This window comes from Micropterus salmoides, unplaced genomic scaffold (genome assembly GCF_014851395.1).
Source record: "Micropterus salmoides isolate LMB-PRFRI ecotype aquatic unplaced genomic scaffold, ASM1485139v1 Ms_hic_scaffold_3, whole genome shotgun sequence".
Taxonomy (NCBI): Eukaryota; Metazoa; Chordata; class Actinopteri; order Centrarchiformes; family Centrarchidae; genus Micropterus; species Micropterus salmoides.
The window spans coordinates 39014207-39142557 of NW_024042261.1; the positions used below are offsets into that span (position 1 = coordinate 39014207).

At 43.5% G+C, this 128351-nt stretch overlaps 5 protein-coding genes across 8 annotated transcripts; 3 read left to right on the forward strand and 2 right to left on the reverse strand.

Annotated features, from left to right (window-relative positions):
• Positions 1–9233: 9233 nt before the first annotated feature.
• Positions 9234–74047, reverse strand: LOC119883421 (fibroblast growth factor 12-like). 3 transcript variants are annotated; one of them, XM_038694062.1, is made up of 5 exons: positions 73469–74047; positions 24620–24730; positions 20712–20815; positions 11741–11939; positions 9234–9600 (listed from the first exon to the last, which is right to left on the reverse strand). In XM_038694062.1, the coding sequence occupies exons 1-5, from the start codon at positions 73494–73496 to the stop codon at positions 9446–9448; spliced, it is 597 nt and encodes a 198-aa protein (XP_038549990.1). In that variant the 5' UTR covers positions 73497–74047; the 3' UTR covers positions 9234–9445. The 3 variants fall into 3 exon arrangements, with proteins under 3 accessions (XP_038549990.1, XP_038549989.1, XP_038549988.1); XM_038694061.1 differs by lacking the exon at positions 73469–74047 and adding an exon at positions 51275–53538; XM_038694060.1 differs by lacking the exon at positions 73469–74047 and adding an exon at positions 29503–30659.
• A 3458-nt stretch (positions 74048–77505) lies between these two features.
• LOC119882853 (protein MB21D2) lies at positions 77506–94027 on the reverse strand. The gene is made up of 2 exons (XM_038693143.1): positions 93571–94027; positions 77506–83657 (listed from the first exon to the last, which is right to left on the reverse strand). Exons 1-2 carry the CDS (start codon positions 93809–93811, stop codon positions 82393–82395), a joined length of 1506 nt encoding a protein of 501 aa, XP_038549071.1. The 5' UTR covers positions 93812–94027; the 3' UTR covers positions 77506–82392.
• A 1474-nt stretch (positions 94028–95501) lies between these two features.
• On the forward strand, positions 95502–108322 carry LOC119882588 (presenilins-associated rhomboid-like protein, mitochondrial). Of its 2 annotated transcripts, none has more exons than XM_038692683.1 (10): positions 95502–95764; positions 100686–100905; positions 100977–101117; positions 101368–101416; positions 103002–103097; positions 105358–105507; positions 105640–105710; positions 106741–106842; positions 106912–107009; positions 107870–108322. In XM_038692683.1, the coding sequence occupies exons 1-10, from the start codon at positions 95517–95519 to the stop codon at positions 107991–107993; spliced, it is 1299 nt and encodes a 432-aa protein (XP_038548611.1). In that variant the 5' UTR covers positions 95502–95516; the 3' UTR covers positions 107994–108322. The 2 variants fall into 2 exon arrangements, with proteins under 2 accessions (XP_038548611.1, XP_038548612.1); XM_038692684.1 differs by having other exon boundaries at positions 100689–100905.
• A 3765-nt stretch (positions 108323–112087) lies between these two features.
• Positions 112088–116612, forward strand: LOC119882590 (claudin-19-like). The gene is made up of 6 exons (XM_038692687.1): positions 112088–112243; positions 114752–115001; positions 115111–115275; positions 115409–115490; positions 115571–115684; positions 116236–116612. Exons 2-6 carry the CDS (start codon positions 114785–114787, stop codon positions 116330–116332), a joined length of 675 nt encoding a protein of 224 aa, XP_038548615.1. The 5' UTR covers positions 112088–112243; positions 114752–114784; the 3' UTR covers positions 116333–116612.
• Positions 116613–118029: 1417 nt separating this feature from the next.
• Positions 118030–125723, forward strand: LOC119882589 (papilin-like). Its single transcript, XM_038692686.1, has 8 exons — positions 118030–118840; positions 120334–120372; positions 120733–120897; positions 121598–121768; positions 122322–122378; positions 122680–122709; positions 123445–123550; positions 124237–125723. The coding sequence occupies exons 1-8, from the start codon at positions 118513–118515 to the stop codon at positions 124256–124258; spliced, it is 918 nt and encodes a 305-aa protein (XP_038548614.1). The 5' UTR covers positions 118030–118512; the 3' UTR covers positions 124259–125723.
• The last annotated feature ends 2628 nt before the right edge of the window (positions 125724–128351 follow it).

The window sequence follows — 128351 nt, forward strand, 5'->3', positions numbered from 1 at the left end:
CTGCAGAACTTAACAGCACAGCTGAAAAGCAGGCTGGCCGGTAACACGTGAGGTTGATGAGGATAATAAAGAGGAAAGAGTACGAGTCCTTACAGAGTCTGGACGAGCGAGCAGTCAGGAACAAACTGACCCTCAACACCCTCTCTTATCTGCCATCAGGAGGGAGATTCCCTGTGCCAAGATGCAAATCAAACAAACTTATCGTTCATTCCAACCGCTTCCAAACTTTTGCTTCCGACAGTTAAAATTTTACAGTCACCTTTTAAGATGTCGTATTGTCTGTGCAGTCAAATATGTCTCTCTTGTCTGAAGATGTCTTGTTGCTCTTATGTTGATTTTAAAGGCGCAGTGTGTAGGTTTTAGTGGCCTCTAGTGGTGAGGGTTGTGAACTGCAATCGCCGCTCAGCCCTCCCTTTGCAAGTGCGCAGGAAAAGCTCGATTGTTCCAAATTTCTCCTCTCCTCTTGCTTCTAATAAACCACACAACTACTACTAACATTACTTCTTCTTTGTACGTATTCAACGCAGTGATGAAAGGCGCTCTGTGGCGCCGTTTACTGTAGAAACATGGCGGTGCGTGATGGCAACTTCCACGTAAGAGGCCCCGCGGTGTCTGTGGATAGAAATGTCTCATTCTAAGGTAATAAAAACATAACAGTTCATTATGTAAGGTCTTTACACACCGCTGAGATCATAGTTATGGATCTTATGTTGCTTTTCTGTCAATAGATCCTCAGAAATGTTACACACTGGAAATTTAGGCTGATTTTATGATGTTTTTTTTAGTACATGTTTGTGTTATGAAGCAACTGACTGTAGCATCGTGCGCAAGACAAATTTCCACTCGGGGACAATAAAGTGAATTCTATCTTATTCTGTTTAGGCACCAAAGCTACTTGGTTAGGTTTAAGAAAAGGTTCATGATGGTTCGGGTTAAAATAACTACGTCACTTAACTAAAAATAATCCATGTTGACTTTTTGTTGCCACCTCCTTCCTCTGACTCTTCTGTCTCTTCACGCCATGTGCGTTGGTACCAGACGGTGAAGGACGTGACAACGTAATTTGAATAAAAAAAAAACAGACAGACACTGAAGCTTTTATATCGCTGTTTTTATTGTTCAGTATTTATTTTTTCATCCTGCTGCGTATTTGCGATGAGTTCTTTCTAATATATGATGCGTTATATGAAGGTGTCTCAGGAAAGGTGCAAACAACAGCAAACACAAAGAAAGATCAGGAGATTTCAGGTGCCACAAAGACAACATGGCGACGGCTCGTCATCCTCCCGTCCGACCAACTGCCTGAGGGCCTCTGCTGCTTGGTAATGACATCATCATTTTGCGCCGGTGGATGTCGGAAGGGCAGCGAACTTCTCCAAGCAGCAGCGACAGGCCGGGTCTCTTATTGTTTTTGGATAAGGTTACAGTGAGAGTCAGCAGGCCGGCTCAGGCTTTAACAATCAGTTTAATGGAGAGAAAAATATACAGATGTTATCAGAAAGTATTTATGGAAATGTTTGATTTAAAGCCTCTGAGTCGACCTGCTGGTCTCTCTTACTCACAGACTTTCACTGCAGAGTGTTCTTTCCACTCTTTCTACTTCTGAGAAAGCTCCTCGCACCCCGCCGCTGCCGCCAGGCCACGTTCATGTCATGCCAACGCCTCTGTAACAACCAATAAATCAACATCCACGTGGTTATAGCGGCGGGAACCTCTCCCATCTGAGTTTTGTCCCACAGGATGTGAATGCAGCGTTGGGTGTGATCAACATGTCAAGAGTCAATAGCAGCCGTGAGGTGGTATTCAAAACTGCACTTTGCAAACATGTGAGACTCTCACGTTTGTGGACAAAAGACTTGAGTCTAAATAAAATCTGTGCTGAAGTGATTTAAACTTTAACACACATTTAAATTACAACTCCACCATTTTGGTAAAAACTTTCAGACATTTCAAACGTTTGGGTTCAAGGGCGAAGACAAATCTGACGCTCTCACTGTCAGACACTTTCTGTATTTTCATCAAATACTCAACACGTTCCCCCTCCCAACGCCTCACATATGGACGCTCGGTCAAGACCCCTTGGCGTCACTTTTTAACGCACTGTGCACCCTTTAGTGTTATATTTCATGACGTGTAGGTCTCTGCGGCCAAGTTAGCAAGAATAAATTTGCAACGTTGCGTTAAACTTTCAAAATAAAACTACAAGTTAACGTTGTGAAACGTTGCATTTTGGTTATTTTAAGGAAACGATCGCGGTTTCTTTTCAAATAGTTACCTATGAGACTTAACATACGTAAGTTAAGTCACATTGTTTGCGTAACTTTTACAACTTAGTGCGTAACTTAACTAAAAACATTCGCTGTTGACTTTTTGTTTCTCACGGGAAATGAACCGGTCTCGCGTGTGAAAATCCGGTTTATGACCCCCCCCAATAACGTCCTAACTCGGACTTTTGGGTTAAACATCCTTCACCTGCTTTTAGCGTTCATAACTGACGCTCCAGGGCTTCCCCCACTGCGTTGAACTATGACGCTAAGGGGCTCCCCACCGTGTTCCAAAGTGACGCCAACGGGTCTTGACCACGCGTCCGTACAGGTTGAAAAAGTTGGTATTTGCAAACTAAACTAATTAACTAATAAACTTACAAACATCTGTAGGAATACAACAAAACACAAAAATACAGAAAGAACAAAGTGAATAAAATGGCAAATAAACATTATTTGCTAAGAAATATTTTTAACGAATCACAGTGACTTTGAGACACAGCAAAAAATTATTTTATTTTCTAGAACCACCTTCGTATTAACGAGTTCCCACGGATAAACGGAGCCCGTGTGACATGACGTGAAGGCAGCGACCTCCTGCAGCTGGAGGAGCTCGAGAAGCAGACGTGACAGAAAGGACACTCGTGTTACAACATTCCTGTCGAGTGGTTTGGTTGTGCGGAAACATGAGCAGATCATTCACTCGTCACTAACATTTAACGTCCCTTTGGACCAGAAGAGAACAGTCGGTCTCTACGACCCTCGTGGTCCGACCACAAACCCCAACCTGGAAGACTTTCTCAGAGGCAGTACGGTGGATTGTGATTGGTTCATTCCTTTCCCTCCATCAGTCCATTCCTCCATTTGCAACCAACACAATACAAAAATGTATTCTATCCTAAAAAAGAAAAAAATCAGCCAATAAGATTCAGCCTCTATAACCCCGCCCACCTCTCTGAGTGACTTTCAACTTAAGTTAAAAATGGCAGCGTGTTTAAAGCGGCGCATGCAAAAGCTGATTATTTTTCTCCACATGCAAAAATGTTTTTATTCACACCCCGCCCACCTTCACACAGGTTTACATGTTGTATTATCGAAGTTTCCTGCGTCGGCTGATGGGAGGTGACCGAGTTTCCCAAAAATAATCTCTGCATGAACTGAATCTCATTCATATGACTAATAACGCGTCTGCAGTCAGACCTCATATTAATCTTTAAAACGCTTGAATAGTTTCCTGCTTCAGTGTTTGGCAGGAAGTCGTTTTCTTTTTGAGTTTCTTTTAAACTGTTTGCAGTAAATTCCAGTTTCAACATTTGGCCTTAAACAGTTGTTGGGATCCCTGATGCAAAATGAATCTTAGTTTATAAATCTTTCTTTTAATTCCCATTTGCTCACAACTGTATATCTGATTTAGACACGGACAGGTCATTTCAACTGTGAAGAACCCAAAGAGTCCAGAACGACGTCGACCGGAGTTTAACTCCTCTGAAAACCGAAACAACGTCACGTTTGCAAGAACTCTGCCATGATTGTTAGATGACGAATGTAAAATTTATATATATAAAAATGTTTCCAGAGAAAACAGCCGTTTCTGTAAAGAGATCTTCAAACCAGACTATGATCAATAACAACCTTTCACAGATTTGTAAAACCTGGAATTTAAAATCTGCGCAAAGGAAAAACGACTCGGGTTGGGTATCAAGAACCGGTTTCAAGTTGGAACCATTACCAAACTTCCAAGACCCGTGGACTCGTTAATTCCGGTGGACTCGTTAAGACCCGTGGACTCATTAAGACCCGTGTGTTTGGATCCTGCTCCTCGGTTCCTGACTTCCTGCAGTGAGCATTTTACCGTCTGTCAAAGTGTCTCTGATCTGCCTGCAGCCGCTACGCCGATCTAACGTCACCTCACGTGTTCCGTCAACAAAGCGTGAAGAAGAGAGTCCTTCTGGTTCCGGTCCTGGACCGTGGCGGACCGCAGCAAACGCTCCAAAGTTTGGCTCAGCTTCACTAACAAACTGCAGCAGCTGCAGTCAGGAGGTTCGGTGCGAGAGAGGAAGCAGCTCCGACGTGACGAAGCGTTTCCTTCAACACGGCGTGAATCTGAAGGAACGCTTCACCGTGTTCAACGTGTCGCGCTCTCCCAGATCCAGCTAACGCTAACAGCAGCGACGCCTCAGGTACAAAACACAGGTGAGCCGACGTTCACCTTTTATACTGAAGGGAAACCGACGATGGCTACAGATGAGACGAGACCCAGAGACGCCCCCTCTAGGACAGAGACTCCTTTCACTTTAGAGACATGAAGGGGACGAGGAGCGAGGAGGATCTGTGGCGAAGGAACCAGAGCAGAGAGTCCATAAGAACCGGATTCGATCAAATTTAAACGATACCCAACCCTAAAAAATGGCGGCACAGATGCTTTTCTATACATCCTGCTTCTCTCGTCGTCATCAGCTCTATAAAATGTTTTAAACACATTATTTTCTCCTGTTGAGGAAAGCGAAGGCAGTGACAGGAGGTCGTTGTTATAGCTCCGTGTGAAAGATGGGTTCTACTTGCGGATCTTTGTAAACCCGGAAATGGTGGCGATGCTTTTGGGAAACCCGGTCGGTAACTTCTGAGACGAGTAAAGGGTTCGAGTAAGAAGACGAAGAAGATGAAGGAAAGTAGTGACGGTTGGAGAGGGCAGTGCAGCGACTCGGTCTGAACGTCACTCTCTGGAACCAGAATTAATCGTGAGCGTGTTATTTTTGTTTCCACGCTCGTCTGTTTCCTGTTTCAGCGCAGTCAGTGCAAGTGGATTTCTGTGGCGGTGAAGTGACTGATGAAGGATTTAGAAAACAATCAGCAGAGATGTTGAAGTGATTTCAGGTGTGACGATCGTGGCGTTCAGACGAGGTCGGAGGAAAACAGCGTACAGTTGTCAGGGCAGTGCTTTTCGTCTAAACGAAGCAGGGCAGTGTTAAATCTGTTAGCAAAACCCTCCCATCAGCCGACACCTGAACACAACACTAGACCAGGGACTGCGTAACACTTTATCTTCAAAACTCCCTGAAATGTTTCAGTCAGATGTGGCGGACGTGTTGACTGACGGCCAAAACCTAAAACTAAAAACTAATTTGGAACAGAGGCCAATAATCAATAATTTAAAAAAGGATTATTAAACCCAGATCATGGCAGCCTAAGCAAGGAAAACATCTGATTCATGAGGAGATATGTTTGTCTTTGTGAGCCCAGGCGCCTTCCCAAAAACCATTAATTACTAATAATCAGCTGCGACGTGCCGCTGCTGCCCAAAGCTGGAGACACTGCTGGAAAGCTGATTGGGGGAGCCTGACATCATCAGGTTGCCTCTGATTGGCTCGTGAGGTGAACAAGCCGTGTTGTTTCACAAAGTTTGAAATCACCACGCCCCTTTTTTAAAACGTGCACCAATCAGAGCTCAGCGTGGCCCGACCGCTGAGCCGAAAACCAAACATACAGTCGTGCTCAGAACAGTGTGAACGTCTGAGGCTCTTGAATACATGCTGTGTCGTTCGTCAGCACATTCACATATGGTATCATACAGAGTTTGTGAACACGCCTGGACGGGACAGGTCCCTCAGTTCAGTCCTGTTCAGACCGGATCAGGGTTACACAACACAGCTGTTAGTATAAATCATTCAACACCCCCAACCCCCGGACGGCTGCGGGGGTTTCGGCACGCTTTTGGAAAATATATCATTAAATATTTCTGCCTGCATCTTCTCAACAACGAGAAATACAAGAGCTTTTGATCCGATGGGACCCTGAACGCAGCACGAACATCTGCGCCGTCCTTCTTGCTTCATGTTCCTGCTCGTCATCATCACTTTTCAGACTGAGCTGCTTCCTTCCAGGGTTCAGCCCGACCTCACAGAGCAACCCGTTCTCATCGCAGGCCGTCACGCATGGACGCTTTGTCAAGACCCTTTAGCGTCCTTTATGCACACGTAGCGCTCCGCAGTCAAGTAAAATCTGTGTATGGTTTGTTCTTGGATTATTTCGTTTCAAAACCAAAACGGCAAAAACGGTAAACAAAAAAACAGACATTGGTTTTTAAAACAAGACTGAGAAATACAGATTTAGATATTTAATGTGCCCGAGTGTACCTGATCTTTATTTTCTTCGTGAGATGGAAGAATTTAGAAAGTTGCGTGGCGCTGCAGAGAGCCCCCAGCTGCAGGTACACATGGATCACCCTAACCCCCAAAACAGGAGCATCGAACTTCATCCAGCCAGGGGGAACGACCGCTGAGCGTCCAGAGCTCCACACCAAAATCTGTGACCTATCAGATTCTGTGACTACACCCAAACGACGATGTTTTCCTAACCATAACAAAGTACTTTTAATACCTAAACCCAACCAAACTGCAACCGCTTCACATCGTCAACAAAGCCTCTGGCGCTTAACTTCCCATTTGGGTCACAGAATCTGATTGGTCACACATTTTAGTGTCACAGCAGTTCCACTGATCAACACAACCCTTAGTAGGAGGGGGAGCGGGGCGCTGGAGCCAACAGGACGAGGGAGGGGAGGTCACGGGAGCGGCCTGGTGCGCTGCGGCGGGTCGGCGATCGTCCCCTCTGGTTGGATGAAGCCCGACGCAGGGCACAGCTGTAAAGAGGCGCACGGGTAAAGCAGCCAGTTAGTTTGCAAACCAGCAGGGATACAACAGCAGCCACAGACAGAACAAAACGCAGCGACTTTCCATTTTGGTTTTAAAACAGAAAAAACAATAAACTACTTGTTTTGTTGTTTTCTCCGATTTGGTTTTGACATGAAATAATCAAAGAACGAACCGTACACGGATTAAGTAAGCAAGCATAAATGTCCGGTTAGACTTTCAAAATAAAACTAGTGGTCGATGATGTGAAATGTCGTAGTTTTTTAGGTTTAGCAAAAGATCAAGTAAGTAAGTTTCATAACATCACTATTCAGTCCCTCCAGGTTTTCACGATGTCGCCATCGCAACTATGAGCACAAATTCAACAAATCCCGGTGAATTCAGCGCGACTTTTGACCTCTCATCGCCGTTTCCTGCCAAACGTTGTCACATGTCAGCAAACTCACTTCCTTGTTCAGAAGACGCAGCAGACGTGTGCGATGCCAACGTCTCCCATTTACCTACAACAAGAACAGCAAAGGGGACCATGAAGACCAGGATCCAGATCTTCGTCACCAAAGCGGGGAAACTGTTCTGCAGAGCGTGCAGCGTCGTGGTCAAATATAAAGGAGATCGTCTCCTGACAAACGCTTTGAGAGAGAACGTCAGAAACACACGGAGGACGTCAGACGAGACGCTGAGACGCTGCGTCCCGCTCAGCTGCAGGACAGAATCAAGGTCAGCTGGTTTAAATACGCAGGGTCAGGCCCGCCGAGTCCTGGAGGGACTGTTTAATCACATCTACTTTTGCAGTTTTCACTTATTCCCTTAGTTCTTTTTAAAAAGCTGCTGTAAAATCAGGCATTTGGGGCCACAACAATCACAAAAATGAAATCCTGGAGGGACTGACTAAAAGGAACCACAAGTTTTTTTGTCCCACCTATCCACCTCCTTACTTTCTGTTATTTGTAGTTGAAGAATGGCGCTAAAGAGCTTCCCCCGGTGTGCTGAACTATGATGCGAAAGGCTGCCGTTTGGACCAGACGCCGAACGACGTGACCAGGCGTAGCTATTTGACGCTCTGGGAATGAGAACGGGCTGAAATTGGACCGGCCTTTAATTCCTCTAAGCAAAGATAAGAAATAGGTGACAGTATGACTATTACCTGTCTATCGGGTAACACGTTAATTCCAAATCCTTTGTTTGATCCAGCCCATCTGGGCCAACGTCAAAAACACACTGCTGCTCATTGTTTCTATAAAATTAACTCAGAGACTGACCTGTGGAGAAGCTGACCTTCCTAAGGTTGCGCAGCGCGTCCATATGGACAAAAGTTTAACGTTTATATTTGTATGCACAATTGAAGCAGCTCAGCTCGAGCGTGCAGCCAGATAACTTCTTTAAAAACCTGCGTTCTGTCAAAGCCAGTAAACGGGACAGATGTTTTCCAGTAAGTATCAGGTTGGAAGACTGAAAGCTGTCAGTGTCGGTGCATTCAAGGGCCCTCCGACATCAGAGCTCTCCCTCTTTGCTTTCTGTTTATCTCTCAGGTTTTCAACTTGGTTTCCTCTTTTACACCTTTAATCGTTACCTACATATTTGTTTGCACTGGGTTTTGCATCTCAGGCTGCCCTGACCATCTGATTAGTTGAGTTTGTTGTGGTTTTCTGCAGCCTAAGAACAAAGCCTGTAGACACTACTCAGGGCCGAAAGGCTCACTGCACCTGTAAATTCTCCTGTTTGATTACCAGTATTACGGCGGGAACAATTAACGTGTGCTTTTCTAGATTTACATAATTGATTTTCACAGAAATCTGTTTCTGTCTGAGAGGAAGGAAATCAATGTAAAAAGTGACGGATGGATTCGAATCTCAAACAGGAACCAGATCAGCTGACCTCCTCCGGTCTGAACAGGAAGTCTCTCAGCGTTCATTTCCCTCTGAGGCTTTTTATCGGCAGTGTCTGCAACCCCCCCCCCAAAAAAATAAATAAAACCCAGACAGAAACGAGAAGACGAAACAGAAAAACTCTTCTCTCTGATTGGACAGAACAGCACAGAGCAGTAGAAGAAGAAGCGCGTGTCGAAAGTGCGAAAGTCTTTGCATTCATTAAGAAATGAGGGGAAGTGAAGTTTCTACATGGCTTAAAGCTTCGGAGTTCTCGGCGCTCGCTCGACACGGAAAACATTTTGTCATCGTCGTGACAGTGATGATGATTACTATGTGGCGATGAAGAGTGTGCTAGCCTCCGGGCGCCGTCTCAGCAGGGCTTTTGCATAAAATGTAAATCATCATCATCAAGCCCCCCCGTCTGCCCCCCCCACCCCCCCCACCCCGTTAGATTTCAAACATTTCAACACAAGCAAGAAGACCTCCCCCCGTTTTTTTTTTTTAGCTTGATTTTTTCTTTGTTTTCGTTGTTGTTGCCTCGTCATCGTCGTGGCGGTTGTTTTGTCGTTGGTGTGGCTGTAGTTGCTTTTGTTGCTGAACAGAGGGAGTGTTAAAATGGGAGTTCGCCTCCTCCTCCTCCTCCGCCTGTGGGGGGCGCTGCAGGCTATGATCCGTCCTGCTGTGTGCAGTCCTGCTTCTCCTCCTGGTGACGCTCCCGGCTCCTCGCACGCTCCCCGATGTTCAGCGTCGGGCTCCGCGAGCTCGACTTCAGCAGCTTCTCCTCGAGCTCGTGCAGCGACGGCTCCTTATACATGCAGACTGCAGGGGGGAGGAGGGGGGAGAAAAACAACACTTTAATAACCCGGGTGAGACGTCTTTGCAGCAGCCACATCAACAACTATCAACATGGAATCAGACGTAAAAATATGCATGTACATGTGTGTAGGACGGAGAGAGAAGGGAAGGGAATGGGGGAGGTAAAAGGAAGAGAGAAGGAGGTGGAGTTTGACAAAGGCAATATAATAGGAAAGGGTGAGAAATGGGAAAATTGAGATGTGGAGAGGATGAAGAAGAAGGAGGAGGAGAGAAGATGGACAGAGAGGGAGGTGGCAGATATTTCTAAATGAAGATGGGGGAGAGAGGAGGAGAGAGGGGGGGGGAGACAGAGCAGCTGAAAGCAGAGACAGAGCCTCATGTTTCCTGTTAAACCTCCATCTGTGATATTAGAGCTTCACCTTGTCCTCCGCTCCAGCTGCTTCACCTTCAGCTCTTCACCTACGCAGCTCAGACCTCAAACGCACCACGAGCTCCGGACTTCAAGTGCGACTTTTATCCACAAAAACTCCCCAATCCGACCCCCCAAAACTGTCCCCGCAGACCTTATGTTTCTCCTCACAAAGAATTCTTTAGGAATCACACGAATAGCAGCTGTTTATTAATAATCTTTGGCTTTCATTCACTGAATGTAAGCTGAAAAAGAAACGTAAACCTAAATCAGTAAATCCAGACTCTGGCGGTCGTGCAGAATCATGGTTACACCTGTATTTTGAAAAGAAAGAAATACGATAGCCCTAATGCTGTTTTCACACTGAAAGCGAATCCAACGTTTTGCGCGGCTTGATTACACACAAGGTCAATGCAAAGATCTGGACGTCACCGACGGCTTCGGAGCTTTGTCTGGAGAGGGCCAGGCAGAGCTGGAGTGAAACGCTGCTGGCTGACGGGGAGCTGCTAAAGAACGGGGAAGTGGACGGGGAGCAGCACTGCAGCTTTCAGACAAATAAACCCCCGTAGTCTCAGCAGCTTCCATTCACATCCGGTTCCACCGTTGTTGTTGTTGTTAGCGTCGGAGCTCTGCTGGACTGCTACTTCATATTTATATAAAAACCGGACAAAACTGAACATTACTTGGAGAAAAGACAGTGAGGAGGTTGAACTACCTGGTGAGTTCAGAAAATATGTGTCTGTAACTTTATTCCAGCTGTCGTTGTACTTTCCTGTGAACAGGTTAGCGTAGCATAGCCCTGATCGAACCAAACTCCATTCAGAAAACAAACATTTTAGTTGTTGTCCTGCTGACAGACCTGACAAAGCATGAATTCATATGTTTAACAAATCTGCATCATGTTGCAGCTATTTCAGCATCAGTTTGATCTGTTTATTGGAATTAATACAGCAAAATGTTTACTTTGGGTTCATACAGCTGTAGGAATCGCGGGTTGTGTTTATTTGCGTTATTGCGTTATGTGTGAACACTCGGCAGTTGTCCAGCGAAAAACACCCCGCGAGGAAAGCGTAGCTAGGATTAAATTCACGTTGTATGTGAACACAGTATAAGAGGCCATCCATTCATACATTTATATTTACTCTGTTGTCCCATGATAACGTGCTAATTTAATTCGTTTTTTTGAGATCTCAAGTGATTTATGTCATTATTTTGAAATAACAAATGTTGTTTTCCGGAGATAAGAAACTTTGTTTCCCCCAACATAATAACATAATTAATTCAAGATCTTGAGAAAATAATAATAAGTCAGTAACATCGTTGTGTCTTGTGTTGCGCTTGCTTGATGTCTGGCTGTTGCTAGTTTTTGATAGTAATGTCATAACAAATGCACGTGTACAGATGTCATTATTTAGTGCAGTGGTGAATTGAAACGCTAGGGCCGCCAAATCACACAAAGAAACACATCTTACATAATGTTGCTTTGGTCTAAAAGGCCCCCATTGTTCACCAGGTCAAGACCCAGGTGATTTCTACACCTGTTCAGTCATGTGAATGACTCAGCTTTGAAGATACGGATTTTGTCTCTTTGGATGGAGCTAGGCTAACAGGTTTCCCCTGCTTCTAGTATTTGTGCTAAGCTAGGCTAAACACATCCATCGTTGCACTGGAGATGAAGCTCTGGGCTCTGGGGAAGACTGAGAAACCGCGTGTGCACAGGTGTGTTCGCCTCACCTTCGATGGGTCGGGGGACGAAATGTGAGCAGGGTTTGGTTTTCTTCACCCGGTTTCCCTTCATGATGACCCCGTCCTTGTTGAGGCCCAGGAACCAGGCCCGGCCCGACTCGTGCTGCCGGTACAGCGTGGACGAGTAGATGACGTAGTAGTTCTCAAACACAGACTCCTTAAACTTACACTCTCCTGTGAACACATCCTGACACACACATAGACACACACAGAGCGAAGGCATGAAACAGAGGTACAGAGTACATTTACTCAAGTCCACTTTTGAGGTACTCCATTTTCTGTTACTTTATACAACACCACGTTTATTTGACTTTAGTGAAATTCAGATTAACAACACAGAATACAATACACAATAAGTCATAGTTATATTTAAGTAATGATTTACTATTATGGCTGCAGATAAGACGTAACAGAGTTCTTCTTCCAACGCTGGATACAAGTATGGAACAAATCAATCAATGAACTTTATCTGTCAGGAACGTCGTAAACCTTTGACACCTGACCTATCATTAGAAAACTTTCACAGCTATGCAGATGATACAGAATTATACCTATCAACCTATAACGTCTCTTTTTGCTGTAAAGCATCTTGCATTGCATTCAAGCACAAACGGTGCTATGTAAATAAAGTTTGATTGATTGATATCCATGTTCTGCTACTTAAGAGAGATGTGGTTGAAGGCTCTGGAAAAAACTAGCATCAGGTTGAATCCACACAAACTGAACATTAACGGCCAAACCTCCACCCTAAACCCTGAATCCTCAAAGGCTTAGCTGACATCACCTGGTAAGTGCTTAAAAGAAACCTATTGTACTGGTTTTCCAGTCCTATATTGTAGTTCTGTGATGCCTGTATGATGATTAATGATTCAAAGTAAAAAAAAAAAAAAGTTTTTGTCTTATACTGGTTCTTCATGAAGGCCTTCATTTCAGCCTCTGTCTGAAACAAGCTGTAGATGCTCCTGTCTCTTTAAGGCCCCCCCTCTCAAAGCCCACTGTCTTCTGATTGGCCAAGACCTGAAACATGTTACCAGGCTGTTGTTGTCGCTGGGCGGAACAGGCAGACTGAGCGTTTCCGTGCTGTTGCTATGGGAGCAAATGACCATAAATGGAACAGCGTTTCCGTCTGGCTCTGTGTGTCGATGAACGAAGCCGTTGGTAGAAAAAGCAGTTGAAAACGTTCAGAACAGGAGGAAATCTGAGGTTTTTGCTCACAGAGATTTCTTTTAAATACTTTAACCTCATTATTTGAAGCTTTGGCCACGTTTAACATGAACATCCAACATTATAACATTACAGATAAGTCATAAAATGTGGAAAAGCATAACAGGTCTCCTTTAAGTGTCAGAGGCTGCAAGGGCCCGAAATACTTTCTTCACGGCCGAGGCGCTAGCTGCTCCTTCTATGTTTGTGTACCTTTTTTTTAATGCCAGCTTCCCCAGGTAACTTCGTGTTACCTGGGGAAGCTGTGTTTGTGTTTGTATTGTGTTCCCCAGGTAACCGTCACAACGCAATGAACCGTGGGTAATTCCCTCAGGCAAAGTCTGCAGAGATGCAGTCTTACCGGAAGTCTGCGGGAAAGCCCTCACGCACCTGACGAGTTGAGAGAGGAATGGCCGGTCACATGTCGACGCTTGGTCAGACCCCTTGAATTCACCATGGATACGCTTTGGTGACGTTTTTGTACGTATAGGGCTCCAAGAATATATATGCAACGTCCGGTTAGACTTTCAAAAGAAAACTAGTGGTTAGTGTTGTGAAAAGTCGTAATTTAGTCAGGTTCGGGCACCAACTAAAACGTAATTAGTAAATAATAACATTTAATGTTGACTGTTCGTGTCACATGGGAAACAATGGTTTCCTGGGTGAAAGTCTGGTTTTTGGCCCAATCATTCACCCCAACCACCTCTTTACTGTGACTTTTGTGTTAAACATCCCACAACTACCTTTAGCGTTCATAAACAATGCTACAGGGCGTTACAAACAGGTCTCCAAAGGGGAGAACGGGTTGACTTGCTGGGAATGCTCCTCAAATTCTGAGTGCTGAGATCAGGATTCAGCCATAACCTTCACCTTGTACTGAACTGTGATAAATTGAGCTAGATGGACCTTATAAAGTGGACACTGGGTGGATTCGTCTTACAGCCTCACTGTACGTTCACTGCTCTGCACTGACACTGTGTTCATGTCTCACAGATCCATGCTGTTAACTACGGACTGTTGAGGCCAAACTTCACTCTGCTGGGACGGATTAAAGTAAATTTAGCACACTGCAGTTTCCTCCAGGTATAACAGGTGTGTGTGTGTGTGTGTTGTGTGTGTGTGTGTGCTGTGTGTGTGTGCCCTCTGGATATAACAGGTGGTCAAAGAGGAGTAAGGAGTCAATCAGAGCAGAACAAACCCACACAATGCAGAAACCTGTTCTAACAGTCAACACTTGCTTTCAAAGAGTAGAAATAAGACTGTGGTTTGTTAGATATCGGATCTCTTCAGCTGCACACCTATGTGTCCTATTTTCAAAGTTATGTTATAATTAGAGCTGCGACTGATTATTTTTATTATCAATTAATCCAAGTCCAAGGTGACGTCTCGTTTTGTCCGACTGACAGTCCAAAACTCAAAGATCCAGTTTACTGCGACAGAGAAACCTCACAATGGAGCGACAGCACCAGAGAATGTTTGACCCATAAATCACTAAATACTCATTAATGATTCTGTTGATTGACTAATTAATTCATCATTTCAACATGTGTTATCGGGTGTTGCGACAGCTCAGACTGGAGGGAAGTGACAGCTTTGGAAATTCTTGTTGGTGTTAAAGTTAAAATTTCAGCAGCTGGACGGAAACCTTTTCAGTGTTCTTTCAGTCTCATCGGTTCTCAGCACTGCTTTTCCCTCTTAAATGATCAATATTTTTTTTTGCTAGTTAAGCAACAGACAGGTGTGGAGCTACAGAACAATGTTGTTTTGCTGAATTAGGATCAAGTTTAACATTATAATATAATATAACAATGCAATCGTCTCTGCACATGTAAATATCACTTCATTTCATACCATGCACGAACCTGGCACATTGCACATATCTGTTGTTAATTGTTAATCTTTGTTGTTTTATTGTCATTTTTATTTTTTTTATTGTCAATTTATATATTTATGCACACAACATCCTCTTCTGTTTCAATACGTCTGCACAACACAAACCAGAGTAATGCACATGTAAATATTTGCCACTTTGTTCTTTGTTCTGCAAATGATTTTTGATTATTCTTATATAACTTGCATTTGTTTATTCCATATTTATATATTTCTACATCTATTTATGTCATCTGTATGTTTGTCTGCGTGTAGCACCGAATCACCAAAGCAAATTCCTTTTATTTGTAAAACACTACTTGGCAAAAAAGCTCCTTCTGATTGTTCTTCTTCTGATTAAATCTAGTAATTTAGGGATCCTGCAAATTCAGTAAACATCACCGTACAATGTGAATAAAGGGCTGAGTTAATTAATTCCACATAAAATATCTATGACACAAAGAAAAAGAGGGAAAAGAAGACAGAGGAGGAGAAAAAAAGGGGCTTCAGCGGAGGATGAAGATGACGGAGAAGTGAGGAGGGTTGTGGAAACAGAGGGAGGCGCCTGCATCAAGATGTGATAATTCAGATAAGCAGTGTTTAGACAGCGGGGCCTTCGAGCACACACCACAACTTTATTTTCAACTGACTGTGTGAAGCAGCTCCGCTCTGTGAGGAGCTTTACCTTTACATTGCCACCTAGTAAGTGTGGTGAAAGCTGTTCCTGGGCAGGGAGAAGACCGTGGTGGAGGCGTGTCCTGGTCCCGATGTGCATGTTTGTATGTGCAGTTACAGAAGCAGAGACTAGAAGTGAAAACCCGTGGAGCGGTGTGAGATGCAAAGCATCTATTTAACTTCTATTTAAGTGTCTGCTGTCCCTCAATGCTCTCTCAAAGCAACTAACGCAAAGGGGAGGGGACGTTTAAAAAAAGACTTAATGCAACTGAGTGCAAAATTTACCTTGAAGCTCTGTGGTGATGTCTGCTGGCTGAAACACACTAAACACACACACTAGAGGATAAAGCTTAATTTATACTCCTGCGTAGGGTCTGCGTGCGTAGCTACGCCGTAGGCTACGCACATAGCGAGGCATTTATACTTGTGCGTCCGTGTGTCCGTCAATATGCAATTACACCCCCAAACGCCAGTCGGCAGTAGCGCTACAGCGTCCACTGTGTTGACTTTTACTGGGTGAGCAGTGAGCTAACTTCCGGTTTAGCCCTCCGCTAACGTGAATGGGGATAAAATTGTAAACGTGTGGCTGGTGTAGCCTTTACAAATGTTATCAACCGAATGGATCACATTCTGATAGTGAAATGAGTCATTTCGCTCGGGTTGTGATGGTCAAATATGTTGATCCACCGTGTTACGGCCGCTAGTAAATATTACTACAAAGCACGGGCACTTCCTGTCGGCACGGAGGCATTGCGAGGCTACCCAACCGACCAATCACAGAGCGTGGTCTCGACATGTAGTTACATTTTTGAGGAGGTGCACGTCAGGCTACTTTGATGCAGAAGTATAAATTGCACTTAACTGGACCGATGTTGGGTCCGATTCGCTCTCCTGGCAATCCGAGGCTAGTCGGAACAGATTATCGGCCCAAATGATCCTGGCTTTACAGAGAGAATCTGAAGGTTGCTGACTGGATCGGAAACCTACAACAGCCAAGGAGAGTAAGCTGATCTGCTCGCACTATAAAATGTATAAACCATTTGATTCTCATCTTTTGTTTTTCTGTGGAAAACACAGCACACACAAAGTCAACAAGCTGACAACGCCAGGCTGCCTCCATGTTTGTTGCTGTCTGAAGTCACATTTGATCACTTGAAATTCTGTAAGTTCCGAAGGCCCCGGAACCGCCTCACTGAAACCTTTTCGTATAAATGGCAAGTGTGTGGTCCTGCATCTGGACTGAAATTTCTGTAATTCTGTCATTTTGTCTGTGGCTAAAGTCTGTGTCTGAAAATCCTCCAGTGTGCAGCAGGCATTACCAAAACTGCAAAAGATGCAGTCGCGGGACAGGATATTTTGGACATAAAGCAAGACATTATCTGCGTACAGGGAGATATTGTTTTTTTGTGTCTTTATCTTGATATTGAACAAGCCCTTCAAATCGAATCAAATGCTAGTGGGAAGACATGTTCACATCAATTATATCAAATTGGACATATGTTAATATTCTAAGAACTACAGTCTTTCCCAAAAAGAGCCTCTATCAGTCGCAGTTACACCTAAATAAACTCTAACATTAACACTAAAACACTTCAGTTCATTAAAATTAGCTACAAACTTTATCTCGTTTCACTTGTTAGCTAACCAATACAAATCAGTCTCACAATAAAAGGCCAGTGAGCCGGTTACCACCCAAACATCAGATTTTCAGTTCCTGTGAGAATGTGACAATACGGCCACTGCTCGGGCTTGTGGGATATTTAGGCATTGGACTCATCACAAATTTACCTTTGTTAAATTGAAGCTTCCTGTCTGTCACAGAACCTCCAGCTTCATGATCACTCTCTTTCTCCATCACTCCATCTCATTTCTAATGCTGTGCACACAGCGACTGAAGAATATCCTTTTAAAGATTTATGGAAGGAGCAAACATGAATTATGGATGATGGATGGACTCACTGAGGCGAAGCAGCAATACAACTGTGGCTGTACTCTGTCCGCACTGCGGCCTAATCAGGGCTGTCCTTTAATCATTACCATTATCAGATTATTAGGGCCCGAGCACGGTGCACAAGTGCAAGGAACCTATTATTTTTGCTCAGATTATTATTACTATTTTTTTTCTCGCTTATTTGTTTAAAGTGTTCGCAAACCACATGTTATTGCACTTTTGTGTATTTAGCAGTACATTTAAATTAAAAGTGCGCAATACACTACTTCAGAATTCATTATTTAATTTTGTGCATAACAACAGCAGAAAATGCGAGTAATCGCAATTAAAAGGTTTAATCGTTGCCCTGCACTATTATTGTTAATATAATATACTGTTCTAAAATGGAGCTTTTTGTTCCACAGTTTTTCTTCAGATGGGAGGAACTTTATCGGTCAGATAATTTGACATTTTGATATAAATATCTTGAAATAAGATCACTGATCACACACAGTAAATGAGAAGGCCGGTGAAGAACTTTATCTTTTGGGCCGGATATTTTCAGTGTCCTTGAACAAGACAGTAAAGCTCCCTGATTTTTGCTTTTAAAGCAGCTCATGAACGCAGCAAAATACTGCAGTTTAATAAGAAACGGTCTGATAATTTAACCATATGATCCAGAATACCACTGAAATCAGGGACAAGTGTCCGGGGACATGAGTAAAAGGGCAAGAGCTCTAAGGTGGATCGCCCGATCGGAGCAGAGTAGGAGACCTCCGGAGGGTGGCCCGGAGGCAGGACACAAGGGCCAACAGATCTGGAGGACGACCAGGAGCTCAGCGGCAAAGAAGGAATCCCTCTAGATGCCGACGGCAAAGGTGGTACCCCTCTGGAGGTCGGCAACAAGACTGCAAACCAAAACTGGAGTCTGATGGCTTGAGTGCGAGACCAGAGACTGGCAACAGGGCAGCTGGACCTGAGGTTAGCTACAAGGTGGCTGCATGGGAAGCCGAAGACAGGGCAGCTGGACTGGAGGTCCAGCAGCAAGGACGAGAAGCTAGGCAGCCTCATAGTTGGTGGGTGACTCCAGGCAAAACTGTAAGTCCATTTTGAGTTGAGAAATAGCTTCTAACTGCTCCACCATCTGTGGTAAGTTCAGAAACTGGGTTCAACAGTCTGCGCTTTAAGTCATGGAATTCTTAATGGCAGTATGTAATCCCTCAGAAATGGAGCACCACTCTCTTAGATTCTCCGATAAAACATTTATGTCTGCTGGGTCCATAATGTAGTCAGATCATTTTGTTATAGTAGACACTCTGGCTGAGCAAGTTCAGTTGTTAGCATAAGCGGAGGCAGCGTGGGAGCATGGGTGCGGCCGCCCCAGGGCCCCGCCTGGTAGGGGGCCCCGTACGAGGGGGAGTTTAGCTCTATTGATGTCGACGCAGACGAACAATAGCGCTGCATACGCGTCTGCCGGCAACATTCAGCAAAAGCATGGTTTCAATAGCAAACCACCACAATAATTAAGAACTACCAACAAAAACACTGTATTCTAAGGAGACACATTTTAATAAACATAAATCATAAAGTAACATTTCTATTTGAAAGAAATGTTAACCTTATTAGCACATTTTAACAAAACTCCCTTCCGCCTCGTGCATCATAGGAATTCTGAGGGACGGACGTAGGCTGCGTAAGGGTTTATTTACGGCGTAAAGTCCACTGGAAGCCTCTCAGAAGTGTTTCAGCAGCGTAGCGTGCAGCTGCCCCACATTAAAACAACTTCTTTTTAATACGGTGTGTTCTTTTTGTGCTTTTGCTACGTTCTTCACGGCTCTCTGTGACCCGCTTTCATTCATCGTTATGATGGGTGCGTCAAACAACTACCACGGGGGGCATTTCAGAATAAGAGCTTTTTGCATGCCGGATTTTGCCAACACGTTTAGATTTTGTTGATTTGGTCTTGCTTGCTTTTTGTGCTTCTACTATGATTAAATAGCTACGTAGTTAAATTGTTTCTTTTTTGTCTGATTTAACTCTGTTTATTGTTAATAAACGATTGGAAGTCTGTACCGGGTATTTTATTTTGAAAATTGACCAGATTCTGTGCCGTTTCTGTGACTTCCTGCCCAATATATCTACTCTGTGCTGCTTGACGCTGGGACTGCTGGGCTTCTCGTGTGAGCACAAACATTTAGTAGAATGGTTGCGATCAGCTACGGCAGCAGCGACACAGATGGACTCAGTGGACTTTTGCAGTGAGTCTCTGGTCATGTAAATTTGGTTTAAATGACTTTGTGGCAGATGGGCCACATGATGAAGCTCCGCCCACACTGTGCTGAGAGGCTAGCTCCGCCCCCGTTTGTCAGTGTTTAATAACCAAAGTTAGAATAAGTAAAACAGGAAGCACAGAATTAATGAATGACAAAAACATAATCTAGAGACAGGAAGTGAAATACACCAAAAAGAAGAACCATAAAGAGACAGGTGCATCTGTATGAAATGAGGGCCTGCATGAAGGGCCAGTTTAAGATAATGATTTTTTTGAATCATGCAAAGCTGCAATACAGGAGTCACAGAACAACAATATAGGGCTGGAAATGCAGTATAATAGCTCTCCTTTAAAGTAAGGAACTTTGTTATCACCAGATCAGCAGGAAATGACTGAATGCGTATTGGATATTAAGCATGTGAATATTTTTAGCTGGTGTTAAGTAGAAAATTATTTGTGGTTTGGGGAACTTTTCACTTAAGCGAGCATTCATTGGGCAACTTCCAAAATACTGTTTTTAACTCAGACTGTACGTGTAAATCCTCTGTGACGTAAAACCAAAGCCAAGATATACGTCCGATGGTCATCCACGACCCGACTGCTCCATAAACTATCCCGTCGGTCCCTGTGGACCATTCTGGGTATCGAATATTCAACAAAGACTGCTTTGAAAGCTCAGAGGCAGGTAAGAGTTTAACCAATAATGCTAACAAGGCTAAAACATGAGGGATCGACTCAACTGTGCGACAACCTGACGTTGGACGACCAAAATTTCTGACATGTCAGAAATTCATCCGACCGTCCGACGACCGTTTGGTTGATTGGCCCTCGCTTCCCCCTGTACCCTGCATGAGCTCAGATCGTACAGTGTATGTTCAAATTTAAACGTTAGTTTTGTCACAAAATCGTGAAGCTCTGCTAGCAGCCTGAGATGCTTCAAGCTACAAAATCCTGAAGTGAAAGAGAGTAAACTGTCCTGCGTAGACAGACAGACAGACGGATGTTCTTACTGATGTGTAGAGGAATCCCTCTGCGTTCATGGCCACGTAGAGTCCAGCCTTCACTCCCTGGATGGCCACAACCCTCAAACCTACCGGGATCAGGTTAAACAGAGCTGGAGGGCGAGAGACACAGGCAGAGAGACAGAGAGAGAGAGGTCACACAAAATGAAACTGAAACCAAAAAAAGGCTTCTTGTTAAAATCTTTTCCTTCAAACTGAAAGTTGTCACATGAAGCCACTTTAAACTGCTCGCTGATAAATCTGCAGCCAGCTGGATGTGACGCCGGGTTTCCGGGTGATACACTGAGAAAGAGAGAGAGACTGTGGGGGGGGGGATTTAATCCTCGGGGACAGAGAGCTGCAGCGTGGGTGAGGAAGAGGAGGAGGAGGAGGTGGAGAAGGAAGAAGAGGCCTGTGGCGATGGCTGCTGTTAATCCTCCTTTATTTAACTCAGAGACAAGAGATGATGTGAGAGAGAGAGAGAGAGAGAGAGGGAAATCCAAAACATCTCCTCCTCCTCCTCCTCTTGTCCTCTTTCTCAGTTCCAAATCAAAGGAGAGGGTTTAAAAGCAGAGTCTGTAATCCTGAGCTGCTGGCATCAAATGTCTGCTCACACTCACAACCTTGTTGACTTCCTCCATGATCAGAAACCAATCATGTTGTTCTGCTGCACACAGAATCTGCTAAGGACTCGAGTTAGCAGCATTTCATGGTAATAATCCATCTTAAAAGTTAAAAAAAACGTTGCGGTGTGTGCATGTGCACGCTGTTAAATAAAGTTAGAGATGTTTATTAAAAACCAGCTTTCGGTTCGTGCTCCATGTGACTTGGAGGATGTCAGTTTCAGAGAAGTCAACTTTGATCAGTTCTGCAGCTCGAGCTTTATGAATATGGACATAATTCTTCCATCATCTTTTGTATTTTACATCCGTCTGTCAGAGAGGAAACGCATATGAAGAGGAGAACATATGGAAACTGACAACAGAACATCTCTTCAGCCAGACAAATGTAACAGGCCTATTGTGGGATTAAAGTGATGTTGATGGTGCCAGCAGCCTCCAGCACAACGCAATGCTGCAGTTCTCGCTGTGATCGCTGCTGTCTGAAGATGATGAAGAGGAGGAAGACCGGTCCGGGATTTCATGAAGCCTCCTCCTTGTGACTGTAGCTGCACAGCCTTTCTTGATACCGTTGTTCTTGGTTTATGTGAAGTTCATATGTCGTATCAAACACATGTGGTCATGATGAAAGTGCAAAGGGTTCTGGTTCTGCGGCTTCTTCAGATGCTCTCACCTCGTCGTTCGCAAATCTACCTCTAAAAGTCCTGATGCTTTAGGGGAACTACTCTTAAACCACTATGTTGTGACACCAGGAGGCCTACACCCTGTTGCAATATCGTAGACATCTGGGGCAAGTAGTGGACTGCTGTGTGTGTGTTTGTGCGTTGGCGTTCGTGTGAGAGGGAAATGTTGAATCACGTGGGCCTCATAAGCAACGATCTCTCTCTCCCTCCGAAGAGGTGGGCTCAGTCGGCTTTCAACCAACCAGCGGTGTGTTTGTGGTGAGAAAATGATCCGACCTCGAACAGACCCAACTGCTGGAAGAACTGCGCTTTGTTTTTTTTAAAGTAAACCAACTACTGAAGTCTGCTGCGCTGTGCATTATGGGATGATTGTTGCACTTGAGCAACATAGGGCCAGATTTACTAAAGGTTTGCGTGAGTAGAAACGTGTGCAAACTTGATATCACCAGCAAAGTAAGCTGATCTACTAACGGTGTGCAGCAGAATGACGAACAAGACAGCACGTGTTGTTCATTTAGTACTTTTGCCTTAATGAATATGCAATTTGGGGCGTTTCAGTTTTATTGTGCAAAGTAATGGGAGGGTAACATGCAAATACATTTATTTACTACACGCAGTGTGATCTAACAAACCTAAACGTTTGAAAGGAAGGTGCAAACCGGCAAGTGTTGTAGAGATGGCTGCTGTAAGTCCAGACCAAATAAACCAAACTACAGATGTGAAAGTAGGGCTGTGCAATATGGCAAAAAATTTACATCCCGATATCGATATTTATCCTGATATACAACCTTTTCAGGGACCTCTGTTTGTTCCTTTTGTATATATTTCCTCTTGGACAGATAATTAGTGAATTCAGTGACTTATCTCACCATCTGTATGCAGATGACATTCAACTGTGCTGCTCGTTTAAGGAAACTGAGTTCCATAAATTTTCTTCTTTAATTAACTGCTTGACCAGTATTAAACAGTGTTTAAGTGACAACTTGATTCTGCGATGTCCTTGGAATACCACACTAAATAATTGTTAATTGTTGTTGTTTCTTCCAACTAATGAATATTTCCAAATTAAGAACACTGGTGTCAAAGGGTGAGTCAGAGATGGTCATTCATGCTTTTATTTCCTCTCGTTTAGATTACTGTAACAGTCTTTTTACTTTACTTTTACTTTGAGCAAGAAGGCGCTTTACCGTCTCCAGGCTGTTCAGAACTCTGCTGCACGGCTTTTAAATAACATTAACAAAAGAGCGCACATCACACCTGTTTTAGCAGCACTTCACTGGTTACCAGTCCACTGTAGAATTAAATTTAAAACCCTGGTTCTTACTTTAGGAGCCCTGCACAGATACAGCAGTGTTTCCCCTATATGCATTCAACAGCAGGCTGCCTCTTTTGGCTGCTATGTAACTTGACATTAGCTCAATAGAAAGTTACTGGAAGCTGTATTATTTGTCATTATTACTGCCTACTTGTCCAGTGTTGAGAACATCAGGTACAAACTGAGACTAAACTGGTGCAGTCTGCAACTCTGTCCTGTACACACTGATTCAATTATTTTTCAGTTTTCAGTCTGAAAAAGTGTTTTGGAAAAGAAAGGACGGAGGTGACTGGAGGAGCTGAGGTTAGTAAAGCAAATTAGTGATGCAAACTCGTCCTTTTAAGCTCATGAGGAGACGTTTCTTTTTAGATGTTAATGTGCAAATAAAAAGCTCCTCAGAAGGGAGAAGGTTTCATATTTTGCACACAAAAGGCAAACATGAACAAGCGTATCTGTAACAATTCTGAGGTCATATTAACAGGGTTTTAGGGGTGATGCCCAAAACATTCTGTTCAATAAATGTTTAATCACTGTGGAGCATCAGAACCAACCAAATTATTTTCCCCAAATCTAAAGTTTGTAGTTCCTCCCCAGCAGACTGATGTTTTGCTGTTGGTTATTTATCATCTGCTCCAGCTTTTCCAACTCTTTGTTCAGACATATGGTGAAAATAATGGCCCAATGTGATGTGAAATTACATATTTGTCATTGGAAAACAAAAGATTTTCTTGGGGGAGGACCCCCAAACACCCACCACCCTGACCATGACCACAAACACCAAAACATTCAGCTAAAACTCACATTAAACTTGGAAAACACTGAAGTTTTAAACTATTCTGATGGACACAAGAGCAATACTGCTGAGACATGTTTGAGACAAAATTTTGCTTCACCTCCGCTGCTATAACTCCATCCTAGGGGAAACATTGTACACTGTAACTGCTGGATAGTGTCGTGTCACTTGATTTCTTCTCCGCAACATTAGTTTAGTTTTACGTTGGACTTTCAATAGATGTCAAATTCCAACATAAAGATAACTTCACTGCGGTGCAAAGTGCCGTCCCCTCACCAGAATATTACAGTAAAGTGTGAAATTTGCGACACAGCGATGTAAACGTTTTTCAAATTGTCCAACGACAGATATCGTCATATCGCACAGCCCTATGTGAAACCACCCTTAGGCTCGCCATAGGTCCCCTAAATCTTACGCACCTGGACCTTTGAGCTGAGATGATCGTGAATGATCATTTGGGGCTGGTGTGTTTGTGGCACAGCTGTGTTTAACATGTTAAAACTCACTGTAGTCGCTGTTCTCGTCCTTGTTCCCGCTGATGGATCCATCGGGCTGCATCTGCAGGAAGAACCCCTGCTCGCTGAAGAGGCGCGTCACGATGCCCTTCAGCTGCGGCTCTGAAACACAACAACACACACAGATGTAAGACTCAAACGCACACAGCTTGTACGTGGCAGCAGGTAGCTCGGTGATACAGAGCCTGAGTGCAGCGCAGCCGTCTTCGCTATCTGTCCACTCAGAACACACTTTGAGCACATGTATTATTCAGCTGCAGGACTGTAGTGGATGTTCCAGATGCTGCAGCTCGGGTCACTTTATCCTCATGTTTTTCATGTATATTGTACCACATACATGTTTGTTCTTGACCTCCTTTCGTGTCTCAAATCACCTCCTTTCTCCCTTTTATCTCACCTCATCTCTCTCCAATCTCTCGTCCTCTCATCTCTACGCACTTTCTGTCAGCTCATCATTTCTCAGTTTATCTCATGTCTTCTCTTACGTCGCGTCATTATCCCCCATCTCCTCTCGTCTGATCCCGTCTGTTCTAATCTGTTATCTCATCTGATTTTATCTCTCTCCTCCTCTCTTAAACCCATCTCCTCTCATCTCATCTGCTAATTTCTCATTTTATTCCTCTCAGTTTGTCACCTCTCTATCTGAACTCATCTCTTCCCACCTTACCTCACAAGGCACAGTTCTGCAGTACTTTGTGACAGCACTTCACATTGTTGTTCCATCTTTTGCCCTCTCCTGCAGGTGTGGCTCTGAACCGGCCTCCACCAACATCCTAAAAAACTAAATGCACTTATATGATATAAAATAATGAAACGGCATTAAAGGAAAAAGGAAACGACGTGTCACTGCAAGAGAGACTCAACGTGATTAAGGTTCTCCTTTTTACAGGGTGAAGTCGGCTTTTCATCTCGTCAGTGCCCTTAAGCAAAACACCTGAAGCCACAGGACGCCGGTGGCTGAATCCTTTCTGATTCAGCTGGAGGTCTGAGGGTGTAAACAGGATGAAGTGATGCTCCAGATGACAATGTGGGCCAGAAGGACTCATCTCCGGCAGAAATAGACCAGATACAGAGAGGCTAATGTGGAGCAGGCTGCTGTGCTACTTAACATTCAGACAGACAGGCGTCGTCACCTCAGAAATAAAAAACAAAAAACACAATTACTTCAGTTTCTCGTCCATCATTGATTCTCTCGATCTTTCTCTGGAGTTGTTGGACAGTGTCCAAGACCCGTGGACTCGTTAAGACCCATGCGTTTGGATCCTGCTCCTCGGTTCCTAACTTCCTGCATATACCAGCTAACGCTAACAGCAGCAACGCCTCAGGTCCAAAACACAGGTGAGCTGACGTTCACCTTTTATACTGAAGGGAAACCAACGATGGCTACAGACGAGACGAGTCCCAGAGACGCCGCTCTAGGACAGAGACTCCTCTCACTTTAGAGACATGAAGGGGAGGAGGAGCGAGGAGGAAGAGGAGGAAGGAGATCTGTGGCGAAGGAACCAGAGCAGAGAGTCCATAAAAACTGGATTTGATAAAACTGAAACGATACCAAACCCTATTATTGGAAGACTGGTGTGTTTTCTCTTTTCATGCAGCTCGGCTGCTTTACCCTGCTTCCGGCCTTTGTGCTAAGCTAGGCTAAACACATGCAGATGAAAGTGAACCTGTGACTCTGGACTAGACGACGAACAGCCGCAGACTGGAGACGTTTCGGTTCTACTCGATACCGGGCTGTTTCAGTCGATACCACGAAAGGTACCGAGTAGCGGTACTTATCCCGAGGTGCCAGTAAAAGGCACCCAATCTTCACCTAATTATGTTCTGCTGACAGAGATTAGCAGGCTGTCCAGAACAGGATCAGGTGACACATAGTGCCCAGAAAAGCCAATATGAAGAGGGAGGAAGAGTACGCCAAAGAGTAAAATGTAGAATTGAGTACCAGCCCACTTCTAGCACTGCCATGATCTTTATATGAGTGCAGTGTTAATGTAATATGGGAGTTACTGTAATTACTAGTTTCTGATTTGTAAAGAAATTCATGTCAACATAAAAGTCACAGAAGGGCGTGAAAACCAAACAAACATGGCGCTTCATGTCGTAACGTCACTGTATTTTCAACTCGACTTCCACGTCCAACAGACACAAAGCCACATGTTCACTACAGTTGTGATTGTGTCTAAATCTTTCCTTCTTTCTCTAGATCCAATGTTTTTGTTGGTGAGGGAAACCGGAGGAAACCCACAAAGACGCGGGGAGAACATAATTCATTGAATTAACTGCAAATATGGGTGAACCTCCATTACTGCCTGTAGTGTAGCTTTGTACATTATAATGTGTTTTTACCTTTTAAAACCCCCTCGGTCATGCAGGAAAGCCAATAAAAACCTGTTAATATTCAGTGAACCTGACACCTTGGTGTCACAGATCCATTGTTAACGTGTTTTTTTATTGGCGGCCGCTCAGAAAAGAGTCACATGGTTTGTTTAGGAAGGAAACTACATATTAAGTTTGAAATGCCTGGACATCTGAGCCCTGATCCAGAGGCTCAGTCTTTCTGAGGGAAGTTATATTTATAAGTGTGTGTCACACGGTTTGACGACGAGCTGAGAGCTTTATCACCTGCTGTTTCCTGAACTGAGACGTGACGATGACGTGTTAACACATCAGAGTTTCAACCAGAGGAGCAAAACAGCGTTTCTGCTGCACAGGCAGTTCTGCATTTAGGGATATTAATATCAGCTAATTTCTTCTTGTAAAAGTCAACCAGAGGAACCTTTTACAAAAGAAACGGGCCCCTGAATCGCCTGCTCGTCTCTTTGTAATGTTTGTTTCCAAAGTTCCTGCAAACGTAACGTGTTTCTATACGATTAAATGTTTCAGTTGTAAACATGTGGTGGTGAAAACAACAGATGAAGATGATAAATCCTCGTGGGAACCACAGGTTGGACCACCTTTCAGGCCTCAAGAGGGCGACTGATTGGATGTAAAGACTCGTGTGCTGCATGATTAGGGGTACGTGGATTCGTCCTGAACTTTTTAGTTCCGTATGCGGCTCAGTGCACCCTGTGACCCAAACATTTAACATGAAAATAGTCTATTTATTTGACGACTCGCTCACTTCTAGAGTTCGACTTTTACCCAGAATGTTTTGGCACCGGTTGCTGTAGCATGCTAGTCGGCTTATTCCAGTTAGCCAGGTTAGTCCAGCTCGTGTAGTGTCGTCGCCACAAAGGAGAGACCAGAGCTGAGGATCCTCCCGGGACTTTAAGATCCATTCCACGGGACCATTATGGCTCCCCGGTTAGTTACAGAGAAAATGATTAGTCAAACTTCGAGCACGTCGATTAGCAGAACGAGACAAACCCAGTCTGGAAGGAAGATTCAGACTGGGCCAAAGCAATAACTAATGCCACAGGGTGTTTATCCCTGCAGACTCGGTCATAGAGAATCCAGGATTGAAGCATTCAAAACTCCTTCAGCTGTACATGTTGGTCAGCCCGTGTGCTGCCTGTTTAAACCAGCAGCAGCTCAGTATTTGAGTCTTAACTCTTACAATAAGAATTAAGGCCAGTGCACCGAAAACGAAAACCAACAGTGACCCACAAACCGAAGTAGGTCCTGGACTGTGAATCTACCGTTAACACCCCACTTCCTCGTACATCCCATATTCCTAAATTTAAAAAAAGCATGTGTTTCTGCAGTCCCGTCCTGTTTGGAACAAACCTCATCACTACGGGGCTCAGTGATGGTAAAACTTCGCAAAGCGCTGACGCTGCAGTAAATGACTCAACTCTGTGGAGAAGTTAAAGACGCTGAAGCAGCTGATCGAGCAGCAGCTCCTCTAACAAGCTGTTTGTTGTACTGCCAAGAAAACATGAAGCGGCTCGCAGCAGCGACGTGTCGGCTGATGAGAGACGCAGCTCATGAATGTAGAAATGTTGAAATCCGCCCGGCGGTCCAAGATGCTCCTCCTAAACGTCCCCCCTCTGCTCGACCTCAGGTCAACTTTTAGCTGGTTATCCTGCAGGAGGGTCTCCACAGGGACACGTCCTCACTTTCTTTTTTTAACCCATTAAATATTTTAAAGCGTTGTTTAATGCCACTACAAGCTGTATTTCAGTTTATTTAGCGTTGATGAAACAACAGATGAGACTGAGGAATCTGCAGTGAACGGTTAAAGCGCCGCAGCTGAACTGAACGACGACTCAAACTACAAGCCAGGTGAGTGACGTCAGACCTTGTGTCCCGTTTACTGGCAGCATAATGCTGCGTTCTATTTACCTTGTAAGTTGGAGCTGGTAACGACGTCACACCCGAGTTGACGGCGCTCCAGTTAACAAGTCGGAAAACTGCGCTCTGCCAGCTGTTGTTTATTATATAGCACACTAAACGCTGTAGCTACACGTCCACAAACAGCAGCTGGACGGCACTTTGTGTACACAGAAGTGCTAATAAACAGTATAAACTGCAGCTTTCACTAACTGTTGAACGAAGTCGGGGCGGTGCGGTTCTCCCGGAAATCCGACTTAAGGGGGCGTTCCCTTTGAACTCAGAAATACCGACTTCCCAAACGGAACGCACCATAAATATCCCACAGGAACAGTGCGAGTCTGAGACGAAGTCGCGCATTTCTTCCGGGTGTTTTGCTTTTGTGCAGGAATGATAGCAGGCTAACATGCTAACAGGCTCTGAGTCCACTGTGTGACGGGTACATAAAGAGTCTCTGTGGTATTCTTCGATATGCGAGTACATTCAGAGCTGGTATCAGCGCTCCAGTGAGCCCCGAGGCTGCTCGAGGCTGAACTCGAGGTGTGAAATATATCAAGTATGAACGCTCAGCAGACGGTCGGTCTCAGAGTCTGCGAACCCACCTGGTTTCCGTCGTACAGGTCTTTTCTTTCCGCTGCAGAAGCGCACTTTGCTGAAGACGCTGAAGATGTGTCTGTCACAGAGAGACTTCTGCTCTTTAGTCGGACTCGAGCGTCTCTTGTTGGTGGTGACCTTGTCGCTGTTGGACTCGCGAGCCTGACGCTTCTGTCGGATCAGGGAGCTGGCGATGGCCGCCGCCATCTCCCCGAGAGGCGGACGGAGCCACCGAGGAAAAAGAGTCCTGCTCCGGCTCTGTTCTCCGAGTCTGAGGACGCTGTCTTAGTCCAAAACAGAGGACATGTCTGAGCGGTAGAATCCAGCGGGTGTCTGATGCGTGTTGTTCTTGCTTCCGGTCACTCCATGATTCAGAACACGGGAGAAGCAGCCTGATGTTTACATGTCCAAGTTTTTAAGAGAAACCTGAAGAACCATGTAAGAACATCCCGAGTGTTCGATGCACTTCATCACAGACGTCATTGCTTCTGGGGGATTTCAGATGAGTGAGCTCGGACGGATATTTTTCTTTCCTCTTAAATGAAAAGCAGTTCACGTGTCAGCCATCTGATATAAGTAGATTTCGTTTCACCAGAGAGCGTGACAAAGCTTCAGACGGAGCTAAGTTCTTTAAACAATCTGCATTTTGTTTGGACTGCTTTGAACTACGGTTATGAAAAATTAACACTCAATAATGACTGATACACACTAAATGAATCAGTTCTTGCCGTAAAGAGAGATGAAACCTTCATTTGAGCCATGACTCCTCGTTTTAATCACAAGAAACAGCGTCATAATGCATGCTGGGTAGTTTTTCTCTGCTCCATCTCAGGCGTTCAGACTCCACTGGAAGCACATGGCTGCAGGAGCTGCGGGGGTTTCTGGATTTACGCGGCGCTGATGCATCTATGAACTCAGCGATGCATCAAAGCACGGCCGCTGCCGCATCTTCACGTCTCTCAGGATGTTTTTTTTCAGCGGTGGCGTGACAGCGGCGCCCGTCCACACATCCGTCTTCAACATCAGTTTGTGGACAACTTTCAGAGACGTCTTCGGGTCTTTAGAGAATCAACAGCAGCAGAAATCAGACACCCAGAAAGAGGTGAAGAAAGACGACAAACACGACGTCCGACAAACCCAACAAAGTTCAAAGTAATCCCTGAGCTCAGCGAGAGACGATGCAGCTGCAGATCACACATCCACTCTGTCCTGCTCTGTTTTACTCTGCTGCTTCCTCCTCCTCCTCCTCCTCCTCCTCCTCCTCCTCACAGGCTGAGAGCTGCTGAATGTGACGAGAGGCTGAGAGAGACGAGAGAGCAGCCATCAGGGAGAGAGAGAGAGAGAAAGAGGGGAGAGAGTGACGGAGAGACAGGCGCTGGAGGTGTGGAAGAAGCTCCTAAAAATACTCTGCCTGATGTTTCATGTTGCTCCCACATCAGATCCCTCCACCTCCACTCCGTCCTCCTGAAACAAACACCGCAGGAGGACCTGGTTCTGACAGCTGCTTTCCTTCTGGATCCAGTTCAGCTGATGAAACGCCGTCAAGTCCCATTTCCTTTTACACTCATATCTGCGTCTCTGTTAGTCAGATCACAAAACTCGGTTTTCTGGGCTTCATGTAAACCAGAGTCGGTCCTCCTCCAGTCCAGAAGGAGGTGCAGATGCACCTGAAGCTGTTTGATAGAAGAAGAACTTCTGACCTTTAGCCGTTTAGTTTCAACCATAGACGGTATAATAACTGAATGGAGCCACTCCGCGGGTCTGAATGGAGCGCAGTGAAGCCAGTTTCAGTTTAATGACGCAGAGCAACAGCAGAAACACTGTAACGCTGCACCAACACAAAGTCTTCTGGCTCAGTGTGTTTGACTCTGTTTAATCAGACCGCCTACAGGGCTCACCGTCCACCGTTACAACAAAAACAGGTCGACGCGCTCTCACTACCGACTCTTCGCATGTTGAGGCTTGGTCGAGGCCCTTTGCCGTCGCTTTCTAACGCCCTGGGTTTATTGATGCACGTCATTAAAGTCATGAAACGTTGCAGTTTGGTTTGGTTTAGGCACAAAAACTACTTGGTTAAGGTTCAGAAAAGATCCTGGTTTGGGTTAAAATAATACGTAGGCCAGTTAACACGTAAGTTAACCAACGTCACTTGCGTAACTTACGCAATTTACGTAAGTTGCCATAAATAAGAATAATTAATGTTGACTTTTTGTTTCACACGGGTCACAAACCCCGGTCTCCTGGTTCAAAGTCCGGGTCCATCCACCTCCTTACTCAGTCCATCCATCCATCGCCAACCGCTTATCCAACCGGAAACAACCACTCACGTCCAAACCTAAGGACTATTTTAGAGACACCATCAGTCCTTTCTGTTAAACATCATATACCTGCCTGTACCGTACGGGGCTTCCCCCCCCCCCCGCGTTGAACTATGACGCTACAGGGATCCCCAGTGCGTTACAAACTGACGGCGATGGGTCTATTTGTGACGAGTTGGGGAGAGAGAACGGGTTGTTTAGGTAGCGCACAGTGGTGCACAGTTGAGGATTCGCAGATCTTGGGTCCCACAGACACGACAGACTGAAGCGATATTTAATATTTTAATCTAAAGAAGTCACACATCAGACGGTTCAGTCCGGACGCCCAGTTATCTTCTACTGTGCAATAACAACCGTCCAACTTTGCTCTTGTCATTGTAAAGTTTTTGGTTAGAAATCCCTCTGAGAACTGATCTCATACTAGTTTCCCCAGATTTAGGACAGACCTCATATTTAATGTAGCACGAGGCCGCCGACGCTACTGAATGTATGAAACTGGAACTGTATAATAAACTGAAGTGCGGTCACATCCCGACCAGTACTCAACCCTCTAAATACGGACAGAACATGCTGAAGAAGTAAACTGAACACTTGAATGTCCGGTCAAAAAACATAAATATACATCAGCCGATACGTCCTGAGTTCCTGTCAGTAGCAGCTCCTCTGGCCTCCAGTCATCTTTAAAATACACCAGCGTCCATCTTCTGCTGCACACGTGCTTCCTGTTGGAGGCTGAGACTGCAGGGTTACATAACACCGTCTTCATCCTCGCTGCATCTTTCCAGCAGCAGAGCAGCCTCGCGAACACGTCGTCGGGGCTGAATTACCATGAGATCTGCTCTGAGCCTGCAGGTATCAACACTACCTGCCACTCAGGCTGCAGCCGCTGATGATTCACGCTCACGAATCATCCACCAAGAACCGCAGCCTCAGGTGGGACGACAAAACCCGGAGAAAACCGACCCCAGTTCTGTGGACAGGCGGAGCGAGACTGTGTCTAATTACCGTAAAATAATCTAAAGATGGATTCTGACAGATTAGAACATCAGATTATTTTCAATAATAATGATTAGGGCTGCAACTAATGATTATTTTCATAGTCGACTAATCTGTTAATTATTATTTCAACCGACTAGTCACGAATTAACTGATTAAATATCTTTCAAGTGAATCACTGATCTCCAACACTCAGCCTAACTAGCTAACGTTCCCATTAAGTGAACGACTTTTATTATTCAGAATGAACACCAGTATCAACGGCAGGGAAGAAGACAAGACAGCGTAGGCTCCTCCTGTAATTCACTGATGACTCTACTGAAAAACAGCGTTCTCTCAGCCGGCGTCATCCAAGAGACCTCAAAACCAGGAATGCAAAGAGCTACGAGAGGCTGCTCCAAGAGAACAGCCAGGCTTTCTCACCCACAACAATGAGCTCACATTCTGATTTACTGCCAAGTAGGTTTTAACTTTAACACTTTTAACTGATTTTAGAACTATAGAAAATAAAAGCACATTAAAAGCAAGTATTATAACCACAACTGTCTATTTAGAATAATAAAGCGACCTTCAATCTACTGCTGTAGTTTATTTGTCAAAAGTGCGTATAAGTTTTATAAGTGGACCATTACTCAGCTGTCTTGAGACAAATACTAGAATCAGACGTTAAAATGTCCGTATCACAGTGATAAAAGCAGATCACAGCAGCAAATAACTTCTCAGTTCAGTGGTGAAATGAATCTCCCTGGACACTTTTTGAGTTTGAACCAAAACTCGGAGCTAAAAGAGGTGAGAAAGCTCCGTAACCGAGTGCTGTAACTGTGAGGAGTGAAGCGTGATTGGCTGCTGCTGGCGGTGGTGTGAGAGGCGACCTGATGAAGCAGAGTGAAGAGCTCGTTACACAATTATCCAATTATGAGCTGTAGAAAGGATGAGTCACTGACAACAAGCATCGTCACCCTCATCGCTGTGCGAGTGTGCTGGAGGTCAGCGGTGTGATAGTTATTTATTTGATGCCCACAGAAACACGTCTTTATCTTACTGGAGCTGCAGGACGCCAGCGACAGCTGACAGCGGACAGACCCACGTCAACGCCACCAGGCCGAGGAATCAGCTCCAAACTTAGTTTGAACCCACAAAACTGGAGATCCCAAAGTCTCCAGAATGTGTGAACCTTTTTTATTTTTAAACTAAAGCCCCATTGGACTGGAGATATGTCTGCAGGGCGGCCATGTTTTTGTGTCCATTAGCATATTAAACGTTGCTGAATTAGCTGTTAGCAGTTAGCTTAGATCAGGTCACTGTGATACTGAAGAAAACTTAAAGACATGAAGAAGTTCTGCAGCAAGGCAAGTTTGTTTGCTTTAAATAAACCATAAAAGCATCATAGGGAAAACGTTTAAATAGAGAATAAACTCCGGATAATATAGGAGAGTAGAAGTCACAGTGCGGTTTAAGATATGATAGATTTAATTAAAGGCAGCGATAAAAAGAGACCTGCAGGTTTCTGGGAGTTTGTTCCAGATATATGGAGCATAAAAACTGAACGCTGCTCCTCCTTGTTTAGGGACAGAAAGTAAACCTGACCCCAGACCAGTGTTGGGGGTAACGCGTTACTGTAATCAGATTACTTTTGTCTGTAACGCAGTAATGTAACCCATTACTGTTGATAACTTCAGTAATCACATTATAGTTACTAATAACAAAATCGTGGCGTTACTTGTAAACTGGTTCTTGAACTATCCAGGAGGAGAGAAAAATAAATCAAACATCCCTTTTAGTGCGTGTTTGCTTAACACTTTTCCAACCTCACTTTTGACTTCAGCGCCAGTTCATGAGGACGCAGAAATGACAGAGCTGCTAAAGACGTCTTTCCAGGGCCGGAGGTATTGTATTAGTTTAGTCTGGTATACATTACCCTCTGATTTGTGAAACATTGACAGCTGCTGTCATCATGGATCATGCGGAGCGTCAGACTTCATCCAGCTAGAGGGAACGATCACCTGACTGTCCCCAGCGGGCCGGACGCTCCACGATCTCCTGGCCCTGCTCCGCCCCGCTTCCTCTCCGGTACGGGTTGTGTCGCCACTACGACCGACGCGCTGTGAACGGTTGGTGATCGTTCCCTCTGGCTGGATGAATATTACGCACGATCCGTGCACTACTGCAACTGGGGGCAGCGCCACGCAACTTTCTAAAATCTTCCCTCTCACGGAGAAAAGAAAGGTCAGGTCGCAAACGTTGGGCTGATGTTCACAGCTTTGTGGTATTAAAGAGCATAAAGGAGAGATCCTGTGTTTGTCCTCATTATAACAAGGATTTGTGTTGATCTGAGCAGATATGAGGTGTAATTTTATTGTTATTGTGCATTGCAGGTGATGTTACGCAGTAATCCAAAAGTAATGTAACTAGTTACTGTCAGCAGTGAGTAATCTAGTAAAGTAAAGCATTACTTTAAAAAAAAGTAACTAGTTAATTAATTAATCGATTATCTTTTTTTGAGTATCTACCCCAACACTGCCCCAGACCAGCTGAAAGGTCTGGAGGGTTCAAAATGTAGAAGAAGGCCTTAAATCAGTATTTTAAAACCAGCGCCGTGACAGTCAGGGGGCCAGTGTAAAGACCTCAGAACTGGACTGGACTGGGTGAGGACTCGAGCAGCAGCGTTCTGGATCAGGTCTGATCCAGGTTTTAGGGAGACCTGTGAAGACAGCGTTACAGCGGCCGAGTGGACCGAAGAGCAGCGTCTCTGTCTGGCTTCTAAGTGGATCGACGGAGGTTTGTTCTGGACCGACATCAGAGATAACGAAGTTCTCGGGAAGTGAAAGTCTGGTTGACCCTAAATTGTCCTTAGGTGTTTGTCTCTGTGTGGCCCTGCGATGGACTGGCGACCTGTCCAGGTTGTACCCCGCCTTTCGCCCGATGTCAGCTGGGATTGGCTCCAGCCCCCCCGCGACCCTGAACGCAGGATAAGTGGCTGACGATGGAAATGTGCCCAAACGTTTTCAGGGTTGAGAAGTCGCGGTAAGCGGTGCCAGCCGGCCAGTCCCGCCCACAGAGCCCTCAGGTCCTAGTTAAGCCCTCTGGATATACTTGCTTTTAACTACACGTTTGGGTACGCAAGACGGCCGCCACGCGTATCCTGCGTTCCTTTGGAGCGTAGGTTGTGCACGACTCCAGAAATTAACGCTGCGCGTCCACGAGATGCAGTTCCGCACATGAACGTGGGGGCAGTGTGTCGATCTGACCGGCAGGTCAGCAGCAATCTACTGTTCCACACACTGGCCAGGTGGTGGCGGTGTGCTGATGGTTTGCCAAACGCCATTAAACGCAAAAGAAGAAGAAGGTCAGACTTAAAAAAGGAGATTCATGGCGGGATGTTCACAGTAAAACTCCAAGCAAGTCCGCGATTACAGAGATCGTTCTTACGTCTCATTAAAATCACAACCTGAGTGTCGCCGTGTTTGGTTTGTTTATGATGTGCAAATTTGGAGGTTGTCAAGGAAGATAATCCGGTGTCGGCGAGGGATGACCCGGTCCTGGTCTGCCCCCTAGTGGATCCACGTTTAATCCTCCAGGTACACGCAAAGTACGCAGGTTCCCCCGGGGGCGTTACAAACTTACGCCAAATGGTCTTGACCGTGCGTCCATATGTGACGACTTGGGAGTGCGAACGGGTTGTTGAATCCGTTCTTGAAGTTTGAGTTTATTAGTAATGTTAATTATATAATTATATTTTGTAATATTATTGCTGTTGCTTTTCACTTGGTGGAACTCGAGGCTGTACTCTGCTGGCGTCTATAGTTTATTTTGGTAACAGTCGGTGTCTGATGTGCATCTCGTGCTCGTTTCCTGTCTGCGCCGGTATTTATTGTCCCGCCAGCTGTTGTGGCGTCGTCATCGTGTTGGTCTTGTGTCTGGTGATCCGTGAATTCTCTGTTGGATGTTTTGTTTTGGATTTACGTCTTGAACTGCGGCCTCTGTTTGGACTCTCGCCCGCCGTCACTACATGTAAGCCAGCAGCGTCTGTCGTTGTTGAAGCAAACTCTGTGAACTGAATCAGCTGTGATCAGTGTCCTGCGTTTGGGCCCAAAACCTTTTCCGTCACGACACCCGGCGTTTCCTGACAGAGAAATAGAGATAAAATCCATCTATAAACCAGAACGTGTGATGACCCTGACCAGGAAATGTGTCGCTTCTCTTCATCAAATAAAAACTGTTTTGACGTTTTGACCTTTAATAGGGCAATGCATCCTGGGAGATACAACTCATATACAAACTATGATGTTTGGAAATGTTTTGCTGAGCTGCACATGAGGTAACTCGTGTTCCACTCCCGCCTGTCTGAGGGTTTTCAGCTCTGGAGTCAGGTGACGTGCGAACACTTTGATGCTATTAAAAACTAATCCCCCACATCTAATCAGTTTGTTTCCGGGCCCGAGGCGGGCGCGTCCGGCCGGAGCTAAACCGTAACTGAACAGGATTACCATCATCACATCGCTAACCAGGTCCTGTGTCTGTCTCCCTGTCAGAGCAGGCGGAGGACGTGTCAGTGAACGCACCGCCGGGCTGAATGTAGGCCTGCGCTCCCAGCAGCAGAACCAGGTCAGCGTCTTTAATTACTGACGTGTATTTGCGTCCTCGTAGCGGCACGCTGGGACCGAGAGCAGAGAGGAGCATCTTCATCACCCACTCTGATGTACAGTTCAGCTTTGGTGACCTTTGACACGTGGATTCATTGACCAATAGCAAGCAAATACACACATTTCTTTTATTAAGAGGTTTGATTTTGTTGAGGAAAAAGGACTTAATTTTCCTCCTGCATATTTGTTGACAAAGATTTCTTCATGATTGATTTGAATGTTCTGCCTCAGATCTGTTTGGCCTCAAGTGTTCTGACCATAAAGAAAAGTTTAAACCACAGTTAACCATCAGGTGTCTTCAACTTTCACTCAGGAGCAAAAATCAAAGAAATAACGATTTGATTCTTATCGTGATAATTATCGATATGGAAAGAAACTTTTTCATCTGTCCGTATCGTCCAGCTCTAGTTATAACGCACTGACATTTACCTCCTTTTCTCCTGCTGTCTTTTAAATCCAGAGCGACGTCTTTGTACTTTAAAGGGGATTTAAAGGGTAAATTTTGCTTCTGTGTGAACATGGAGGACGTCAATAATGTCTCTATATGATGGAGCTGCTGCTTGTCTCTTTTCAGCCATGGCTTTTTATTAACTAAGTACATTTACTCAGGTACTGTACTTAAGTACAAATTAGAGGTATTTGTACTTCTTTTCATGCCTCTTTCTCCTTCTACTCCTTCTCAGAGGGAGATATTGTACTTTTCTCTTCACTACATTTATCTGACAGCTTCTTACAAATATGGCGTGGACTGAGCGCGTGCAGTTTATGGTGCAGACACATCAGGGAAAATGAAAGGCTGCTCTTCTCTTTCTTCAGGTGTGTTGTTCGTGTGTTTGGCTGCAAGCAAAACTATACAAATAGTCATTTTTGTGGCGAGTGAAGTTCTGGTTTGACTGGAGACCTTTCGGTTCTACTCGATACCGGGCTGTTTTATACCATAAAGGTACCCGTCGCTAGTCTCTGGCCTCTAAGTGGATTTCTGGACGTTTCATGTCTGTGAGTTCAGATCCTCGTCCCGCTGACCTTCTGTTCCAAACCAGATCCTGTCGTTTCACCGGGGGTTCAGATGCAGACCAGCCCTTGTGAAGATGTGTCTAACGTTAGTCCTGTGGGACAGAACCGAGGAGGATCACGGGTGGAGACCCGTCCTGGTCTCTCAGACTTCAGAGAATATCTGCTGAGCAAACAAACACACACACCAACTCTGGCTGGGTGTCAATGAGCCACCAGATCAATTGTGGTGCCGCCACAGAGGATTTCCTGTCCTTCAGTGCTGGACTCTCCCAGTGTGTGTGTGTGTGTGTGTGTGTGTGTGTGTGTGTGTGTGTGTGTGTGTGTGTGTGTGTGTGTGTGTGTGTGTGTGTGTGGACAGTTCAGGTATGTTTCCTGATCGATAGACAAACTGCTTCATCAGAGGGCAGGACAACGTCAGCAGGACGCTTCAACGACCATGAAACTCTCAAACCACCTCAGACTGAAAACACAGTAAACTCAGAGTAAACTAAACTCAGAGTACACAGAGTAAACTCAGAGTAAACTCAGAGTACACAGAGTAAACTCAGAGTACACAGAGTAAACTCAGAGTACACAGAGTACTCAGAGTAAACTCAGAGTACACAGAGTAAACTCAGAGTACACAGAGTAAACTCAGAGTAAACTCAGAGTACACAGAGTAAACTCAGAGTAAACTCAGAGTAAACTCAGAGTACACTCAGAGTAAACTCAGAGTACACAGAGTAAACTCAGAGTACACAGGGTACTCAGAGTAAACTCAGAGTACACAGAGTAAACTCAGAGTAAACTCAGAGTAAACTCAGAGTAAACGCAGAGTAAACTCAGAGTACACAGAGTAAACTCAAAGTAAACTCAGAGTAAACTAAACTCAGAGTACACAGAGTAAACTCAGAGTAAACTCAGAGTACACAGGGTACTCAGAGTAAACTCAGAGTACACAGAGTAAACTCAGAGTAAACTCAGAGTAAACTCAGAGTACACAGAGTAAACTCAGAGTACACAGAGTAAACTCAGAGTAAACTCAGAGTACACAGAGTAAACTCAGAGTAAACTCAGAGTACACAGAGTACTTACAGTAAACTCAGAGTAAACTCAGAGTACACAGAGTAAACTCAGAGTACACAGAGTACTTACAGTAAACTCAGAGTAAACTCAGAGTACACAGAGTAAACTCAGAGTAAACTCAGAGTACACAGAGTACTTACAGTAAACTCAGAGTAAACTCAGAGTAAACTCAGAGTACACAGAGTACTTACAGTAAACTCAGAGTAAACTCAGAGTAAACTCAGAGTACACAGAGTACTTACAGTAAACTCAGAGTAAACTCAGAGTAAACTCAGAGTACACAGAGTACTTACAGTAAACTCAGAGTAAACTCAGAGTAAACTCAGAGTACACAGAGTACTTACAGTAAACTCAGAGTAAACTCAGAGTAAACTCAGAGTACACAGAGTACTTACAGTAAACTCAGAGTAAACTCAGAGTAAACTCAGAGTACACAGAGTACTTACAGTAAACTCAGAGTAAACTCAGAGTAAACTCAGAGTACACAGAGTAAACTCAGAGTACACAGAGTAAACTCAGAGTACACAGAGTACTTACAGTAAACTCAGAGTAAACTCTCTTCCAGTCGCCATCGTTTACACCAACGAAGAAGAAGAAGAAACCAACACGTCCTCATATATGAACGGCAGAATTGGTCGATAGTTGATGTCTCCAAAACGACCTTTATGAGCTTTTCAGTTCCCCGCAGCTTGCAGCTAGCTAAGGCTACAGGAAGCGTTACAAATAAAATCTACAACACGCAGGAACCAAACACCCTCCTAACTAGGAATGTTCTGGTATCTAAATCCTGCACCCGTCACATGCAGGTCGCTCATCACGAAGAACTGGGTCATTTAAAGCCCTTTAACCATCAACCAATGCTGGAAGAAACTCACTGCAACATAAAAACTCTTTTGGCGGTGTAACTTCAGAGCGGCGTGGAGTCGACGCAGAAATGTAAACTATCCCTTGGACCTGAAGAAGCCTTCAGATGAACAGAGATGCTTTGCACACTGCGCAGAGCCAAACCAACAGGAAGCAGCTGCAGCGAGACGTCGGTATAAATTCCCGCTGCGTCCTACAGAAGAGTCGTGGTCAGAAGTGAACCAGCCTCCATCGCAGCGAAGGCAAACGAAATGTGTCCAGCAGCTCCTGCAGAGCCGCTTCTGTGATGACACTAAAGTCATGAAATGGCCTTAAAGTAAAGATTTTAATCTATAAAACTTTGTGCTCTGCTCAGCTGCTCCGACAGCAAACTGAAAGCAAACGTCTCCATGAACTGCCGGTTTGCTCTCTGCAGACCGAGCGGTCTCTGACTCTGAGTCCTGTGTTTTTTATTAAACGGCGTGTTTCTTCAGCTGACGATGATTTAAATCAGGCCCCTTCTACACGAACACGGTATTTTTATAACCGTGACTGTTTTTGCGCGGCTCGGCCGTCCGTCCACACGGAAACGCGGCATCAGGTCACTGAACATTTTTGAAATGAGGATTTTCAGAAACTGCGGTTGCAGTGCCGTCTGTGAACAGTAAAACCGGGGTTTTTGCCTCGCGACGTCAGAGCGAGCGCCGCTGCCTGCTTTGTTTACAATTATGTTAGGCTCTGATTGGCCACCGTGGCTTCACGGTTCGCCGCCAGGTGGTTTGGCGTGCTATTGACAGCGCTTGATAGCGTGTGTTTGCATTTTCACGTGGACTGAGATTTGTTTTTAAATGAAGGAGGAAAAATACCCGTGTCCGTGTGGACTGGCCTCAGACTCCACATCCCCCGTCCTGCTGCCCCAAACACAAATCACCGAGCCTTTTTAAACAGGAAACGATATATGTGTGGCGTCTTTATGACTTCACTACTTCTCTGTCGCTGTCGCTCTGCACGTGAGATTTGTTGGCAATAAGAAACGTATAAAATACCACCAGACTTGTACTTTAAAAAAACATTTAAAGAGGATTCCTTCATCCAAACGCAGACGCCTTCCAGCGAGTTGTACCGAATCACACGAGTTGGCGTGTCGGTGATTCCAAACACACACACACACACTCGCTGCAGCTAAAAAAGAAGAGAAACGGTAAACAAACAGCGGCGTGGGCGGCGGAGAGGACGAACCAAACAAAGACGCTCGCCGCATGTTCGCTGAAAACACTCTGCATTGTTCCCCCGTCTATTGTTACACGCCAAACATATATTTTTATATCAGAGTCCCTCAGTTTCTCCTCCTGATGACTCACATCACAAATATAAAAACTAATCCCTCCATCACAGAGAACCTGCAGGAAGCACCAGCGGCTCTGTAATTTCCTGCAGCTCAATACCAATAAAACAGAACTCATTGTCTTCGGAGCCAAAGAGGAGAGACTCACCTCCAATCTCCTTCATTAACGACCACAACTCAAGTTAAAAATCTCGATTCTGAATTAAATTTTAACATGAAAACCATTACAAAATCAGCCTCCTGTCACCTTAAAAATATATCAGAAATCCTCGAGGAGCTCATACACGCGTTCATCTTCAGTGGATCGATAAAACGACTTCGGCACATCCAGAACGCCGCAGCTGGAGTTTTAACCAGGACTAGAAAATTTGATCACATCCCTCCAGTTCTGAGGTCACTTCACGGGCTCCCAGTGAGTGAAAGAGAGAGTTTAAGGTTTTTGTTGCTTATTTATAAGGCGCTCAGCCTAATTCAAATAAATTTCTCTTTTAATTTCACTGTTTTAATTGTGTTTTAATATCAATTGTTACTTTTATTTGGACAGATGGACTCAAGAATAAATATGTCCAGTTAGACTTTCAAAATAAAACACGTGATAGTCTCAGTTTGGTCAGGTTTAGGAAAAGATCGTGGCTTGGATCACTAAACGGAATCAACACTGACTTTTTGTTTGACAGGGGTCATAAACACCGTCTCTCAGTTCCTGAACCACCTGTCCACTCTTTTTTATAGTAATACTGTTTTTGCTGTTGCTTTTTTGTTGTTGCCAGCTTGTGTTGAACTATTACGCTGAAGGCCCCCCCCCCCCGGTGCGTTGAACTTTAGCCTCTTTTCCACCGCACGGTCCCGGCTCGACTCGCCTTTGTTTGGTTTTCCACTGTGGAAAAGTTGCACCTGTTCCTGCTTCCAGGTCCTTTTATTCGTATCACCTCCGTCGAGAACTAAAATGTGACGTGACAACATGACAGACTGCTGATCAACACCTGTCGAGCACTCTGCTCTTTAAACAGATCGTTCCAGATATTAATCATAATTTTAGTGTCATTTTGTCTTAAAGAGGTCATATTCTGAGTTTTGGCTTTTCCCCCTTTTACTTTATTGTGTTTTGAATTTTTCTGTGTGCCTGTAACAGGTTTGCAAAGTGAGAAACCCAAAGGGAGTCCCCATCTCCCACAGAAAACTCTGCTCCTGAACTGAACACAGCTGGATTGTAGTCCAGCCTTCACTTCCGTAACCTCTCTGCGTCACCGCACGGTCCCGGCTCGACTCGCCTTTGTTTGGTTTTCCACTGTGGAAAAGTTGCACCTGTTCCTGCTTCCAGGTACTTTTCTTCGTATCACCTCCGTCGAGGTTCCAGGCGAGGACACCGAAAGACGTGACACAGCGTGGCCACTGGACGCTCTGGGAATGAGAACGTGCTGCGTGTCCTTTAACGCTGCTGAGATGCTGCAGGAACTTCCTGTTTACACAGTGGGTTGCTCCTGATTGGACAGCGCTACAGAGCTTCAATAAAGTCTCTGAGAGAAGCCTCTCTGTCCAACAACACTCACCTGATTTAAAGTCTAAGGGTGAAATCTGTGCTGACCGGGGCCTCAGCTGAGTCTGGCTCTATGAAGGGGGTCTGAGTCAGCTGATGAACTAAATACTGTGAATATGGGATCCAGGTTAAAGCAGAGAGGAGAAGAAAAGACTCAAACGTTGTATTTATGAACAGTTTGCTTTCTTTTTCTAATAAAAGACACAAGCTTTAGTTCTTATTTCAAAGTCTCCTCATGACGAGAATCTAATCATCACGTGTTTACTTTTGTCCCTGCCAGGATCCCGTAGACATGATGAGCTGATTGGCAGGTTTGGATCTGAAGGCAGAGGGGATTGTGGGTAGACAGGATTGTAGTCCTTATTTCACACATGAATTACATTTATCTGGAGAAGAAATGCAAGAACTGTCATCTCTACAACTTGAACTGGATAAAATATATGAAGAAAAGGCCAGAGGTGAGAAGAAAGTATAGAACAAGGTGAAAAATGCACTAGATATTTTTTTTATCTAGAAAAGAGAAACTATGAACAATCATCACTTTGTAAACTTAGAATCACTAACATAGAATGTGAAGATGAAACAACAATTCAGACGTTATATGATACCGATTCTGACAATGAAGGCAATCTAGATTTGTTTCTTAAAGACATAGAAAAAAGCATTAAGGGGATTGATGACAGTTTTAAATAAGTCTGTGACCAGAAAATTAGTTTAACAGAGCTACAAAAATGTATTGACCCTCTTAAAGAAAACAAATCTGCAGGTAATGACGGGTCGATAAGGGAATTTTATAAAATCTTTAAGACCGTTGCCCCATTTTTAGTGTCTGTATTTGAAGAAGCCAAAGAAAAAGGAGCTACCACCTACTCTGCGTCAGGGTCTGATTAAATTGATCCAAACCAAAAAAAGATCAATTAAATATTGAGAATTGGAGGCCAATTAGTCTATTAAATAATGATGCAAAGATATTTGCTTTGATCTTTGCAAAAAGATTAAAATCAGGATTGGATAATATTATCGATGAAGAACAATCTGGATTCATACCTGGTAGAAATATATGCAAGAACATGCAGTTAATTCTAGATATGATTGATTATAATGAATATATAGTGGACAATAGTTTTATTTTATTTGTTGACTTTAATAAAGCATTTGACACAATAAGCCATCAGTTTATGTTTAAAGTCATTGAATGCTTTGGATTTGGAAACCAATTTCTAAAAGGTGCAACAGCTCAGTTAAGTTAAAACACGACCCCTAGATTTGATATTGGTCGTGGGATAAGACGAGGTCGTCCCCTCAACCCCTTTCTGTTCCTTCTGGTAACACAAATTATGGCCGTACACATTAAAAAAGGGCAGTTTCAAGGTACAGTAACCTTAAATAGAGAATTTAAATGATCTCAACTGGCAGATGATTCGACTATTTTTCTGTCAAACAAAGAGGAAGTGATTCAAGTTGTATTGAGGAGGCAGAGTTCTACTTTCTAAAGCTGAGGGAACATCCAGATCTGTCTGTCTCCTTATCGTTGGAAATGCCGGCTGTAATACACAAAAAATTAGATGCAATCCTATTTAATTTCATATGGAGGAATAAATGTCATTATTTAAAGAAAGATATCTTATGTAACACAAAAGAAATGGAGGTCTTAAGTTTGGAAACTTAAACAATACTTAAAAATTAAATGGCTAACTAGGTTAATTACAGTAAATGATAATATTTGGAACGACTTCCCTAAAAATATATTTGACTTAATGGGCAGAATTGAATTTGTATTAAAATGTGACTATAAAATTGATAAATTACCTGTAAAGTTATCAAATTTTCATAAAAAAGCTCTGCTGACCTGGAAGTTAAATTACAAGCATAATTTTTCACCAACTAATTACTACATTTGGAACAACAAGAATATTCAATATAAAAATAAATCACTATATTATGAAACATGGGTTGCTTGTCAGTGCTGAAGGGCAGTTACATATAATATGCAGTGGTTTCTGATGCTGTGCTGCAACTTAGAGGTTTGGTTAGTGAGGTCTCAAGGATCCAACCATTTAATACTAGTTTATTCCTTGGAGAAATTGACATTACTAAAAATAAATGTTGAAATAAATATATCAGGAACTGCATACAAGGCATACAGACTCTTCTGGACTTCACTTTATGGTGAAATTAATTGGCAGAAAATGTGGCTTATTGTAGACAAATTCTGTCTTAACAACAAAGTAAAAGAGGTTTCCTTTAAGAAATTACATCGTATATATCCGGTTAAAAAGACGTTAGATTGAATATTGAGTATTCTTTCACTTTCTGTCAGTTACATGAAGAAACAATTTGTCATTTATTTTATTAATCTCTACACTGTAGAATGTTTTGGTGGGATGTTGAACTTTATATGAAAAGGAAAACTGGACAAACGTTTCAGCTTCAGCAAAAGGACATTTTCATATGTTTTGAAAGAAACGAGAAGAAAAAAAGACGTAATTTTGAAAAGTTGGTAATAGTATTGGGGAAATTCCACATCCACAAGAAAAAATGGACTGACTCCAAACCAAACTTTGGACACTTTCTCAAAGAACTGCATCAGTATAGCACCACAATTAAAACCATTAAGAACAAGAAGGCAATCAAAACTGTGTGTTTGACAAATTTCTTTTGGACAGATGAGATATTACTTTGAATCTATGTTTTTTATGTAGTTTTTATTTTGCTATGTCCTTCCTTTGTTATTATTTATGTATGCTGTCTTCTTATATAGCAGCCCCTGACTGTTTTGTGTTTTAAATGTCAATAAAAAAATAAAAAAATTTCACACATGAACATCCTCCTCCAACCACGTTTCTCCAAACACATCCTGTGAACAGGTAATGCAGCCGGCTGACCAATCAGCTGCAGCCTCTCGTCGTGCAGCCGGCTGACCAATCAGCTGCAGCCTCTCGTCGTGCAGCCGGCTGACCAATCAGCTGCAGCCTCTCGTCACAGCAGTTTCCTCTGATCAGTGTCTGAGAGAAGAGTCACACCGCCCCCTGCTGGACATCCACACTACTGCAGTTAGAGACTGCTGCTACTGATCACACTACTTATAGTATTACTGCCAATATTAGGTGTACTGCTGCAAATATTACTGCTAATACTACTAGTACTGCTGCTGCTAGATAAACAATATGTGTACGTGCTTGTCTGCATTTTGTCTTCCTCTCTCTGTTCAGCTGTGTTATAGTTCAGTCAGACTCCTTGTACGTGCACGTTCTGATCACATGACGACTGACCGCCTTCATGGTCCTGACTGAACACACGCAGATCGTCTGCAGACCGGCGAGCAGCGTGTGCGGGTGTGTGTGTTAAATGTTTGATGCTGAATCACTAATTCAGGAGATTCTGCTGCTGTAAGTTTGATGAATCGGGGAAACAGCAGCTTCTCTAAATGCTCTCGTCACTCAGTTTTAGGGTTGTAACTGTGCTCCGAATAAAAGATGAACACACTGACTCCTCATCCTCTGCGTCCAGTTTCATGTTCCTCCTCGTCCCCCCAAGGCCAACTTGGGGTCAGAACAACAACAATGACAGCGTACTGTCAAATACTTCTGGTGAAACAATAAGGAATAAGACTGAAACGAACCAGCTGGCTGTGACCACCAGAGGGAGCCAGAGAGACGGGGACGGCATCAGGTCCATCTATCAGCCGACCCTCCTCCAGACCAGATCCTCTACCAGGGACAGGAATTAGCACGATAATTAGCCTGAGGGCAGGACTTTATCAGCACAGTTCTGCTAACGAGGGAAGGTCAGATGAATCTATATTATCCCAGAGGAGCAATGTGCTGCACAGCCAGCAGTAAAACCCATTCACAAGATGTTAAATCTGTAGTTTCCTGCAGCTTGGTAGGTTCTATCTGCAACCAGAGCAACCTGAACTCACAGAACAAGGGGTGACCATCAATAACAGGGCTCGACATTAACTTTTTTGCTCACCAGCCAATGTGGCTAGTGGTTTTCCAAAGTTACTAGCCACATTTTTGTTTTTGGGAAATTACATTTCATATGATCAAAGTTGACAGTGGCGCGCTACAATGTCCTAATATTATCATTAGCTCTGATGAGGTTGTAAAGAGCAGCTTCTTATTAGATATCAGAAAAGTGCTGCATGGGTGTAAAAGACGAAAACTAAACTAAAAACAAAATTCTCCAGAACCATTGTTTACATCCTATTTATTTAATTATTAACAGGCTAAATACTAATACAGAGTAGAAAAATGATCTGCATTAGAAACAAAGATGAAAATAAATCACACACAATTAAGGCAGCAGGATTAAAATGTTATGTATATCTCATTTGTTTTGCATCTTCCTCAGAGCTCTGACTGGATTTATCAGCATGAAGCTCTGCAGTAGCTCTGAGGAACATGAGGAGACATTAATTGAGTATACAGGTTATTTCTTTTCCAGATTATCTTCTGCTTTCGTACATGGCATGACAACTTTTTATTAAAACGTAGAATCAACTCTGGAAAGGTAGTTGTGATATGTTGATATGAAGGGTCTTTTATAAACACCAGCACGTCCCTTAATCATGAATATATCTGTATTTTACGGCACTTTCCGCCTGCTTTTCTCTTTGCTTCGCTCTCCTGTGCATTTCTTCTCCACGCTGCTCGACCACGTGTTGATGTGTGCGTGTGACCTGTCGCGTGTGACGCCATCAGGCGTGAGGCTGGCGGTCTGCAGGTCTGAGGGACTGCGGCCGCCCTGTGACACATTCAACTTTTACAAGAGTCTGGATGTCATATCTGACGCGCGCACCCTCGCGAGAGAGTGAGACGCGCCTGTTGGGTGGATTCTCGTGATATTAATAAAGCTCGCTTTGTCATGGCCGCCGCTGGTTAAGTTGATAATTAACGGCAGGCCAAAACAGCCCGCGAGTTTAACCTCCACAGTTTCTTCTTGTTTACAGTGTTGTTCATCAAGACAATAGGCTTCACTAATGGACCAATGAGCAAACACTACTCATGGGAGTTGTAGTGTCACATTGCAATTTGTTTGTTATTTACGCCTTTTGACAAGACTACAATTTTTCAACTCGCCAAAGTGGCTAGTGGGAGTGGCTGTGTTACCCGCCACGGCCGAAATTTGGCAGGCGTTAATGTCGAGCCCTGATCAATATCAACATCAGCTTCATTTATATAGCACAGTTCACCAAGGTGCTTTACAAGAAAAAACAGCAATTAGAGTACACAGTACTTCACTTCTACATGTTGGCCCCCCCTGGTTCTGAGCCTGCTTCCAGGTACATCCAGGAGTGGCAGATCTCAGCACTCTAGCTGGAGTGTGAAAGGGAAATCCATGAAGAGATTTAAAAGTTAACAGTAAGATTCTCAAAATCAATCAGGAAGCCGGTTTCTTTCCTGTCAGGAGGCGGCAGCAGCATTTTGGACTCGCTGCAGGCGTTGAATGGATGTCTGGTCTAAGCCCACATATAGTTATGAAGGCGTTAATCACCCTCTCTACATCTTCAGGAGGAAATCTGTTTATCTGTCCAAAAAGACTCCGAGCCGAGAGTCCCTTCAGGGTGTCCAAACCTATGACCTCGGTCTTGTCTCCGTTTAGTTCTCAGGGGGCTGCAGCGAGCCCTTTGCTTTCAAATTCAGATTTGTATTGTTTTAAATTTGTATCTCGGCTCGGGGCAGCGTCAGCGTTACTACACGGTCATTTCAACCGCCAAATCACTAAAGCAGGAGCAGAACATTTTGAACATTAAAACCCCTTAGCTTCAGATAAAAACACATACAGCACACGGAGCACCAGCGTTTGGGTTAAAGGTTAACTTATTATCAATAATTAGGAGACACCAGAAAGATGTCCCAACGTGGACAGAACTGTTTACTCATATTTCACCTGATATCAAGTAGCTGTGAACACATTAGGTTGTTGTCCTGCTCTTGTTGACACCATCCATATTTAATTATCTCTTATTTTGAAGAAGTGTTGTCTTTTATACAGTGTGGGGTCACATGACGTGAAAAAATCTGTCCGAACTTCAGGTAAAGTCTGGACTGATGTAATACGAGCTGCTGAAAGGGGAAACACAGCTGGTCGGATAAAAATACACAATTCAGTAAATATAACTGAGACATCACTGTCCAGGTCACGCTCGCGCTGGAGGTAATTTTAGTTGTGCGTTCTGTTTCTGTCACAGCTTAAGAGGCTAAAAATGTTGTTCTCTCAGTGTTTTCCTGAGTCGTCAACACCAAAGCTCTGTGGAAAAACCTGGTAGTTTAAACTAGAACATTCAACCGTCTGCTCAAAAAACTCTTTGTGTTTGCAGTTCCTCTGAAACGCCCTCACCTCAGACAGCAAAGAAGCCTTTCTGAAAGTAGACACGGCTGATCTCAGGACAGCAGTGTGTCCTAGTATGTGAACATGTATGTGACACCTACAGCCGCTCAGCTGCCTAAAAATACTCGCGTGTCCACACAAGTTTAAAATGATTTCTTTCTTCATCAGCTAACGAGGCTGACGAAGATGTCGGCGTGTTGAAGAGATCTGCTGCCCTCTAGTGGACAAATCATCAATGATTACAAGTAGCAAGGTACTAAAAGTACACCACTGTGTATTGATAGTACACCACTGCGGTACTGATAACACACCACTGCGTACAGATAATACACCACTGCGTACAAATAACACACTACTGTGTATTGATAGTACACCACTGCTGTACTGATAATACACCACTGTGTATTGATAGTACACCACTGGGGTACTGATAATACATCACTGGAGTACTGATAATACACCACTGCGTACAAATAACACACTACTGTGTATTGATAGTACACCACTGCTGTACTGATAATACACCACTGTGTATTGATAGTACACCACTGCTGTACTGATAATACACCACTGTGTATTGATAGTACACCACTGGGGTACTGATAATACATCACTGCGTACAGATAATACACCACTGCGTACAGATAATACACCACTGCGTACAAATAACACACCACTGTGTATTGATAGTACACCACTGGGGTACTGATAATACATCACTGGGGTACTGATAACACACCACAGTGTATTGATAGTACATCACTGCTGTACTTATAATAAACCACTGCGGTACTGATAATACACGACTGCGGTACTGATAATACACCACTGGGGTACTGATAGTACATCACTGCTGTACTGATAATACACCACTGCGTACAAATAACACACTACTGTGTACTGATACTACATCACTGCTGTACTGATAATACACCACTGCAGTACTGTGTTTGTTGTCAGGCAGGTCGACAGGTTGAATGAAGGACAAGTGTCATCTGTTTATATTTTATAGGCCACCACATGTAAATATACATGTGTTTATGTGTGTGTGTGTATAAAGAGATATTTGTGAAGTGGTCTGATGAAGGTGTGAGACACTGAGAGCTGATCAGAGACTTTAACACTGATATTTATAAACTACTACAGACATCTGACACAACAGGTGAGGAGGAGGAGCGAGGGTTAGCAATATTCTGTACACCAAGTTTAAACTTGCAAATATCTGTATTTGCATGTTTTTTGCACTGCAAACTCTCACACTATTGGTGCAGTAAAGAACGTGTATTTACTGTACTGTGTATCTGTATATACAGTATATGTATTTTCATCCCTACATGCTGCTGAATAATACTATTATACTCAAACTTTATGTCGCTGTGGGTACATTTGTGTTGCACCAGGTGAGACACGCACAGATTTAGCCGACAGCGTCTGTGTACCTCACTCTGCTCAGTTATATTTCTGTTCTTTTATCCGTCCTCGTCCTGTGAGCATACTGAATGTCTGATTTTGTTTCCTGCATCACTTTTTTTTCTCTCTCTAAATGTTGAACTAATAACTTTCCATCTTTACGGCTCCCGCAGAGATCAATAATGAACACAACCAGACAGCTGACAAACAAACCCAACCGGACTTCAGTCATGAGTACTTGTGTGTACAGATGAGAGTCGGGGGAGGACTCACCCTGCTGGCTGCTGTCCCTGCGAGTGCTGCCCTCCTCCTCGTCTGCCTCCTCACCTTTACTCTCGGTGGACAGCAGACGGCGAAACAGGCTGCAGTATCGGGTCATTGTACACAAACAAAACCAGCTCACACAGGCAAGTCAGTCCAGAGATTAGAAAGTCCCCAGGTCAGTCAGTCGATCAGCCAGCCAGTCAGGACACTAATCAATGAAGCAGTCACCTTTAAATACACTCAGACAGGATCAGAGGACTCACTGTAGTCTCTGGGTTTCTGACTCTCAGTCTCTAAGTTTCTGCTGCACGTGCCTCCAAAAGCTCACGCCTCCATGTGACGACAAGCGACTCAGCTGCTGTTACACCAACACTGTGATCCACACAGACTGCAGAGCAGACAGCAGCAAAGAAACACTCTCCTTTCTGGACTTTAGGTGTCAGACTGAAGGCTTAATAGTTTGTAAGTGTTGATCTGCTCTTGGCTACATCCTGTCCGGATGAAGTGAGTTAGAAAATATCTGGTTCTTTCACATAAAATCAGTGGATGTTTTTCTCTCAGCGTTCTTTGTGTAAATGGTATTTTTCATGACATTACAAAACAGTTTGGGAAGTTGCTGCTACAGGTTACATTATTTTGGTCTCTGACTTAATTGTAAAACAAAGAACTTCAAATTTGCGGTGAAGTCGATCCTCGTTTAACTCAGATGGCAACCCGACACTTATGTAACGCAGAATAAGACATATTTCAGCGCAGGATGTTACATTCCATGTTTCAACTGTAACTTTTTCATGACTGACACCTTCTACGGCAACATGGGTTGAATCCCAACCGCCACACTCACTTTCTTCGACTTTGAGACACGTTCCCAGTAGGGGTGGGAATCACCAGAGTCCCCATTATACGGTATTATCATGTACTATTATCGACGATGTTATCACAATACTTATGTCACGATTCGATGTTAACACAATACTTATGTCACAATACGATGTTATCACAACACTTATGTCACAATACGATGTTATCACAATACTTCTGTCACGATACGATGTTATCACGATACTTATGTCACAATACAATATTATCACAATACAATGTTCTCACAATACTTATGTCACGATAGGATATTCTCACGATATGATGTTCTCATGATACGATGTTCTCACGATACTTATGTCACGATACGATGTTATCACGATACAATATTATCACGATACGATGTTCTCACAATACTTATGTCACGATATGATGTTCTCACGATATGATGTTCTCACGATACGATGTTATCAAGATACTTATGTCACGATACGATGTTATCATGATACTTATGTCACGATACAATATTATCACGATACAATGTTATCACGATACTTAAGTCACGATACAATATTATCACGATACGATGTTATCACAATACTTATGTCACGATACTTATGTCACGATACTTATGTCACAATACAATATTATCACAATACGATGTTATCACGATTTTAAAAATATTGCGATGTATTGGAATTTATTACTTTTTTCCAACTTTACATTGTGTCTTTTTCTCACGATACTGCTTTTTCTCACGATACTTATGTCATGATACTTATGTCACGATACGATGTTATCACGATACTTATGTCACGATATGATGTTATCAGGAAACTTATGTCACGATACCATATTATCACAATACGATGTTATCACAATACTTATGTCACGATAGGATGTTCTCACGATATGATGTTCTCACAATACGATGTTCTCACGATACTTATGTCACAATACAATGTTATCACGATACTTATGTCACGATACGATGTTATCACGATACAATATTATCACGATACGATGTTCTCACAATACTTATGTCACAATAGGATCTTCTCACGATATGATGTTCTCACGATACGATGTTAACACGATACTTATGTCACGATACAATGTTATCACGATACTTATGTCACGATACAATGTTATCACGATACTTATGTCACGATACAATGTTATCACGATACTTATGTCACGATACAATATTATCACGATACGATGTTATCACAATATTTATGTCACAATACTTATGTCACGATACTTATGTCACAATACAATATTATCACAATACGATGTTATCACGATTTTAAAAATATTGCGATGTATTGGAATTTATTACTTTTTTCCAACTTTACATTGTGTCTCTTTGTCTAGTGGACTGAAAAAGCAATTGATTTTATTATTATTGTACCAAGACGGGCGGCATGGTGGTGCAGTGGTTAGCACTGTCACCTCACAGCAAGGTTGTGGGTTCAAACCCCGGTTGCCCCGGCCTTTCTGTGTGGAGTTTGCATGTTCTCTCTGTATCCATGTGGGTTCTCTCCGGGTGCTCCGGCTTCCTCCCACCGTCCAAAGACATGCGGACTAGGTTAATTGGCGTCTCCGAAATTGTCCTTAGGTGTGAGTGGTTGTTTGTCTATGTGTGGCCCTGCGATGGACTTGTGACCTGTCCCCCGCCTTTCACCTAATGTCATCAGGGATTGGCTCCCGGGACCCTGTACACAGGATAAGCGGTTGACGATGGATGGATGGATTATTGTACCAAAAAAGTAAAATTCTCATGTACAATTTATATAATAAAAGATTGTTCTTTTGGGATTGCTTTTCATTGCTATGCTAACGATTTACAAATATGCCAGTTATTGCAGGAAATGCATCTGATTCGGTTAAGTTATTCACTTGCTTGGCGACTGTGAGGAGCTGGTTATCAGCAAATTTCTTACTACTCAACTCAGCAGAAACTGAGATGATAGCTATTGGACCAGCTAGATTAGGTCATTTGTATGATAATTTTGCTCTATCTATTGATGATTTGGTCATTCATTGCAAGGATAGAGTAAAGAGTCTCTGGGTCGTTTTTGTTTGATCACTTTCGTTTGATTTGAATATTAAAGATATGACAAAAGTAGCCTTTCTTTCATCTCTGAAGAATCGCAAGATTAGATCAATATTGGCACTTAAAGATGCTGAGACCCTTATTCATGCCTTTGTTACATCTAGGCTGGACTATTGTAATGTTCTGTTCTCTGGGCTGCCTATGAAAAGTTTGCGAGGTCTCCAGATGGTCCAGAATGCTGCAGCACGTATTCTGACTGGATCATCTAAATACATACATAAAACTCCTGTGCTGGACTCACTGCACCGGCTCCCTGTTCAGGTTAGAGCAGATTTTAAGGTTTTGTTGTTAACGTACAAAACAGTGAACGGCCTTGCACCATTATATCTGTCTGATCTTTTGAATTCTAATGTGCCTACACGGTAGAGGAAGAAAAACGGAAGAAAACGGTTGGTGAGCGAGCCTTTTTCTTTTTCTGCTCCAACATTATGGAACGGTCTTCCAGCAGATATTAGACTGGCATGTTCAAATGAGGTTTTTAAATCAAAGCTGAAGACCTACTTATTCACTGCTGTGTATGAGTCCTAAATGTTCGTTTATCTTTGGTGTCTTTGTATAGTGGTATTTACTTTTTTAATTTATTTAATTTTATTATACTGTTTGTATTTAATTGTATTGTTTTTGTAAAGCACTTTAAATGACAGCACTCTATAAATAAATTTATTATTATTATTATGATACTAGGCGTCTGTGTATCGATACAGTATTGGCACAGAAAATATCGCGATACTATGCTGTATCGATTACCCCTGGTTCCCGGTGAGTCCTTGAGTGCTTAGGGCCGTCCCACTGTCAAATCATCGGGTGCGTGAGGGCAGGTTTTCTGCAAGTCTGCATCTCTGCAGACTTTGCCAGAGTGAATTACCCACAGTTCATAGCGTTGTGATGCTAAACACGGGATTAACAGGAGACTGCAATAAAAAAGGTAAACAATCAGAAGAAAATAGAAGTTTACACGTAAATGAGTGATGCTGTTTTGATAAAAAACAAGTGAACTGATAATTTAATAATGACTTGTGTTCATTACAAATGATCAGTTTACTCTGAAGGAGCCTGGAACACGTTCAGATCAGATGTAACATAGAAAGTCCAAACCCACAGCTGTTTTGCCTCAGTAAAGGTAACATGATATGTTGCAAAGCGCGGTGCTGCCCCATCATACTATTTCAGGCCCTCACAGCCTCTCACACTTCAGCACCTCCCACGTGACGTCAGCTGTGAGGGTTCAGGGTTTAGGCGGAGGAGATTGGGAATGGGACCATGGTTGTGTGTACTGTGTTCTGCTGTCGATGGATGAACAGCTGGGGCATCTGCAGCGTTGTAGTAGGGGCCCCTCAGCTAAAGCGCTTCTGTTTCTGGACAAAGCAAAGACTTTTAGAGCCTCTATCAGCTGCAGGAAGTCACGGCAGCTGGAGGCCGAGCTTTTCCAGGAACGTGCAACACTTCTGAGGTCTTCTGGGTTACCAAGGTGAGAAGTCGAGGTCCCTCATCAGTCCTCATTTCTCTTAGGTTGGGTATCGAGAACCGGTTCCAAATTTCCAAGACCCGTGGACTCATTAAGGCCCGTGTGTTTGGATCCTGCTCCTCGGTTCCTGGCTTTCTGCAGTGAGCATTTTACCGTCCGTCAAAGTGTCTCTGATCTGCCAGCAGCCGCTACGCTGACCTAACGTCTCCTCTTCTCAAAGCGTGAAGAAGAGAGTCCTTCTGGTTCCGGTCCTGGACCGTGGCGGACCGCAGCAGACGCTCCAAAGTTTGACTCAGCTTCACTAACAAACTGCAGCAGCTGCAGTCAGGAGGTTCGGTGCGAGAGAGGAAGCAGCTCCGACGTGACGAAGCGTTTCCTTCAACACGGCGTGAATCTGAAGGAACGCTTCACCGTGTTCAACGTGTCGCGCTCTCCCAGATCCAGCTAACGCTAACAGCAGCGACGCCTCAGGTACAAAACACAGGTGAGCCGACGTTCACCTTTTATACTGAAGGGAAACCGACGATGGCTACAGATGAGACGAGTCCCAGAGACGCCCCCTCTAGGACAGAGACTCCTTTCACTTTAGAGACATGCAGGAGAAGAGGAGGAAGGAGGAAGAGGAGGAAGGAGATCTGTGCTGAAGGATTAAGATAATGAGGATCAATAAGAACCGGATTCAATAAGTAGAATCAGTGTCAGAATCAATATAAAATTTTAATGATACCCAACCCTACTTGTAGTCCGAGCCCGCTTCGTCATCATGGCCTCCAGGATCAGAAGAAGTGCAGCACCGTCATGTTTGTGCGACAGGAAGCTGATTTAACCAACACTTCCAGAAAAACAATGAATGAAACATGAAACGCTCTGACACACCCCGGGGCTCTGACGGCCATATAAAGCTGTTAGAATAAAACGACACTAAAACGCTGTTAAAGGTCGAGAGCTCAATTTAATTAAATGGGTGTAATAAAGTCCCAGACTGCAGGAGACCAGGTTCAGGGGTTAATGAAGGAGGAAGATCGTAACCAGAAGCAGGTGTCACGCATTTTAATATCACTGTCAATAACACAGCTTCAAACTCAGGCCGAGGACGCAGCAGAGACACATTAACCTTTCAGAAGACGCGGCGTGGACCATGGCCATCCTCCTGACTCTGTGGCGCAATGTGTCAGACTGTACTGAATGTTTTACATCGTTTTGTTTGTTGTTTTTCAGATTGTGTCCACATTAATGAGACAGATCACTGGCTGGTGGTGAAGATTTAGCCCAAAAGAAAGACAGCAGCAGAATAAGACATCTTCTGCACACGCTGACCTTGGTTTTCCTGCCGCAGCGTCACATCTGAGATTTAAAACACTTTGTTAATGGAGGGGGGGGGCAGTAATGCAGTGAGGGCTCTAATGGCCGTAAAGTGATGATGAATATTTCAAACAGGTGGTATCTAAATCAATACCTGAGCAGCAGTTATTGCACTAATGCACATCTTAGCTTCCGATCACAGGTTTCATACTAAATAACTGAATGAGTCTGTGCTCTGTTTCATCTGGAACCTGGGGATAAAGGTCTGAAATCACCTGCTTCGGCTTCCTTTATTGTTGTATGAACATGTTGATGTGATCTGATTCAGGGAGGATCCCAGTTTCAGACTGAAGCCATGGAGTCACAGCAGAGTCTGAGTCTGGCCAGCAGGGGGCGGCGAGCGGCAGAGCCCAGAGAGGAAGAGGAGAAGCAGTGAAGGACAGGCGGTACATCCCAGCTCCCTTTCCTGCAGCTGTGTCTCTCCCTCACGTCTTCGTCCGTCCCGGCGCCGCCGTGAGCGGAGAGGAAATGTGCTTTTACAGGAAGCCGTCACGGACTCAGACGCAGATTCGTGCCGTCAGACTTCACAACACAGAACATCTCTGCTGACTCTTATACTGACAAGCACTCTTTTTGGCACATGCACATATCTACACAATGGATCCCATGTTATAGTTTGATTCTGATGTTATCATAGATTCTACTTTACCGTGTTTTATTCTCCAGCTGCACAGAGGCGCAGAGGAAAGCGCTCCCGGGGGTCAGAAAGGTCGCTGCCCTCTTCCCTCTCTGGAAGAGCTCCACAGGAAAGCACAAAAGCCAGGGCAGGACTCAGCCTGGACACAGACTGTTGGAACAATACATCGTTTCACATCCCACAATGTCAAGCAAGTCAGGTTAAGCACCTCAACTTTTTTGCTGCTTGACACAAAAGGAAAACTTGCTCGGTCCTCGTTTTCCACGACTCATCAACCAGAGGAGTCTGATGGAGCATCTTTCACTCCGATTTAAGGGTTCTTGGACACACCGAGTGTGCTGCTAGTGAGTGACGAGCAGACTCTGCACGCACAGCGAACCACCAGTCACAATATTGATCAGTTCATCAAACGGCCAAAGCAGGCCCCGCCCCCTTTGGTTGTCGACAACAACTTGAAAATAAGCGGAGAACAGGAGAAAACCATCTGAACCGTGGATTTGGTTGCAAAAAGAAACTTTTGTAAAGCACTCGGGGGGGCTGGTGTGTAGCTGCTCTTTATTTTAATAATTTTCTTTAACCCCTCGACGCCTGAATTTCTTTACAATAAAATTTTTTATGTTTTCATTTGCTTTCAAGCTGATGTTAAATTAAGTGAAGATTGTTAATTTGTCTATGGAACATAGAAAAGATATAAATTCAGGTATGATGTAAATTAACAGGCATAAATGAGAAACCAGGGCTTGCAAAAGGTTCCCAGGTACGTATCGAATATGCACCATCAGTATGTTTACTGCATTAAAGCTCAAGACAGGATGGTTTGTTTATTATTATTATTTTCCATTCTATTGCAATATCAGTTTTTATCCTGCAGCTCTACTTTGAACTGCAGCCACGATACAGGACTCTCAAAACAAGGACAAACTGTTTCCATCCCACAGCCGTCAGAGCGTCTGAGCTGCCCAAAAGAAATTTCACAAATGCAGTTTACACGTAGTTTCCTGTGCCATACTGCTGGACGAATGTCTGAGTGGGTCACAAACAACATGTGTTTTTATGTTTCTTTATGTGGTTTTATAATTTATTACCCTGCACTTCATGTAGTTGTCCTGTTACAATGACAATAAAGATATTTTACATCTGTTCACAGCTGGACCAGCTCTCAGATCTGCTCTGTAGCTTCTTTCTGACGGTTTGGAGTGTGAACCCATAATCTGTGAGAGACAGATCAAACAGACTCTCCTCCTCTCCACCTGATCCAGATCTAAAGACCTGTGCGCTGAGTGAAGGAGGAATCAGAAACCAGGTTCTGCTGTTGGTCCGCGTGGGTATAAAACTGCAGCGGTGCCGTTTCAGATCGGCTGCAGCGGCCAATCACTGACGGATCTCCAATAAAGGGGCGTGTCTGTCTGATAAAGTACTTCGGTGAAGGTCGGCCTCGTGTCTCCTCTCCAGACAGAAGGGAAGCGAACGGCCAGCGAGATCGGAGCGAGAAGCAATCCAATAAAGGAAGTGTGACCCCAGAGAGACGTCACTCTGTCCTTGAGCGAGTTACTGAGGCAGAGTCGGACAATTTATCTTTACAGAAACGTTCCTCTTCATTGTGAAGCTTCTCATCTAAGATCATAATTCGGCCAACAAGGCTGTCAGCTGATTCATCCATCAGCAGCACCTTTGATAATTACAGTTTTTTCTGTCACTGTGGTACTATTCACACTCTCAGTACAAAAAACACAACCAAAAATACCCTTTTCTCTCCTAAAAGCACATCTGACTGACTGATCACGTTCACACAAAGTAAACGTGAACTTTTATCTTTTACTATCGCTACGCTCATTACTCTGAAACATCTGCTTCATATCCTTGTACGTACTGTTGTTTAGTTTGTCCGATGTGTTCAGAATCACCACCCTAGACGTTTATGTGGTCAGTGGGATTCAAACCCACAACCTGAGTGCTGCCAGCTGAGCGCTCCGCGGTGACGCCACAGTTCTGTAAAATACTCGACATGACGTCACGTTCTCGCTCCCGACTCGTCACATATTGCCGCTTGCACAAGGCTCTTTGGCGTCGCTTTGTAACGCCCCGGGTGACCCTTTAGGGTCATTTTTAGACATTTAGGGCTCCGCGGTCAGGCTAGCAACGCATAGCGACAACAAATATGCAACGTCCGGTTAGGCTTTCAAAATAAAACATTTCAAAACATCGCCATTTTGAAACAGCACTTTATTAAAGTTGTGAAACGTTGCAGTTTGGTTGGGTTTAGGTGGTGTTGTAGTACTGGAGACCGGATTTAAGACCACTTTTTGATGGTCTTGGTCTTGTCTCGCCATGGAGGACTCGGGATTTTATTTCAAGAAAAGTCAAGACCAGAACTTTGGGAAGATCAATAAGTCGCTTTTGCATCGTCAGATTTATTTGTTAACATCTGAACTTTGACTGGATGTAAAATGTTTTGCTTCAAATTAAACCAATAACCCTAATTAAAAATGTGCTGTTCCTGTTAACGCCTGCCCCCCCTCCCCGCGATGGTCAGCGTGGAAAAGGAGCGTTGAATAAAGATGCTATCTTTGGGTTTTAATGGGTAGTTTGAGACGCACCTCTGATCTTGTTCCATATTCTATTGTGTGTCATGTAATGTGGGGAACTGGTCTTGGTCTCGACTCGGTCTCGCTTTGGGCGGTCTTGACTCGTTCCCTGACTGCCTCCCTCTCTGGACTACAACTGGTCCAAAACGCTGCCGCTCGTCTCCTTACTGGAACTCGTAAGCGAGATCACATCAGCCCTGTTCTTGCCTCTCTTCTCTGGCCCCCAGCCTTCCGGTTTTTAAATCGCGACTTAAAACACATTTTTATTCGCTGGCTTTTAATCCGGCACGACAGCTGTATGTTGTATTTTCTCTATTAACTGTTTCATGTCAATGTGCAGCACTTTGTTTGTTTTAAATGTGCTTTAGAAATAAAGTTTGATTGATTGATTGACTACAACACTACATTACTGGAACTGCGTCACGTTTGTTACGCGTTGCTCCAAACACTGCTTCCCAGATTTTGTCATAACGCACGGAAACACCGCTCGTAGCAACTTGAAACACATTCCCACAGACCTCTCTCCATGTCTCTCAGATCTCTGGTCTTTAGGTCCAATCGACCGGTTTAGTTTCTGGTTTGTAACCTCTACTTCTTCTTTCTTTTAGCCACGCGAAAGGTCAACTTCTGATGAAACTACGCTGGGTGTAGCCTGGTATATTCGCTTTAGAGCAGCTGATGGAAACGCACTTCTCTTTCTCTTCTGCGACATTTCTGAAGTTTGCTTACAATGAATATCCGATGGAAACACGGCTCCCGTCATCCTGAGGGAAACGCTGTGGGTGTTTACAGGAAATGCTGAGATGTAGCTCGCTGAGAGACGTCAGAAAGCCAAGCTGCTGACAGGACGTGTTGTGCTTATTCCTTAAAGACTTCTTTATCTTCTCTTTCAGTTCATCAGGTGCCTTTAAGCACAATATTGCAAAAGAAAGGTTTTGAAAATGTGGCAGCGCGTTGTGTACATACATCACGAGAATAATGGCTCAGGGAAATGTCCGGCCCCCTGGCCCCAGCTTTCTGAAAAGTGGCCCCTGAATGATATACTATGTCAAGGGCCCTGCTTTAAAGTGTATTGTCATGTAGAGAGAGAGAGAGAGAGAGAGAGAGAGAGAGAGAGAGTCAGCAGACCTTTCAATTATTTATGAGGCTCTTCTCCAAATGGTTTCTGCAACACACACACACACACACACACTCACACTCACACACACTCACACACTCACACTCACACACTCACACTCACACTCACACACTCACACACCCTCCTGCTGTAGGCGTGGTGATGAACCGCCTAATGCACTGCGGCTGTGCGGCTGCAGCAGTTGAACAGGACATGTGTCTGAGTGCTGCAGCGCTGCATTAACGCTCCCATCATCCTCCATCTACATTCACCGCAGCTCCACCCGCGTCCTGAATGAGGAGGCATGTGGTGTTAGCCTGCATGTTTAAAAAAGGCGCAGTTCCTAAAACAGCTGGACACACAGGAGGAGGTGCATTTGTCTGGGACTTTTTTCAGCGGCGGATTAATACTTAATAGTATGTGCGTGTATACAGTGAGCAGCACAGACTGGGAACATCCTTTTCTGTGTGCATCCACGCAGCCCGTTCTTATTCCCGGGGCGACAGATAGCTACGCTTTGTCACGTCCTTCAGCGTCTGGTACCAACGCACATGGCGGCCCTTAGAGTCATAGTTCAACACCAACAGTAGGAATAAATAAGAGACAAGTCAGAGTAAGGAGGTGGACAGGGTGGGTCAGAAACTGGACTTTGACTCAGGAGACTGGTGCTCATTTCTCGTGTGAAACAAAAACCTACGTAATTTAATTTCCGGATGTAACCTCTTAACTTTCATTCCCTGTGTGACACTAAAGTTTCGTTAGAGTCAGCTTGTGTCAAGCTTGAGGCCGTTGTAATAATAATAATAATAATAATAATAATAATAATAATCTTTATTTATAGAGCACTTTTCAAAAACCAGTTACAAAGTGCTTTAACAAGTGTAAAGACAATAAAACACAGAAAAACAATTACATGCTAAAAACAAGAAAACACTAAAATACACGTTAAAAAAATAAAAATAAAAATAAAAAGTCAAATAAGATCGGGAAAGGCTCTCCTATAAAAGTATGTTTTAAGAAGGGACTTAAAAGAGTTCACTGACTCAGCCGACCTGATTTCCTCGGGCAGGCTGTTCCAGAGCCTCGGGGCCCTGACAGCAAACGCTCTGTCCCCTTTAGTTTTCAGTCGAGACTCTGGAACAGACAACAGACCTCTGCCCGAGGATCTCAAGGTACGTGCTGGTGCGTATGGGACTAAAAGGTCAGAAATATAACAAGGCGAGAGGCCATGAAGAGCTTTAAAAGTGATCAATAGAATTTTAAAGTCAATTCTAAAACATACTGGGAGCCAGTGTAATGTAGCTAAAACAGGAGTAATGTGGTCATATTTCTTTGTTCTGGTTAAAAGCCTGGCAGCTGAGTTCTGGACAGTCTGGAGTCCATCAGTAGTTTTTTGGGTTAAACAGGTTGTTAAGCGTAATGTGTATTAGTTGATGCTTCCTCAGCAGACTGGTTTACTCTCACTTGTCATGTGACCAGAGCGTAATCGCAGCCTTTGAGATTAGAAAATCTCCTTTTATCATATTGCGATAATAATGCAAATGCAATTAATCGTTCAGCCCGAGAATAATGCGCCCTGTGAATAAAAGTGAAAGTAACTCAAGAGTAGTTTAAAGCATCACAATTCGGAGACAGTAATATTGTAACAGAGCTACTTACTCTCAAATAAGAGTAACTACTCATCTATAATCTTTTACACTTTGGGAGTAACTTGCCCAACGCTGCTGGGAAGACGTCATGTGAGGTTTTTCCAACTCTTTTTTCCAAAACCACAAGCTTTTCATCAACCTTTTCTAACGCACTACTTCAAAATGTGCATAAAGAAACGTCGATGGAAACACGCCTCCGGTAACTGTGCAGGTTATTTATTATTCCACCATTTTAATTCCACTCCAGTCTTCACTTCTTCCTCTAGTATTCCTGGGAAACACTGATGTCGGCTTTCTGAGCTACACCTCAGCCTTTCCTTTCCACATTTCACGGCAGACAGTCTGACTTTCAGTAACTTTGACGGTTGGAACTAATTACTGCCTAATATCACCAGTACAGTGATTCAACTAGTACTGCAAGAGAGTAAAATACACAAATACATGACAGCGACAGAAGTCTGTGGTTTGCCTCAAGTCACATCTTTTAACGTTTATGTTTGAAAGTCAGTTCAGTCGGTAAACTACGATGCTCATCGACAGCAAGCAAAGGAGGGCGTGGTCGTCAGAATGCATGTTTGTGATTGGTTGTTTCTGACAGCACAGGAGCGCTCTGCCGGTTTGGAGGATTTATTGTGGCAGAAATGCCGAATATGACGGTTTTTCTTCAGGTTGTATGTTTGATTTATTTGTAAATGAATTGTCGGCCTGGAGTCGGTCCACGGGCCGCCAGTTGAATAGGACTGCTTTAAGGTTAAGCTCGCACGCTCCTCCTCTCTTCTCCTCTCTCTCTTACACACTCAGCTGCTGTCTCTCGCCCCTCCACACTTTATCTAATGCGACACTCTTAAAGGAACCCACCACGTTTTTGCAGACTGTCCAACCACACACAGGTTACAACATCAGGATTTAGACGACATCACCGTCCATCACCGCATCCGTGAGCTACACGCTAACATGTTAGCACTGATTATGTTGAGTGATATTTAGAGGAGGGGAAGGCTGCAGATCACATGATGTTACTGCGCTCTGTCGTGTGTCTTCAATCAGATTCAGATTCCTTCACTGAAACTGGTCCAGCAGCTCTCTGAAGCACCTGGTGCTGGACAATTTCAAGAAAATATCATCAGTCACCAGGACTGCGATTATCTTCCTAAAATTAAACTCTGGGTCTGTATTTGTGATCTGCATAGTTTAAATGAGAAAGGTTTGTACCAAACATGATCGCTTGTTGAGTGTTCAGACCAGAGACAAGTCAACATCTAAGGACTAGGGTCAGGTATGGAGAACCGGTTACAAATGTCCAAGACCCGTGGACTCATTAAGGCCCGTGTATTTGGATCCTGCTCCTCGGTTCCTGACTTCCTGCAGTGAGCATTTTACCGTCCGTCAAAGTGTCTCTGATCTGCCAGCAGCCGCTACGCCGACCTAACGTCACCTCACGTGTTCCGTCAACAAAGCGTGAAGAAGAGGGTCCTTCTGGTTCCGGTCCTGGACCGTGGCGGACCGCAGCAAACGCTCCAAAGTTTGGCTCAGCTTCACTAACAAACTGCAGCAGCTGCAGTCAGGAGGTTCGGTGCGAGAGAGGAAGTAGCTCCGACGTGACGAAGCGTTTCCTTCAACACGCCGTGAATCTGAAGGAACGCTTCAGCGCTCTCCCAGATCCAGCTAATGCTAACAGCAGCGACGCCTCAGGTACAAAACACAGGTGAGCCGACGTTCACCTTTTATACTGAAGGGAAACAGACGATGGCTACAGATGAGATGAGTCCCAGAGACGCCCCCTCTAGGACAGAGACTCTGTGAGATCTCTAGTGTGCACAAGACATTAAGCACAAATTAATGTCAGCAGACATCTTGTTTTGTTCAAAACACCAAAGGTATTCTTTGGGTACTGCGGTTTTCTGTCAGCGGATTAATCTACTGTTTGTTTCAGCTCTACTTGATTGCTGTAAAACGTTCACTTTTTCCACAAGATTAATTTCCCTTTTCCTCGTCAGCAGGTACCTGCTCCCCTCAGACTTCTGCGTCCATATGCTCTCATGATTTATTACCGCCAGCCCACCGTAACTGAAGCACCTGCTCCTTTAAATGGACAGGTGCATGATGTAATGTGCCATCAGCTGTTTTTTTTCATGATGTAATTTTCCACACAGGACGTGAAGGTTTTAGATTTAGGCGTGTTGTTTTCCTCTGTGGTTTTAAATAAAGTTTAAATCAACCCTGCATCACGCTGTGGAACAGATGAGGAGAGCCGCTGGGAACGATGGAGACCAGAGGAACCAGTAAGGAGAACATAAGGCCATGAAGCAGCGAGCGGCACACACTCCCACCAGCCCCTTTGTGCTGAGCTCAGCACCTCGTGCTGTTTTCCTTCACCTCCCGCCCAGTGGAGGAGGGGAGTGTGTTTGTTTTCACGCACCCTTCGATGTGGCCAACACTGGGAACACTTCATGATATGAACTGATTTTATCTTAACAAATTCCCTGAATCGTGACAACACGTCAGTGTTTTAAAGGTCAGGGTGTTTATTTTAAAAAAATGTATCCCATAAGGCTGTGCGTCATCATCGCTACCAGATGATCTAACTGGGCACATGCTGCTCTTCCTGGCTGGATTTGTTATTATTAGGGTGTGAATATGAAACATGCAAGGACCCTACTGAACCTTTCTTTCTTTGTTTCCGCAAATATGTGGCGGCAACCCGTTCTCACATATGGACGCATGGTCAAGACCCATCGGCGTCAGTTTGTAAAGCGCTGGGGATCAGCGCCCCCGTGTCTGACAGTCCCCCACGACCTTGTACGCAGGATGGGTGGATTTTGGATATCTTTTTATTACTCCACAAATCATAATAAATTGTCCGAAAAACATGGCACAAATAATTTGTATTTTCGCCATGTTTTTCAGACACAAATGTTGAATAAGTCAGGCTGTGAATGATGTATGAACAAACATCTCCTTCAGAATATAGTCTGGAAGGTTGTGTTACTGTACGAGCTGCTGAAGTGGAGATTTCAGAGGAAAAACAGCCTTTAAAGATATGTATGGTAAAGTTGCACACGTCTTCATTGAAGATCAATATTTACAGACCCGATGTCTAGTCAAATCCTAAACAACAACAATGTAGAGCATCTAAAACACATCAAACTGATAACTGAGTAACAGCATGTCGCCCAGAAAGAGCCACCGAGTCCTGACTGCAGCAGCCAAGGTTCGAACCCCCCCCCACCTCTCTATCCACTTTCCTATCAATAAAGGCAAAAAACTTTTTTTTTTTTAAAAGTATGCCACGTGACCCATCTAAACCAATCACGTCAGAAAATCGACACCAGCCAATGAGATTTCACACTTTCACGATCGGTACCAGTGATCACATGGAGCAGACAGCGACAGCAGGAGCAGACGTTTGAAAGCTAAGTTTTAGGACAAATCTACAGACGCAATGAGGCAAACTGCAGGAAAAGAAACTACTAAATGTGGGTTTTGGACATTTTCTGTCCACTAGAATTGTTTCTGCCTGTTAAAGTTAGTCTTTGTTGTCACTGTGGCCAAGTGCTTACTCGTGGTGGGAACTGTTGTAAATAATATTACAGCGTACAGTCTAGACCCGCTCTGTTAAAAGTGCACCGAGGTGATTTCTGTAATGAATTGGTGGCATGTAAATAACACTGAATCATCGCTTCCTCACACTGTGATGTGGGCGGGGACACAAGCTGAGCGGTGAGCGGCCGCCGCCGTTCACCGCGCGGCTCGGTGCGAGTGTTTCCCCGCAGGACTGCATGTCAGGGTCTAAGGAGCAGTAATTACATCCCCACAGTCACTTTGTTAAAGTCTTTCATTCACTGTGTGATAGAGAGTGGCAGCAGGAAGGTCCGTCTAGTTTCATTAGATAATAATAGGGTTCTGCACAGGCCTTAAGAGGAGACCTGAAGCCGGCCCGTACCCTGGCCTTTCAGACCCGACTCAACTGAACCTGTATTTTAATTAGTCCTTCTTGAAACGCTGATATATGAATCAGTCACACAAACACACACAGATCCGGATAGTGTTTGGGTGTTTCTCAGCTGATCAGCAGAAACACACACCTCCTCTGGGACACGGTGTGTTCAGTCTCTCAGGTTTCTACTCTGGGCAGAGGGTCACTACAGTCCTGAACCGAGTGGATCTGGGCCCAGAATCAATACAACACGCTGATCTGTCTGCTGTAAACAAACTGTACCTGACCACAGGTCTGTACTGTGAAGCCACGTCAACATATATCTGTTCGTTAGCGGGCTTCACTAACGATCCACTCGGCCCTCAGTGAGTCAACCCAGTCCAGCCATGAGGGCGTTCATATCAGGGTGTTTGCAGCAGATGACCAATCACAGACATGCACGAGTCCACCGGCAGCAGAGCGTCATCATTTAAAAAGCAAGAGAAGAAACCGTGAAATTAGAAAGAGAGGAATCATTTCTTTTAACAGCTGCACTGCAAAAACTATTTTTTTAAATGAAAGGCAAAATATACTTGTTTTTTGTCTGACAAGATATTTCAGCAGCCTGAGACCAGCAGCCTGAGACCAGCAGCCTGAGACCAGCAGCCTGAGACCAGCAGCCTGAGACCAGCAGCCTGAGACCAGGATGTGTCACTCTGACAGGACTGTTCAGTTCCCCTGAGGTGATTCATAAACACGCGTTTCTAAGGAAATAACTACACTTACCAGAATGCATCATTCTGTATGGACTTCTCATAAGGATACACCTCCAGTCTGTCTCTCTGACCTCCTGTCTGTCTTTCTGACCTCCTGTCCATCTTAAAGCTCTCCCGTCTGTCTCTCTGATGTCCCGTCTGTCTCTCTGACCTCTTCTCCGTCTTAAAGCTCTCTCTAGTCTGTCTCTCCGACCTCCCGTCTGTCTCTCTAAACTCCTGTCCATTTTAAAGCTCTCCCGTCTGTCTCCCTGATCTCCTGTCTGTATCTCTGATCAACTGTCCGTCTTAAAGCTCTCCCGTCTGTCTCTATGACCTCCCGTCTGTCTCTCTAATCTCCTGTCTGTCTCTCTGATGTCCCGTTTGTCTCTCTGATCTCCCGTCTGTCTTAAAGCTCTCTCTCGTCTGTCACTCTGACCTCCTGTCCATTTTAAAGCTCTCCTGTCTGTCTCTCTGATGTCCCGTCTGTCTCTCTGACCTCCTCTCTGTCTTAAAGCTCTCCCGTCTGTCTCTCTTATGTCTCGTCCATCTTAAAGCACTCCCAACTGTCTCTCTGACCTCCTGTCCGTCTTACAGCTCTCCTGTCTGTCACTCTGATGTCCCGTCTGTCTCTCTGACCTCTTCTCCGTCTTAAAGCTCTCTCGTCTGTCTCTCCGACCTCCCGTCTGTCTCTCTAAACTCCTGTCCATTTTAAAGCTCTCCCGTCTGTCTCCCTGATCTCCTGTCTGTATCTCTGATCAACTGTCCGTCTTAAAGCTCTCCCGTCTGTCTCTATGACCTCCCGTCTGTCTCTCTGATCTCCTGTCTGTCTCTCTGATGTCCCGTTTGTCTCTCTGATCTCCCATCTGTCTTAAAGCTCTCTCTCGTCTGTCACTCTGACCTCCTGTCCATTTTAAAGCTCTCCTGTCTGTCTCTCTGATGTCCCGTCTGTCTCTCTGACCTCCTCTCTGTCTTAAAGCTCTCCCGTCTGTCTCTCTGATGTCCCATCTGTCTCTCTGACCTCCTCTCCGTCTTAAAGCTCTCCCGTCTGTCTCTCTGATGTCCCGTCTGTCTCTCTGACCTCCTCTCTGTCTTAAAGCTCTCCCATCTGTCTCTCTGACCTCCTCTCCGTCTTAAAAGCTCTCCCGTCTGTCTCTCTGATCTCCTGTCTGTCTCTCTGACCTGCTCTCCGTCTCAAAGCTCTCCCGTCTGTCTCTCTGACCTCCTCTCCGTCTTAAAGCTCTCCCGTCTGTCTCTCTGATCTCCTGTCTGTCTTAAAGCTCTCCCGTCTGTCTCTCTGACCTCCTCTCCGTCTTAAAGCTCTCCCGTCTGTCTCTCTGATCTCCTGTCCGTCATAAAGCTCTCAAATCTGTCTCTCTGATCTCCTGTCTGTCTTAAAGCTCTCTCTCGTCTGTCACTCTGACCTCCTGTCCATTTTAAAGCTCTCCTGTCTGTCTCTCTGATGTCCCGTCTGTCTCTCTGACCTCCTCTCTGTCTTAAAGCTCTCCCGTCTGTCTCTCTTATGTCTTGTCCATCTTAAAGCTCTCCCATCTGTCTCTCTGACCTCCTGTCCGTCTTACAGCTCTCCTGTCTGTCACTCTGATGTCCCATCTGTCTCTCTGACCTCCTCTCCGTCTTAAAGCTCTCCCATCTGTCTCTCTGACCTCCTGTCCGTCTTACAGCTCTCCTGTGTGTCACTCTGATGTCCCATCTGTCTCTCTGACCTCCTCTCCGTCTTAAAGCTCTCCCGTCTATCTCTCTTATGTCTCGTCCATCTTAAAGCTCTCCTGTCTGTCTCTCTGGCCACCTGTCCGTCATAAAGCTCTCAAATCTGTCTCTCTGATCTCCTGTCTGTCTTAAAGCTCTCTCTCGTCTGTCACTCTGACCTCCTGTCCATTTTAAAGCTCTCCTGTCTGTCTCTCTGATGTCCCGTCTGTCTCTCTGACCTCCTCTCTGTCTTAAAGCTCTCCCGTCTGTCTCTCTTATGTCTCGTCCATCTTAAAGCTCTCCCATCTGTCTCTCTGACCTCCTGTCCGTCTTACAGCTCTCCTGTCTGTCACTCTGATGTCCCGTCTGTCTCTCTTATGTCTCGTCCATCTTAAAGCTCTCCCATCTGTCTCTCTGACCTCCTGTCCGTCTTACAGCTCTCCTGTCTGTCACTCTGATGTCCCATCTATCTCTCTGACCTCCTCTCCGTCTTAAAGCTCTCCCGTCTGTCTCTCTTATGTCTCGTCCATCTTAAAGCTCTCCCATCTGTCTCTCTGACCTCCTGTCCGTCTTACAGCTCTCCTGTCTGTCACTCTGACCTCCTTTTTGTCTTAAAGCTCTCCTGTCTGTCTCTCTGACTTCCTGTCTGTCTTTCTGACCTCCTGTCCGTCTTAAAGCTCTCCCATCTGTCTCTCTGACCTCCTGTCCGTCTTAAAGCTCTCCTGTCCATCTTAAAGCTCTCCAGTCTGTCTTTCTGATCTCCTGTCTGTCTTTCTGATCTCCTGTCCATCTTAAAGCTCTCCTGTCTGTCTCTCTGACCTCCTGTCCGTCTTAAAGCTCTCCCATCTGTCTCTCTGTACTCCTGTCTGTCTTAAAGCTCTCTCCCATCTGTCTCTCTGACCTCCTGTCTGTCTTAAAGCTCTCCTGTCCATCTTAAAGCTCTCCCGTCTGTCTCTCTGACCTCCTGTCTGTCTTTCTGACCTCCTGTCCATCTTAAAGCTCTCCCGTCTATCTCTCTGACCTCCTGTCTGTCTTAAAGCTCTCCTGTCCATCTTAAAGCTCTCCCGTCTGTCTCTCTGACCTCCTGTCTGTCTTTCTGACCTCCTGTCCATCTTAAAGCTCTCCCGTCTGTCTCTCTGACCTCCTGTCTGTCTTTCTGACCTCCTGTCCATCTTAAAGCTCTCCCGACTGTCTCTCTGACCTCCTGTCTGTCTCTCTGATCTCCTGTCTGTCTCTCTGATCTCCTGTCTGTCTTAAAGCTCTCTCCCGTCTGTCTCTCTGATCTCCTGTCTGTCTCTCTGACTTCCTGTCTCTCCTAAAGCTCTCCCGTCTGTCTCTCTGACCTCCCGTATGTTTCTCTGACCTCCCGTCCATCTTAAATCTCTCCTGTCTGTCTCTCTGACTTCCTGTCTGTCTTAAAGCTCTCCTGTCTGTCTCTCTGACCTGACTTCCTGTCGTCCATCTTAAATCTCTCCTGTCTGTCTCTCTGACTTCCTGTCTGTCTTAAAGCTCTCCTGTCTGTCTCTCTGACTTCCTGTCTGTCTTAAAGCTCTCCTGTCTGTCTCTCTGACCTCCTGTCTGTCTCTCTGACTTCCTGTCTGTCTTAAAGCTCTCCCGTCTGTCTCTCTGACCTCCTGTCTGTCTCTCTGACTTCCTGTCTGTCTTAAAGCTCTCCTGTCTGTCTCTCTGACCTCCCGTCTGTCTCTCTGACTTCATGTCTGTCTTAAAGCTCTCTTGTCTGTCTCTCTGACCTCCTGTCTGTCTCTCTGACTTTCTGTCTGTCTTAAAGCTCTCCTGTCTGTCTCTCTGACCTCCTGTCTGTCTCTCTGACTTCCTGTCTGTCTTAAAGCTCTCCTGTCTGTCTCTCTGACCTCTCGTCTGTCTCTCTGACTTCCTGTCTGTCTTAAAGCTCTCCTGTCTGTCTCTCTGACCTCCCGTCCATCTTAAAGCTCTCCTGTCTGTCTCTCTGACCTCCCGTCTGTCTCTCTGACTTCATGTCTGTCTTAAAGCTCTCTTGTCTGTCTCTCTGACCTCCTGTCTGTCTCTCTGACTTTCTGTCTGTCTTAAAGCTCTCCTGTCTGTCTCTCTGACCTCTCGTCTGTCTCTCTGACTTCCTGTCTGTCTTAAAGCTCTCCTGTCTGTCTCTCTGACCTCCCGTCCATCTTAAAGCTCTCTCTCGTCTGTCTCTCTGACCTCTCGTCTGTCTCTCTGACCTCCCGTATGTCTCTCTGACCTCCCGTCCATCTTAAAGCTCTCTCTCGTCTGTCTCTCTGACCTCTCGTCTGTCTCTCTGACCTCCCGTCCATCTTAAAGCTCTCTCTCGTCTGTCTCTCTGACCTCTCGTCTGTCTCTCTGACCTCTTGTCTGTCTCTCTGACCTCCCGTATGTTTCTCTGACCTCCTGTCCATCTTAAAGCTCTCTCTCGTCTGTCTCTCTGACCTCTCGTCTGTCTCTCTGACCTCTCGTCTGTCTCTCTGACCTCCCGTATGTCTCTCTGACCTCTCGTCTGTCTCTCTGACCTCCCGTATGTCTCTCTGACCTCCCGTATGTCTCTCTGACCTCCCGTCCATCTTAAAGCTCTCTCTCGTCTGTCTCTCTGACCTCTCGTCTGTCTCTCTGACCTCCCGTATGTTTCTCTGACCTCCCGTCCATCTTAAAGCTCTCTCTCGTCTGTCTCTCTGACCTCTCGTCTGTCTCTCTGACCTCTTGTCTGTCTCTCTGACCTCCCGTATGTTTCTCTGACCACCCGTCCATCTTAAAGCTCTCTCTCGTCTGTCTCTCTGACCTCCCGTCCATCTTAAAGCTCTCTCTCGTCTGTCTCTCTGACCTCCCGTCTGTCTCTCTGACCTCCCGTATGTTTCTCTGACCTCCCGTCCATCTTAAAGCTCTCTCTCGTCTGTCTCTCTGACCTCTCGTCTGTCTCTCTGACCTCTTGTCTGTCTCTCTGACCTCCCGTATGTTTCTCTGACCTCCCGTCCATCTTAAAGCTCTCTCTCGTCTGTCTCTCTGACCTCTCGTCTGTCTCTCTGACCTCTTGTCTGTCTCTCTGACCTCCCGTATGTTTCTCTGACCACCCGTCCATCTTAAAGCTCTCTCTCGTCTGTCTCTCTGACCTCTCGTCTGTCTCTCTGACCTCCCGTATGTCTCTCTGACCTCCCGTCCATCTTAAAGCTCTCTCTCGTCTGTCTCTCTGACCTCCCGTCTGTCTCTCTGACCTCCCGTATGTTTCTCTGACCTCCCGTCCATCTTAAAGCTCTCTCTTGTCTGTCTCTCTGACCTCTCATCTGTCTCTCTGACCTCCTGTCCATCTTAAAGCTCTCTCTCGTCTGTCTCTCTGACCTCTCGTCTGTCTCTCTGACCTCTTGTCTGTCTCTCTGACCTCCCGTCCATCTTAAAGCTCTCTCTCGTCTGTCTCTCTGACCTCTCGTCTGTCTCTCTGACCTCCCGTATGTCTCTCTGACCTCCCGTCCATCTTAAAGCTCTCTCTCGTCTGTCTCTCTGACCTCTCGTCTGTCTCTCTGACCTCCCGTATGTCTCTCTGACCTCCTGTCCATCTTAAAGCTCTCTCTCGTCTGTCTCTCTGACCTCCTGTCCATCTTTTCTCAGTCTCACGCCTTCTTGTTATCTATTTACGCTCTCACCTGTCTGCATGCGACACTCCGTCTTTGTTTCCGGCCTGCTCTCCATCCCTCAGCCCACCTGTCTGTCCCTCAGCCCACCTGTCTGTCCCTCAGTCCATCTGTCTTTCTCTCTCTGTGTTTTTGCTGCATCAGGTTTCTCTCAGCGTAAAAACAAACACTCTGTGTCTCTGCACCCCATCCCATAATAACCACACCTAACCGCTCCGTGCAGCTGCAGTCAGGATACCGCAGTACCCAACATGCATCACCCGTCCCTCCATCAACCGTCCCTCCATCACCCGTCCCTCCATCCCATCAGCATCTCCACCCCAAACGCACCAACTTCCTCCCATCCGTCCCTCCAGCGTCAGGAAACTTCCATCCACCCCTCCTTCAGCATCCACCCCTCCTTCAGCATCCCTCCTTCAGCATCCACCCCTCCTTCAGTGTCCTACCTGCCGGTGTTTTCTCTTTGCCCTCCATCTCCCGGTGTGGTTCGGTTCGGTTCGGTGGTCCCTTTCGCTTCCGTCAGAAATCCACCTGCGTACTTTCCTTTCTTCCTTCCTTCCCGAATCAGCTGTGTGGAGTCAACAAGCGTCGAGCCAGAGAAAATCTGATCTGTAATCAGAAGCTGATGGATCGATGCCGGCGGGAGAGAGAGCAGGAGGAAGAGCAGGAGGAGGAGGAGGAGGAACCAACCCGTGCAGATAAAAGCAGAACAAACCGCGGTGTTTTCTGTAAAACCCTCCTGGCAGCGCGGTTTCCTTCTTCTTCCTCGCTGTTTTTTTTTTTCCTGCGGACGTTCAGGCTCGTGCGTTCACCTGTGCTGCGTCCGCGCGCGCTGCTCGCTCTCTCTCTCTCTCTCTCTCTCTCTCTCTCTCTCTCTCTCGTGTTGCTGCGGCTCACGTGACGTCACCGCTGGAGGAGTTTTTAAGGTGTCATGATGAAGATGATGATGATGATGATGATGATGATGATGATGATGATTCAGGCCCTTTTAGCTGGTCTCTCATTTCTAAACACTGTTTCTCACCTCACAGGTATCTTCTGCGGGACGACAGAGACATTTTATATAAAAACAATTCGCTTTTATTTATTTATTCATTCTGAGAATTGGATACAGAATCAGATTCTGCTGGTGAAGCAGCTATTTAATGGAGAGAGGCGACTGCTCTCTCATACAGACTTTTTATTAACACACAATATCTCAGCTAAGCAGCCTATATTTGACTGCATTTCTTCAGGAACAATAAAGCTTTTTAGAAACACAGGCTCCTTCTGCCTCCCTCCCCAGTCTGTTCCTCTCCACATCCGAGAAATAATAAGAGCATTCGTGCCTTGTTTGTAAATGACATTGACTGGAAATAAAAGTCTGGATGATTGAGAACAAAGTAAAGGAGGATTCACAGATTTACCTTGTTAATCACTACATGGTCACATTTCCAACATCAATACAAACTGTCGTTTCTGTGAAGACCAAACACCAGAACATTCAGCTGATTCATCTTTGACCATATGTTGATGTGGGAGAATGTGGTTATTTTGCTTTTATAAAAGTCAAAGAAAAGAAAATAAGAACTTTACAATAAATGTATTAATTCTAATGGCAAAATTCAACATTAATAAATGTAAATTCAGCAGTAAAAAAACGTAACTTTGTAGTTTTTCTGCATGAAGTTTTTAATTTCTAAATCCAATAAACAAAAAGGCTGAAAACTGTCAACACATGGTCCTTTTTTAAAATCTTTATATATTATAAACTGCCCATTTTTTATTATTATTTGCGTCCTTTTGTACATTTGTGTACTGTTTTGTATACTTTTGTATTTCCCATGTACTCTTTATTCCCCCTTTTTTATGCAATAAAGATTTAAGGGGGGGAAAAGTGATGAGGAGGAGGAGCCTCCATATATACACATACATATGTATTGATATATAAACAATAAAATTTAAAAAAGGAAAAAACTAACTAAAAGTTATTGTTTAAACAAATATTTCTTGCTTTCTGACACGCAGTAGCATTTTTCCAAGGAGCAATTATTAACCCATGCGTGACGTCCACTACAGCAGACAGATATTTGGAAGCCATTTAAGTTATACTATAACTTGATTTTAGTAAATGTTTAAAAAACATAGTTTTTGGACCTGTACTGAGTTCCACTGAATTACTTTCTGCAGAGGACACATCTCAAAATTAAATATATTGGGGGGGGGGGGGGGGTTAGAGGCACTTAATTACTTTGTAATTTAGTAATTCATGCATGAAAGTCATTTTATATGAAGAACGATTTATTTTTCTATCTCTGTCCGTGTTCCCTCTGGCTGTTCTCGGTTTGTGGCGTGAGGAGATACATGTTCTCCCAGTAAGTAGGAGTTCGTGTATCTCGTTTAAAATGAAATTCAGGATTTATTTGGGAAACGTTTGTGTAGCTCTGTCTCTACCGGTCCGCCGAGTCTCTCGTCTTCTGGTAGCCAGCTGTCTGTGGCCAGGCTGTGTTCACTGAGGCTGGGTGTAGTTTTGTTGTATTTTATTGTGCTCAGATACTCTTTTACTACTGAAAGTCCTGCAGTGAAAATGTTCCTCCGGTAAAAGTACGTGAGTAAAATGTCCTGAAAGTATTGAAGCAGTTAAATGTTCCTGTATATATCTCCTCAGATTCTTCTTCCTCATCATTATAGAGCAGGATGTTGCTGCTGTAGAGCTGCAGCTCATTTTAACCAACTAGAAGCACTTAGATGACATTATTATTATTGATCGATACGGAGTGATTTGACATCATCGGTGAGTCCAGCTCTCATTGGTCACCTGCAGCACAAGCAGCATGTTGTGTTTCTACTGGGAGGCGGATGGATGGTTACTGGTTCAGCGGCGGTACTGATGACAACGAGGAAGAAGAACTGAGCGCGAGCAGAACCAGAACGCAGCAGGAAACGGAGAGAAGGTGGAGGAGGAGGAGGAAACAGAAGAGGAGAGGCAGGTGCTGAGACAACAGGAAGCAGGGCAAGGCCACAGGGGAGGAGAGGAGGCAAGGAGTGGAAACAAGAAAGGAGACATGGAGAGGGAAAGAGGAAACAAAAGAGGAGCAGATTCCCGCTGCTTTGGGAGGCTGATGTCTCTCTAACATTTTAGCATCAGCAGATGTTGAGTTTACAGCACGTTTTGATTTGTTGTGCCTCCTGGTGGCCAAAAGAAAGAATGTAGCCGATTTTATTTCTGTCCAGATGAAGTCTAACATAGCTTTTAGGGCCACCGTAGGAAGAAAAAACAACAACAAAAAACCTCAGACTATCTCAGATTAAAGGGTTAAAGACACCACACTATTGATAAAAAACTTAATTTTCCCTTGCATGTGGTTATTGTGTTAAAAACACCAAAGTCACAGTTACGGAACCTACTAACCGATCGAGGAAGAGGAAAACCAGAGTAAAGATTACTGTTTTTGTCAATGGAGTCTGGCAATACAGAGACTGTTTCTGGTTAAACAAAAAGATGTTTGTGAAGGTTCTCAGTCATCCCGGTCATAGTTATCCATCCATCAATGCAGTGAGGAATGCACAGACCTGTATATTGGAGAGACTAAACAACCACGACACAAACGCATGGCTCAACACAGAAGGGCCAACTCCTCAGGTCAAGACTCTGCAGTCTACTTACATCTGAAGGACAGAGGACACTCGTTTGAGGACCAGCAGGTGCACATTTTAGACAGAGAAGATGGATGGTTTGAAAGAGGTGTCAAGGAAGCATCTACACCAGGGTGGAGAAGCCGTCATTGAACAGGGGAGGGGGTCTACGCCACCACTTATCCCCCACTTACAATGCTGTCCTTTCATCACTTCCCAGGAAACTCAACAAACGTAACCCATTGGCCTCAGGTGAAGATACCAACGATGGTCGTTCAGTCTTGGCCTCAGGTGGCTCCAACGACCATGACAACTGTCATTACCACAGCCAGGAGCACTAACGAACCAGCGGTATCGGCGATCCTGGCTAACGATCCCAGAGGTTAAATAGCTGAGTTTCCCCAACCAGGCAGTCAGAACTGAAGAAGTCTGTTGGATGAGGGACGAAACGTCTTCTAGTATCTTCAACCAAGTCCAGCTGCCCTTGCCCTCAACCTTCGTTGGAAAACAAAAAGGATATTACTCTCTAAGAGAAAGGTCATGTTGTCAGACACTTGTGAATTGAAAATACCAAAGTTACCCTTTAACATGAACACATCATCCTCATGTCCTTTTTACCGAAAGATGACATCACACCAACACTGTGATCGCATTGAATTTTGTTGGAAGTAAAGGGGAACCTACTGGTTTGGATCCCTGATAGTGAGGACATAACTTTTGGTCCAAATGATTGGTCTGCAAAAACGGTGAAACAACAGGACGGGGCTGGACCAACCAGCCAACACAGGGATAAAACAATCTGTGCTGAGATCAGCTGACCTGGTGCTGAATGAACTGGACTGAAAGCAGATCAGACAACCATCAGACGGGAGTTTGAGTTATTTATCAAGTGTTATTTACAACAGTAGTTACACATTACATACAGATAAAGTCACTGTGTTTGGACAGACAGCAGCCGGTCATGTGGCAGCTCCTCCCAACGCCCAACAGAGCTTCTTCTTCTGCAGAAATTTACCTTTCACAGTTGTCTATTGGACTTTTTCAGGATTAGATTTTTTTAATCACCTGTGGAAACAATTCCCAAACACAGAATGGCATGTCTAAAGGTGGATTTGAATCGCTGACCACTGACGTGTTGTGCTTCTAAACCTGCTTAAATGTCTAAGTAGCTGTTGAAAAGACGTTTCCAAATGATTGTATGCTCAGGGACACTTTGCTGTCTCATAAATCTGAGAGGAGTTCCCCAGGGTTCGATTCTGGGGCCTCTAGGCCAAATCCTGCAGGATAACAGAGTGCTTATCATCACTATGCAGATGACACCCAGGTTTACTTCTCTCACCAAATCACTCGCACCAAAGACGTATTGTGTTACTTAAAGTATGTACATAACGGAATCGAACAATATGTCCTTTAGTTAATGTACAAGAGTCAAATCACAGCATTTGGCAACAAGCTGGAAGGTTTGATTAACGGCCCAATTTAAACTTATGCGTTGAGTCTTCAGCGCTATGCATATCATGACCATTTATGCTCATGCGTTGGTGTCTGCGTTGCTCTGCAGTTACACTGCCAAAGTGTTAGTTGACGGTGGGGTTTCTATGTTCCACTGAGCCGACTAACTTCCAGTTTAGCCTTCCACTAACTTGAATGGGCGTAGTTTCGCTGCAGAAGTATAAGTTGGCCTTTATTTACAACTAATAGCGCAAATAAAGAGTTTATGCGGAGAGAAGATTTACAGTAACAGACTGTGAAAGTGGATGTAAGAGCCTCTGGTTAAAAAACTTCATGACGGCTCTACTGTACAGTGAGTTATAGTGGAGACCCTTCGCAGTCGGGGAAGAGCTGCCGTCTGAAGGGCGAACCTGTCCAAGTCAACATTGCATAAAGAAATCCATCATCAGAATAAAGCAGAGCAGCAAGATACAGAGAAAATAAAAACTCACAGTCAAAAGGTTCTGAACAGAGAGAAGAGTAAGGTCAAAGGTCACGGAGCTCAGAAGAACACATTGATTACATTTCCACGGAGCAGGTGTGTGTGTGTGCGGCACTTTGATGGTGTGTGTTTGTTTGTGGAATCAGTTTAGCGTCATGCGGCCTTTGTGTCGTCATTAAAACCGGTTTCAACAGAGTTTTAGTGTCTTTCTGTCATAATGCTACGCAACGTATGTGTGTGTTTATGTGTGTGTATTTTCACTAATTGCACTTGAGGATGAGGATATGGAGATCACACTGTCGGGCAGATGTCTGCAGGTTTTTGGCATTTTATCGGTAAATGTTTGGGACAGAAAACAAAAACTGGGATCATCTCACTTTCAGCTCGCCCAGTTCAGGACCAGAGACTTCAAATCATAGCTCCTTTACTTTACCTCGGGTAATCAAACCAGCTCTGCCTGAGCTGCAGGGACGCGTTACACGGATCTTATTACTGATCGTGTGCATCCAAACCTTAAGCCCTGCTGTTACTAATGCTACTAGTTTCTGTAGACAGAATATAGTCCGATAAACTGGGCAATATATCGGCTGGCAGATTGTTACAGAAGATTATTGCACATTTATTTTGAAAAACAAATCAATGGAATCAGTATCAATGTTGTTGTTTATGTTAAGTATAAATAAAAACAAATAAAACGATTTGTTTAACTCCAGTATCGGTCAGGTTGCATTCTGTATGACATTAACTGTGGTAAAAACTATGAAAGAAAACGCAGCGTCCTTCCATCTTTACCAGAGAAACCGAGTCGCCTAATGGACGACATGCAACGCGTCTCTTACAGAGTATCCGTGCATGTCCTTCATGTTGTTGACATAAAGTCTGACGGTGAAAGAGTAACGCTCAGTTAGCATCCTGAGCTGGCCGAACTGAAGGAGAGCTGAACCCTTTGACAACCAAAAAAACACAAAGAAAGCAGCTGAAGAGAAAATCAAACACACGAGGTCGTACAGATGCAACAGAGCTCACCGATCAAAACAACAGAAACAGACAGGAACAAGTGGAAAGAAGATGCCAGTGATATCATGTCTAAAGGAATATTCTGTGACACTTCACCTGATAATGGTCATAATGCAGCAGATTAACCTGAGATTTAAACTGTGGAGCTGCAAGTACACAGTGATGCTGCGTTTAAAGTCCACAGCAGAGAAACGTTCAACACCAGCAGGTCTTTCCTCTCACGAGTCTGCAGCCTCCAGGCGTGTTAACTCACATGCCTAGCTCTGATTGGCGGTTGTTGGATATTAACGTGTAACGCAGAAGTTTATTCTCTAACGTTTTAAATTCCTGTTCTGGTGAAGCAAACGCTTCCAGAGTGAATCAGAACGAGTGCTTTTGGATGTCAATGCTGCACACTGGAGAAGTCTTTGAGCTTTATTTGGGAAATGCACAGTGACTACTAAAGCTACAACGATTAGTCGATTAATCGATTAGTTGTAACTCTTTTGATAATGGATTAATCGCTTTGGATCGTTTTTTTTAGGGTCGACTTTAGCTTCTCAATGTGAATATTTTCTGGTTTCTTCTATCTGACAGTAACCTGAATATCTTTGGGTTGTGGACCAAGGAAAACATTTGAGGACGTCATCTTGGGCTTTTGGAAACACTGATCAATATTTTTCATAATTTTCTGGACCTAAAAACTGATCGATCAATAGAGAAAATAATTGTTGCAGACCTAGTAACTACCCAGCACATGTGGAGGGAGTTAATATCTGCGTTTGTTCCACCATCAAAATATTTCTTTAATGATTGTTTAGAGGCCGTGGGAATCCTCCCTGATCCTGACTCATCTCACGGTCAGTTTAGCCACACTCACCAACGGTGGCGTTTGTTGTGTAAACTAAGTCTTCTCTCGCTTTACCGGTGAGAATCACATTTTAGTTCCTAAACATGTAGTAACGTATACGATGTTAGGGCAGACAGGTGATCAGTTGTTTTCTCTTATAGCGCCTCGTTAAGAGTTCTTTCGTTGCGAGTAGTGCGAGTAGACTGTGCATCTGTTTCAAGCAAGTGACATTTGCATTAAAGTTTAACCTTCCCAACGTTTATCTTTGTCTTTCTAAGGTTCAATTTATAAAACGAACGGCATTGTGTCGCGTCTCAAGGGAGGCGTAAGATCAACTCAGATTCAAAAAAACTAGTCCCCAGTCCACCATCCACAGACTCTCCGTGGGAATCTCACGTTGAGATGAATTTTACTGGGTCTTAAAAGAGAAATGTGGTCAGATCAACATCTCAAGCTGCATGTTTGGACCAGAATCCTCTCCGGCTTTGATGAAGTATTACTGCAGTATCACTGTGTACTCGGTGCTATTCCACCGGTTAACATGCACATTTAAAACGTGCAGTACGACCATTCTTCAGCGGTGGCACCTGTCTACTGATATGACACACCGTCTCAGAATCGGGACGAACACGACGTCCACCATCGAGAGGAAAAGTGGTGTTTTTTTTACATTCTGTGCAAAATTAGACGAAAAGTAGTCCACAAATCATCATCGGTCTATTTATCTCTTTCTACCAACACACAGCAGTGTTCAGTCAGTTTTCTTCTATTTACAGTTAGTTTCTAAGACGTTAGTACCATCATCCCCCAGCGGGACCTCGACATTCCTCAGAGGGACAAAATCCACCTTCAAACAGAACTCTGTTACCTTCGAGACTGACTTCGTGCCATTTGGCATCCCCAACTCCTGAATTTATAGCATACAATCTTGTTCAATAACCTTGCTGCTGTTCCAGGGTTGCTGTGAAATCGGGAACGACGCTGTGCTGTTGCAGAGACGTTTACAAGAGCAAAGTGACTATGAAAAGTGTTTTTTAAGTTAGTGTTTTTAAATCACAAAAGAGACAAAAAAAAAAAAAACATGTCTTCATTTTAGTGTCGTGTTTTTTAATCTCTTAATCTTGATTTATTATGTCCTGAGATTCTAAAGCTGAAACATGAGATTAATTCTAGAGCTTTTAATTTATGAAAATGTCGTTCGTTACCTATAAGTCAGGAGATACCGACTCAGTATGAGAAGTGTCTCAAAGACTTTCTATCAAGGTCACAATTATGAAATACTTTCTGAGACGCTCTTTCATTATGAGGAAACGTCTCATAACTCAGACTGGGTATGTAATAATTATAAGGATTTGTCCTTAATTACAAATTAGTAATTTCAAGTATAAGATTATATTATTATTGTTATAAGATGCTCTTTGATCTTTCTACTGAATATTTAGTGTCATTTTTTGCAAAGTTAATAACACGAGTGTTTATTTCTCAGTGACAATGACCGCCCAGTGATTGCATCGTTTCATAAAGTGGAAAGTATTACCTCATGTTATCTGGTTACTACCAGGGATCAGGGATCCCAAAATGTTCTCTGAACAAGCTTATGTGAGGTTTTCAGGATCCCTGACAATTACACTACCATAACTTAGGAACAGCAGTTCCATCTTAAGGTGGATTTTTGTCTCATCCTTCAGTTTTAGGAACAACCTGCTGCTATTCAGTTGTCTATTGAAAAGGCATTCAGCAGGTAAAAACACAGGGCACACAGTGAAAGAGGAGGGAAGAGGGGAGAGGGAATAGAAAAATAAAAATAAAAAAATAACAAATTGTGGCAGACACAACTATACGGGTACGTCACTTCACTCTGTGGCAGAAAAACACAATAAAAAATGTAAAAAACAAAGTTTCAGAGGAGGCGGGGCACCAGGCGAGGAGAAGGAAGGCAGAGAGAGGAGGAGGAGGAGGAGGTCTGGGACAGAGTCTCAGAAGAACTTGTCGTCGATGCGGAAGTGTGGTCGCGTGACGTCGTCTGGGTTGATGAAGACTGAGATGGATTTCCCAGGATTCTCTGTGACCAGCTGCTGAAGCTTCTTGGCCAGCCGGTCGTCTGGCTGGTTCTCTCCGCCGGCGTCGGACTGCGGCGATGGCAAGTTGTTGGCGCTGCCTCGCCACTGCAGGTCCACCGTCAGCCTGTTGGCGGCCTTGGCGTGCTCTATGGTGGTGCGGAGGTGCTCGGCCGGGTCGGAGCGCACCGAGGAGAGTTTGCGGGCGTGCAGCATGGCGGTCTCGTCCGACAGGTGCTCCAACATGTTGCACTGGGGAATGAAGTAATTGGGACACATCTTGTTGACAAGGCAGTGCTGCAGGTCGTCGATCAGGCCCAGCAGGAAGTGGGCGGAGAAGTCGTCCTGCCCCAGGTAGTTGGAGGGGAGACGGTCGCAGGCCCACAGCATGATGCTGCGGAGGTGGTAGGGGCTGATGGCTTTGGGGCGGGACAGCAGCTTGATGATGATGGCTTTGCAGGCCTGGTACGCCTGCATCAGGCTGGACGAGATGCACTTCTTCAGCTGCACCTCGCTGCGGGCGAACGACAGGCGCCACTCGTTCTCCTTGCGGCCTTTGTGAGAGCAGGCGGGGACGAGGTAGAAGCCGCTGATCACCTCCTCCTCCGTGATCTTCCCATCCCAGAAGTGGTTCTCCATCAGCCAGCTCTGAGCAACAGCCGGCCAGCCTTTAAACGACACCACCGGCACGATGTCGTAGAGCATCCGGCTGCTCCCGACGCCCAGGATGACGGAGATGATGGTGCCGTTCCTCTCCACCTTCTCAACTCTCGGCATCCCTCTCTGCGGCTTCTTCTGCACCTCCAGCAGCACCAGGGAGATGGACTGGTAGAACCAGTCGGCCACCAGTGTCGGGGAGAAGAAGTAGTTGGTGGTCCCGCTGATGTGGTCGACGATGGTGCAGCAGTCCTTCCACTTGTTGATTGTTCCTTCGTCGAAGAGGCGGAGGCTGAGCCAGGAGTGGCCCAGGGCCGAGTGCCTCATATCCAGGGTCACCGGCTGGTTGCGGTCGTGAAGTTTGAGCGCCGGGACCAGCAGGGTGAAGTCCATGTCGTAGTCAGTGCCGCGGGCGTAAACACTCAGCTCGTCCAGGTCCATGTCCACGACACCCTCCCGAACGCCTCCAGACAGGAGGAGGTACTCGTTGGCTACCGGGAGCTTCTGGTCCAACTTCTGGACCATTCCTGGAGACAGAGGAGGAAAAACAGGACGAGTTAAAGAATTGTAGCATATCCAGGCACACCAGAGCACGCGACTTTTTCTCGTCGTGTAACCACCTCTTGTTTGCGCATCAGTCTGAAGCCTCCTCCACCCGCACGTCCAACATCACAATCGGAGGATCTGTGACCAACAACTTTTCTAACTTTCTGAAAATGGCACGTCCATTAAACACAGACACTTTGCGCAGCTGAGAAAGTAAACCGTCTTCACAGGGTGCGAACTACGAGCTCCCCTAAAAGCATAATATGTGATATTTTGGGGGGGGGGGGGTCTCATCACGGATCCCTGCGTAAAATCAGGAGCGTCAGACTTCATCCAGCCAGAGGGAACGATCACCGACCGTCAGCAGCGGGCCGGTCGCTCCACGATCTCCTGGCCCTGCTCCGCCCCGCTCCCTCTCCGGTACGGGTTGTGTCGCTACTACGACCGACGCGCTGTGAACGGTTCATGATCGTTCCCTCTGGCTGGAAGAATATTACGCTGCATCCCTGCACTACTGCAGCCTGGGTCTCTCTGCAGCGGCACGCAACTTTCTAAATTCTTCCATCTCACGGAGAAAAGAAAGGTCAGGTAGCAAACAGCTGTTGTGTGAAGCGTAATTCTAGCAAAATGGCTACATATAATAATAATAGGATAATGAGACAAACGTGCTGCAGCTATTAATGATTCAGCAGTAAAGGTGCGTTCACACAGAAAGTGAATCCAGCGTTTTGGGCGGCTTGATTCCTGCAAATTCGCTCCAGGCGGCGTGAAAGAGGCGTTTGTCGCGACATCCGCTGGTTCATGCGAGTTCCAATTTTTCAACACTGGTGAGAAATTCGCTTAATACGATGTTGCGAAAGCCCATCAGCGGTGAGCGTCACCGGCGGCTTCGGAGCGTTGTTTGGAGAGGACCTGGCGAGCAGTGTAATGACAATCCGCTGGCCGACGGAGAGCTGCTAAAGAACGGGGAGAAAGAGGCGGGAGCAGCAGCAGCTTTCGGACAAATAAACCCCCGTAGTCGGTCTGGATTCTGCTCTGACAGCTACGCCGTTTACCCGCAGGAGGAGCTCAGAGTCAACTGCTTTTATTAAATTAGCTTTTTACTTTAGTTTTTGGGATTAAAACTTGATTTATCTTCACTGGAGCTTCTCAGCAGCTTCCGTTCACATCAGGTTCCACTGTTGTTGTTGTTGTTGTTGTTTGCGTCAGAGCTCTGCTGGACTACTACTTCATATTTATATAAAAACCTGAAAACTGGACATTACTTGGAGAAAAGAAAGCGAGGAGGTTGAACTACCTGGTGAGTTCAGAAAATATGTGTCTGTAACTTTATTCCAGCTGTCGTTGTACTTTACTGTGAACAGGTTAGCATAGCCCTGATCGAACCAAACTCCATTCAGAAAACAAACATTTTAAAAGTTGTCGTCCTGCTGACAGACCTGACAAAGCATGAATTCATATGTTTAACAAATCGGCATCATGTTGTCGTTATTTCAGCATCAGTTTGATCCGTTTATTGCAATTAAATCACAGCAAAATGTTTACGTTGGGTTCATACAGCTGGAGGATTCGCAGGTTGTGTTTATCACTTATCACGTTGTGTGTGTGAACATTCAAAATGTCCAGCGGTCAAACCTGCACAAGTAAAGCGAGGCGAATATTAACCCCCATAGTATCCCCCCCCCCCATTTGGACACTGCTTCTTCATCTTGGAGCAACTATTTCAGTGTTTTCTCGTGTGAACAGCTAATTGCAACACCATGAATAAACAGCGCTGTCGCCTTTGGACTTGGACAGATCACACCTCATACACCTCGTACTGTTCTAACCCAGAGTCGTAGTTTGGGTGTGAGGATGACTGTGTGCGCTTTCTCTGCTGTTCGTCAGCCCTACTCTTTCTGGCAGCAATAGTTATCTGTATCGCTTGTATTTTTTTAAACTAGTGCCGGCATGCACACGTTTCTCACATTTTCTTATCCAACAAAAGAAGCCAGAGTTGTCAAATTTGATCTAAAACCAAAGCAGCTATCTGAATAAAACACAGTCTAAAACATTAGGAGCAGACATTTGGTGCTAGATGGAGGTACTCGTGTCACTGTGGCCTCTCTGTCCCGGTCTGTTCAGGTCCAGCACGGTCTGGATGAAGAGACTGGACTGTATCAGACTGGATAGGTTATTGCGTTCACCCCTGACAGTTGGTGCTGGATCAGCTTGGGCTGCTTTTCTGCTCTGTTGAGCTAAAAGTGAAGTGAAAGCAACACACACTTCCTGGCGGATGAGTGCATTCCTGTGCTGCAGTGGACCGAAACTGTTTGGTGGTTTCAGACCGACCCCGTTCAGGATAGTCGTTTAGTGAGTTCCCTCTTTGTCCTTCCTGCTGCTGTGGGAACTGACCTTCACCAGTACAATTATCCATTACAACTACAACTCTGTGCAAAAAAAGATCAATTAAAAGGTACAGTACAGACGTCTAAATGAGGAGGCCTGTTTGACGGGTTTAATCCGTTAGCTTCACATCGCTGCTGATTCTTTCCCCTAATGACCCACGTGCTTTTACTTTGATTTTCTTCCTTCCAGGCAGCCATTGCTTTGACTTATTCTTCTACAAAAATCCATCTGCAGAGGGCTGAGATGTATAAAATCAGCAGGATTGTGTTTTACAGAGCCGCTCAGTCCAAACCCGCCTTGTGGTCGGGTCAGATCACGTTCAAATTAACCATTCGTTTGCGAACTGAGACCACTTTGCTGTGTTCAGCTCTGCCCAAACGAATCCCACCTAGAGGGAGAACGAGCCGATTCAACCGAACAACTCGGGTTAGAAAACACCCACCGAAATTAGTCGGCCGAAAATAGTTTACTTTCAGTGTTCGGCCTAATAAGGACCGAAGAAATTTTACCCAACAATTGTGACACGTTGGCAGTGTGGAAGCATTTTAAAGTGTTCTGCTGAACTGTTTCCAGCACATCTGCTCCATCTGTGACTGACTTCTTAGAAAAGACCTGTGAGTGTTTCTGTCTCTCGTCTGTGAGAAGGCGATGAAACTAGCCGCGCCTACATTCGGGGTGCACGCGTATTCCAGCCTTTACGGTAAGTGAAGCGGCCCAGAGTGAGCTGACAGGCAGGTTAGAGACTTTATCCTGTCAGTTTGTCTCTTTAGTATGAAGAGAGGCTGTGAAGTCTTAACTTCAAGCAGCACGGCGCAGATGAACCGGGCAGGAAGTCAGACACAGAATCTGGTCAGTTTTCAAAATAAAATACCCGGTACAGACTTCCGATCGTTTATCAACAATAAACGCAGTTAGAACAGACAAAAAAGAAACAATTTAACTACGTAGCTATTTAATCATAGTAGAAGCACAAAAAGCAAGCACTAATCACAAGGGCCTCATTTTGTGTTGAAAAGTGGTGGGGACATTTAAAGATTAGGTGAAACACGAGACGTTTTATTGCACAATATTGGAGTAACGAGAACAAGACAAAGACACTCCAACGCCCTTTATAGGAAATATTCATTGATGAAGTAGGCTATTCGACGGGCGGCTCTGGGGCTCCTCCCCAGAAGATTTTGAGCATTAAACTCAGTATAGAGACATTTTCTGCACAAATTTATGGTGGAAATGTCTTTATTTATATGAAGGGAAACAAAATTCATGTGACAATTCAGAATATAAAGATATCAAATATAATAATACTAATAATAATAATAATACAGTAATCAGCAGCTTGGTTTTTTTAGCCTAAGTTACTTTTTCCTGTTCCTGTTGTGCAGGTAAACTTCTCATAGAATTTTTATTTGTTATTTAACATTTAACTTGTTGCAAGCTAATTTTCAGAAAACTTTTAGCAAATGCTTTCAAGAAGTGGTGGGGACATGTCCCCAGCGTCCCCAGTGTAGAAGACACCTATGACTAATCACCAAATCGACAAAATCTAAACGTGTTGGCTGCTCGCTCCAGTGGACTTTGACGCCGTAAATAAAGGGGAAGGGAGTTTTGTTAAAATGTGCTAATAAGTTTGAAACAGAAATGTTACTTTATGACTTACGTGTATTAAAACGTGTCTCCTTAGAATACAGTGTGTTTGTTGGTGATTGTCGTTCTTGTGGTGGTTTGCTGTTGAAACCAGGAGTGAAGAGACGGTTTCATTTGATAAGAGCCGCTGTGACGTCTGCGTCCACGTCAATTGAGCTAAACTGTACTGTCCTAAACTATATGGCCCACGTACGGGGCCCCCTACCAGCCGGGGCCCTGCGGCGGCCGCACCCACGCTATATCCAACACTGCAGAGACTTTAGTGTCCAACGGGAACAGTGCGTCAGTTTGTGGGACTGTTTAGCCTTTAAAAAGATGAGATAAGAAGATGCTGTACAGTGTCAGGTAAAGGACAAAACCTGCTTTTCTATCGTTGCTAACGTCACCTCACCGGAAACATTTACATTCATTTAGCCGACGATTTTATCCAAAGCGACTTACAGCTGCTGTACATGTCAGAGGTCGCACGCCTCTGGAGCAACGAGGGGTTAAGTGTCTTGCTCAGGGACACAATGGTGGATGTGTCACAGTGGGGGATTGAACCCGGGTCTCTCACACCAAATACATGTGTCTTATCCACTGGTCCATCGCCACCCCAAAAATACTAACTGTTTCAGCTTCTTAACCTCTTGGTGCCGGTAATCGATTTTCGCTGTTCTAGCAGTTTTCTGTCAGCTGAGCCGATAAGTTTCGTTTCTGTCTTCAGATTGAAGTAGAGAAGAAGAGTTCGCTTTGGCGGAGGCGGTCTTAATCCCGTAGGAGCTACACAGACGTGCAGGATATCAATACGAAGAGAAAGAGCCCTGCAGGATCAAACTGTGGCCTGTAAAGCATGGGAGGAATACTGACTGTTTTTATCAATATTTCAATGTTTTGGAAGCTTTATGTTATTTGGAACGTGGTTGTGTGGAGAGAAATAATGTTTTGAAGAAAACTCCCAATAAAAGTGAACATATAAACAGTAAATATGGCCAAAACATTCGCCTGGTATAGTTTTGAAAGATTGTGTAATAACTGTTGTATATCAGTTTCTTTTCATCAGATTTACAGTTACAGCTGTATTCCAGGTAGATTAGAAGATATTCAGGTGCATTATAATTTACCTTTTGATGGTTTACTGCATTAAAATATAGCTTCTTTTTTTTTTTTTAACCAAGGATGAAAATATCATATTTTTTCTGTATTGCATCTCAGTCTGTAATGGTAAAATAAATTTCTTGATGTACAATGGATTTATGTTCCTTTTGCTTCTGACCTTTCAAAGACCAGAATTATGCATCCAGGCCTGATGGTTGAGGAGATATTACTGATTTATTTAGGGTTTGTTATTTTAGGCGTTTTTCCTGGAGACTGGTGCCACGTGGTTGTGTAGTTGCGCGGCTAAAAAGCTGAACACCCGATTTCATCTGAACCCTTATGACCTCCTCACATTTTGCCCACCTTAATGGCAAAACTGTACACACACAAACAAACTGCTATAAAATCCTTAAACATCAATATATTTTTCTGCTTTTTTTCTTAAATCACTTAAACAACTTCTCCTCTGCTCGAAACGACCACATTTAATAATTTTCCTGATTTTAACCCTTTATATGCCAGTTTATTTATTTTAATTATTTCATTATTTCTTGCAAAAAAAAAACACACAAAAAGTGAATTATTTTCCATAAAATAAACAGTAGAAAGATGGGACTTTGGTGGTGATTAGAGTCTTGGATATGTCAAAGATTACCAACAAAATTGATTTGATTGCATTAGTATTTTTTATGTAGTGTCAAATACTAATGAACACGCACAAATAAACTGCTATAAAATCCTCCAATCTTTTTTTCTGCTTTTATTTTTTCATAAATCACTTTAACAACTTCTCCTCTGTTCAAAACTACCAAACATTTAATCATTTTCCAGTTTAATCTATCTAATATTATGTCGGTCAAATCATGCAGCGATTTGGTGCTCGACTTTTTTGAATACGATAAAGAGCTTAAAAAATAATCACATACTAAATCTCAATATCTGGTTTAAAAAATTGCAATTGCAGATTATTTTTCGATCAGACTTAATCACAACGGACGGCAGCAGAGGACGCAACGCAAGCAAGAGTCTGCCATTTGTTTATCCTTCATCTACCACTTGTTGGCGGTTGTTTGCTTTGTACTTGTTCTGTACTTAAGGAGAGGAAATGCGGCGTTCGGGAGAGTAACCGTGCGTTCTCGCCGTGGCCACGTTACATAAAGAATGATTCAACACATCTATTTGACTCCGTATTCTTTGGGAAGGAATTATTTCCCCTGACATCAGCTGTGTAGCTTCGCAACGCCTCCGAGCCGACAGGAAGTGCTCCGTACTTTGAAGTAACTTCTAGCGGCCAAAATAGCGGCTGTAACACGGTGGATCAATATATTTCACCGTCACAACCCGAGCGAAATGACTTGTTTCACTGTCAGAATCTGATCCACTCGTTCGAGAACATTTGAAAAAGCTACACAAGCCGCGGAGCGCTAAACCGGAAGTTAGCCTGCTCGCCCAGCAAAAGTCAACACAGTGGACGCTAGTTTGGCGCTACCGGCAACTAGCGTTACCGGCAACTAGCGTTCGGGGGTGTAACTACAGAATGACGGAGACACCGACACACAAGTATAAATGCCGTGCGTAGCTACACCGTAGACCCTACGCAGGAGTATAAATCAAGCTACAGGCGCGCGGTTTTGTCCGGCGTCAACTCACACTGACGTGTTTCAGCAGCGGAGCGTTTAGCCTGCACGTTGTTGACGTGTTGTTAATTTGTCATTTTGTGTGCTTAAACTACAGATACCAGCTCTCTGTAGGGCTAACGTTACATATCCACATGGAGATTTTCAGAATAAGAGCGTTTTGCCCGTCTCATTTTGCTGACTTGTTCAGATTTTGTTAATTTGTTCAGTTGTCTTTGCTTTTTGTGCTTCTACCATGTTTAAGTAGCTATGTAGTTAAATTGTTTCTTTTTTGTCTGTTTTATTGTTAAGATACGATCGAGAGTCCGTCCGTCCGTCTTCATACGCTTATCCAGGGTCGGGTCGCCGGACGATCGAGAGTCTACACAGGACATTTTATTTTGAAAATCAACCAGATTCTCTATGCCGTTCTGTGTCCCTAGTTCATCTGTGCTGCTTGACGCAGTTTCCGTCAAAAATAGGCTGGCAGTGAATACTGAACTTCAGCTAAATTTTAGAAAAAATTTAAATAAATCGGAAATCGAATCATAATCGCGAAAAAAAGCCCCATTCAACACAAAGCAGGTTCATCCAGCATAAAAGCTGAACCAGGATCAACGACGTCACGCGTCAATCGCACTGCTGCTCGATGACCTCGCAGCATGGACGCCGTGTTTCCGCTGTGGCTCTGAGCGGAGCCTGCGTCGGCCCTTTAGAAACAAAAATGACCGTCTCAAATGCACATGTCAGCTAACTGAGTCAAACTGTGCTGCAAGACAGAAGCCACAGCGCTCTGTGAGGACTTCTCGTGGACGGCTCATATTACAGACGCTTCTAAGAGCTCAGTTATGTGCTGAATTACTTATGAATTACTGTCTGCTTAAATGTCTTCACTCTTGGAAGATGTGAGCCAAACGAGATCCAAACCCATCAAATCAAGACCAGTCGGGAACGAGTTTATGAAGCACCAGAGAACCTTAATCAATGTCAGTTCATTGTGTAGCAGAGAGTCTTCGAGGATTCAGTAAAGCTGTGAGAGAAACTAAACAATAACCCTGTATATGTTCGTGTACGTTTCACTCAGCTTCCGATTCGGCAGTTAACCGGAAAGTTCAGGGAAACTCGAGTCCAGATCCCAAACCACTATCCGCTAGAGCTGTTAAACCTGGACTACAAGAGGCTGAAGTTTCTTGATTTTGAGTTTCAGATTTGTGAAACCTTTATTGTATTTGTGGAAATGAAAAAAAGTCTATTTATATTTTTTTTAACATGTAGACCACATTAAATCAGGTCCAGATCAAAATCCACTATACCTACAGCTTCAAATCTGGACTACATTGTTCCAGAGAGGCTGAAGTTTCTTGATTTTGAGTTTCAGGTTTGTGAAAATAAAAAGGGAGATTTCCATTTCCATAAACAGAATACAGGTTTCACAAATCTGAAACGGTGCCATTTGGCTGTTGTCACCCTTCCAAAATAAACTTCAATTTTGACGTTTTTTTCAACACTGAATCTAATAACACACATGTTAAACTATATAAAATATTTAATGGTCACTCTCAGGCAAATTTATTTAAACTTTTACAAGGTTTCTAAGCAGAAAATGGCTGCATTTTTCTCAGTCCTGTTACCAAAACTTATGTGTCATTTTGAAACCATGTTTAAATTCCTTTGTTTTTCCCTAAAGAAAGTGTTTATTTTAAATCAACTGTTGGTTACATGTTCAAAAAAATGTTTTTTATATGCATGCAAGTTGAATTGTCTTTCTTTCTTTCTTTCGAAACCTTTCTTTTGTTTTGTTTTTGTTTAAAGCACACAAAAACCTCAAGTTTATCTTTGCAGTCATGTAATTTATTTAACAATGGGATAAATAATTGGCCAGTCATGATACAAACAAATAGTGGTTTCTATTATTTTTTATGGAAAAACTAAACAATATAGTAACAGGAATGAGCACAGGGTTACAGTATGCAGAAATATTCAAAAAACCCTTTTATACCAAATGCAAAGAAATGCACGGTAGCAATGGATGCATTAGGTCACCTAGTTTCATATGATACTAGTATCTTCACTCTGGATTTAGAATAGAGCCCATGAAAAATCTGAAAGTTCCCCTCCGGACACACCACTAAAGGAGGTGAAGACACGGTAACAGCACGAGGACACTGAGCACTTTCTAGTGATTCTTCTCTATTTTTAAAATAAACAATTAAGTCTAAGAAATAAATTAGGTAACAGGAATGAATATTGTAACTGACCTGCTCCGTCATAGTTACAATATCATTAAATATAAGGAAAAGAAAATTAAAGAACTTACTTTTGGTCTTCTCACGACCTTCAGAAGACGCAGATGATGCAACTTTCTCTAAAACATGGGACTTTTTTAAGAGGGGGGGGGGGGGGGTGTATTAGGGTAACAGGACTAAAACGTGCATTTTAACTCAAATATTACAAACATTTTCTGAAGAAAAAATGTTTAGAGCATAGATGGGATATGGAGTCGCTCATAAATGCAAAAAAAAAAACTAATTTCTCATGTTTTTTAATTATGATATTACATTGTAGAGTGTAGTTTCAGGGACTGGGGACAGGAAACAAATGCTATTTTTCAGTGTTCTAGATCATTTTATTAATGTTTAAAGAGATTTATCTCGCATTTGCAATTATTTTAATGTGCAGGGCACTTTGCTTAATAACAAAAAGTATTTTAAAGTTAATTTGTATGCATATTTATACATTTTATGTAATGAAATGGCACCCATTCGGTGGAATGACCCTTTTACAGAAACCTTAAGCCTCTCTGGAATAATCTAGTCCAGGTCTGACAGCTCCAGGCTTCGGATCTGGACCTGAGTTCCCTTTAACTTTCCCTTTAGCTGCCGAAGCGAACTTCAGCGTCGTCCCCCAAACACAGGAGCTAAACCCCTGAACGCATCACCGTGACGCTCCCAGCAGCACCTGAGCGGGTCACAGGTGAGAACCGCACCGCTGCGGCGTCCCGCTGCGTTTTCACCTTCTGCATCACGCAGGTGTTGTGATTCAGAGCAGGTGGAGCGCAGGGGGGGGGGGGGGCATCCTCCTCCCAGCAGCTCCCTTTTAACGGGGGGGGGGGGGGGCACCGTTTACCGTCACCGCCCGTGAAATACCAGCCCGGTGTTTGTGTCCTCACCCAGCATGGAGAAGATGAAGTCCTTGGCCGTGTGGATCTCCAGAGCCCGCTGGTCGTCGTACTCCCGCTGGTCGTGCTTGCTGAACTCCTGGATGAGCCGGTTCAGGTCCTCCATGCGGGCCGCAGACCTGAAGTCGAGCTCGGGCCCGCCGCCGTGCGGCAGCCTGCCGGCGGCCATGGTGGGGCTGTTCCCGAGGCTGCCCGCCGAGCCAGCCCGACTGGAGAGAGCAGGGGCCGCCATCTTTCCTCCGCGCTCACACACAGGTTTACTACTGCTGCTCGTCTCCTCCGAGCCGAGCCGAGCCGAGCCGAGCGCCGGAAACAACAGCGCTACTTCCGCTGCTCGCCGCCTTCAAAATAAATGTGTTGGTTATATATCACAGTTTCAGAAGCAGAAACACTTTCTTGATCCTGAGGAGAAATTGTTTTGTTACAGTTGCTCACGTTGCTAATCAAAGCATTAAATAAATATAAATAATAATAAAAAGTTTGCGAATTATAAATATATATATACATTTTATAATACATTATAAAATATACTAATAGAAATAATAATTATAAATTTACTCTGGTACAATAAAAGCAACTTCTAACTGTGGAATAATGTAATAAATGTAGGATATGATAAAAAAATAATAATTATTGAAATGTAAAAATAATGTAAACTCCTTGCATTTGTTGTAACAAAGAATAAAATTTACATAATAATCTACCCAACAATTTAAAATAATTAATAATTAAAGTACAATAATAAAAATAAAGACATTTGTCATATACAATGAAACTGGAATAACAAATAAATTGTTGTGCAGTAATATCTGTGAGTAAAATACTAAACCTCAATATTAAACAATGGAATAAATTAGGAAATAATAAGAAAAAGGTAGTTATAGAAACACGTATTATTTTTTGTTGCTTATGTACAGACATGCATCTTAATTTCACCCGTGTCTAATAACTTTATTTAACCATTTCAATGAAAAGAAAAAAACCTGTATAAATTATAATAAGTGTATGAGTGCGTCAGAATGACTGGATACCAAGTTAAACAAATATTAAAAAATACAATACTACATGATACTAAAAATAATATCAATTTATAATTATGTTATATATTATATAATTTATGTTTTTTAGGGACAGAAACACAGCATAGAATATGAATGAATGTAGCTAATATGTAATGCTACCCACAATTAATAATACATTACAAGTAAATATGTCATAAGAAACAACAAAAGGAAATAATTAAGAAAAGGTATTTTATTTACCAGCATCTAAGTGAAACTTATTTAAAAAATGCTTTGACACTGAAATCTTTAGGGACATTATAAGGCCTTGAATCGGAATCAGAAAAGCTTTATTGCCAAGTATCATACACCTACAAGGATTCTGCAATGACAATTTAGTACATAAACACAAACATGTAGCTTTAAAATTACATAAAAATGGAATGAACAGACAAGAAGATTTTTAGCACTATTTAGATTAAATATTTGATGCAGAAATATACGTGGCCTGGGGGCCTCCGCCGGCAGATCTTGAGCATTAAAGTCGAACTTTCATTTTTTACATTTACTGCTCCAATTTACGACGGAAATGTCTGTTTTTATATCAGGTAAAACTATATTTCATTGCATGTTTTCTCTTTGTGCAAATAAACCTTTTCTCAAAGCATTTTCATTTGTTAGTTAACATTTCTTGGTGCTATTTTTCAGATCATTTTAAAGAAATGCTTTCAAAAAGGGGTGGGGACAAAATCAGCAGTTGGGGACATGTCCCCAGCGTCCCCAGTGTAAATGACACCTATGACTATACCCTCATTGTTCTTTACATTTAGTTTTTATACTTTAAAAAAAAAAAAAAAAGTTAGAATTTGTCATTTGAAGGTAAAATCGTTGATTTTCTTTGACAGTATTTTACTTTGAAAGTCGTGGACGGAAGTTATGGTCCGTGTTGTTGACGCGTGCTTTACGCGGTGCATTGTTGTTGTTGTCCCAGGTGTGCAGTGTCCGCCTCTGTCCTGCAGGTGTCCCCGTTATTCCTCCGTTCAGCTCCGGTCGCTCCGGGGTGTTGACCCGGTAGTGAACGACCTGCCGGGGTCACCGGGCTCCACCATGGCGTGGAGGAGCTGCGCCGTCCTGCTCAGACTGACCGGAGAAGATGTTTTACGGAGCTCCGTGAGGGGAGGCAGGTCAGTAACCACAGCGGGAGGGAGGCAGCCTGTTCCGGCTGACAGACAGACGGACCTCCGCTGCCCGGAGTTAGCTCTGTTAGCTCTGTTAGCACTGTTAGCTCTGTTAGCTCTGTTAGCTCTGTTAGCACTGTTAGCACTGTTAGCACTGTTAGCACTCAAGGGCAGTGTAGACTGCTGTTAGCTGGCTAACGTTAGCCGGGAAGCTAACGGCGCTAACTGCTGTTTGTTTGTGTTTGTTTCTGAATGATTCTTTTTGATAAATAGTTTGACTACATAGTTTAATAATCAGTTTCTTATTAAAACATTCATAAATGTGTTGCTCTTAGTTCAGTTACAGAGTGTATAATTGATAACGCTGTACATTTTTTTTATCATGTTAACCTCAAGTTTTAGCAAAAGTTTGGAGTGAGATCAGGGCTGCGTCCGGAAAGTCAGAAGAATCTCCTTTCCTCACCTCCTTTCCTCACCTCCTTTCCTCGACCTCGATGGAAAACGTCACGAGGTCAAGGAAAGATGTGAAGGAGAATCCCGCGGGTCTGATGCTGCGTTCGAGACCGGTTGGAACTGCGATATTTCCCAGCTTTCCAGGCGCACGACGCCGAAAGTGAACGAAAACCATGGCTGAGCGTGACAAAGTGTGCACACAGTGGCACCTCAGCAGTGCTTCAGGTGTTACTGACATAAACAGCCTGTACTGGCCCCTCCAGCTACATCAGTTGGTGATGGTGGTGGTCAGTGTTGCAGGTCACACGTCCTCGTGTTTTGGCATTTTGAACAATAACTTTTATGCAGAGAAGAAGAGTCTTTACTGTAGCCAGCTACCTAATAGGCCCAACATATTTCTACATCGGTGTACACGCAGAACAGCTTTTACTACATGACCGTATGTATTATTTTAATTTAAATACATGCAAATATACTTGTTGTTGCTGTTTAGTTTATTCCTTGGGCGCTGACATTGTTTTGTGACGTAAGTCAGCTGCTACTTGTGAACTCGGGGTGCATATTTTTTCACCGACTTCCAGGATAGTTTTTGTAGTTGGAGGTCGGAAATTTCCCAGTTCCGAGTTGCCTGGAACGCGGCGTAATAAGAGAACCCGACTGCTCTTTTCTAGGCGACGGCGGATGTTACTGACGTGATGAAACTACAGTGTTCTGAAGATGGACTACAGAAAGCGCATCTCTGAAAATATTACTTAATAACTGAGAAAGCAGGCAGGCAGATGAGGTTCAGTCACTAAATAATGGACAGGCTGTCACATTGAGATGCTCACACTCACCCTCCTTCCCACCCACAGGCCGATTCATGTGCACAGGGTTTCCCACAGAATGACTGCGTAACTGTGCCGAGAGATGCTGAGAGAAAATATATATATATATATATATATATATATATATATACGCTGCGTGGAGCTCTGTCATAAAATACGATTTTACCCATTTTAAATAACAAAATCAGCGTTGATAATGTGTCAGGCTGCCTGTGTATATATTTTGAAGATATTTTTTCAATGGGAAAATCGTGTTTGTCCAAAAGTTTGTTTGCTGAAAGTGTAGATGAACATATTTATTTATAATGCGTAGCCAAAAACTACTAGACAGGCAGAGAGGAGCGACTGTGTGATTGGTTTCTGTAACGTTAGGCGCAGGGATCTACCTAATATAGATCCGTGTGACCCGGAAAATGATTTACAAATACGACCAACCGTGATCTCCCCCCCCCGCCGGACCCGCAATGATAATGGTCCAAAACATAGTCAGAGTGGCGATCAGGAGTGACGGGATTAACCCGGTTGGCCGGTCGCTCTGTGGCCCCCTGAACAGCCCTGAAAAACTAGAGCAAGAAGCTGAATCAGTCAGACAGAAGACAACAGGGAAAATCTCTGCTTTTTATTGAAACAAATTCAACTTCTCATAAAACCGACGCTCTCGTCAGCGTCGGTTTCTGTGAACAGACCAATCACAGCCTGGATGGAGTTGGATTTAAAAAGAAGTTTGATGTGCTGCAAACTTTATAAATGTTGAACTCTGATTATGGACGAGTTAGCAGCCTGATCAAAATCAAGGCTGGAGACTTTTTTCTTGCACAAAGTTAATGAATAAAAAACAGCTGTAATTTGAATTAATATTACACTAGTGGTAAGTTATATTCTATTATATGAAATTATATTTAATATAGTAACATAATGAATATATTAATATCAAGCTTACAGTTTACTATTAAATTAACAATATACTTTCAATTTAATGTTCTAATGTTGTACTAATCCTGCCAACTAAAACACAAAATCACACTGTGATCACATGATTTGCTGTAATGTTGCGTACAGAAACATAAACGTCATAGTTTATGTAAGACAGCTGCTTTTCGCAGGAAATCTGACCTTCACATAGAAACCTGTTGGCTCGTACAGGCTGTTAGGCAACTGAGAAAGTTGGTGAATGCCTTTGTAGGTGGCGTTACAACCTGATGACATACAGGCAATAAATATGTTATAAATATATTTAAATTCCTTTTAAAACCTCAAAAATGTCCCTTTTAAAGGTGTGTGGCTGATTTAATCGGTTACAGCTCAAAGTGGCGCAGCAGTCTTAAAATATGTTGACAAAGTCTTGAAAAGGTCTTAAAAAGGTTTTGAATTTTACATCAGGATTCCTGTATATACTGATCAGATTACAAAAAAGCCTAAAGAAAGAAGGAAACTGAGTCTTATTAAAGTATCATAATGTGCGTCTGTGTTGCAGGATTTTGCTAAATGTGGTCGATGGATTTTATCGTTTGAGTTTGAGAACGTGCGACGCTTTAAATGTTGCCGCCGAAAGGAACTGTGGGACGGCGTTCTCTCCTTTCCTTTGGTAGAGGATGGTCCGGTGTACCCTGTGCTAAAGGAGATATGAAAGGAAGCATCGAAGCTCCTTTCTTCAGCGTTTAGAGACTTCGAACGGCTCTTATCACGGCTGCCGCTGAGATACTTCCGGGTCGCTTCACGCAGTCAGAACGTTCGGACGCAGCCTACATCTGTTAGAGGAGGAGCCATTCAGGCATTTGCAGCAGCTTTAAGATGGATGATCCGTCCAGAGCTTAAAATAGAAAAACCTCTCTGGTTCTTTCCTTAGTTTCAGTTTAAGTCACAAAGCACATTTACTCAAGTACTGTACTGAAGTACTAATGAGATGGAAAGTCTACTTGAGTGTTTTCTTTTCATGGCACTTTCTACATCTCAGAGGGGAATATTGCTGCTTTTTACTTCACTACATTTATCGGACAGCTTCAGCGACTAGTTACTGTCCAAATTAAGCTTTTTACAAACAAAACAAATGAAGAGTGAAAAAAAAAATGAATGTTTTGTTCTAAATTAAATTAACAGTTCATACAAGTAGCCTACAGCTAGTAGGCCTACGTTAGTAAGACCAAACCACGGACACTGTTTTAGTAATCTTTCATTTCATGGCTGCAGCTTCACAAACGTGAAGATTTGCTGCTTTATTTGGTTATTTTAATGTAGTTTTGACAAAACATTGGCGTTGTGAAAGTGTCGCTTCAGGCTCTGGATGACTGTGACAACATTTCTCACATTACTACTACTATAATCAGCTGATTAATACATAATGAAAATAATCATTAATTGCAGTCTGATACAACGTTGTTCAACTACATTAATGCACGAGGAATAATAATCTAATAATAGTCACGGGGACATTTTTCTTTTCGCTTTGATAGGCTACTTCTACATTTTCCTGCTTATTCCTTACATACTTTTCTTTAACTTTTTCAATGCAGTACTTTTACTTTAAGAAGGATCTGAATAGGTCTACTTTGTTCACCACTGGCTAAGCCGAAGCTTCTGGTTGCGAAGACGCGGGGAGTTTAGCACGGACTTGGCTGTACTCCCAAACATCAGTTGCTTTCTCGATATTTGATCACAGACAAGTTTTTTCCTCCAGGAATTCTAAAATCCAAATGCTAAAAAAACAAAAAAACACGCTTGCTCTTCCAGCTTCCACTCCGTGTGCGCGCGTGCATGTTGCCTAGTAACGAACGCGCTTGCGGCGGGATGACGGGATTTACCCGGAAACAACAAATCATGATTTCTGTATTTAGTTTAGAGAAACGCCTTGTGGGCGTTCTCTCTTATTACCTCTCAGCGTGGGAAATACAAGGTGTGGCGTGTGAACTGGTTGAAATGCGCGTGTCTCGCGGTGAATGCGTGAGGCTCGAGAGCCCTGATGCTAACGCTGCTGTTTGGTGGAAATCACGTGTTTTAATTTTAGTGGTTAAGTTGGAGGAAACTCGGTACACTTCGTGAGGGCTGGACGATAAAACAATAACAATAATTTTTCAATGACAATGTAAGAAATGTTTAATGAATATTCAATAAATGTTTGATTTTTTTCACTTGAATCATACAGGAGTTGGCGCATTTTTTTATTAAGATGTTTATTTTGTTGAGGAAAAACGGACTGAAAAAAGCTTTTACTTAATTTTCCTCCTGCATATTTGTTGGCACAGATTTTATCATGATTGTTTTGAATGTTCTGCCTCAGATCTGTGAAGCGATCCTCTGTTTGGCCTCAAGTGTTCTGACCATAAAGACGAGTTTAAACCACAATTAACCATCAGGTGTCTTCAACTTTCACTCGGGAGCAAAAATCAGCCTTTAAACTTGAAAGAAATAAAGATTTGATCCTTATCGTGATAATTATCGATACTGAAAGATATGAAGCTTTGAATCGTGAGAACATTTTTGGCCGTATCGTCCAGCCCTACACGTAGTGAAACGTCTACAACAGATTATTGATTCTTCAGCGTTAAAATCATCATCTTGCTGTGTTGAAACATTCCAGTTTGGACTCTCTGTTTTATTTGAATGTTTTTAGGCGTCACAGATGTGAAATGAGATCTTTGTTTTATGTCCAGCAGGTGGCCTCACAGCTTCCAGCAGAGATGTGGCTTCCGGAAAGCCGCCAGGAAACCAGAATCCAAGAAGGTAGAGGAGGAGCTGGGAGCCCCTCCCACAGAGGCCTCCGAGGCCGTGGTCCCCCGACGGACCTCGGTCCCCCCCTGCGACCAGCAGGCTCCTCGCAGCTCCCCCCGTGCCTTCGGCCGGCTCGTCAGGCCGCTCGTCTTCACCGTGGGGGTAGGTCTACCTGTCTACGTAGGTGATGACACCGTCAGCGATGTCACGGACAGGTGTTAACGCCATGTCAGTTTACAGGCTGCTCCTTCGGCTCGGCGGCCATCTGGCAGTACGAGTCCCTCAAGTCCCGGGTCCAGAGTTACTTCGACGAGGTCCGAGCCGATTGGCTGGAGAAGCTGCGACCTCAGAAGCGAGGAGACGTCCGCAAAGAGGTGAGCTGTGACGTCGCACTCCTCTGACCTGCGGTTTTTAGATCGCAGCCAGGTGAGCGCTCGAACTCACGAGCTTCACACAACATGCTGGAGACTCAGGTAAACTCCCGCTGCACCTTTGTCCCCTTAACTTGATCAGGTCACATCGTCACGTTCCAGGAGCGACGGCTGATTTGTCTTCGTGTGACCACGTGTCTGAGGTGATAATGACCTTCGCAGTGTGAGCCCTGATTGGCTGCTTGTGTTTCAGGTGAACCAGTGGTGGCACAGCTTGAGCGAGGGGCAGAAGACGGTAACAGGTGAGACCGCACGCACACACCTGTACCAGCAGAGCCGCAGGTTTGATGTCCCATCAGCCCCTCTGTCCGAGGCTGCAGCCACGCCGCTACGTTTTCCTGTTAAAACGCAGACCTTCTGCTTCCTTTCGCCTGCCGTCCGCTTTAAAACGGAGAAGTTTGAAAACGCTGTTGACCCTCTGTTCGTTTTTTAAACTCCGGGGCAGCGTGTTAGTGTGGACCGGTGAAAACAGAGGACCTGATTTAGGCTCATCAGTCATGGCGTATCCTTCCCTGATTCGTCAGGTTGCGATCACATGACCCCTCTCCAGAAGAAAACAGATGTCGGCCTGAGGCGTGCACTACGAAGGGAGTTTAACCAACTCAGATTTAACTCGGGCTTATCGGGGAAGGTCGGGAGCTGATGCGCGGTCGCAGAAAAGGGGCGTGTTCGACTCCGGATTTTCCTGATGATTGTGTCAGGATATGAGGAGATAAAGAAACGTTGGCGGCCGACAGAGCGAGGGAGGCTTGAGTTGAGGTCTGAGTAAATCTGATCTGCACAGTGTTCTTGTTGTGATTCTGTTTAGTATTTTATGTTTTGTGTAATATGATTAAGCGGTAAAGGTACAACTGCACATTAAAAAGGAGGTAATCTGCTTGTTGCCTTTTCCCTTCTCCTTTATTGACTTATAAACCTTTTTTGTGCATGTAACAGGTTTGCAAAGTGAAACTCTCGCTCCAGTCCATGTTGCCGAGCCGGTCGGCAACACGTACGGCTGAACCCGAGCTGTTTACCGGCTTCTCGCTGACCCGCCCTTCTCTGCTTCTGATTGGCTAGTAGTCCTTAACTAGGAACTGAGCATGTGCAACTCCCAACAAAGATCATTTAGAGACGAGGGCTGTTTCTCAATACCGAGTTCTCCAAGTTCGGACTTCTGTACTTTAAAGCTCGGACTCGGCAAGAGTACAATTGGAACAGCAGCGGACTTGACGGCCGGACCCGTTGGCGGGCCAGACCTCGCATCTTCAAAAACATCGTAGCAATTTTTTAGATCAGCTCTGTCTTGAGAAATCAGCCACATATTTGGAGTTTAAACAACTTTATTCCCCAATAAAAAAACTCTTAAAACTACTATATGTGACACAAGAACAGCAGGATTATAAGTTACAGTTGTGACATTTCCGCTTTTTGCCGGCGAAATGCACGCCAGCTGGCTCCGTCTCTTTCTGGCTCCGCCTCTTTCTTTCTCTCTCTCCCTGGATGAGTTTCAGCTGACTTTCTCCATCGGCAGTACGTCTGAACCGAACCGTGGATTTGGTGTATTGTTACACCCGTAGAAAACATTTAGGATAAGGACTTACTTACTCTCTTCGTAGTGCAGGTCGCTGGACCGCCAGCAGTGACGCAGCGATGTGGATGTAGCCTCACTGTCCAAAATACATATTATAACTTTAAAGCACAACATATTCACCAAAATAAAAGCCCAGCATGCAACACCAAGAACAGCTACCCCTCCCTGTGCAGCCAGACAGCCCGTTTACATCCAGAACTCTTATTAAACACTATTATAATATCCCTGAATGTCTCTGTGTTTTATTTTCCCAGGGATCATTGCTGCTAACGTTGTGGTGTTCTGCTGTTGGAGGGTACCATCTCTGCAGCGCTCCATGATCAAATACTTCACCTCCAACCCCGCCTCCAGTGAGTCTGTCCGCTCACGCTGCCAGAGTTCAGATATGTCAGCAGAAACTCTCTGCTACTCGCTTGATGGGGCAATTGATGGTTTTCACGTGACGTCACATTCCAGGGAAAACGGGCAAAAAAAGACGTTATTTTCCGCTGCCTGTCAACCAGGAAGCAAGCTGTTGCTTTGAGTTTGTTACTTTTGCGTTGCCAAAATGCTGGACGGTTGTGTTGAGCTTTCGTACGCGCTCGAGGAGGAGACGAGCCGAGCTGTGTGAGGGGAGGCAGGGCTCTACGCTGAGCTTTCTCCCAAAGAGCACATGTGCTCCGAAATGAAATAATTTAGAGTGAACAAACTATTTATTATACACACATTTATACTACGTGTTTGCTCCTTCTTCTTGTGTTCAACTATGGTGTGAAACCATTGAAGGACTGGAAGTGAAGACCCTGGTATCTGGACGCCTCGACGTCTAACAATATGTTGTTGAAGCTTTTTAAAATATTCAAAAAGATGTTTTGAAAACACTGATCAGTCATCACAAAAAAACTTAACTGTGATTGGTCCACCAGCAGCGCCCACACAACCCACCCCTGATGGAAACAAGACTACAGAACAGTGTTACAATGACTTCAGTAAAACAGAACCAGGGGAACGTGTTAAGTGCAATTTATACTTGTGCGTTGAATCGCCGTCACCTACGCCGTAGCCTGACGTGCACCTCCTGCTCTCAGGAGGAGGCCAGAAGGAGCACATAGTGGCACACCGGCATCTTTCACACAACATGGAGGAGAAACTAGCTTAAATGAGTGTATTAGTGTAATATTATAACATATAAAAAGTTTAATTTTAATCCAGTAGTACACTGCTAGGATGTTATTATATGAACTATTTAATTTTACTAGGCTATTGTCATTTTATGTAATAGTAGACTAAACAGCCCACCTCTGGCAGAAAATGAATTCCAGCTGGACAAAACAGCAGTTTCATGTTTTCAGTCATTAAATCCTTGTGCAAGAAAAATACCCTACTTAATTAGTTAATGCTACTGTCTCATCATATTGTAGGTTGTAGTTACTCGAACATTGTGCTCATAAATCATTTTTCCGGTTCGCACGTATCGATTTTTAGGGGCATATGCGAGCAAACTGGTCACATGTCGTGCGAATGAAAACTATGAATTCATGTGAGAGAAACTTACTCTTCACAGCGTTTAAGATCACGTTTACTCCTGCAGCACCGTACACTGAGTGAAGACACTGAAACGGCGTCTGCAGCACAGCAGCGACGCACGGAGCTCCAGACTTAACGTACAGACAGTCGTGGCCGCAGATGTGACCCTGTTGACCCTGTTTCTGCAGGTCAACCGGAATTTGTTTGGTAGATGACCGAGGTTCTTTATCCACGAACAATCCTTCGTTTTGCGATCTTTCATCAGTTCTTCTCTTCGGTCCACGTCGGACAGACTTGAGACTTGGACCAAAGACACACAAGACTGAGTCAAACTTTGTCCGTTTTAACTGGCTGTAAGTGTGGTTTCTATATTGCCAGCACCTGTGAGCTGCTTACAGGTGAGTTTAATTACAAATTGAAGGACACATGTTTGAAATAGAATTATTTCTGTAGATTTAAAGAAGGTGCCAATGATTCTCTTCAGTCCGTTTTTGGAGTTCTGTGGGGAACAACAAACATGAGAATACCAAAGCTGTCGGCCATGACTGTATGTGTTCAAATAACTGTAGTGATGCTGAAAAATGTCTTCCTTGTATATCTGTGGCAGACGTGGGCTGGAAATGCTGCTTTACGATGAGCCATTACTTCCGTGGGCGCTCGAGCTTCTGCCCGACCCGTGAGCAGCGCGAATGCTGACCGCTTGATTTTGATGTGTGCTTTAACGTTTGTTTTATGTGTGCGTGCACTTTTTAAGCGGAAGGCAGAAAGTATTTGAGCCTCGCCGGCACCTGCTCTGCCTGGTGAATTGTCTCTGTTGCCTTCTGGACGTCGTCATGCGCTACCAAGACGAACCGCCGCTCCAAATAAGACTTTTAAACTCCCTGTAGGGCCTTTTATGGTGTTTCAAATGTGCACATACTGGCTGCTGTATGTTGTGAATGTTGGTTGTATTTTGTTCGTTATGTAGGTCACATGTTGCTCTTAACTAATTGAGTTATCGGGATTAATGAAGTTGAAAGAATTGAATTAATCCACTGTTAATTAATGAAGCAGCAACACGGACGCAGTGAAGTCCAACGTCTGTAACGGTGTGTCGTCCCTCAGAGACCCTCTGCTCCCCGATGCTTCTCTCCACCTTCAGCCACTTCTCCTTCTTCCACATGGCCGCCAACATGTACGTCCTCTGGAGCTTCTCCACCAGCGCCGTCTCCATGCTGGGCAGAGAGCAGTTCATGGCCGTCTACCTGTCTGCAGGTGAGAGCGGTCCGCAGGCTGTGGCCCTGAACACGACGTCTGTGACCGTGACGACGCTGTTAGTGGAAAGTACAGCGATGTGTTGTTGTTGTTGTTGTTGTTGTTGACTCCGCCTTCTTTGTGTTTGTTCAGGTGTCATTTCTTCGTTTACCAGTTATGTGTGTAAGATGGCAACGGGGAGGTTCGGTCCATCTCTGGGCGCCGTAAGTACCAACATTAGTTTTTTATTTTACTGGAAATAAAAATCTAAATTCACCTCAGAGAAATGAGCAGACTGAGGATCTTTCTTTTTAAATTCTGGATTGTTTTACCTCCTCTGTCTTTTTAAAAATGATCGAAAGAGAAGCAGAAATCGCTCTTCAGCTGATCTACTCACAACTTTATTTAACCAGGAAGTCCCCTGAGATTCAACTCTCTTTCCAGTTAGTATTAAATCACATCACAAATAAAGGAAGAGACTAAATCCAGCTGCTTTTCTCTGTTTTAACACGGCTTAACTTCATTTTACAAGACTAGAACATTAAGATGGAGGAAGTTTTGCTAATAATTCCAAGTCCAGGGAGAAAAGTTAGAGAAAGCTTTTCTTTCCCAGCTCAGTGAAAACCTTTGGAACCTGGTGAGAGAGGAGCGGAGATGAAAAGCATGACTTTGTACACAAAAAAATAAAAGTGAAAGTGTCTACGTAGTGACGGCCAGGAACCAGAGGTAGTTATAAAAGGTGGAGGGTACTAGAGGCAGCGTGTAAAGTAGGGTAAAACAAATTAACTAATAGATAACTTTTCTAATTGATAATTTACATTAAACAATATTTTTTTGGATCACAGGTTTTCTGAAATAATATGGAAATGCAAATGAGGCAGTATCTAATTAAATATGCGCTGAACCCTGGATTCATTTAGTTTTAAACTTATTGTTGTATTTTGTTGACGTATTAGACTCAAATGTTTTTACTGAGGGGATTTTGGAGATCTCTCTTTATCACTCCATAAATCAGAAAATAATGTCAAAAAAAATCAGGAAGTACGCACATCACGGTGTCAGAAATCGACACGAGCCAATCAGATCAAAATCTCTAAATTGACCAGATCATCATAAAAAAAAGTTGTTGTCTGCCTTAAGGTGCTGAAAGCAGAGGCGGTTGGGTGTTTTATAGCACAAGCAGCGGCCGTGATGTTGATCCTCACTGCTTCTCAGTAACTCGTGACTTTCATGTGGGTCTCTGTGTGTTTTCAGTCTGGAGCCATCATGACCATCCTGGCGGCCGTTTGCACCAAAATGCCAGAAGCCAAACTGGCCATCATCTTCCTCCCCATGTTCTCCTTCAGCGCCGCCAACGTAAGACACGCTTCACCTGCTGCACCTGTCTGGCTGTTTCATCATGTACTCACCCCCCTCTCTTTGCAGGCTCTAAAGGCCATCGTCGCGATGGATACTGCCGGCGTGGTGTTGGGATGGAAGTTTTTTGACCACGCTGCTCATTTAGGAGGAGCCCTGTTTGGAATGTAAGTCGCTGTTTCCGACCAATCGCAGCAGCCGCTCTGCACCCTTTTCTAAATTATAGACCGTACAACAGAAGTGGGCGGGGTCACCCTGACGTGAAGTTATGTAACTTTTGGGGGCGTAAACATTAAAGATTCCACATGTTACATCACATATAGCACTTGTTGGCGTTCATCTGTTTTTCTTTTATATTTTGTAAGATTTCAGCGCTAAGGTTTAAAGCAGACCTATTATTATTCTGCTTTTCCAGTCCTATATTGTAGTTCTGTGACTCTGTATGGCAAGTTTGCATGATTCAAAGTTACACTGGTCATTTCAGCCTCTGTCTGAAACAAGCTGTAGATGCTCCTGTCTCTTTAAGGCCCCCCCTCTCAAAGCCCACTGTCTTCTGATTGGCCAAGACCTGAAGCATGTTACCAGGCTGCTGTTGTCGCTGGGCGGAACAGGCAGACTGAGCGTTGCTGTGCCGTTGCTATGGGAGCACATGACCATATATGGAACAGCGGCTCCGTCTGGGTATTACGGAGCCGTTGGTAGAAAAAGCAGTTGAAAATGTTCAGAACAGGAGGAAACCTGAGGTTTATGCTCACAGGGATTTCTTTTAAATACTTTAACCTCATTATTTGAAGCTTTGGCCACGTTTAACATGAACATCCAACATTATAACATTACAGATAAGTCATAAAATGTGGAAAATCTTAATAGGTCTCCTTCTAAAAAAAGTTTCTATTCAACGGCACCTTTAAATCTGTGTTTGTGCCTTTTTAAAAGCTTTTAATATGACTTTAAATGATAAACTACACTTTTATTTTGGCGAGACTGTCAGTCTGAAATAATTTCCCATCTGTCCCGTCTCATCCAGGTGGTACATCCTGTTTGGTCACGAGTTGATCTGGAAGAACCGAGAACCTTTTGTTAAGCTGTGGCACGACCTGAGAACAGGAGGACGACCGGGCGGAGGAGGTGACGGAGGTGGCGCCGTGTAGAACGCTGAAGCGCCGGGGCTGATGGGGGGAAAAACACATGTACAGATGTATAAAATGTACAGATGAACAGAAAGAAGCTGCACCGTTCAGGACACCTTGACAGGAAGTAGGTGGGCGTAACGGTGACCTCAGCTGGTGAAGTCACCTGGATTTAAAATAATGATCATATTTATAAAAAATAATCGACATAAATGATTGATGTTTTGTTTGTTTGTGTTAGAGGCGAAGCAGAAATCCAAACTGGGACTGAAAATAATTATTTTACTGTTTTTGATTGTGTTAGGGTTAATTCATTATTTAGCCAATAAAAACATCCAAAAAGCCAGAGATTCAGTTTCTAAAGGTGTGAAACAGCTCACTGGTTAAAAGTATACAAGTCTTTTGCTGTTGATTCATTTATTAATTTAAGGCTTTAATGAAAACCTCTGGTTTAAAACCACCAGCAACTGGAAGAAAAGAAGTAACAGTAAAGTTAGACAAACTAAAATCCACTTCTAAACAATTAGCATCTGCTGAACTGAGATGCTGCACCGCTCCTCTGCGGTCTGTGGCGGTCGTGATGGAGTCGCCCCCTGCAGGCTGCTGGAGAGGACGCAGGTTGAAGTTACCTCCGTGCTGTCTTGGCACCACAAAAAGTGCTTCTTGTTACCAGCGACAGGCTCAGACTGTTATACCAGGTGACTCCCAGCGACCCCCTTTGTAATTAACAAGAAACTTGAAAGGAAGAAGCTGGTGGAAACGAGGGAGGGGAGTTTGTTGTGTATGTAGAGGAGCTGCTAGCGAGACTTCTAACGTTAGTCCAACACGACAAACTGCTCTCTCCAGCTCTGACTCTGACTTTCATCGGCGTCGTGTTGGTAACATAAAAGTGACTTATCCAACCACAATGCCGACACGTTTAATCTCCATCAGATGGAGGTAAAGGGCTGCAGGTCTGAAAGAAGCTCTATATATTCTTTCTGCAACATAAAAATACAGGTTTACGAACATTTTTAAGTTGTAAGAAAGTTTGTCTTACACTAGTGAGGGATTTTTACTTGCATTTGCACGGGGTAGTTAACTGTGACCCGCAAACATGAAGTCAGTTTGATAAAGAGACAGTTTAAAGTCCACAAACTGTCAAAACACAGACAAACACAGCAGAGGCTAGTCTGCATGTTGATCTGCACAAGCAGCACAAAGAATTAAAAAGACAATGTCAAATAAAGCACATTAATAAATTTAGAAGAGAATATAGATACAAATATATACTGCACATATATGTATACATATTTAGATACTAGAATCCAGGAACTTTTATTTATTTGACCCAAAATTGCTAATCACTCAAAATCACAACAGAAGGGTTCGTAGGAAAATATGTCACTGTATGAACAGTAAAAGTACTCATGATAAATATGAGCTTTTAAAGTTACTACATGTTGTTTTAACTGTTAATCTGGTATAAACTTTAAATACTTACAATGAAGTTTGCCTGCTGTTTTTTGTAAATTGTACATAAATGAAATATCGTACTATAGCGACTGCAGTTACTCATCAGAACAATAAGCTGGCTGCTGGAAATTATTTCAGAAATTAGTACGCTACCTGAAAGCTACACGAATATATTGGTAAAGTCAAACATTTCATATATATATAAACGATATATATATAGTTATATAGTTTATAGTTTATATTGCAGTAATTGATCATTTTAGCTGCTGTTATGTTTTCTATGTAAAATCTTTCATTCAGAAGCAGATTTAATAACTGTCAGATAAACGTAGTGTAGCTTTTAACTAGTAACTGGGTACATTTACTCTGTACTTAAGTAGAATTTTAAGAGTATTTTTTCATGCCACTTTCAACTTCTACTCTGCCACATCTCAGAGGAAAACAAATACTTTTTACATCACTACATTTGTCTGACAGCTTTAGTTATTACTGTTCAAATGATAATATAAAATATTAACCAGTGTTGGCCAACCTTTCCACTTTGTGCATTAGGCTGATTAACTGATTAACTTAGTTGCATTTCAACCTTTGAGTTTTTATCAGTTCTACCAAAGAGATGCTTCCCTTTAAACTGCTCTAATTTCAATAACTGTTCAAATTATCTAAAGTTTCACTAAAAATCATCAGAGATTAGAGAAGTCTGTAAACTGAGGGCAGCTTCTACGTTCATCTCCCATTAATCATCCCCGCAAATTCATCTGCTACATGAATACTTGTTGTTGTTGTTGTATTTTTACTGCTGATACTTTAAGTACATGAAGCTGAAGTGAAGTGCTTTGAGAAACTGGTCATCCCAACAAACATCCCAGCCTGGACCCTCACCAGTTTCAGAACCCACAGATCCACAGAGGATCTCAGCAGTCTGGGCTGAGTGCTGCACCATGTTTACCTCCTAAGTCGGAGCTGGGGATGTCGGAAATCCTCGCTTGGCTAGCCGTTGTTTAGCCAGGTTAGCCTTCGTTTTACCAACACTGGTTGGTGTACGACAATTTCTATGAGACACGAATACACAGAAATGCTAATAAACAGGATGAACTGCGGCTTTCACTAACTTGATACTCGGAGCAGCCATCTTGGGTCACAAAGTCGGTGGTAGTTCCCTTTTAAAATTTCCGACTTTGAACTCAGAAATTCCGACTTCTCGTGTCAAATGGAAAGAACCAGAAGTTTGCGACTTGTCACATATGGATGCATGGTCAAGACCCATCGGTGTCAGTTTGTAACGCTAAATATTTAACAGGAAAGACTGAGTAAGGAGGTGGATGGAGGGCCAGAACCCCGACTTTGAACCAGGAGACCGGGGTTCGTGTCCCGTGTGAAACAAAAAGTCAACATTAAATATTTTTATTAGTGACTTACGTTAACTTACATGTTAACTGACGTACGTAGTTATTTTAATCCAAACCAGGATCTTTTCCTAACCTTAACCAAGTAGTTTTGTTTCCTAAACCTAACCAAACTGCTACTTTTCAAGACTTTAACAACGTGCCGTTTTCAACATTTCGAAACGCTAGCGTTTTATTTTGAAAGTCTAACCGGACGTTGCATATTTGTTTTTGCTAAGGGTTGCTAACTTGACCGCGTAGACTTAAACGTCTAAAACGCCAAAGGGCCTTGACCAAGCGTAAATATGTGATGAGTCGGGAGTGAGAGCGTGTTGTCATATCGGGAGGAAATTGATAATCTTGCAGAGTGGTGCTCAGAGATCAACCTACTGCTCAGCGTCAGCAAAACTAAGGAGCTGATCGTTGATTACAGGAAGAAGGAGATAAAGAAACACACTCCTGTCTACATCAGTGGAGCAGGTTTCAGGTTCCTGGGAATCGGCTTCACAGAGAACCTGACATGGACAAGTCAGACTTGCCACTAGCAAGATTGCCCAGCAACATTTCTCAAAAAGTTGCCCCGTGTATTATCAGCCTTAAGGACAGTACCCACCCAGCCACAGCCTGTTCACCCTGCTGCCTTCTGGGAAGAGATATAGAAGTTTCTGCTGCCGCACCACCAGACTGCAGTGGAATATAGTTTATTTCTGTTTACTATCTTTGTAATTGCTTCTAATTTACTGTATACTGTCTGCTACGTAGCAGGAGGGAGTAACAAACCCAATTTCACTTTACAACCTGCTTTATTGTGACAAATAAATCTACCTTTTACCTTCTGTTAACACTTCTTTAGGCTAACTTTACCTACTTTGAATGCAGTATTAATGAATGTTATATCATGTACTTCAGTAACAGTATGTCTCCCTGTTTTTGTAGTTTTTTGTCTGTGGCATTAATATTGTTATGTTCTATCGACTGAGCCATACTGTGTTTTTGAGGCCAGAACTGATTAATATTGGGGATAATAATATTGGCCAACCGTACATTTTGAGCAATGAAAAGACGCAGACTGAGCAGGACGCCTGGATTAATATTAGTGAAGCTCAGTTAGAATGTGAGTTCATCACAGAAAGAACTGCCGACATGAAGACCTTTAAACTTTTTATTTTTTCCTCCAGATTGATGAAATAAAGTATTATAGATGTTAGTCGACTTGAAGGATCCTGCAAACAGAGTTGTAGGTGAAACACTCGCATGTCGATAATCCTGTGTGTTCAGAGGCGGTTCAGCCTCTGCCAGAGTTCATCGACCCTGAAGACCAGCAGACCTTCAGAGGATCAGATCCACATCACAGGAGCAAACCTGAGGAACAGCTGCAGAGAAGAACGTCCAGCAGTCACCTTAAAAAACTTCAAATTCGAAGCCCCGAAGGTAAGAACCTGATTAACGGGACAGTCGAGGACTTCAGAGTGGTTGTCTGTTCGGTTTTTCAGTCTCAGTTGTTTCTAAAAAAAAAGTTATAGAAGTGGAGTTGGTCAGTAAACGTAGGATATTTATTTGTTGAAGGAAACAGTGTGGGCAGAGTTGACCAAAAGAATTAAATTAAAACCTGGAGCTCAAACGGTCACAGTTCAACAGGTGACCAGGCCGGGGTAGAGGAAGAGATCATTCTCCAGATTCTATTGGTCCTTGGCAACCTGTAAATATATTTACCATAAACCTGGTTCAGTAGTTCCAGGAGTCAGAGTTGTGATCTAGTGGCAAAGCAGGAAAGTTTTGACACAGTGAAATAAGAAGGTTGGAGGTGTTGTGTATTTTTCTTATTGTCGAACCAAATAGAGAAAAGAAACTTCTGCCCCCAATACAGAACCTGCATGTCCCTCCCCTTCCTCTGGAACATCATCGACCTTATTTTGGAAAAAATGTGGACGATAGTTAACAACATTGTATTATAGCATTATTGTATCTTTTTATATTTTTGTATACTTTTACTTTTGTATAATTTTTTCTTATCTCCTTACTTTTTATATATTTATATTACTATTTATGTTTTATGTGTACTGTAAGCACCAATTCATACCAAGGCAAATTCCTCATACGTGTAAATGTACCTGGCAATAAACCGGATTCTGATTCTGAAGTTAACGTCACTGAAGCTAATGTCACTGAAGCTAATGTCACTGAAGCTAACATTACTGAAACTAAAGTTAATGTTAACGTCACTAAAGCTAACATCACATAAGCTAATGTCACTGAAGCTAATGTGCTCCTAAGCTGACTTTACTGAAGCTCGTCACTAAAGCTAACATCACTGAAGTTAATGTCACTGAAGTTACGTCACTGAAGCTAAAGTCACTAAAGCTATAGTTACTGAAGCTAACGTTACTTTAGTGAACTGAAACTAATGTTACTGAAGCTAATGTTACTTTAATTAACTTACGCTAACGTCACTGAAGCTAACGTCACTGAAGTTAAGTGGCTCAACGAAACTAACTTTACTGAAGCTAACGTTACTTTAGTTAACTGAAGCTAACATCATTGAAGTTAACGTCACTGAAGCTAACGTCACTAAAGCTAATGTTACCAAAACTAACATTACTGAAGCTAATATTACTTTGTTAACTGAAGCTAATGTTATTTTAGTTAACTGAAGCTAATGTCACTGAAGCTAACGTTACTGAAACTAAAGTCACTAAAGTTAACGTTAACGTCACTGAAGCTAACGTTACTAAAGCTAACATCACATCAGCTAATGTCACTGAAGCTAATGTCACTGAAGCTGACATTACTGAAGCTTCTCACTAATGCTAACATCACTGAAGCTAACATCACTGACGTTAATGTCACTGAAGCTAAAGTCACTAAAGCTAAAGTTGCTGAAGCTAACGTTACTTTAGTGAACTGAAACTAACGTTACTTTAACTTACACTAACATCACTGAAGCTAATATTACTGAAGCTAACGTCACTGAAGCTAATGTCACTGAAGTTAACATTACTAAAAACTAACATTAGAGAGCCTCCATGTGATGATAAAAGGAACAGGATTTGTTGGATTAAACGCGTCACTGAAGCTAACATTACTGAAACTAAAATTATTGAAGCTACCCTTCAGTTAATTAAAGCTAACGTCTCTGAAGCTAATGTTACTGAAACTAACTTACTGATGCTAACGTTAAGTTAGTTAACTGAAGCTAACGTCACTGAAGCTAATATTACTAAAGCGAACGTCACTGAAACTAATATTACTGATGCTAACGTCGCTGAAACTAATGTCACTGAAGTTCACATCAATAAAACTAACATCAGAGAGCCTCCATGTGATGTGATAAAAGGAACAGGATTTGTTGGATTAAACACATCAGTTGAGCTACATGTGTGCACGGAAGATGGCTAAGTTACCTAGCTAGTAGCAGGCAAGCAATGAACGTTAGCTTAGCATTACAACCCTAACATGATGGTGATGTGAATTGTGCAAGACGAGAGATGTAGTTGATGGAGCAGTTTCACACAAAAGTAAATGTTACTTTACAGTTTCACAAAAAACTGACTTTCTTGACTTAAAATATCTTAAACTGACAAACATCATGTGTAATTCAGAACACAGGAGAGGCTAGTCTGCACAGGAGAAAATTATCTCTCGCTGTTGACTAACGGACATATTTTTCCCGAAATAAGGCCCCATGGCGCGGAAAATACTCATTAGAGCACAATATGTGGACTCATCCGCCGCTAAAAATAGTCCCCAATAAACGCACTATTTATACCTGTTTCATAAAAACCTTTTTAACAATGAAGCCTGTTTTTTACATGTTGCTGCTAATAAGACGATCGTGTTACTGTGTGTCCGCTGGAGGTTGGCTTTGTTTTTAGGGGGGTCTCTGCACTCCCGTTAAAAATCACTCTCAGAGCTGGTTTCGACATCCTGGTGTGTTTCCAGGTGTTCCAGGTGTGCGTGGGGACATTGAGCAGCATGGCGGTTTGCCTGCAGGTTGTGGGTCTGCTTCTGGGCGTGGTGTCCTGGTGTCTGCAGTCCAGCTGTACCTCCTCTCAGGCGTGGAAGGTGAGCAGTCAAGCGGAGGCGATCAGCACCAGTCAGTGGCTGTTTGAAGGTCTGTGGATGAGCTGTGCTACCAACTCGATGGGGTCCCTCCAGTGCAGCAAGTTCAAGACGGTGCTGGGACTACCAGGTGAGGACTCACCGCTCAGTCATAAACAACCCCACAGGAAATAACGTCTCTAACCAGACTCTTTGTTAAACATTGTGTTTTTTATGTCCTGACGCGTGCTGGTCTCCAGCTTACCTGCATGCCTGCAGGGCTCTGATGATCCTGTCCCTGCTGGTTGGCCTGGCCTCCATCATCGCTTCTGTGCTGGGACTCAAGTGCACCAAGATCGGCAGAACCTCAGAGTACGTCAAAGACCAGATCGCCCTGACTGGAGGAATCCTGTTCATCCTGTCTGGTATGTGAGCTGAGTAGAAATGATCAGAACTGGCCAAAAGACATTTTAACGTAACATCCAAATGTTGTAGCAGCTGCAGTGGAGCGAGTGTCCCTGTATGTCTTCTTCGTGAATATATTGGGTGTCTTTTCAGGTGTCTTCACGCTGATCGCAGTCTCCTGGTACACTGCCAGAGTCATCCAGGAGTTCAACAACCTGCAGTATGGAGGAGTCAGGTCAGTCTTACACTTAAGACCTCCTCTACAGTGTGGTGTTTGAACTCCTGCTGCTAACACTGTGATTGATGCTGCTGCAGGTTCGAGCTGGGTAAAGGTCTGTATCTGGGCTGGGCGGCCTCCTGTCTGGCCATACTGGGAGGATCTATGCTCTGCTGCTCCTACAGGAAGACTATTCCCACCAACTCTGCACGGTAAACCCACAGCACCTCACAGCTATGCCTCCTACTACGCGTAGTACTGCTGTTTGTCCACAGGAGGGCGTCATCAGCAACAGACAATCCTTCCTTATACCACTGACACAGAGAGGGCTGGATTCGGATGGGCTGTGGTCAGCATCCTGTTCAGTATAGACCAGACGTGGTCCCAGACAGAACTGTGGAAATCCTTCATGAGTCACTTTTAAAAAACAAAGAGTTCCCAATCCGAAAAGGACCCCGGGACCATCAGTTGTGTCCTGAAATAGAATTTAGACCCAGTCCTTCAAAGACGTCTTCTCTCTAGTTTGATTGCTTTTCATCACATTCTCCAGTTAAACTTTTATTCTTATCAGGTCAATAATTTACTAATAGAACTATCATCTCAGACTTAATATCAGCACGTAATTGATTTTAACAGACTGGGATTTGGGCCACAAAAACATGCAAGCTTTAGTCTATCCACTCGACCACAGATGGATTGGAGACTGGATTGTGTGTTTTTTCTTTTGGGGAATAAACCAGAAAGCTCTTGTTCTCTCCTGCAGGCAGTTTTCTTACAACTTCTCCACAACGAGCCGAGGACCAAACATCTACAGAGCAGCTCCGGCGCCCGACGGCAGCAGCTCCAAAGCTTACGTCTAAACCTCCCCAGCACTGCTGCTTCCTGTCTGATCTACTGCTGCAGGACGTACACTGACAGCCGAGCACAGCAGCATCACAAGCTAATTCTTATAACTTTTTTCTTGACGCAAAATTAAATGTGTGTTTTTTAACTAAAGGAATTTTATTGCGAAGATTTATTTCATTTATGCCAAAGTCTTTGTGAACTTTCCAAACCTTCCTGCCTGCTTTAACTGAGGATTATCTGTTTGTGAACTGTTTTATTTTAACATGTTGTAAATAAATGTTTCCCGAATCTGTAGGCGCTTTCACATGGCCTTATTTTTCGGGATACGGTGTCTGTATGAAAATCCACAGCCGGCCTGCCGGTGTTGCTATCGCTGGTTCCGCAAAGCCGGATCGCTCTGTGAAAGCACACGTTTGAGGGATTTTGACGCAAACAGTATGGATGAGCGAATGTGGCATGTTAGCGGATATTAGCGTTTTCCTCTCCGGCTTCAGAAGCCATCAGACCACAGACCAGCCCTCTCCTCCGTAAAGATTTCTGAGAGGTATCCAAGGAAGGTTAAAGTCGAGGGCAACTGGACTGGCTGAAGATATTTGATGACGCTTTCAGGTCTGACTGACAGGCAGGGAATTGCAGCCATTTAACCTCTGAGGGGTCGTTATGTGATGGATACCTCGTGGTTCGTTAGTGCTGCTGGCTGTTCTAACGAGTCTTTGTGATCGTTGGAGTCAAAACTGGAAAAGCCCTTCGGATGAGAGTCTGAACGTCTTTAAGTATCTTCAGTCCAGTTGCCCTTTATTTGAACCTTACTTGAATGATGCGGATAACTGAGAACCTTCATTGACATGTCTGAGGTGTTTGGCCATCTTCAGTCAGTCTTAGAGAACTATACTTATGTACGAGCATTGCTAATAATTAGGAAAAGAAGACGGGATGTCCCAGATGTCTCTTCGTTCTGTCCAGTTAAATATCGTGGTCTTAGGACCCATTTTGTTTTCCTTGGATCTGCTTCCCCTTGGACACATTATCCATAAACATGGCATTTTTTTTCATATTTATGCTGATGACACACAAATATACTTGCCCGTCAGATCCACAGACCCTGGAATGCTGAGTTCAACTGCCTTTGTGAAGTTAAAAAATGGATGTCAAATAATTTCCTCCAGCTGAACTCAGACAAAACAGAAATCCTGGTCATCGGGTCCCAGCAGATGGCAAATCAAATACTGCCATCTGCTGGTTCCCTAGTAAATCACATTAAGCCTGTGGCAAAGAACCTTGGTGTTTGGTTTGATAGTAGTAGTCGATCTATGTTAACTTTTAAGGACACCGAGACCATTTTACACGCCTTCATCTCATCACGCCTGGATTATTGCAACAGCCTTTTCACCTGTTTAACCCAAAAATCTATTGATGGACTCCAGACTGTCCAGAACTCAGCTGCCAGGCTTTTAACCAGAACAAAGAAATATGACCACATTACTCCTATTTTAGCTTCATTACACTGGCTTCCAGTATGTTTTAGAATTGACTTTAAAATTCTATTGATCACTTTTAAAGCTCTTCATGGCCTCTCGCCTTGTTATATTTCTGACCTTTTAGTCCCATACGCACCAGCACGTACCTTGAGATCCTCGGGCAGAGGTCTGTTGTCTGTTCCAGAGTCTCGACTGAAAACTAAAGGGGACAGAGCGTTTGCTGTCAGGGCCCCGAGGCTCTGGAACAGCCTGCCCGAGGAAATCAGGTCAGCTGAGTCAGTGAACTCTTTTAAGTCCCTTCTTAAAACCTTTCCCGATCTTGTTTGACTTTATTTTATCCTTTTTATTGAGCTCAACACAGACACGGCTAATCTTTGGGTGTCCCCCACTATGAAAATAGTTTTGGAAACTTCTCTTATTAAATGAGCATTTAAATTCAGGTTAGTCAACCTATTTAGAAACATTTAGCTACAGGCATAAGAACCTCTTAACAGGAAACTAAGACACAACTCCCTCTCAGAATATTTCAGCAATGTTCAATGACGTGGGTAGGGCCAGGTTTCATGACACAACACCAGCACACCAGAAAGTGTTTCCTCTCTGTCCAGGTAGAAGTCATCAGACTCTACACATAGTCAAATACTAGAAAACTTTAGTTATTAGCCACAAAATCTGTTCACATTTTCATCTGAACTGAAGATTGGGAGAGTGAAGCCATGGCAAGGAAGGGTTTGTTTGGTTCCTGGTTCTGTGTGCTGGTGGTGTGTTTCCTGGTCTGGCCCGGTCTGGCCCAGGTCCCAGAGCCAGCGCAGTGCCTCGTGTCCGGAATCTACAATCTGGTCCGGCTGCCAGAGAGTAAGGACGGGGAGAGCTGCCGGCTGAATTGCTTTGCAGAGCCTGACTGCCACATGGCCGTGGTGGCCAGACCTCTCACAGGCCCAGGTCAGTGTCTGCTGGTCAACTGCCTGAACCAGAGCCAATACTCATACCCCCGAGATCCCAGTGCAGAGATCAGGGTTTACCCCAAGACCACCACTTGCAATGGTAAGATGCATTCATGTATTCTGTTTACAGCTGCAAAGAGAAAATCCTCTGTCAGTAAGTCAAACTATCAAATGACTAGAGACAAAGATCAGTAACAATTTTTTAAATCAGTCCTGTTTGTCCTGAGAGTGAGCTGAAAGGGTGTCGGGCTTTCGGCACAGACTCTCTGCTCTGTGACATTCATTAAACCCGGGGGGGCTGAGTTTCAGCTGCACAAGGCAAGTTTATTTGTACAGCACCTCTCAACAACAAGGCAGAGTGCTTTACATAAGACAGAAAATCAATAAGACAAGAAACACAAGGAAATACAAAATGACACATTAAGAGTATTTACAAAGAGCAAAATGACCTAAATGGATTTGAGTATGAAATAAACTGTCCCAAATTGAGTTTAATAAAATGAAAAGGCAAAAAGTAATGTCTTAAGTCCGGATTTAGAAGATCTGAGAGTTAAAGCAGACCTTCTCCTCAGGAGGGGGCGCTACAGAGCCATCAGATGGGTTTTGCTGTGCTGCAGGTCACAGAATCCAGTGTGCTGCTGTCAGATCATAGTGAATTCTTTAAAGCAGACCTACTAATCTGCTTTTCCAGTCATATATTGTAGTTTTCTTACACTGTCTCTTCATGTAGGCCTTCATTTCAGCCTCTGTCTGAAACAAGCTGCAAATGCTCCTGTCTCTTTAAGGCCCCCCCTCTCAAAGCCCACTGTCTTCTGACTGGCCAAGACCTGAACCATGTTACCAGGCTGTTGTTGTCGCTGGGCGGAACAGGCAGACAGAGCCGTTGCTGAAGTCCTTCTAGACAAGTCATGCCTCTCGGCCGCCATCTTGGCAACGTCTCCGGGCAGCTTTTTCGGACTAACAAGACCAGGCTCCTGTCTGAGTGAATGGCGAGAGAGCCAGAGCTGCACTTTCACTGGTCACCCGGACATAAAAACTACATGAATAGAATCAGCAGTAAAATCTGATAAAAATGGCAGAAAAAGTTTGACAACTTTGCCCCAAACTAAGGTTTAAAAAGCGTTTTTCCCGACCGGTTATACTTCTACTACGCATGCAACACAGACCCTTACATCAGTGGAACCACACGACTGGCTGAAATATGTTTCCTACCTACCTCATTTTTGAATCTTTGACCATATTTAACATGAACATCCAACATTATAACATTGTAGATGTCATAAAATATGGAAAAGCATAACAGGTCTCCTTTAAAGGGAATCGTAAGAGAGGGCATTTTTGAATATTTTCAATTATTTATGAACAGCTACAGTTAATTAGCATAAAAAGGTTTGAAGTGACTATAGAGAGTTTTTGTTCCCCGTTTGTTGCCCTGTGTTTTTTTAAAGTTTACCAGGGTTATATCCTCAGGAAGGCTTCTCTCTTGTAGACAGCAATTTTGTTTTTTATTAGGAAACCCAGAGGATGATGAATTCTTTAGGAAAATCCAGCTTGTTTCTGATGATAAAATCTGCAAATGTTTCTTTTCCACAGATCTCAAGAAAGGCGCACATGAAGTAGCTGAGGAGAGATGTAAGACCAAACCTATATTCATTGTAAAGTATGGCTTAATGTTTAAAACCATTTTTTTCCTTGCTTTCTGGCCAACTAGCTCACAGTAGTAACCCAGTGTTACTTCCGAGGCCAAGTGGAGCACATTATTAGCTAACAGCATAAGCATGTGGGAGTAGAAAAATTATTTTCTGTATGTGCCTTGTGAGAACGTAAAGGTTGAGAGGATAGTAGCAGGTACTGTGGGCGGGGCTAAGCAAATGGTCAATTATATTTACCTTAAAACAGAATAGTTTGAAGAAAAATAGCTGCAAATGAAAATAAATCCAAGTTGACAAGGCACGACAAAGTGATCTGTGCCGTCTCTCCGTCTGCCACCAGTTCGCTGTTATGACCTGATGAATTACAGCAGCTGTCAGTCGGGGGTTCCCAGATTCTTCTACAACAGCACCAGTTTCAGGTGCGAGCGCTTCTACGGGGGCTGCGGGTCCAACAGGAACACGTTTGATACCCAGGAGGGGTGTGAAGCCCTCTGCAATGAAAAGTGTAAGAGACCTCTCAAATATATTCAGATCGAGCTCAGTCACAGCACGTTCACATACAACAAAAAAACAATTTTTGCATTGCGTTACTCGTTGTGTGAGTAAATATTTGGTTCACTACCTACAGCGGTATGAACCTAAAATAGACATTTTGCTGTGATTGTGTTCAACGTATGAATTCATGCTTTGTCAGGTCTGTCTGCAAGAAGACTAGTAAACAACTTTTAAAACGGTTGTTTTCGACATGGCAGTCGGATCCATCAGGGCTATGCTATGCTAACTTGTCATGGGAAAGTACAACGATAGCTGGAATCAAGTAACAGACACATATATCCTGAACTCACCAGGTAGTTCAACTTCCTCGCTTTACTTTAATTACTAACTCTGAGCTCCTCCTTTCAATAAATGGCTCAGTATCAGAGCAGAATCTGGTTACGACTGCGGGTGTTAATCCTCTAGAGCTCCCCACAGCTGTCAGTCGATGAGCAGAGACTGAAACACATCCGTTGTCATAAATAAGACTTAAAGGTGACATTATCAAATCAGAAACTGGTAATTACACACATCATTTTGTTAAGACCCAAATAACTCGCTAGCTAACTGGTTAACAGCTACTTAACCCTCTGTTTGGTTAAATTATCAAAATATCTTCAGTGCAAGGTTTACTAATACATCAATTTATTCCTCCATCTTGTCTCCGCCAGTCCGTTGTTATCGGCCCATGCTGTATGGTGCATGCAGATTGAACATGACCAAATTCTTCTACAACCAGTCGAGTCAGCGGTGTGAGAGATTTACCTTCAGCGGCTGTGGCTCTAATGGAAACATCTTTTCGACTGTGGACGAGTGTGAAATGCTCTGTGGTGATGTTAAAGGTAACAAAACTTTGCACCTGCATATTTAGCAGTCTTCATATTTATATATGACCACAGACTCTATCTGTATACTCCATCTTGGTTTTTGGAAACAGACGTGACCATATTTTGACAAGAGGGTGGTGCCTGCTAGCTTGGTTAGCAACATGCATCTGTAATTCACATTAACATGTGATATTAGCTGGGATATTAATTTTGGCTAGCGACAAACAGGCTTAAAACTAAACATACCTTACTGAAAAAAGGAATAGAGCCCTGGGGCACTCTGACATTAGAATGCCTTCAGTTCTTACACACTGATTTCTATTTTTAAGACAGGGGTTTAAGTTCAGTGCATTTTCATTTGCTTTGCACATAATTTGTTTAAATATAGTCAGATACGGAAAACCTTGATAGTAACTCAAGTCTTCTGTATATTTTAAAGCAGTTGCTACAACCAATCAACCTGCTGTGGAGAAAGATAATAACACATCTGTGTTGCCAACATTATGTTCACTTTTAAAACTATCTCATCAACTCTACGACTCTAAATAACATTTTAACCTGTTGCCAGATTCAACAGCCACTGTTCCTACAGAGACGACAGAAGAACCTGAATCTACGGAAACAGGTAACTATATTTACTGTATGTTATATTTACTTGCATATGTGTCTAATTCATTCTAAATATAAACATTAGAATTGTTCATTTCAACCAGACACCTCACCTTCTGTCACCGGTGATTCTACAGGGATCATTAGTATAAACAAAACATATTTTATTGCTGTGTGTCGTAAAACAGCTTGTTGTTGCAACAATGACAAAACCTTTGTGACTTTTTTGTATTATATGTTAAGTTTGAGAGCAGCTTTTTCATGTGCAAATATTCCTGTATCATACGACTCTAAATAACATTTTAACCTGTTGTCAGATTCTACAGACACTGTTTCTGAAGAGACAGGTAACTATATTTACAGTTTATAGTTTGTCATATTTACTTGCATGTGCTTTTCATTCAATTTTAAATGTAAATTAGAATTGTTGTTGTTTTAACCTTCTGTCCCCAGTGATGCTACAGGTATTATCATAAAAACACTTACTTACTTAAAAGAAACTTAAAATGTTAAATGGTCTGTATTTGTGTAGTACCTTTCTAGTCTTCCGACCACTTAAAGCACTTTTACACTACATCACATTCACCCATTCATACAAAAAAATTCATACAAACAATAATGAAAAATCCCAAACTATAATAACCTTGTTGAGCCCAAATGTGTGCAGAGGCCTGACAAGTAACGGTCTTCAGCCCAGGGCCCGTTTAACACAGTGTTTCAGTGCTTTAAGTGATCATTACGTAATTCAGCATGCCTGCTCTGGTCTGTACAGGGTCTCTGTACTACTGCTCTCTGCCTCTGGCTTTCCATGTATGCGTATGGACGGGCAGGCAGGTTCTCTTCCTGCCGTATAGCTTTCCACACAGGCACGTGGAAGGGCAGAGCCACACCGCCAATATAACTACAATGCTGCAATATCAGTCTCTGAGAAAAGTTGTCCTGACTGAAATAAAAACGATGAATTCAACAAATGTCCGTCCTCTACATGTCAGCATTCAAACCAACTACACAGAAGGGATGGACACAGGATGTTTCGTCTTTGATGCATCAAACCTTTATCTTCTCTCTCTCCTGTTGTTCAGCCCCTACCTTTGTTATTCTGGCCATTTCCATCTTGGCGCTTGTGGCCCTCGTCGTCGTCGCCATCATACAGCGCTGCAGACGGTCTCAGAGTCCACCTCCCGACAGGTAAGCAGCCTGCGCATAACCCCTCGTGAAGGAAGAGTTTCAGTCTTCAGCGGCAGACGTGCTTTGTTCTTTACTAATCTGCTGAAAGTGGCATCGATGTGATGAGCGATACTTTGTGTTTGTACTTCACTGGTTTTAATGTGGAGATCTGAACTGAAACTTCCTCTTCCTGATTGTTAGGAGTTTGACCGCCGGACTCTGATTTAGTTGCAAAAAACTGATCAAACTGATGCTGAAATAACGACATCATGATGCAGAATTGTTTAAATATGAAATCATGCTTTGTCAGGTCTGTCAGCAAGATGACAAGCTTACAACTTTTAAAATGCTTGTTTCGATCAGGGTAATGCTAACTTTCATAGGAAAGTACCGCGATAGCTGGAATCAAGTAACAGACACATTTGTCCTTCCTCGCTTAATTTTCTCCATATAAATATGAAGACTATCGCGACAAAGTGCCACACCAATTTCACGCTTGAGTTGAAAATCTCACACAGCATGTGTTGTCAGTTGTTATTTAGGGGGTTCCTTATGTGAATCAAGGATGTAAGGATAAAGGTGTCTGATGCTAGACAGACTGTAAAGTCCACTGAGGCAAATCTGTGTTATTGAGCTGTATAAATACTGACTTGACTTATTTTACACAATAAACCTGTATTATTCTGTTTTTCTTTCTTTCTCTCCAGTGAAAGGAGGCAGTTGCTTTGAAATCCAGATGAGCTATCTTTTTTGGAGTCTGCGTCTGTCGAGGCGGGTCATTAAAGGGAACTCTGGTGATGTTTTGCAATTTTGTTCTTTGTCCAAAAAAGGCTCAGTAATTTCCTAAAACAGTGGTTCATTGAAGTGTCTACCAAACAAACAGGCGGAAGTGCATTTATTGGGTACTACTTTCAGAATCCACATGTGACTCACTGATGTGTTTTAGCTCTAAAAGTCCAGACTGAAGTGTATCAGGATGAACTGTAATAACTTTGTTGATCCTCTGACTTTCCGTCTAGCGCCACCATCAGTGTCCAACATTTTATTTACGAATACCTTCAGGACTAATGACATTCCCATCAGCTTCAGCTGTGTTTACTGCTAATGAGCTAATGTTGGCATGCTAACATGCTAAACTAATATAGTGAACATGGTAAACATCTTCGGGCGCTTCACCCTCACTGCTTGTTTGTTACTGAGTTTAGACTTTGACAAAGTTTATCAACGAAAAAATCAACGCTTCTGAATAATTTACATCTTTTATCTAAATTATGGTGGACCCTCTCATAATTTTGACTTGAATTATTAATTAATTAAATAATTTCATTTTAGGTTGACTATGTAACAACTGTCCAGGGACTACAGATGAAGAATAGTCTTTTGGCTGATTTTCTTCAGTGTTTTATTACCGTGCACTGTCCCTTCTAAATGAAACTGATTAAATAAATAAAAATATTCATTATTATTATTATTTTATTAATTTTTTTGATCATTATTTGATAACACATTCTCGCTCCCAACTTGTCACATATGGACATTGGCGTTGTTTTTTAACGAGTTGGGCTCCACAGTCAAGTTAGCAAGAATAAATATGCAACGTTCAGTTAGACTTTCAAAATAAAACTAGTGGTTAACGTTGTGAAACGTCACAATTTGGTTAGATTTTGGAAAAGATTGTGGTTTGGGTTAAAACAACCACGTTACTTATGTCAGTTAACTTATGTAAAGCTACGCTACGTAACTAAAAAGAATCTATGTTGGGAGTGAGAATGCTTTTGTGATTCTGTATTTGGGTAAAATTAAGGGATTTCCTTTTAATAAATGTTTTCCTCTGGGTTTAGTTGGCTTTTCAAACCACATCTGATTAATATTATTTTTATTCTTCCTCTGTGAAGTGTCAGCTCTTGTATTGGTGAAGCTGCTGTTTCAATCATTCCTACACAGGTGATCTACTGAAGTATTTATAGATTTAGTCATGGCTTTCTATTATGGATCACTTATTGACTCTTGAATTGTCAGTGTTGTTGTGTGATTTTAAGGTTCTTATGTATGATTCATCAGTCAGAATAAAATTTGTGAATCTTTGAACTGGTTGTTTTTATTGTTTTACTTTTTTACTTTGTTAAATAATTAATATTAAAACAACGTTTATTTCATTAACATTTTTCATTTGATGATTAAAACTTGACATGAAATAAAAGTGAAAGAAAAACAATGAAAAAAATATTTTGAAATAAACATGTCATCCAATTAAATTCAGTTACCATGAAAACAAAGGAGGATTATCATTTCGTGGTAACAAGCTGAGTCTTAACAATTTCAAGTATTTCACAAAAAGTTTTATAACTATAATATAGAGAGCCTAAGTCACTCGCTTCTGAATCCGGCCCATGGGACCTTATTTTGGAAAATGTACGGTAGTCAACGGTGAGAGACAACTTATCTTTTTATTCTGTTATAATTGAGCCCTGAAATACACACATGATGTTGATCAATTTAAAATGTAATTTTGCAAATCAAGAAAGTTGCAGTTTGTTGTAAAACAGTAAAATTACATGTCGCTTTGTGTGAATACCATTCAATGAACTACATCTCTCGTCTCACGCAATATGCGACACCAACATGTTAACGTGGTAATGCTAAGCTAACGTTCATTGCTTGGTTGCTGCAAGCAAGATAACTTAGCTACGTTCCATGAAGAAATTTATCTCACCTGATGTGTTTAATCCAACGACTGTCTGTCCTTTTATCACCTGTCATGTGAGCTCTTTGACGTTAGCTTCAGTAACGTTAGCTTCAGTCATTGAGAGAAAAAGTTACGAGGTCACATCCGCGACTTTTGGGTTTGTGGTCTTTGTAATTATGTATTTTCACAGTCTGATACCTCAACAGTTTTACATCAAACTGTGACTTTCTTGACTACATTTTAAATTGACCATCACCATGTGTTTAATTCAAAGCACAATTCAAACGGGATCAAAATATTTGTTGTCTCCTGCCATTGACTACCGTAAAATATTTTTTCTGAAGCAAGCTCCCCTTATTACACATCTGATCTTTGTCGATTTAAGATACATTTTAAATTAAAGAAGGTTGTAGTTTCATGTAAAACTGTTGAGATATAAGACTGAAAATACATAATACAAAAACCACAAACCCAAAAGCCGCTTATGTGACGTTGTAACTTTCTCTGTCAGTGACTGAAGCTAACATCAAAACACTTACATGAGAGGATGATGTGATAAGAGAGCCAGGAGTCGTTGGATTAAACACATCAGGGGAGATATATTTCTGCGTCAAACATAACTACATTATCTAGCTAGGAGCAAGAAAGCAATGAACGTTAGCTAGCTTTACCGCGCTAACATGTTGGGGACGTATATTGTGCGAGATGAGAGATGTAGTTCATTGAGCGGTTTCACACAAAACGACATGTAACTTTACTGTTTCACAACAAACTGCGACTTTCTTAACTTGCAAAATTATATTTTAAATTGACCAACATCATCTGTGTAATTCAGGGTTCAATTCTAACGGGATAAAAAGAAAAGTTGTCTCTCGTCGTTGACTACTGTACATATTTTTTTCAAAATAAGGTAATAAGTGAGTGACTTAGGCTCTCTATTGAACACTTACTCAATACCCAGCCCGACTGAGCGATCCTGCAGTTCAGCTTTGTGCCATCGAAGGCGACAGATCATCATCTAAGATCAATACAGCGCTTCACTTCTCTGATCTGTTGGAAAAGATCTGCCCCTTTCATAAAAAATTTAAGCTACAAGAAGCCTGTTCCCAAGGTGCATTTCACTGATAAAACAGCCAATCACAGAGCTCCAAATTCTGCTGTGAGGATGAATTATACTTCCTTATTATACAGTCCATTTACTGTCTGCCATTTTATTCAAATGTGTGTAAATTAATACTTCACCATGTAGAGCCCTTATATGGGGGGCCACAGGAAGGAAAGACCAAAATGAAAAAATAAATGTTCTCCATGGATTGAAAATAGATCAATACATTCATATTTTGAAAAAAAAGGATCAAATAAGTACATCAATCAATTATTTAATGTAAGAAGAAATAAATGGACATTTATTTATTTACATTTAATATTTATTTCTTCGATTTGGGCCGCCATACAGATTTTCTTTACTGCAACTTTTCTTTTTACACTAAGTAAAATGACAAAATTTTCTACGTCCACAGAAACGACTCTTCAACCCCTGAAATTAAAGCATTAATGACAAAAAGGGAAGTGAAAGTGCTGTAAAAGAATAAAACCAGCAAATTTTTTTTATTTATTTAACATTTTAACTTTTAGCACAAACAAATGCATTTTGGTCATATTTCAAACAGACAGTTGGATGATTCGTCTTCATTTATTTTTTATGTCCAACAAAGGAAATGCCTCCCGGGCCGTGAGAGAGCAGAGCTGCAGGTTTTATATGACCCCGAAATCCATCATCACATTTTAATGGAGGGAAATCGTATACAGGCTTCACCCTGAGAGACACTTTACATGGAAGGGAAAGAGACTTTAACATAAATAAAAATACATGAAATGTAAGAAGCCGGAGACTGAAACTTGTTACTGTCATGGGAACTTAAAGAAACTCCGTCTGAGCAGCTGAGGCCAGGAAAAGGTTAAGCAGTGAAAATAACATAAATACTAAAAGAGTCTGAAGAGTTCTGGGGTTTGCAGAGTGTTGAGTTTCTTTGTGCTGTTGCATTTTATTGGTGAACATTTTTCTTTTGTGAATGTGACATTTTGCTAAAGAAAAATGTTTTGTTTGAGCTGCAGATGTCAGAAACACCAAATAAG

Coding starts and splice junctions, on each gene's coding strand:
- LOC119882589 (XM_038692686.1), top strand. CDS start 118,513: ATGGCAAGGAAGGGTTTGTTTGGTTCCTGGTTCTGTGTGCTGGTGGTG. Junction 120,373..120,732: donor TGAAGTAGCTGAGGAGAGAT/GTAAGACCAAAC, acceptor GTCTGCCACCAG/TTCGCTGTTATGACCTGATG. Junction 120,898..121,597: donor AGCCCTCTGCAATGAAAAGT/GTAAGAGACCTC, acceptor TGTCTCCGCCAG/TCCGTTGTTATCGGCCCATG.
- LOC119883421 (XM_038694060.1), bottom strand. CDS start 29,701: ATGGCGGCGGCCATCGCCAGCTCCCTGATCCGACAGAAGCGTCAGGCT. Junction 20,816..24,619: donor GGACGAGAACAGCGACTACA/GTGAGTTTTAAC, acceptor CTCGCCCTCCAG/CTCTGTTTAACCTGATCCCG. Junction 11,940..20,711: donor AGGGATTCCTCTACACATCA/GTAAGAACATCC, acceptor TGTGTGTGTCAG/GATGTGTTCACAGGAGAGTG.
- LOC119882588 (XM_038692683.1), top strand. CDS start 95,517: ATGGTCCGTGTTGTTGACGCGTGCTTTACGCGGTGCATTGTTGTTGTT. Junction 101,417..103,001: donor GGGGCAGAAGACGGTAACAG/GTGAGACCGCAC, acceptor TTATTTTCCCAG/GGATCATTGCTGCTAACGTT. Junction 103,098..105,357: donor CACCTCCAACCCCGCCTCCA/GTGAGTCTGTCC, acceptor GTCGTCCCTCAG/AGACCCTCTGCTCCCCGATG.
- LOC119882590 (XM_038692687.1), top strand. CDS start 114,785: ATGGCGGTTTGCCTGCAGGTTGTGGGTCTGCTTCTGGGCGTGGTGTCC. Junction 115,002..115,110: donor GACGGTGCTGGGACTACCAG/GTGAGGACTCAC, acceptor GCTGGTCTCCAG/CTTACCTGCATGCCTGCAGG. Junction 115,685..116,235: donor ATTCCCACCAACTCTGCACG/GTAAACCCACAG, acceptor TCTCTCCTGCAG/GCAGTTTTCTTACAACTTCT.
- LOC119882853 (XM_038693143.1), bottom strand. CDS start 93,811: ATGGCGGCCCCTGCTCTCTCCAGTCGGGCTGGCTCGGCGGGCAGCCTC. Junction 83,658..93,570: donor CTTCATCTTCTCCATGCTGG/GTGAGGACACAA, acceptor CTCTGTCTCCAG/GAATGGTCCAGAAGTTGGAC.